The sequence below is a fragment of the Clytia hemisphaerica genome, unplaced genomic scaffold (genome assembly GCF_902728285.1).
Source record: "Clytia hemisphaerica strain Z4C2 unplaced genomic scaffold, Clytia hemisphaerica genome assembly, whole genome shotgun sequence".
In the NCBI taxonomy this organism is placed as follows: domain Eukaryota; kingdom Metazoa; phylum Cnidaria; class Hydrozoa; order Leptothecata; family Clytiidae; genus Clytia; species Clytia hemisphaerica.
This window is the reverse complement of record NW_027104119.1, coordinates 30,326-174,504: the sequence shown is the minus strand read 5'-3', so window position 1 is coordinate 174,504 and position 144,179 is coordinate 30,326. Positions and strand designations below refer to the sequence as shown.

The window sequence follows — 144,179 nt, the reverse complement described above, 5'->3', positions numbered from 1 at the left end:
CAAAGGTTTTGTCACTTCATTTGATGCTTATAATACAAAAGGATACGAACCGACTCTATTTAAGCTTCAAATGGCTGTTCTACACGGTTGGTTCAAAACACAGGACATATAACACAGGTCATTCAAACTACAGACTGGAAAATTGTAACACAGTCCTAACAAATAATTCATAACATGTTTCCAAAAGTATTATTTGCAATACAAAATATGCTATTTAGAAGATTTTTAAATGACAAACCATCAATCTCAAGAAATGAAACTTTAAATTATGTAAATAACGAGGTTATCACAAAATACGAGGTGTGTACACACACCAATTGCAATTTACAATAATTTTTTTTCATGTTCAATAGGATGCTGACAGTGCAGGATAGAGATTGATATGTTTTGAAAACTTTAATGCTCCGAAAGAGCTGTTTTAAAAATATGAACAATAGTGACGTCATATTCATCAAAAAAATATATCAATAAAAATATAAACCTTTTGACGTTATTTTCATCAATCTTGTTATCATACCGGAGGTGATGCAGGTGATCCAACAAAAAAGGAGGTAATGAAAATGCTAGTTATATTGCAAAATTCTTGGCTTGCGGGGCCTGTTTGTACTTTTGATTGTGTATAGAATTTTGGTGGTGTCTAGAGCAAGTTTCCCTAGAAACTAGAAAAAGAAGGGGGATAAGATTTCATAACAGAAGGGGGGATAGACTATATTAAAGGGGGGATTTACAATTGACATCACAAATATTATATCATAACCTATAGAAAAAGTCATTGTAACAATTCTCAAACTCCTGTTCAAACCAACAAAACTTTTCAACTCAAGGCAATGAATCCTAAAGAAGAAAGCTTTTTTCTTGAAAAAACAGTTTGCTTTTTTAGGCTTACTAGTCTGAAATATTCAGTTTGAAGGAGAACTTCAACAGCACTAAAAAATCGCAAGTTCGAATGATGACAATTAGTTTTAGTAAGTCAAAATTGATCTATTGTGCAAAAAATTTGAAATCTAATGGGTGAAGCATTAAGATATATATACAACCCGGAAAGAATAACTTTCCTAGTTAGGAAATTTCAAAGCGTTAAAGCCCCAGACATATTTTGAATTTTTTTCCGTATCAGGCAAATACTTTTTTATTTATTGGTTTACGGATCCGCCGACACTATTTTTGCCAAAATAAAAAAAATAAAAAATAGAGATTTCAAAAACTTTTATTTGCTTTTTCTCCTCCGACCTTCAAAAAATAAAAAAAAAATAAAAAAACCTTTACTTAAAACAGGAAAACAAAAAAATGAAAAGGCCAATGAAAAGGCATTCGTTTGTAAAGTAGATATTTTTAAATGTAACAGGTGCAACTTACTAAATCTTGTAGAGTGGACTTAGGCCTTTTTTGAATTAAACATGAATTTTGAAAAACGTGTGAGGGTTAATTTCTCCATTTTAAACTTCAAAACCTGCACGTATATGACATTCCAAAATAAAGCCACTTACACCTAGATTCAAGATAAAGAGAAAAGACAATCTCAGTATAATAAAGAAAAACTCAATAAACTTTTTAGAATTCATGGACTTAGGCCTATTTGCAATTCAATTGGACTTAGGCCTCTTCAAAACTTAACAAACTTATTTTGGTGGACTTAGGCCCTTTTATTGTAAAAATATGATGGACTTAGGCCCTTTATTATAAAAAGATGATGGGCTTAGGCCCTTTATTGTAAAAAGATGATGGACTTAGGCCTCTTTTGAATTAAACATCACCTTTATCAGAGCTTCAGTATGAAGTTTTGAGCCTTTTTAACTTTAAAAACTACTTGTTATGTACATCAAAAGAGGAAAAATGAGCCACAGATTGAGAAAAACCAAAGATCTCAAATAAAAATGGACTTAGGCCCCTTTTGAACTGGGGGGTACCTGGACTTAGGCCCCTTTTGAATTAAGGTAGCGAAATAATCCCTGTGAGAAGTTTATATTGAAATCTGCAACAAAAACGAAAGTGGTCTCTTCTACTGATTACTTCGTGGCTCTCCTTCGCAGACTATTTATTTAATTTCCACCAATAAGATTGTTGCATTTCACACGGCCTGCCCTACTTTTTGGCACCCATGGCTGGCCTTTCAGTGCCTTGCCGGACGGGCGGCTGTAAAATCTCACCCTTCATAACACCTCTTTTATTTGTTTTAATCAGTGATCCTAAGGTGCAATTCTCTGAAGAAAGCGGAAAGGTAGATTGTCATAAAGTGTCATAAAAAATCATTGAATGAAAGAAGAACTTAAAAATGACCCTGCCGATACACCGGTAGGGCGGTCGGAAGTCGCGTATTTTCCTGCGGGACAAAAGACACGGCAAGGGAAAATGTATAAAATTCAGAATTTAATATCTAAATGATAAAGTAACATATCTACATGTTTTTTTCTTTTTAGTAGAAGAAAATTTATTTACCTTTGCATTGCAAAAAAACAGAAGTCTTTATTGTTCTTCGTTCATTCCCAATCTTCGATTTTCAGAGCTGGGGTGTGATTGTTGTGAACAAGATCATGGCACCAGAATTTTGAAAAACCATGGTTTATTTTGTTAAGATTACAATGGAGCAAATCGATCCCATAACAAACAGTTTTTTGAGCTTGAAAGATGGTAGATCAAGCTTCCTTTTTAAATCTTGTTATCAGGGGGGTTCCCGCGTTGTCTTTGAGCAAATTTGAATCAAAGAAGTAAATCCAAAAATTTTCAAGTAATCTGTTGACTTTTTATGTGGAGCAAGGTAACAGCAAAGAGCGTGCAATTATCTTTCGTGTATCTATATCTGCTCCATTGTAAGGTAAGTTAATGGTATAGTGACCCCTGTCTCTATGGCTCGCGCTACGGAAAAAATACTCTCGCCCCAAACTTCCCGCGCAGATTTTTTTGTAAAACACTTTCGATTTCAGTGCCGTGGAATGTTACAAGATGGTCAGAGAATGGTAGGAGGTTTTTGTACAGAAATCTTAAAAAAAATGGAACTTCAAAATTGAATATCTGAAAAACTACTACACGTTTTTTTTTTTTTAAGAAACACACTTTTAAGAAACATGAGGCTCAGAATGCCTAAAAACTAAGAAACATCTAAGAAACATGCTGAGGCTGAGAATGAGAAAATAACATTTTTTAATTCGGTTTTTTAAAGAACCTTCCAATCCAGCCTTCCATTAGGCTGGTTATGTCAAAAAGTTTAGAAACATGTAAGAAACATTTAAGGCTCAAAATGCCGATTTCTTAAGAAACATTGAGGCTGCCTGGTAGAACTAGTTTCTTAAAAAAAAAAACGTGTAAAGGTTGAAAGATAAGTGACCCCTCATTTTTTTTCTGAGAATAAGGGCTTTTCATTAAACTTGGTTTGACATTTTGAAAATGATTTTGAAATTTCGACTGACCCCCCTAACACCGGACATTCCGGTGTAATTTTTCCTAAGTCCGGTGATTTTTTAAGTAATTTTCAAAAGTGCACCGGACTTACACCAGACAGTCTACAATGCCAGTCAAATGACGAATCGATATACAGTTAGGGAAACCATCCGGGATCCTGCCATTCTATAAACCAGCAAAAACTAAATGACACTTGTAAACTTAAGTTTCTTACCATTTCCCATCGAAAACAACCAAAAACATTGCTACTTCCCAAAGCCGGAGACCAAAACAAATCATCTTCCAAGATTATGGCGCCCTTTCGGATCTATTGTTAAGACCATCTAAAATGGTGGAAAGAGTTGCGGAAAGACAGAGGCGTCCGCTGTTTCAATGGGTGGTAACGTCAAAACGCCCAATATGATCTTCCAACAAAAGGCGAGTTAGTTGCCGCGCGAGTTACGTCACGCACTCCACCTCAGCGCACAAAGAACGGTGTTTCAGTGAATATCAATAATTATAAGAATATCTTATGTGCTTAACTTCAGTAAACCTTGAGTGCTTCAATGAAGATGAAGAAGGTAAGAAGATAAAAATTGCGCTGGATAATTTTCATTATAATAGTTTGGTCAATCATTAGACCTTTTCGCCTTTGCGTCTGCCATATTGAATTGTATGCAAAAATAAATACAGGAACGAAAATGCCGTGGTTGGATTTAGTTGGAATGTATGCAAAACATATGCAAGTTTACACAAAGATTAAAAAGACAACAAAGCATCTTATAAATAAATATTATAATCATTAGAACAATAAAAGATGGAATTTCTTAATCCAAAAGGAAATATTTACAGAACAACAAAAGGCTTTTAGGAATTTGTTCTTAAAGACATTGCATATTCTGTTTTCATGCCATAAAAAAATTCCACAAAGACGGAGTACACACATCAAACTTTCAAAACACGCAAACTGAAAGCAGTAATTATGACGTCACACTTTCTCAATGTTTTGATTTGATCATTTGGCAGCTCTATTCCCAGGAGAATAATTTGCCGTCAGCCGAATAAGGATTGTTTTTTACCTTCGCGGGTGATTTTTCAGTTTGAGTTTCTGTCTAATGTTATGGTCTTTTGAAGTGCTTGTTCTAAGAGATGAGTGAATATAATTGTTTTTAGTTTTCAAGAGAAGCAAATTTAATCTTTCTTCTACAAGATTGCACTTTAATATAATGCAAATTATGCATGTAAGTTTTTAATTCATACTTTCTTTTTGCATATGTTTTGCATACTTTCTAAGGGAATTTCACCACGGCAATTCGGCCACCATAATTTTTGCATACAATTCAATATGGCGGACGCAAAGGCGAAAAGGTCTATTGCTGAAAGTTTGAAAAAGTTTTTCTGACGCGAAAAAAAATTTCAGCCAATTAAAAGCACAGTGTGCTTATACTTTATACTTACTCTGTTTGCTACATCGTCTAGGCTAAAAAAAGTGAGAAAAGACACGAACCCCTTATTTTTTAATGAGTGTTGTTATGATTTTTTTGATTGCGGCCGCGTACAGGAACTCACCGAATGTTCCTAACTGATATACTCGATTGAAATACCAGCTCGATAATGGATCAACGAAAGATCGATACTCAAGACTTTTTAATGGCTGAATCTTCCATCGATCTCCTATCCGGATCGTTTAAGTAATAGACCTTTTTTCAAAGAGGATGTCCTGTTGAATAATCATGTAGTCCGGCCATAAAAACAATGATAGAGCCATGCATAATTACTGTATCATGCATATTGTAATAATTATGTATGGTTTTATCATTGTTTTTCTGCTGGACTACATAATTATTCAACAGGGTGGCCTCTTTGAAAAAAGGTCTATCCATCGATCACATATCGATCTGTCATCGAGCCGTCCCGATGATCGATCCTATCGAGCGCGGACGTCTGGTTAAATATATATCATCAAACTACATAACCTGCCATTGAGAATGAACTCTGAAACTTGAACATTACTTCTCAAATTGTCAAAAGGTCCTGGCTGAACCTTAAAAAAACAACGAACTTTAGGTTGCACAGCTGGGTTCAACCAAAAATACTACGATATTTTTCGAAGGTTGAATTGAGAGTGTAACACGGTTAAGGTTAAATAGGATATGGTACTTTGAAAGTCTAATCTAGTTGAACCCGACTAATCTAAACATTAAAATCAAAATCGAAAGTGGTATTGTGGCGCGGCCGCGACATACCGACGGCCATGATCTATCTGTTATCTGGCACCCAGATGGTGAAATTTTTGGCAATCTCCATTAACCCGACCTCGACCTCGACCCTGACCCTTGAAAAATATGGAAGCCAATATGCACAAAAAAGACTGCAAACCAAGGTTTACAGTTCTAAACTTAGGTTTGCAGCCTGTAAACTTAGGTTTGCAGTCTCTAAACCTATGTTTACAGCTCTAAACCTTGGTTTGCAGCCTGTAAACTTAGGTTTGCAGTCTCTAAACCTATGTTTACTGCTCTAAGCCTTGGTTTGCAGCCCTGCAAACCTAATTTAATGTGTAAACATAGGTTTAGGGACTGTAAACCTAGGTTTGTAAATCTGTCAATCAAAATTTCGTTAAGCCAATCAGCGTTAGTTTTTTCCGCCAATTGAAACTAAGTAAAAAAATTCCATAGCTGGAAACCACACGCTGATTTAAGACATTTTATAGACTAAAAACGACTGGGAAAAATTATGATATAATTTAAAAGACGGGGGTAGTGTTATTATAATATTGGTAAAATTGCCCCTTTTTTAACCTGACTGAAATTCGAGCCGTTACTAGCAACCCTGCGGGGCCCAAGGCGCCGAGTATGCACCCCGGCACAGTGACAAGCCGTTACTAGCAACCCTAACCTAAGCAATTCCAAACAACAAAACTCCCGGAAAATTTAAAATCTCGGAATGAGCATTAGAAAAGAGTTTTTTCCGTTGATGGATTTTGCATATTATCCGGGTCCGGGATTTACTATTGTCAAGAGCTTTTTTTGCTATACTTTAAAACAACCTACATCAAAGAAGGGTGTTAAAGGGCGGGAGTTTCAGTTGAAACTATTTTGTAAACCTAAGTTTCTTATGCGTAAACCTAGGTTTACATATCTTAACCTAGGTTTACAAGTTGTAAACCAAGGTTTACAAGTTGTAAACCAAGGTTTAGAGCTGTAAACCTAGGTTTAGAACTTGTAAACCTAGGTTTAGAACTTGTAAACTTAGGTTTAGAACTGTAAACCTAGGTTTAGAACTGTAAACCTAGGTTTACAGTCATTTTTGTGCTAAACGGCTTCCATAGAAAAAGGCCGATATTCATCCAAAAAAAATCTTATAAAAGTCGCTAAAGCATTTTTTTACCCAGGGTCGGCTTTTTATTGTATTTTGGTCGAGGGTCGGCTTTTTTCCAAGGGTCGAGGGTCGGCCTTTTTCAAGGGTCAAAGTCGAGGTCGAGGTCGGTTTAATGGAGATTGCCGAAATTTTCATCCGACACGCTTAAAGCTCTCTGATGGTCAGGAAAATTTTCAACATCTGGAAGGTTTAGATTAAGATTTACGGGATTTTGTGAGACCGCGTCAAGAATTTTGAAGCGGGAGGTCTGGTAACCCAGCCCTCGTTTTCGGGGATTGGCGTGTCCAACCGAAATATTTATAGGTTTACGCCCAATGGCTGTTGAACCCGACTGAGGGTGCGGCACATCGTTCCTCTCCGATGGGAAATTGGCCCGCTCCTTTAGAGCTTTAGCGTGGGCGGCCGCCAATCCGCCATCGGAATATTAGATAAATTTATCTGACGTCATCATTTATGACGTCATCAAATTTTGAAAATTTTACTCATCTTCAGCATAGATTTTAAGAAAAACTCTTCATGGAAATTACAAAACCGGCAATTATGTTAAGGAAAAGTCTTTTACCTTTCAGAATCTTCAAACAGAATTGAAATATCTTTATTGGTTCGACTGTAATAGACATTTTTGTAAACCATATATTTGGGATTTTTTCAGACAGGTGGAAATTTTGTGATGACGTCATCAGTTTTTGAATGACGTCATCAATTTTTTTTTATTTCTGGAAAAACATCTGTACCAAATTTCATGGCCATAGCTCTTCTAGATCGAAAATAATCGAGGGTGGTAAATTCTACCCCCCCCCCCTGGGGATACAAAAGTCAAATAAGCTTGGGGCTAATAGGGTTAAGGTACCGTTGGAAAGGTTTTTTACACAGATTCTAGAAATCGTCACCACACTGTAAAAAATAATTTTCTTAAGCTAGATAGTCATCTCAATTTAAGAAAACTTAACTGATTTTAAGATCTCATTTCTTAAATTAAAATTAAAATTTTCGAGTTTTGAAAAAAGTGTACGTTATCCTAAAATTAGATAAAATTTCTTATATTCTAGGGCGGTCAGATAAAATATCTAGAGCTATAGAGAAAGTGCGCGAAGCGAAATAAAAGGATTTACTAAAGCATGAAAACTTCTTTTGTTTTTAATCAAAAGAATAGTTTATTGAATGAAAAATTTCACTACGAAGGTTTTAACATTTTTTTGAAGTTTTTTTTGTGAGAAGTTTTGTATGTATATTGAAGAGATTCTTTTTGAGGGGAGAAGAGCAAAGACAAGACGCGATTATAAGATAAGTATTTTTTTATATGTTAACTTTACTGAACCTACCTACCTACCTACAATCTTACAAATATGGTTTGAGCCTGTTTCACTTAATGATCACAAGAGCATAAGGGATATATTCTAGCAAGATTCGTAACGATATCAATTTTCTTGAATGAGACACTTCGTATAGGCAAGCATAAATGCGTGGCAACAATTACAATTTGTAGTCATGTACTACCTAAATTGTACAGACTACCGGGCTACCTTAACGGAGCGGCCTGTTTGTTTCTACAAAACCTTAGAAAGATAACAGTAACATTGGCAAGTCAGTGCAGAAACAATTTGTAGTCATGTGCTACCTAAATTGTGCAGACTACCGGGCTACCTTAATGGAGCGGCCTGTTTGTTTCTACAAAACCTTAGAAAGATAACAGTAACATTGGCAAGTCAGTGTGGAAACAATTTGTAGTCATGTGCTACCTAAATTGTGCAGACTACCGGGCTACCTTAATGGAGCGGCCCGTTTGCTTCTACAAAACCTTAGATAGATAACAGTAGCATTGGCAAGTCAGCGTGGAAACAATTTGTAGTCATGTGCTACCTAAATTGTGCAGACTACCGGGCTACCTTAATGGAGCGGCCTGTTTGTTTCTACAAAACCTTAGAAAGATTACTGTAACATTTGGCAAGACAGTTTGGAAACAATTTGTAGTCATGTGCTACCTAAATTGTGCAGACTACCGGGCTACCTTAATGGAGCGGCCTGTTTGTTTCTTCAAAACCTTAGAAAAATTACTGTAACATTGGCAAGTCAGTGCAGAAACAATTTGTAGTCATGTGCTACCTAAATTGTGCAGACTACCGGGCTACCTTAATGGAGCGGCCCGTTTGCTTCTACAAAACCTTAGAAAGATAACAGTAACATTGGCAAGTCAGTGTAGAAATAATTTGTAGTCATGTACTACCTAAATTGTGCAGACTACCGGGCTACCTTAATGGAGCGGCCCGTTTGCTTCTACAAAACCTTAGAAAGATAACAGTAACATTGGCAAGTCAGTGCAGAAACAATTTGTAGTCATGTGCTACCTAAATTGTGCAGACTACCGGGCTACCTTAATGGAGCGGCCTGTTTGTTTCTACAAAACCTTAGAAAAATTACTGTAACATCGGCAAGTTAGTGCAGAAACAATTTGTAGTCATGTGCTACCTAAATTGTGCAGACTACCGGGCTAACTTAATGGAGCGGCCCGTTTGCTTCTACAAAACCTTAGAAAGATAACAGTAACATTGGCAAGTCAGTGTGGAAACAATTTGTAGTTATGTGCTACCTAAATTGTGCAGACTACCGGGCTACCTTAATGGAAAGGCCCGTTTGCTTCTACAAAACCTTAGAAAGATAACAGTAACATTGGCAAGTCAGTGCAGAAACAATTTGTAGTCATGTGCTACCTAAATTGTGCAGACTACCGGGCTACCTTAATGGAGCGGCCTGTTTGTTTCTACAAAACCTTAGAAAAATTACTGTAACATCGGCAAGTTAGTGCAGAAACAATTTGTAGTCATGTGCTACCTAAATTGTGCAGACTACCGGGCTAACTTAATGGAGCGGCCCGTTTGCTTCTACAAAACCTTAGAAAGATAACAGTAACATTGGCAAGTCAGTGTGGAAACAATTTGTAGTTATGTGCTACCTAAATTGTGCAGACTACCGGGCTACCTTAATGGAAAGGCCCGTTTGCTTCTACAAAACCTTAGAAAGATTACTGTAACATTTGGAAAGTCAGTGTGGAAACAATTTGTAGTCATGTGCTACCTAAATTGTGCAGACTACCGGGCTACCTTAATGGAGCAGCCCGTTTGCTTCTGCGTAAAAACCTTGAATACTATTTTGGACTTTTTTCTGGTACAAGCCATTTATATTGAAATCAAAGCTCTTTGTATTTTTTTTCAGGAAAAGTGAAGTGCAAACCCGGAAGGGAAACGTCATCTACTTGTCTACATCTCTACAAGTCGTCTTCAAAAGGTCAGAAAATTTCTGTAATTGTTTACCCAGCACCTTCAATATTTGCAACTTCATCACTCCAAGTACAAAATCTCTTCAGAGTCATTTAGCAAACGTAGGTGGAAAGAAGCACTTACTTATCTTTGAGCTATGTTGGCTTGTGAAGTCTAATCTATTCTAATTTCCTTTTCTACAGGAGACTGAACGCAAGAAAGAAAGAACTGTTTGCCTGAGATGCCAAGACTAATGGTAGAAGTTAGGACATGCAAATCGTTTATCGTGTATGGTAGCAAGATTTTGACGGTGGAGCCGCTTCCACTCGGTTTCTTATGTTTAATGGTTTTGTTTTACTTGCTCCACGAATACTATCCAACAGACAGAGCTGATTACCTACATGCATGACAATCTAGCACCGGATCGTCTTCAAAGACACTTGTTGTAAAGATTCTCATTACGAAAGCTTTAATAATGCAGTAAAAAGACTTCAGAATTTCTACCCAGCGATTTCGACACCTCTATGTCACAGAGCCGCTGGGACCCCCGCCCAACTGGAAAATTTGACAAAAATTTCGTCCCGGTAGGAAAAAAACCTGAAATTTCAGTCCCACTGCTGGGAAATTAACTTTGATTCCTTCCCTATTCGAAATAAACTATTCGCACTGAAATTCTTATCCCCAATGAGTTTCACCGGGGCTGTGAGACAGGGGTGTATTTCATTTTGTGGTTTATTTTTATAACTACTATCGAGTTTTTTAGAACTTTTGTAGAGCTTAATTTTGTTAATAATTTATACAGTTCGTTTTCGTACTTTTCAAACTTTTTTTCAGTGCAATCGAATGACCATATAATTGGGTTTCTTTTTTGTAGTTCTATTGTACCTTAAATTTAACCATCCCTTCATCGAGCAAAGTCTCGCATACACTAAGGATTTTAACTTGGAAATGTTTTTTAATGGAATTTTTGCGTACAGATAAATAAAGGTGTATACATGTTAATATTTTCGTTAATTGTTATTACTCTTAAAGATGTATATATCATAGTATAAGAAAGCCGCGGCTTTCTTATACTATGTATATATGAAAGGCTTTCAACAGGCCTACTTTATTTTTGTTGATGATAGGATCCAAAAATCTCAAATTCGTCCATGGATGTATTGTTGGTCTGTCGAACTTGAGATTTTTGCGGCATTTTAATCACGGAGAAAAGATGAAACACCAGCCTTTTGGTTCAAATTATACAGACTCAATTTTATTGAAAATCACGCATTTCTGTCGGTACCCATTTCTGTCTTTACAATGTGTCAACTGGGTAATTCCCATATACAACAACTTAAATCAAGAAAGATCTCTATTGTGAAAATATCTAAAAACAAGATATGACAAGAAAAGATATCTAATAATATTATCCTGTTTTGAGAAAAATATCATCTTAAAACAAGATAATTGGTCGCCTCACGCAAGTGAAGGAGACCTTTAAATTCGGTGTTTTCTCCATACGACTTTTTTTGTGAAAGTTTGGTCGCCCGATTCGGAATTAAATGTTCGGTGATTCGGGAAATTATTTCCCGCGTAAATTCTTGCATAAGCCGTTTTATCTCTGTTATATTACGCCACGCAAACTTATCAGACAGTATTTGCGGTGTAGAGATTCTAATTAGCTCCGTAGTAGTTAGCGCACTTGTTTTATGAAATCTAAATAACGGAGATAATTAAAAGCCTCGTGAAAGTTGTCAACAGTTTCTACTGCAAGCAGCAGATAATTCTTGATTCTACAATAATGATTCTTCAAAATTGAAATTGAAACTTATGGTTCTTCATTGATATTATTCCATTCAAACTACCACACTCGTGATGTTGTTGAAAACAAACCTCCTTTCACTAGAATCACTTTTGAGGTTAAAATTTGGTTTTGGAAGATGGATGTGTTTGTGTTGACAAGAAAAATAAGATAGATTTTAGATAAGAAGAAGTTTATTATTGTTTCAATTACTCGAAATCTATGATAGCAGTTGATAGCATGTCCCAACCAAGATCACTCACTGCATATGGCAACCTAACCAATGTATTAATTTCCAGATCAAGTTGTACCATGAATTTCTTAGCTACAATTATTAGCAGATTTGAAGTGAAGCAAACAAAAGAACATTTATCACCTAAACGCTAAAGCAAGATTTGATTGATGATTCACCGTTCCAAGACATGCAATTTTGTGTAACCATTGCGAGTATTGACTTAAAATTTCTTGAACAAACATACAATGTCTCTATGTAGGGGACTACTGGCATCTAGTCAAAGATGAGAGTGACGTTATGTATTCTTTCTCTGGAATGGCCCTTTTGATTATTATTGTTGTTGTTTCCCTAGCATCCATTGAAACATGGAGTTATCAAGATATTTGCTGGAGTTTTAATTACACAACGTGACATTTTGCACCTACATTATAAGAAGAAATTTTGGCGGGAATTTAGTTTTGGACCCTCCCGGCGCTCCAGAAACGTCCTGAGCAAAAAGTGTCGTTTTTCTTGTATTACGACAATTGATCTGCACCGGAACTCCGGAGCTGTGTTAAGAATCACTTTGCTCCGCGAAGAGCTCCGGAACTTACCAGAGATAAAAATAGTGTTCTTTTAGCTGCTCTGATTTTTCAAGCTCGCAGTCATATTAAATTCCCTCCAAAATCTTTACTTTTGTTAAGATTACTTCAACTGTATTATTAGATTTATTATAATAATTTATTGACACTTTCTAGCAACTATTTTTAATTGTACAAACAAGAAACATCCATTGATATACAGTAAGTTAAACATGATATGATTAAGTGACCGTCTTCCAACTCAAACCCTATAACTTGAATGTTTCCTTAACTCAAACGGTTTTTTTATCCCTTCAGAACAAATTTAGACTATTTTCACCATATCCCTAATGTCAATTTAAAAAAATGATAACTTTCTGAAAACCTTTAAGATTTTAGGGTTGACAAAAATAATATTATATTACATATTTGTTTCTGAAGAATATTTTTCAGGCTGATTCCAATCTCATTTTATCTTTTCTAACATTAACTTTAAAAATCAACTTCAGCACATTGCTTTTTAACGATTTTGCACATTCGTAAATCACGTGTTACAGTGTTAAGCTTTTCGTCCTTTTACTTTTTTCAAACTTTTAAGCTCTTTAAAAAGCTATCCCATTTAGGCGACCTTCCAGCGCAGCTGGTTTATTTAGGTTGAAATGTGCACTTGGTTTTAATCTTAAAACAAGAAAATTATTCTAGATAAAAAATCTATGCCATCTCAAATCAAGATAAAATTTCTTACCCATCGGAATAGAAAATTTATCTTGAAAGTGGGATAATTTATCTAGTATTAAGAATTTTTATCTACTTTTTAGAAAATTATTTTTTACAGTGCATATATGCATTTCAAAATGGACCTGGGCTTGGGGGGAGTAGTAGTGGGACACTTCATACAATCTCGATCAAAATATATTGAGAATTTTGGTTAATTTAATTAATTCCACGTTTTTAGCAATTTAAAGTTCGGGGCGAGAAAGTCGCTTTTGGGTTAATTGATAAACTTAAATAATATTTCAATTCTGGAGAGGTAAATAGACTTCTAGGCTATATTCCGAGTCCTATTGGACCATTCTTGGACTTTTGGATTCTCAGATCCTAAGGTCGTAAGTCATAAGTCTAGCGTTTAAACTCACGTCAGAGTTAAAGTTTTTAGAGCACTTCCAAATCGTTTGTGGTTGTAAGATTTCGTGGGAATTTCCCTTTTTTTCTCAAATATTTATGACCATGATTGTATGTAGAACCCCTGTTTGTGTATTTTACAGATCAGAACGGCTCCCGAACCCCGAGGGGGGGGGCACTTAAAGGTAAATGCATGACCTACCAAACGTACGTGTCGCCCTTAAGGGTATATTTTCCAAGCTTCCCAAAGACTCACTGTAAGGTTCGAAATCAGCTAAGAAGATGAGAAAAATTGCACTCTAAGGGTGTAAAATTTCGAAAATCTGACGATATTTTGCTTGAAAATGGTCAAAGGTTTTCAAGAAAATGAACCGTATAAGGGTCGATTTTTCGCTCAAATTTTGCTAAATTTTCTCTGCACTGTAAAAGGGTCTGATTATAAAGGCCTTATTTTGGGCCGCACGTATGGTCGTTTTTTAATCGAGATAGAGTCCCTCCCCCGGGTAGAGGAAAACAATTTTCATCACTAAAACTTGTTATGTCATCCACCGTTGGAAAGGTTTTTTCAACTGGATCAGTAGCGATAGATTTTATTTTCAAAGCGATGTTTGTGTAAACTAAAAACCACGCGCGGGCGTTCTGGATGGGAAATAAGTGGCTTCATTTCCCAAGTCAATGACAAAAATCCAGGTAATACAGTATCTAGGGACTAATGGAGATGAAAAAGATACAAGGGCGGCATATACCCGTACCCTTAACTTGCCTAGGTTTTCTTAATATTTCAGTCTTCAAAACCTATTCAATAATCTTTGGGAATTGAATATCTATTGACGGAGCAGAGAATTCTAATCTTATTTCAATTATTTCAAGTCCAGTTTAGATGATTAGTTTTAAGGATTTTATTAAAAAATATTTATATCAGCTTTTTTGCGACACACTGTATGCGATACTTCAAAGGTTGTTGACAAAAACTGAGCAATATATTGCGAATAATAAAAATTTTTGCGTAGCTATTTATACACTAAAATGTTGAAAAAAAAGGAGAAAAATATAATCCCTTGAAGATGGAAGTATGTACATTGGTTTAAAAATTATCAAAATATTTTCATGTAAAACTAAACATATATAAAAATGACTGTAAAGTTCCTAAAATAAAAAGTATGACAGAATTAAACATTTCTATTGTTGGTATGATAAGTGATCAAAGATCAAATCTGTCTTGAGAATGTTTGAAAATGACCCAACCTTTTGTCAGTCCTTTGAAATGATTGCTTACTCTTCGTTTTCACTCTTCGGTTCAGCCGCTTTCTTCTTTTCGTCGTCAAAATCCTAAAACATAATCATAAATATAGTAATACTCGCACTAAAATCAATGTAAATGGTCGAATTTTATCTCCGTGCAATTGGTATAAGGGGTGCACCGCAAATGTTATTTCTATTTGTTCAAAATAAAGAAAAACCCTAGACAAAGAATGCATCAGTTCCGTGGTCATCCAAAGTCATGTAAAGAAAAAGGAAGACATCAGAAACTAAAGTACAGCATCGTTATTATTACACTACTGTTTTTATTGAACTACTTCTACTAATGTACCATACACTCTTGTCAAATTTAAGGAAATGATAATAAGTGTGTTAGTGTTAAATAAGTGTTACCCTCCCCAACCTTCGGATAGTTAATCAAATTGATCAATACAAGATCAATCTATTTAAAAATCAGAAGAAGTTTCAATGAATATATTACCTCGTTGACCGTTCCTTCATTTTCCAATGTTGAATTTTCCACCATCAATTTCATATTCTTCTTTGATATAATGTTTCCGTTTTCGTCTATCAAACACGGGTCTTCATTCTCCTAGCAAGGGAAATAAAGAAAAAACAGAGGTGACAGTCTGAGAGTGCGGCCACTTGAAGGGGATTTGCATTTCAAGGTAATACGGAGATTATTGGCAGATAGCAATCACTTTTGTTTGTTAGACAAAATTTGTGTATATTTACCTTATCACTAGAACTGCCACCAATGACCTCTACTTCTTTCCACGGGGGAGGTGGTTGATCCTGAACACGCTTCAAAACATATTTGTAAACACGAAAACCACTCAAACCAGTACATGGCCAACATTTCTCTACTGTGTAAAGTCCTGAAATGCAACAAGTATATAATCTTTTAAGGTCACGACTGGGGCTACACGTAGAAGCACGGTTGTTCTTGCAAACTACAGGCTTGGCTTACTATACCATAGTAAAAACACAAAAAATCTCCGAAATAAAAGTCTTGTTACCATCGTATCTGTATCCGTATTCAGGAGCGAACGGACTTTGTAATTTGTACCCACGTATCACGCGTACTGGCTCACGGCTTTCCACGTTTCTTGAAAGCGCCAAATTCACTACATGAAAGAAGACGACCTATTAGCTATATCGAGTATTTTACTGTACATAAATGTATGATTTTGATTTTGTTTAACACACCTAGAGATACTTTATACTTCGAGACACATGTTTACGACTTTGAAAGAATTAGAGCAAGCTAACATTTATTTTACTTATTTAAGATGAACTGATAAAAGTTGAGCCAATTTCTTCGTTCGACTTTCTGTCAAAAACTAAAGAAAAAGTTTAACTCACTTTTATCCAACGTTTGATCTTTCGACTGCGGTGCAGTTCTCAAATTCTAAAGAAAAGAAAACTTCTCATTTTATATCCTCAGGAAAAATTATTCACGTTGATAAATCTTATAATACTAATAGCTTATCGAGATTGCTTTTTGGATGATAGAAGGAAGTCGATTATGTGCTTAAAAAGTATGAAGAAATTTTCGTTTTCTTACCTTCGGGTTGCTTTTAGTTCCTTTTAGATCTCTCCCACCTAAAGTAAATAAGAAAATTGTACCTTGAGTTATAAGAAAATTAGTCTTTGTCAGACAAAAAATTTCCTTTCTTTAATGAAACCTAGTCCAGTACATAATTCAGAAATAACTTCAATTTGAGTAAAATACACGTACGATGCCTTGCTAAAACCACAAGGGATGATCAAACTTAATTCAATCAGACCATTTTTCTTTGCACCACCTTTACATAAATTTACTAAATATGGGAATCTGATGATTCAACACAAAGGTTGGTTGCATAGTATTGACGTACCTGATCCCGTGAATGTGAAACTTTCACCGTAATCCAAATCGTCTTCGTACCCACCGGAAAGTGCAATCGAGTAACATCCTATTGCTTCATTACCATGTATACCAGCTATTGTTGGCCTAAGGAGAAACATGAAATTCGCTTCATTACTCATTATTTAGTCAGTTTTCTTGGATTATCTCTCTCCATTCCTTTAAAACTTTCAATAATTTTGCTTTCAAATTCCTTTGAGCCTAATTTTTGACTAAAATTAAAAAGTGACATCACAAGCGATTTGAAATATAATCCCGAACGTTCCAATACCTAAGAGGTTCCTGAATGTTCTAAGATGCTCCTAAACTAAACGTAAATAAAGGGAACGACCTTCTCTCCCGTTCCTAGAACATAAACTAAACATCTATGAACGTCCCGTATCGTTCTATTTAACTAATAGCACTCGCAATTTTTTATTATGACCCTTTCAAGATCTACCTCCTTCAAAGTGGAGGAAGAAGTTAAAATACAAAGCTTTTTGTGGTACATTGATATATAACAACATAAGTAAAGGAGACGGAATATCTCAAACTGGTTGCAGCCAATGAATCAACAATACAGATTTTCTTGGAAAGTTTAATTTGTCTGTTACATGAAAAAAAAAAGATAACCAATACATTTTAATTATCTGTTACTGCTTCAAGATGAGACATCCTCGACTCCTACCTGTGAATTCCATCAGCACTGCATCCCATTCTAGTTTCCCAATGATATCCAATGTGAAAAGCTGTATCTGGTGCACCAAAATAATTTTCTCTGTGCATTGGTTTCGGTTTTGGCTTGTATTCTTCTTCATCTTCTTCTGGTAAAACGATGGTTCCATCTGGTTCCTAAACAGAAAATAAATTGTTTTACTATGTTGCGATTGCGACCATGCCTACCATAAAGCTATGTTTTTACATCACTCTATTTTGCCTCCATTAGAGATAGGAAGTATGTTGGTATTACTTTCGAAATGTTTTGGATCAAGAAAACAGTTGTCATTGCTTTTTTTAACGTTTTACATTTTTGGTGATCATACAATCTTTGGAAACATTTTCTTCTGAAAAAATGCAGAATTATAACATCCAAATATAATATTGTCTAAATAATACCTGTTTTCAAGATTCTAATGTGCTAAATCATTTTTACAGTAAGCAAACTAAACTGTTGAGGGCTGAAAAAATCTTTTGAACGATTTCGTAGAGATTTTCTACTGAAAAGTAAATGTTTAATTTCACCCAAAAATATTCACAATACATTATGAGCACCCTAGGTATTTTAAATAGTTTTAACAATGCCAAAGTTGAAGAGAAACCTTCTTGTTTCTAGTGTGCAATGGAGTGGGGTTCAAGATAAATTTTATCCTACTCGTTATTATATAATAGGTTATTAATAAACAAGATTACGACTCACAATGCCTTTAACTCTGAGTGATCTTCGTCTCATGAATTTCGCCCCACTACTTGTTTCTTCATGGTCAACAACATCAGCTATCTTTCTCTTTACTGGTGGAGCTGTTCTGGTTTTTCTTTCAGTTGGTTTCTTTCTAACCAGGGGATTCAAAATAGGCTTGAACTAGGTAAAAAAATAGAGCGTCTATGTGTTAGTTCAATTTCGGAAAATCTCTAAAATTAGCAATCATTCCTTTAGATATTCTCATTATTGTTAATGTGAAAAATATTTAAAAAATCTGATTGGCTAAAGAGAGTCAATATTTCCCATATATCATATACTTTAGCTTTAAAAAAGTGAGACCAAGTTCATATTCTGTAATATTTTCTCTCAGAAATAATTCTTATTCTCGGAAATGTTTCCTTTGTCCTCCTAAATTAGCTTAAATAAACACAAAAGTTAATGACCATTGGAATGTTTCTCATGTTTTGATGTTGATTTCACCAAAATACCGGGTATCTGGCAATGCCTTTTAGCAGAATGGATTAAGATACGAGCTTGAATTTAATGCCATAAGAAGGTCTAACTTAGATTCTGAGCTGTTAATTTTTTAAATTTGGTTCAGTAGTTTTTGAGTAATCAGTTTTCAAAATAGGATTTCACTTTTAAAAAATGAGCGAAGCGAAAAAAGCCGAAAAATGGGTGCTTAAAATTTACAACGAGAAAGAGACGGAACTGAAATAGACATGTCTTAATATTGCATTGCATTGCATTTTTAATTTTTTTCTTTTTTATGAAGAAAATATTCACAAGGCTATAAACAGAAATCTTATTCGTTGGGAAAGCATTATTAACTGATAATTGATATAATCAAGACAAACGGAAGACAAACCCACACCCTCTGGTCCTTTTCGTAGCACAAGGTATTTTGATGAAGAGATGGAGATTTTTACTCACAGTCTCACGCCTTATTCCATATTGACATTTCTTTTCGTCAAGTTTTACCAGATAAAAATTTAAATTCTTAATTTTACATTTAAATACCTTCTGGTGACTTTTACCCAACAGGATATAGTTAACTACACGTCTTTTTTTTTTTTAAGAAACACACTTTTAAGAAACATGAGGCTCAGAATGCCTAAAAACTAAGAAACATCTAAGAAACATGGTGAGGCTGAGAATGAGAAAATAACATTTTTAAAACGGTTTTTTTAGAACCTTCCAATCTTTGCATGAAAAATAGGCTGATTATGTCAAAAAGTTTAGAAACATGTAAGAAACATTTAAGGCTCAAAAGGCCGATTTCTTAAGCAACATTGAGACTTCTAGTCTCTAGTAAAACTAGTTTCTTAAAAAAAAAAACGTGTACATCGTAAAAATGCATATACGTTCGATTGAAACAAAAGAAAAGAAAGAAGGAGAAAGCAAATCGAACAAATTTTATCACCCCTTTTTGACTTATTTTTGCAGTTTTTGAAAAGTGTTTTATTTTTGACTTTAAGTGATCATAACTTTTAAACCGATTGTCTAAATGTAAAAAGTAAATACACCAAATTAAAGTCAGACCCTCCCCAATTTTAATAAAGCAAGGTAAACCTTACAGATACATTACATACAGATCATTTAGAAGATAGCTCTAAAAACGTTTTCAATTTTCGGAAGTTTTTTTTTTGAACCAGCTGGTACAGGTGTTGGAAAAAAGACACAAATACTGAGAAAAAAATTTGATGATATTTTTCAAGTTGACGATAAATCAGTTATCACACTTTTACTTGTACAATAACACATAATAATCTATGCCATCACATTAGGGAAGTGCTATTTCTTCATGAAAGAGAAAAAAACATTTTTCAAAAATAAAATTGTCAAACTATGATTATTGATTTGCTATTTAGGAAATATCTTTATATGAACACAAAAAAGAAACTTACACTTCTAAGTAATCCAAGACTTTCAAGCATTTTCTTGTTATCTTCAATGTTTTGGAGCCGTTGCTTTTCATAGCTACTGAGTTCCCTTGATTGAACCATAGTAACAGTATATGTTTATCACTTAAAAGAAGAACATTTCAATCTTTGTTTTCGTCAAGTTATTTGATGGCGTTTCATAGTCTAGCGCTGTAGTCAAATTCAAGATGTGGTATTTTTTGTAGATGCCAAATCTGGTCACAGAATTCTATTGGCTGTTAAACTTAAACAATTGTTGAAATCACGTGATATTATTGTTTTGATTGGAGGTGCGCAAATCTGATTGGCTAACCTTATCAACGTCTTTTTTGGCACACGAAATTGAAACCAAATCAAACTGGGTTACACCGTGAGATTGGGGTAACTTGCATCAGTGGAGGCTAACATGCATAGCCCTCAAATGATATGAATGACCTGGCTGGTCATTAAAATACAAAATTAAATCAAAACAAAAATGGTTATGTAGAGCTGCGAGCAGAGCTGCGTAGTTCATTTGTTTGTTTTGCTGCTTTGATAGGTCAGTCATTTGATGGCTATGCAAGTTTCCCTCCACTGATGCAAGTTACCCAACTTCACGGTAAATACCATACTTTCACTGAGTAGCTTCTGATGGGATTTTTGCTTATGTGGTGTAAGTTTGAATAGAGAGTATGGATCTCCCAGACTAGGTGTCAGTGAGATTTCCTTTCCATTAAAACTACAGCCAGTATAGACTTAAACTCGTATATCAAGATTACAGGAATTTGAGTACGGGCTGATTTTACTTTTGTTTTGAGTGGTTTCCTTTTTCGATTTCAAGCCAACATCTTAGCAACGGGCTGCTTGCCCATAGTTACAGGGGTTTGTGCAAAAAACTAAACATAGAAAATTTTCCAAATCCCCCATTTTGATTAAAGCAATGAAAAATGAAACTTTTCTATGTTTCACTTTTTTGCACCTATTCTTCAAAAATGAAAATATTTAAGATTTTATATAAGTTCTTCTTTTATTCAATGATTTTTTACGGCACTTTGTTGACAATCTAACTCTCGCATCAAGTTCCCGCTTTCTTCAGTAAATTAAAGATGAGAAAAAACCTAAGCCACAGATCACAGATTGAAACAAATATATGAAGGGTAGGATTTTACAGCCCCCCTCGTGCAAGGCACTGAGAAGCCAGGGGTGCCAAAAAGAAGGGCCGTTTGACAGTTACATCAATATGCCTTCTTACCTGTCTTTAAAAATATAAATAAAAGTAATCACGGAAAAGGACGCGAAAAAAAAAGACATAAGTGTGAGAACAGAGTAATCAAACTCGTTAGAAAAAGTACCATTAGAAGTCATAAAAAATCAACCTGAATAAATGCAATCGAAATTCCAGAGAACTTCATAATTCCCCAAACAACATTACATTACTATGTCAAACTCCCATCACATAAATTTTACAATTACGTCAGAGTAGACTACGCTCGCCACCGAAGAGGTTTATTTGGAAAGGGTAATTATATTTTATTGTTCGCTTCTTTTTTAAAGATTTGCCAAGTTGGAAAAGTATGAATTTCTTTGTACATATTTTACCTACCCCAAATATTTGGGACGCTGAGTTTTAAACGAATGGTCAAGTTGAAACGAACGATAAATGTATCAAGGTCTGTTTTATTTACCCCCTGGTGACTTAACAAAAGAGACTTAACTCGATGTTACAATCCAATTATTGAAAGTTTGTCTCGGCCTTTTTATAATGAGCGAGACATACGTTCTCTGATTACGCAATTTTCATATCAACATTTTCGAGGCATTTTGATGTAACTGTTTGAAATGTGGCAACCTCATTGGTGGAAATTTGATAAACAGCTGCGAAGGAGGGCTGGAAAGCAATCAGTAGAAGAGACCAGCACCACTTTCATTTTTGCTGCAGATTTCGATATAAACTTCTCTCACACTCACAGGGATTACTTGTCAATAATGTACATAATACACATGTGTTGTGTCAACTTGTCAGCATTGTATTGTGGTGTTGTAAAGGAAAAGATAAGAGGTAAGACTAGCCTAGTTTCTAATCCTGATATAAGAGTTTAAGTTTTGACCAGACCTGCCAACTTGAGATGTTCATTTCTAGTATGGATTCGGCGAAAATTGACGCCGAAGGCGTTTGGCTATAGTTTTAATGTACGCCAAGAAAAAATGAGTTTAATCGTCGTGGCGTGAAAACGCCATAGGCGTTTTTTAAAACTCAGGGGGGTCTAGGGAGGGGGCGCTGTAAGCCCCCTGCGGGTCCAGGGCAGAGCCCTTCATTTTGCGTGAATATCTTGGCCTGATTTTTTCGATTTTCTAACATCGAAATACGGAAAATGTTTTCGAAAAAATCGGAAATCTGTTCTGAAAATCTGGGAAACTTTTTTCAAAAAATCGGAAAAAGGAGGAAATTTCTTTCAAATATCAAAAATGCGTGAGAAATCAAACTTTTGAAAAATTGCATCTCACGTCCAATCAATGCGCCTGCGTGAGAGAGAGTTGGCACCTCTGCTGAATGACAGCTACTAAGGTTAAAAAAACAACACAACTTTTTGCTTTTTTTATTGTTAGCCTATTGTATTTTGTTAAATTGTTGTTTATGGTTTACACCCTCCACTTCATTCCCATCAACCCATCTTTCTCAGGAAGAGTGATCGTCCTTGTACTCCTTCTCTTCCCCAACTACCCACCACGTGGATAACCAAAACTAACATTTCCCGCTCAAATCGCTCAAATGATGGGATGGTGGATTCAACAGGGGCGGTGGGCGGTGGGCGCTATGTCGGGAGTTGAGCGGTCGGAAATCTCTTCTTTCCTTTTTAGCTCGTCAAGCCTTTTTTCTCAATGATGAACCTGAATAAACTTGACTTCGCCGAAGCGAATGGTTCTAAATGAAATCGAAACTTAGGTAGCTAAACATAGCGACAAAATCAAGATGGCGAATGTGTAATGTTGAGGTGAAGCTAATTTTTCTCGTTTTACCTTCTCATTGTCTTTAAAGTTTTAGATCGTCTTTATCAAGAAAGAGCCGTTTCCTATAGAATCATAGCGTATATCCGGGGGGGGGCATTCGATTCATAAAACGACCATTGGAGCCCAAAATTAGGCCTTAGACAGCGTAGCTGGAACCTCGATATTCCACAGGATTATAGAAAAAGCTATAGACCAGGCGTAGTTAATCGATATAATCGATAATCTTGAGTAATCAATAAATAATCGATAAGTAATCGATGGATTAGATATCGATTAACCGATAGACAGTTAGTCACACTAGCGTCCCGCCAAAATGTGTATCAAAGATTAATGCTGCGAAAGCGCTATATCGTTTACTTGACTCTCAAGCATAAAAATGCGGCGCAAAACTTCTAAAGGGATTCATGAAAAAATAACCCGGCGCTTTTTAATGAAATTAACATTTTCAAAAACTTTGAGAAATTGCCTAAAATTTGAGCCATAGGATGAAAAAATTTGAGCCAGGACCCTGCCGACGCACCGGACTGTCCGGTGTATTTGTCCGGTGGCAAAAAGTATCCTTTCGCTACACCCAGTCAGGACCTCATTTCACTTTATCGATATTACGCAAACGGCAGTGTGCGCTAAATAATTTTGGTTTCGCTTTCGATTTCAAGCAAAGGTCTTAGCAACAGGGCGCGCGTACATAGCAACGGGGCTGGGTAGAAAAATCTAAACATAGAATTCAAAAAAAATACTGATCATCGTATAGAGCACTAAAAAATACCCCCTTTCTATGTTTAGTTTGTTCTACCTTGGATTATAACTGAAAATATCTTCAAAAAAACCTTCGTCCGCTATCAGCCGCGCGGAAATCTTTGCCCGCTTCAATTTTTAGATAATGAATAAGAGAGGTGCGCTTAGCTAAGCCGTGCTCGCGGGCGATAAATTTATGTTTTACTTATCTTGTATATTTTAGTGGTATGTATCCAATGAAAAGGATGTTGACAAAATATGCACGGCGCTGACAAAATATTCACGGCATTGATTATGACATCATTAAATATGTCAATGTCGATTCAACGCCCGTTAAAAATAATAATTCGTAGATAGTTCTTTTTATCTTGAAATTTAGTAATACGAGAAAAAAAAGATCAAATTTAATATTTGTTTCCTATCTAGATTATATTAGCGTTAGAATACGGTAAATTTTCACGAAAAATATTTCGCGATGGCGGTATACGCCCAATCGCGCCCACGGGAAAGGACCAATTTTTAATTATCGGGAAATCGGGGAAACCGGTTCACCACGTGGATAAAAAACGTACGGAATGAAACCTGACAAAAGGTTTCCAATCAGATTTATTCAGATAAAGCTATAAGAGGTTCATTACTTGTGGGTTTTAAAACCTACATAAGCAAAAACGAAAGTTGCTGGGAAGGAAAGAGTAAACGCAAGACAGAAGGTTTGGTTGTGTTGATCAGGTATGTTTTTATTCTATCCGAACTAATGTTAAAAAAGACCAAAGAGGTCCTGACTGGCTACACCGGACGCAATAAGTCCGGTGTCAGTCCGGTGTTGCATACAGGGAATTTTGGACGCCGGACATTTACGAAACAAAAAATTAAGAAACACCGGACGCACACCGGACTGGTCATGTCCGGTGTTTTGATTCTCCGGTGGAAAAAATATCCTTCTCCAACAGCGGACATCCGACTTCCTTAATCCGGTGTAGAGATTGTCCGGTGGTAAAAAAAATTCTCATTTTACACCGGACTTTCGCGTGTCCGGTGTTCGTTAAGTCCGGTGCGTCGGCAGGGTCCTTTTGAGCCAAGCCAACCTTGAAAACTAATTTGAAGATCAACTTCCCAAGAAAAAGATCTACGGGGGAGGCGGAACCCACCTAGATCCGCGCACCACCGGATAGGCTGTTTCCCGGAATTTTGCCGGACCTCAAATAATGACCCATTTACATATGCGGAATTGTTTTTACTTTAGCGTATAAACCAGGCCTTAAAAAACGAAGCGCTGTCTCGGGAGAATTGAATGACAAATTTTGGTTGGTTGATTTTGGCTGCTGCACGTTTTATTTTGTTTCAAACTTTCAAGTTTTAATTAATTGTCTTGCGAACTTGATTCAGGTAACTCTCATCCTTGTTGTGCAAATACATCCTGTAGATGACTGATGTTGTTTTTTCTGAAAGCTAAATTTCCTAGTGTGACTAACTGATAGAATCGATACCGTGAGAGTGGGTAACTTGCATCAGTGGAGGCTAACATGCATAGCCCTAAAATGAATGACCTGGCTGGTCATTAAAATAAACTATATTCAGCTCCGCTCGCAGCTCTAGTCTACCATTTTTGTTTTGATTTAACTTTGTATTTTAATGACCAGACGGGTCATTCATTTGAGGGCTATGCATGTTAGCCTCCACTGATGCAAGTTACCCACTCTCACGGTAGGTAATCGATACTGAAGATTTTTTCAAAGCTTGATTATTTATCGATCAATTTTGTCATCGATTGTTTATCGATTATAGATCGATTATACTTCAATTTAATTAGGTATCGATTAAAAATCGATCGACTATTGATCATAGCTTTTGATCGAGTACATATCGATCAAAAATTGATTAATCATCGATCAAATAGTTAATCGATCAACTATCGATTCGTGATCGATTATTTATCAGATTTTAGGGAGTGGTACTTTAATTGGATTAACTTTCGCCTTTGCGAGATTAAATTTCTCGATTTCTTGAATTTTCGCAATTTTTGCGAAATTAAACGCAACATTTTTCGCTGATCTCGATTGGGATGTACTTTTGAATTGAATCCAATCCCCTGGTAGCATAGGGCCTATAAAAGCTACTAGACTCTTTTTTTTATAAGCATACGGTAAATTTCGGCTGAAGCATTCTCAAACCCTCTGAAAGGCTGAACAAAAAAGAAATTGAAAAAACAACAAAGTTACTGTTTTATTTAGAGAAGGGGTGTTATTGAATGGTTTGCCTTTTTGGAGGAGCATTATTAATTCGAAAGCGGGCGTTTATTCAAAGTAATACGATTGGTATGAGATTTGGCTAACTCCAGAAATTTTCTTTACTTCATTAAATACCTTATCATGGCCTTTTTTACGCCGGACCTTATTAGCGTTATTTTTGGGCTCGTTGGTGGAATAAGGGCCGGCGTAAAAAGGGCCGATAATGTAGTCAATAGTCGTTCCCGATCGATATATAATCGATAACGATACGTGATTGAAGATAAGTAAATAATTGATAAGTAATCAAAGTATGAACGATAAGTAATCGATGACTGTTAACAATCGATACATGATTGATAAGTAATCGATAGGATGTATGTAGTTGATATGTGATCGATATGTAATCGATAGCTTGGAAATAATCGATCGCTGATCGATACTCAAGATTTTTTGAAGGTCTGATTACCTATCGATTCTATTGGTTAATCGATATCTCATCCATCGATTACTTATCAATTATTTATCGATTACTCAAGATTATCGATTATATCGATTAACTACTGGTATAGAGTACCCTGCCCAGTTGGCGACCAAAATTTTTTAATTCAAATTTCTCACTTACTTTTTACTTTTTTGAAAATCCTTTTCGACTAACGGTTAGACAACTTTTAACATGCTTTTCGTGTTTGTTTTGATTTTTTATTTGAGGCGATCTTCTTAGAATAAAAAACTTTCAAAGCGAGCGGTACTAGTGCCCAGTTCCCGACCGACGTACCAGTCTGCGACCGATCGCTAAAAAGAAAAAATCAGTGCTCTACTTGCAGGTTAGGTCATACCGTGAGTGGTCCTAAATCCGACAGCCCTTCCTAAATCGGACCCCCCAAATAACTGCTATGAAAAAAAATCCAATGTTTACAAACATTCCCTCTCCAAGTTGAACAATAAACTATTGAAATAAAACATCTAACGATGACTATAACATGACTATAATGTCAAGATTTCAATTTCTTAATGTGATCATAAAGTGTGAGCAGTGTGAGTTGTAAAAATAATTATATATCTCCATTATTATTCTGAATCGATTGCTCGTGTTTAAAACATTAACAATTTTGTAATAAAAAATTATGTTTTGTATTAAGAAGCAATTATTGTTATTTGCTTCAATTGGTTCAGTGTATCAAATTTCTCAGTTTAGTTGACACTTTGGTATCTTCATTGCGTCACAGGGAAAGGTTTGTTTTTATTTTAGTTTGTATCCTTGAAAGCCCCCATCGGATTTAGGCAGGGCTGTCAGATTTAGGACCACTCACGGTATGAATTGATCAGGATGATAAAAAAACTCATAAGCTTTCCCATATTTAATTTCTTTGCACTCGTTCTTTTGTTTTAAAATAGCTCACTTACATTTCCCTTTGGCATGTTTTTTCTTCAAGTCGCCATTTTTTTCTAAAGTTTGTTTTTGTTTTGTTTTGAAAGTGGCGGTCTATGGAGAGTCAGATTCATTTGATAAAAACGCGGGAATTTTTTATGTCTACCCGGAGATTCGATATACCGGTTTCCTTTGTTATTTCAATCCGGAGCTAGAAACTTCGCATTGGAGTTGTCAAGTTAAAGACCGCGGGCATGCCCCTTGAATGTTGTGATTGCAATGTAAAGTCTTCTTTTTTTCTCAGCATCTGGAATGTTTTGATCGCAATGTAGAGTCTTCTTTTTCTTACTTTCGATTTTGTCGGTCGCAGACTGGACGTCTAATTTCGAAACTGATTACATCAACTTTTTTATCAATATTTCAGACGAAGGAAACCCTATCGAGCTGATTTTTACAGAAATGCTTTCTAACATACTCATAGTTTTGGACAAGTATTTTTTGGAGTGGCAGTTGAAGAGTTTTTCTTACAAAGCTTTTTTGTCCACAGGTAGCCATTTTTTATTTTTTCGAAAAATCCGGCTTTTTCGTGTGCTTCTGTGCAAAGTTGGATCTTTCGGATTCTACTCGTTTTTTTCTAGAATTTTTTTTACACAGTACGGGAAATAGGTCAAGGCAGATTACTACCAAAAGAAATTCTCCAGAGGTTTGTTTTTGTATGACTTTTCTGGGTTCAAAGACGTTCGGTCGCCAACTAGACCGGTCGCCAACTGGGCAGGGGACTCTACCTGTTATCTTTTTTCTTTAAAGAATCAGCAAGCCATCAACATCGATAAATTACTCACATTTACTCAGAATTTTTTAAAATTATCTGCCATTATGACTTTCTTGAAGCCGTTCCGAAATTAACCAATTGGGTTAGGTATCGGAATTTCTATGGGAGTTCTTTTTCCAGATTTTTCCAAGATTTGTAAAATAGCTAAGTCGGCAAAAAAACTTTTCCGGGGGTTTGAGGAATAAATAGAACTGTTATTAGGGTGGGATGTTATTTTGCAAAAATGGCATAAACTCTTAGCCCATTTGTCAAAAGTTGCCTTTGGGTATAAAAAGAAGAAAAAATCATGTCAATATAATGAGGTTGAATAACACTGTCACAAAAAGTAATTTCCGATAGTTGGCAAAATTTTAAGGATTTTGCTAAAAACGCAATTTTTTGATCGTTTTTCTTAAATTACTTCTTGTTAGAGTGTTTTTCACCCTTACAATATTGATTTTCTTAATCAGCATGAAAATACCTTTCAAATGAGGGGTCACTATGTTTTAAAAATTTTTGAAATTTCAATTTTGCTGGCAGAGCGGCGGTGGCACTCTACCCGTGGCAACCTTGAAAAAGTGCCACAGGGTTTTTACATGAATTTTTCTTCTTTTTATACCCAAAGGCAACTTTTGACAAATGGGCTTAAAAAATTAGTCCTAACACCCCCCCTGTTATCATTTGTTTTTTATTTAACCATATATTTAAATTTGCGCTCAAAAATACTTAGATAGATAAGTTTTAATAATATTCATTATACTATTTGTATCTCTCAGAAAATAAACACTTACAGAACGACATAGTTTATCACTTGGAATACTCCCGTTTTTGGACCATTCTATAGTGGGCGCAAAATAGGGCGGAAACTAAGTAGCACCCTCAGTGCAAAATTGCAGCCTCATCTTTATTCGCCCGCGCGAAAATGCGTACCGTGAGAGGTCCTAAATCCGACACCACTGCCTAAATCCGATGGGGTCTTTCAAAGATACAAACTAAAATAAAAACAAACCTTTCGCTGTGACGCAACAAAGTTACCAAAGTGTCAACTAAACTGAGAGATTTGATACACTGAACCAATTGAACCAAATAACAATAATTGCTTCTTTTAACAAAACATATTTTTTTATTGCAATATGCACAACGTCATAAATGACAACAGTAGTAACAGCATCATAAAAAGTAATGAGATGTTTTGATTTTCCAAAGCACACGAAAATATAAAAGAGGTCTGTGTACGAGCGTGCTCATTTTGAAACGTTACGTAATAAAGCCTGGTTTTCATTACTTTACACTGGCACTTGGCTTGATTGCGGGCCTTTCCAAAAATAAACATCCGGACTTATGGGTGGTAAAGAGGGCATTGATAGTTGACGCCTCATTAATTCGATGTTTGTTATTCAAATTAAGTGCTACCGCATCCGCCCTTTTTTCAACTTCGCGCCATTTTTACAATTTAGTCTGTTTGTTTCTTGATGGAAACCAGCCCAAGTTGTTTCGTATTTTTCCCGCACAAGTCACTTTTATTACAAAACTGTTATCGTTTTAAACATGAGCAACTGATCCAGAATAAAAGGTAATTATTTTTACAACTCACACTTTTTAATTACATTAATTGACATCTTGACATTACAGCTATCTTGTTAGATCTTTTGTTTCGAGAGTTCTAGCAATAGTTTATCGAATTTTTTTTCATAAACAGTTATTTTTGGACCATTCTATAGTGGGCGCAAAATAGGGCGGAAACTAAGTAGCACCCTCAGTGCAAAATTGCAGCCTCATCTTTATTCGCCCGCGCGAAAATGCGTACCGTGAGAGGTCCTAAATCCGACACCACTGCCTAAATCCGATGGGGTCTTTCAAAGATACAAACTAAAATAAAAACAAACCTTTCGCTGTGACGCAACAAAGTTACCAAAGTGTCAACTAAACTGAGAGATTTGATACACTGAACCAATTGAACCAAATAACAATAATTGCTTCTTTTAACAAAACATATTTTTTTATTGCAATATGCACAACGTCATAAATGACAACAGTAGTAACAGCATCATAAAAAGTAATGAGATGTTTTGATTTTCCAAAGCACACGAAAATATAAAAGAGGTCTGTGTACGAGCGTGCTCATTTTGAAACGTTACGTAATAAAGCCTGGTTTTCATTACTTTACACTGGCACTTGGCTTGATTGCGGGCCTTTCCAAAAATAAACATCCGGACTTATGGGTGGTAAAGAGGGCATTGATAGTTGACGCCTCATTAATTCGATGTTTGTTATTCAAATTAAGTGCTACCGCATCCGCCCTTTTTTCAACTTCGCGCCATTTTTACAATTTAGTCTGTTTGTTTCTTGATGGAAACCAGCCCAAGTTGTTTCGTATTTTTCCCGCACAAGTCACTTTTATTACAAAACTGTTATCGTTTTAAACATGAGCAACTGATCCAGAATAAAAGGTAATTATTTTTACAACTCACACTTTTTAATTACATTAATTGACATCTTGACATTACAGCTATCTTGTTAGATCTTTTGTTTCGAGAGTTCTAGCAATAGTTTATCGAATTTTTTTTCATAAACAGTTATTTGGGGGGTCGGAATTAGGCAGTGGTGTCGGATTTAGGACCTCTCACGGTACTAATCATTTTTTTCTCGTGCGCTCAATGGTAAAAGGAAAGTGATCGATATTCTTTGAAGGAAAAAACGTCAGAAACAAACCCAAAGACCAATGGATGTATTTTGTTGTTGAGAATAAATCCTGTGAAGATGAAAATATTTCTGCTATGCGTTTTTTTTCGGAACGCTGAAAAACTCTAATTTCGATCTTCCTTAAGGTAAAGATGTTGTGAGATTTGGGTTAGCGAGGTAAAAATTGCTAAAAAAACTGGTAAAATCATAATCCTCAAAAATCGAAGTTCCAGCCTCACTGTTAGAAATCAGACCATTTTTTTTATTACACTACAGTCACAAGTGTTTCAACCGGTATTCCAACGAAGCCATATTTTGGTTTGTACAGAAATTTCACCCGCTCAAATCAAAACAGCAAAATGGTCAATCTCACTAAAGCAAAACATTGCCGCCACGGCATTTCCCTGGATAAAAATTCTGGTCACGTGACCATCCGTGATTTTAGACCAATAAAAACGCTTCATTTCCACGGATTAAGAAAAAACCGGGGGTCAATTAAATTTTTCTCCCTTCTTGCGGCAAACATAAAAGACTTTAAGAGGCCATTTATTTAAGAAAGGGGTGTTATATAAATAAATTATGTAAGTATTAAGTAATATTTTAAGTAACAATTTCATTAACAATTTTATTTTGAAGTTTGTTTTTAAAAACAAAACCCCCGTGCTAGATGATAATTTCACTTTCTTAACTTATGGACCCATTTGGAAGTATAGACCTTTTATTAAAGAGGCAGCCATGTTGAATAATTATGTACTCCAGCATAAAATCAATGGTACAGCCATGCATAATTACTGTATCATGCATATTTTATAAATTATGCATGGCTGTATCATTGTTTTTATGCTGGAGTACATAATTATTCAACATGGCTGCCTCTTTAAAAAAAGGTCTATTTGTAATACAGATTATTTGGCAGTGTAGTTGCAGCCTATATAAGAATTGGAATCTAAAGTCTGAAGTCGTAACTCCTTGCCAGTGACCCCGCAGAGAAATTGTTAGTTGGCAGACACTGACTTTAGCTTGGTTGGGAAATCGTTTTATCTTGAAATGTAATCTTCACTTTAGATGAATACTTTTATTTATTTGGATTCATGAAAGGTTCAAGGTTTGTTTACTTTTTATTTCAAATTCTTCATTGATTTATTGAGCTGCAATAGCTTTTCAAATAGAAATAGAAATGAAAAACGAAGATTTTTGATTTTGTGGGCCTGGCCGCCATTTTGAATTTCGAATTTTTTTCTCCTGTACTCGGCAAGTTAGAGGTTGTTTGTAATACGCGATTTGGCTTACGCGTAACACTTGTGCAGTGCAGAGTCCAGAGAAGAAAATTTTTAGCCAAGTTTGAGTTAAAATGGCAAAACTCCCCACACCCCGCCACACGGAAGACTAGATTTCATCTGCCATTTTTGGCGCAATTTTGGTGCTTCCAAAAATTATTTCTTGCTGGCAATGTGTAAGGAGGCGCTTCTTTGAAAAGGTGATTTTTTTTGTGTTTTGAAAATGGAATAACTTTGGGAATACTTAACCAATTCTAATAAATAACCCCTCATTTTTCTCACAAAAAAGGTAAGGACTTTCAAATAAAATTAGTTTGGTTTCTAAAAATTGAGGGGAAAATTTTGGCCTGTCCACTCTACTACTGATTTAGGGTGCACACTCGTCGGGATTTTTTGCATTAGTACTTACCTTTTTTAAATTATCAGGGAAACAAATGAAAGAAAACTGCATCTAAACATCACACTTTTCTTCCCAAAGAAATTGATGTTTTTTGACATGCTTCGGCATCAAGGTGAAAACACGACTTGGTGTTGACTTCAAATAATAGCATACCGCGCCAGCAAAACTCTGCATGCCCTGTCATGGGGAAGGCTAGATTTCATCCGCCATTTTTGGTGCTTTCAAAAGATTATTTCACTACCTTCATTCAAAAGGGGCCTAAGTCCAGGTACCCCCCAGTTCAAAGGTGCCTAAGTCCATTTTTATGAGATTTGAGGTCTTTTAGTTTTTCTCAATCTCTGGCTCATTTGCTCTCTTTTGATGTACGCATAACAAGTAGTTTTTAAAATTAAAAAGGCTCAAAACTTCATACTGAAGCTCTGATAAAAGTGATGTTTAATTCAAAAGAGGCCTAAGTCCATCAACTTTTTACAATAGAAGGGCCTAAGTCCATCAACTTTTGACAATAGAAGGGCCTAAGTCCATCATCTTTTTACAATAAAGGGCCTAAGTCCACCAAAATAAGTTTGTTAAGTTTTAAAAAGGCCTAAGTCCAATTGAATTGCAAATGGGTTAGGTCCATGCATCCTAAAAAGTTTAATTGAGTTTTCCTTTGTTTTACTGAGATTGTCTTTTCTCTTTATCTTGAATCTAGGTGTAAGTGGCTTTATTTTGGAGTGTCATATGTGCAGGTTTTGAACTTCTAACTAAAGGCAGAAATTAACCCTCACACATTTTTCAAAATTCATGTTTAATTCAAAAAAGGCCTAAGTCCACTCTGCAAGATTTACAAAGTTGCACCTGGTACGTACAAAAATATGTACTTTCCAAAAGAGTGCCTTTTTATTGAAAAAACAAGTTCAAACTATGGCTTTCAGAAAACATTTACTTCAAAGCTTTACCATCAAAAATGGTTTCAGAATAAAGGAAAAACTTTAATTGCAATTTTCTCAAAATGACCAAAATGGACTTAGGCCCCTTTTGAATTAAGGTAGCTATTTCTTGTTGGCGCAGGGTAAACAGACGATTCTTTGGAAAGGTGATTTTTTTGTGTTTTGAATATGGAATAACTTTGGAAATACTTAACCAATCTTAATTAATAACCCCTCATTTTTCTCACAAAGTTAAAAAACTTTCAAATAAAATAAGTTTGGTTTTCAAAAATTGAGGAGAAAATTTTGCCCTGTCCACCCTAACTGATTGCTTCCTGGCGCTCCCTTCACGAACTGTTTATTTAATTTCCACCAATAAGATTGCCGCATTTCACACGGCCCTTTTTTTGGTAATACACCTTTCTTGTAAATTCAACAACTTCTCAGAAATGACCCGGGAAAATGAGCGCTACACTGTTGTGTAAAAAATGTTTCGGAAGTAAACAAATGCTGTTTTGCTTGCAAGGTAGTGAATGAAGAGGATTTTTCAAATTTTACATTTCTTTTCAAAACTTATCCTATCTTGTAGAGCTTTGAAAAAGAAAGAAAATGACGGGTCATAGGCCTCCGGAAGATAAGTGGTTGTAAAGATATTCAAATTTTAGTGTCAGAAATTTGACTAAAAATTATGCCAAAAAAGGTTAGGAAAATCGGCAGGTCCAAAATGCATAAAATATAATGCATAATGCATAATGCATAATGTTTGAAAAATGTCAATTTTAGAGGCTATAATAAGGAGAATTTGAAAGATAATACTTTCAGCAAAACAAATATAACATTTTCTACCAGAAAAAAAAGGGAGGAAAGCTGTAAATTTGAATTTTGGATGATGAAGAAAATCCATAATCCACTGAAAATGCTTGTCGCCATTTTGATTTTCATAGTTGTATTTTACAGAACGAAGTATAGTGCAGAAAAAAAACACAAAAATATCTCCTCTGTATATTACTTTTCTTACTGGAAAGTGTAAATTTTTATAGCAAGATCTTTATTCTGGTTTTTTTCAGAGATCTTTTCGAACAATTGCTACAAAAGTTCAACGGGTTTTCCCTCTTACAAACCATTAACCAGTGTGGATGCTTTTTGTTAGATAAGCAAATATCCGCCCAATATAAATTAATAAGGCTTCATGCGAAAGCTAGATCAAAGAAAATAGACTTCGAATCTTTTAACATTCGAATGTTTATGTGTTTACCATTATTTTTAGAAAGAGGGGGGAAATCTTTCTGATCTGTTGCATCTTCTTATTATTTATGCTGACAGAAAACCCTTTGTTGCTATGATTGGAATGTATTCTCTTTCGTTCAGATTCGAAAAGTAAACATCTTGTCTCTGGGGAAATCCCTCTGATTGGAATGTTTACTTAAGAAACTCTTTTAAAGGAGGTTTTCGGGCTTTTAGCCTCTACAAAGAAGAGCTTTAGAAAATATAAAATCGTTCTGTAAATTACAGAATACTATTATGCATTATGTAATATGCATTATGCAATACTGTGCAATATGCATTTTGTACCTGCCGTTAGGAAAATAGCTTGGAAAAATTCAAAAAATGTGTCCCTTTGCATGTTTTCCAAAAGCACGAGAATATTTTTTAGGTAGATACTTACATTAAAGAGCGAACTGTAAAAGATGGATATGTGAACGTGACATTTTATAGCATCACAATTGAAAGTCTTGCTTAATCCATATATCAACCCACGAAAAGTAAAAATCAAAATAACTTAATACTTTCTGCATCCTATTGACACAAACATTCTCAATCACCACAATTCATGTTTTGCCCCTTGTTTTATCTTTTCTGTCTTTTCAAAACAAAACATTCAATTTTTGAGCAAAACATTCAAAAGTGCATTTGTCAATATGCAATGTCTTCTGTCCAATGAAATCACTAGAATCTTACTGATGCTGGATAAATTTCTTTTTTTGAAAAAAGAAGACATTACCTAGAGTTTTATTTTTGTTTTTGAAGAGAAGTAGCTTGGAAAAGGTTGAGTCAAAAAAGGTGGTAGGACCCATTTTCAAGGGGCCTTTGGAAATGAAGGAACAAAAAGTTATTATTAAAGAATAAGTTTTTCTTAAAGGAGAAACTCCAAATAAAAAGAAATCCACATCAGCAGAAAACTTTTTTTAGGGACATTCAACCACTTATCCTCTGAAGGCATATGATCCCTAATTTTCTTTCTTTTTCAAAGCTCTACAAGACAGGAGCGGTATTGAAGAAAAAAAATCCGAATTTGAAAAATCTTCTGGAGTGGCTAGCAAGTGGGTTTTCAGCTTCTAACTCTTGATACTGATTGGGAAAAGAATTTCAGACTGGTATAATATCATAAATAGAAAAAAACGTATCAAAATTTGAGATGATTCTGTTTTACAGAACTTAAGAAAAACTCATAAAACGAACTTTCCTTAAGGAAACCGGGGAAAAAATGGGTTGTTCTCCAAGAGACCAAATTGTGGAGGGCAAGAAAACATGCGAACGCAACTGTTTCTCGAAATACAGGAAAGGTGTATTTTATTAAAAGCGCAATTGTTTATTTTTTCATGTATCCCTTTAGAAGTTTTCCGGCACATTATTTTGCTTGTGAGTCAAGTAAAAAATATAGTACTTCCACAGCATTAATCTTTAATACGCATTTGCGCACGTTCTCCCAAACAACTATCAGAAAGTCTTTTTTAAATTTCAACCAATGAATTTGCCGCGTATGATGAAGGTTAACGACTGGCCCTAATTTTTGGCAATAATGGCTTTTTGGCACCTTGGATGACCAGCAGTTATATAACTTTATTTGTTTCAATCTTTGATTCTCAGGGTTGAATGTTTTCTTAGTAAACATCTTATTTCGATTATATTTTGCGCGGGTTCTTCTCATTTTTCTCATTTCTTTCTTGTCTAGTTCTCTTTAATAATCGTTACTCACAAGACTGGTCTGATTTAGACTGGTCTGATTTTGAGAAACTTTTTAAAAATTGCTTTGTGAGTCTTTTAATTGATCACTTAAATTCTCTATTGGACGTCCTATTCTTGTTAAGGTATGAAATGGATTATTTACCAACTTTTTACTTTAACAGGGGTTGAATCGATTTTTTCATAATCAATGCCCTGCATATTTTTGTCAGTTTCATAAATACTTTTCAACTTACATTAGAGAAACACCACTAAGTGAAAAAATCACAATCATAAAAAGGCGTAAATTTATTGCCAGAGAGTAAGTCTGAATAGAAACAGACAGCTACTAGCAAGCAGGGACCCAGCGTGAAGCAGTTATCTCAAGAATTCTTGAAGCTGCTTGAAGTTCTAAATCATGTTTGGGTCAGATAAATTGGATAAGAATTATCAGAATAAAAAAAGTGATATATTTTTATTACAATGGGTTTTTTTTTCTTGGGCCTTTTTTCAGAAACCATTTAAGAATTTTTGAAAGTACTTTTTGGTTTGAGCCTTTGGTACTAACTTTATGACTATAACTTCTATGTTTTATATCATAATAAAGAATTTCTTTGACCATTTTTGAAACCAAAAGAACAGATAACGAAATACACTGAAGTTTGAATTTTTTGGTTGCCACACTTTATGTTCTTGGAATAGATTAGGTCCAAAATCCTGACTGTCATATTGACTTTTGCAACACAGCAACATGAGTATGGAGTTTAAAAATATAAATATAATAGATCATATCTCACTTAGAGTTTAGTTTATTTAGCTTAAACCTATGGTGCTATGCGTTGAAGACTTAAAAATGAGTTCAAACTCACACCAGCTCTTTTATTTACTTCATCCAACTTTATTAACTTTAGATAGATATTACTGAATTATACATTTTTGACTTATAACGATGGAAGACTCACCTAAAAGGGTATGTATTCTTTGATACACTATTAACCCTAATAATGGCAAGGGGCGTTGTACAACTTTTAAGCCTCTTAGAAAAACTTGCCAGTTGTTGCACACTAGGTCAGGTTTTGTTACTTCATTGTAAGTGCATGTCAATAAATGCAAATAAATGGTGTAAAACTGCAAAATCTTAAAGTATCTATAATTTTTAAAACCTTTCGTTTCGACAGGATTTATAAATAATATAAATTAATGATTAATGATTAAAAAAATCTTCAAATATGACGAAATTTTACTTTTGATCTGTAAATAATATACTAATTTTTGCTTTTATTTTTTAATGGTTTTTCTTCTTGATTACTTCATTAGGAAATTAAACAAGGTCGAAGAGCTGGAAATTTGTTTCAAACAGCAGGCTCAAATGCATCAACGAATGAAAGTAACAACAATGCAAGTAAAACAGAGGTAAGTGAAGTTTTCTCAAAAACTCTACAATCCCACGGGAGCCACAAATAATCAATTTAATGCTCAGAAGTAGGAACAAATTTTGACTAAATTTGATTGACCAAATCTGATAGATAACAGGAACTTTTTGTTTGAATCAGAAAATGTTGCTTCGAAAATTGATAAATGAAGGTTGATTAATCACATTCGCTGATTTAGCTTTTTATTAGCACTAGACAGTTGTTTTTTTTAAACTCTGTATTATGTTTTATTTATCACATTGCTCTGACATTGAACTTGTCAATTTTTTATCATTATTCAGTTTGTTAATTTCGCCTTAGCGAAAGACACAGTTTTTTTTTCAGCCAGGCGGGGTAAAAATAACGGACTGAAATCGATGGGAATTGATATTCCCATACGTATTTTTTATGGCTGAGAGTTTAACTTCTTTTGTTTTCAAGTCAAAGAATTCATTGGGAATGGGGAAAATAGTACAATCTTTTGCATGTGGATTGGTTTATTTGATTATTTTCAGTAGGGATAACAATTGGAGGATTATTTCTCATACCACCAGGGATATGATAATTTGGCCGATTTTTCCAATGGGAAGGGTTCCCAGTGGGTCTGTGAGAAGGAGGTGTTTAATTTATGTCCAAAAACTCTCAATCTTTCCCTTGTAGTAGTAGATCTTGAATCAGCTTTCATCTCTGAAACTACTTGTTTTTCTCATGCAGTTTGAATATTAGGCAAAATTTTCGACTTAAAGTCGTCTTGTTTGGTTTATTTGTAAATCCTCATCTATTAGTTAAAATCAGCCCAAACACAAATTTAACACTCTTTCCGAAAACAATTTTTCTTGAAATTTTTAGGCATCTTCATCACTGTCACCGAGGCCAGCACGAAAACAGGGAGGATGGGCAGATGATATAAAAGAAAAGAAAAGAGGGTAATTAAGTTAATTTTTTTATTGTTCTTTTTAGCATGGCAGCAAGAAAATAAGCGAAGCGATAAATAACGTGATTGCTTTTATTTTTATGTTTTTTTATTTCTATATCGCAAATCAAAAATAAAAGATTTTATTCCAGACATGCTATTCCAGCGGGGGGTGCCCCAACAAAAAAACCGATTTCTGCTAACTTTTGGAATCTTTCTTTATCCAATTGACTTGAAATTTTTCAAGTGTGCACCAAATATGAATTGTCATCTTTGGTGAAAATTTTAGCATCGCTGATGACGTCATTGCCACTTGATGACGTCTTCATTTTTTGATAAGCGAAAAAGGACCCCCTCTAACTTTTTTCCACTTTAATATTTTATGCTCAAATTTTGAGGCGACTCCACGTGACATTTATTTTTGGGACACATGGTCAATTTCTTTCCACCTGCGGGTATGGTGTATTTTACAGACCGGTCCAAAATTGCCCTTTTTGCCTAAATCAGCCCTAGGATACATGTCTAGTCTTCATGTCATGTCTAGTGATTGGAAGATGCTGTTTAATCCTGTTTGGAACAGGGATTGATAATAAACTAGTTGTTAACATAAAAGTATCATAAAAGAGGGTTAAAAATGTTTATTTTTTAGTGATGAAGGCAGTGATAACGAGCAAGATGATGAAGGGTAATCAAAATTAAACATAAACCACTAAATTTTAAATATATTCGATAAAATTGTTTAAGTAAACTTAACTCCAGACACCAGCATAAAAATTAAAACCATAGTCAGAGTTGTTTTGTTTTGTTTTCATCTCTTAACAAATATCTCTACTACCAGTGAAGCTTCTAGCAAGGATAAAAAGTTTGTTGCTCTCTTCTTCACCACTCGTGATTATCTTTTCAACGGTTGATTAAGGTATTTGTTAAAAAAAGACAGGCAAACCTTAAATTATTGCACACCTATCGTGATTTGAATAGTCAAATATACTACAATAATTAATATCTAATGATGGTTTAGAATAAATTGAATAACTTAGGAGAATTTATAAGCATTTTAAATTAAAGATTTTAATCCCTTAAAAACGTTATTCTCGCTAAAGACCTTGGTAATGGTTTGGGAAACTAAGACATATTTTATTTACTATGAATTTTATTTTGTAGGAAATTTGGAAGAATGTTGGAAGAAGAAGAGTAAGTTTTTAGTTTAATCAATAGATCCATGTAGAAAACGCTCCTGTAAATCCATGCTTTCATCTCCGAATTCCCCTCTGTCACAATTTAAGGGACCATTCTACTTATCATCACTAAAGTTCATTCGCTTGCTTGCCCTTCCTCAAACAATGCTTCGATCGTAAAACAAGAATTAGTGCACACTGAATATAAGATATATCAAAGTGAATACACGATGCTGACTAAAACCTTCAGAACTCAAAGATATACCATGAAGGTAAGCTACTAAACTGATGAAAAATATTTTACACCTAAAGTAGTACATTAAAAAAGTCGGTAGAAGAATGTAGGATGTTTTTTCTGAGTTTTTTTACTGAGTTTTTCTTTATCCACACATCTAGCGAGCGATTGAAACAAGATGCGACAGTAGTTTTGGACAATGACGGTGATGACATTCCAATCATCCCTGAACTTGATGACGTCACTGAAGATGACATGGCTTCACAAGTCGCTGCACCTCCGAGGTTTGCGTAATGCGTGCACTTCGTTCAAGGTCGTATTGAATACAGTAGAGTCTCTCGAACCTCAACTCAAATGTCTCTTTAACTCAAACAAGTTTCGCCATCCCCTCTTTTAACAAAGCCTTATAGACCAATCTCCATTACTCGAAGTCTCCTTAACTCGAACAAAAATTTGTGTTCCCTTGTTATTGAGACTCCACTGTATCAAAGAACGTTCAGAATCGACAATCTCCATTTCGTAACCAACACCGATATTAAAATCACCTATCTTTGTCTGATTAAATGTTTCGTATAGGAAAGCTTTCTCTTCCTATACTATAAATTAAATTCCAGTGAAATTTAGTTTTCCAATGAATTACTTCCAAATTGTTTTATATAGTGTGCTGGTCACAAGGATTGCAACCTACAAAGAACTTGATCATGATTTCGAAAAACATACAGGACTTTTGACATTGGTATGTAGTTGCTTATTGTAAATCAAGTAAAAGTTCGTTATTATCTTTGGAGATCAAGAAATGTATCAAGGGATGAAGTCATATTATATTCTTTACTTTGGAGCCTTGATAATTAGATGTTGCTCTTGATGCTGCATGTTATACTTTTCCATATGCATTTATGAATATTGATTGAAATTTTAGGACGGTGATATTGATCTCAAATTATTGGGAAATGTTCTTGCACCAGAATCTGAAATACAAGAGGTAACTTACAATTCTTCGATTATTTTTTTTTTCAATAGAACAGAAGAGGGAAAGAGGTGAGAGGTCTTTCATTTAATTTCTTCCCGTCTTTAGGCTGACAAGTCATGGAATTGGGATCGTGTTTTTACTGAGGTATCATCCGAATTGCGTTCTGAATGGGAACAAACCAAATCACTAACATCCAGCAACAAAGATTAAATCTGATTATAACTTTGCATACACAAAAGGCTTGGCTTCTGGTACCTCTTCGCAGGCCTTTGTCGATGCTCTAAGGAGTAGAAGATAGGCATTTAAATTATTATCATTTTTAGCGCACAATATGTACATATAATAATGTAAATAATGGAAACAAATTTTACCATCAAAATATTCAAAGCAACTTTACTATCACAACAAATTATATTCCATTATTGCTGGTTCTTTGAAATTGCAATTGCTACCCCATGAGCCAATTTTGAAGAATTCGCGTGGATTTAGTTTCGGGAGTCTGTGAACTAGTAAGATTTTAGATCTGTTATCATGTTGTTCTGGGTGAGAAACAGAAGTGCTTACATTATTTTTCATTACTTTCGAGTAGGTTTTATAAGCTTATGAAAAGACAGAAAAACTGGTTACGATGTGTTAAGATTAAAAAACATAAAAAGAAATTGAAAAAAGGAAATGTAGATTAATTACTAATTCAGGGGACCACCAATTTTTGAACCTACCTCGCAGGTCCTTTAAATTAACCGATGTTCTTACGTCCGTTCGTCTGGTACCAGCTTTTCTCGGGATTGGTTCATTAGTTTTTTCTGATGTTTTGCACAGTGATGCAAAATGCCTGACGTCCGCGCTCGATAGGATCGATCATCGGAACGGCTCGATGACGGATCGATATGTGATCGATGGATTACTTAACGATCCGGATAGGAGATCGATAGACGATCGATACTCAAGATTTTTTTAAGCTTATGATTAGTTATCGATTATTTATCGATCTATCGTCGATCTTTTATCGATCTTATCGACCCTATCGACTCGTACTCGATTTACGATCGATAACAAATCGATTAACGATCGATGACGAATCGATTAACGATCGATGACGAATCGATTAACGATCGATGACGAATCGATATACTCGATTGAAATACTAGCTCGATATAATGGATCAACGAAGGATCGATACTCAAGACTTTTTAATGGCTGAATCTTCCATCGATCTCCTATCCGGATCGTTAAGTAATCCATCGATCACATATCGATCCGTCATCGAGCCATTCCGATGATTGATCCTATCGAGCGCAGACGTCTGGAAAGTGGTGATCCCCTCGGATTTTTGAGTAATTTTTTTTTCCGGCCGAAAATGCCGGAAATCGCTGCATATTTTCATTAGGCTTTTTCATTATATTTCTTTGTTTTTTCACACGAAAACATTATTGATAACAATACCCACCATCAAGCATGATTTAATTCTCAATAAACCTGATTTTTTCTAAAAGGAACAGCCGAGAACTTTCATCATCAGGTAGGTGCATTCAGAATCTAGCTTGTTTTGAATATAAACGATGGATCGCCTCTTTGTAGTTTGAGTGCCTTTGGTCTGCGTTTTCAACTTATTTGACAGTTTTATTTTAGATCAAATCAAAAAATCTTTGAATAAGATAAATTAAAAAATTATAAAAGAACCAAGATATCTGTGAGCCTCATAAGAATTGCAACGACGATATTTTCAAGAGGGAGAAAAGGTAAATTTGTTCGATTTTTCTGTATATTTTATGAATTCTGGCATTATTCTTCAGTGTATCATAAGAACATTACATTGTACATTGTTATTTATCTCATTAACTTACCAAACTTTGTTATCAAATAACTTTTTACCATTTTCTTACCTTAACCCTATTTATACCGACCTTTTGACAGTTTGATATTACCAGTTGGGGAGGGGGGGGGGTATTTTGCACCACCCTGAAACAGCGATGACGTCATTATGAAAATGACACCTAACCGATGAAAAACCGTACCTCAGAAAAACATTAATCGAAAGCGAACTAGAAGAGAGATTTGTTAGTTCTGTTCTGTAAGTTTTCTGAAAGGCAATATAGAAAACTTCATATGCTTGCCGGTTTTTGTAGTACCATTAATCTTAATTCTTAAAATATATGCTGAAGATGAGTAAAATTGACTAAAACCGATTTCGTCATCATTTTTTCATTTTTTTTTCATGGTAATTTGAAATGTAGTATCATGGGCTAAAACCTGTAAAAATTTGAAGTAATTTGGATCGTTGCTGATATTTTAACTCAAGATTTTGTTAAAAGTCATAAAGTTTTATGTGCTTTGAAAAATTTTTCAGGGAGTTTTAGGCAAAATAGTGCTAGGTGTAAAATACTCCCCCTGGTAAAAAAAGGGTTATACAGGCAATTTGACTAATTATCATTCATATGATTACTGCAAAATGATTATTTATGTATTAATTCCATTTAGCAGGTCTTTCTTTCTCCAAACTAATCCAATTTAAGGAGAATAAGCAAATGAGTAACATTTAAAAGCTTTGGGATTAGGAAGAAAGTTTAATTAAAGCACGAATACTTGATAATGATTTGATGCTTTCTAATATTAATAGGGATCGACAAATTGTTGTTGAGGAGACATGATGTTGGCTGGATACTCCATCATCATGGTGATTATCAAGTTTCAGACACCCACTTTAACATACAACACATCGAGTCTTATCAGTACCATCGGATCTGACTGAAGATTATCTTTATTTTTTCTTCCCAACCTCTGTCACTATTTTCTTTCATACTCTATTTTGGTTATTTTGATCATGCTTCAATCATTCTGAATCTCAATTCACAAGTCTATAGCCTTCATAGCAGGTGGCTGTGCATGGGAGTAAGAAAGAAAGACTTCTCCATTGGGCTAGTCCATTTTATATGCATACAGGGGATGGGCGAAAAATTCCAAAAGGTATCCCGGAAAGAAATTCCAGGGGGTCAAAAGGAGTGTTTTGTTTTTTCATTTTTCCAGGGGATTAAAAGTTATTCTAAAATTTCCAGGTGGTAAAAGTCTGATTTTAGTTCGTCCATCGACACTTTAAGGTATAAAAAAAGTTTTTCCAAGGGTTTTTTTGCAAATTTTGCCATATTTCCAATATTTCCAATATTTCCAGAGAATTTCCAAGAATTGTCTTTTTACTTGAAAAGGTTATGTATAATTCATGTCGATAAATTTGGTAAACTTTTTATCCAGTCTTTACTGCGTATCAGGGTTTGAAATGGCCTAACATCCGCTCTTATCTCCCTCAAAAGCCTGAAAGTTGTGGTTGTTGATGATTTCTCTATACACAATAGCTTCGTCATCAAATGGTCCCTCATTGCGGTGAACAATATCACTTTACTCACTGACTAATTAATTTTTAATCAACCAAAACAGCCGGTCCGGAAGATGGATTTTTCCTCTTCTCTTGACTCAACCGCAATGTGCCTCTCTCTATATATGTACATTGGTTAGTCATACACCAGAGGAAACCTTATGACTAACTAAGGGTCACTGATAACAGTACTGAAATACTTTAGCTACCGAAACGTATCTGAAATATACAATTATTAACGGCATCATCATTAGTGATATCATATCTTATCGACATATTTATGATAATGATCTTACGTCACTGATAAAAACCTTGAAATCTTTTCATAGGAATACCTACTTATTTTCATTCCTCAATCTCTAATAAACACAACATCCCATGATATTATTCGCTATTTCTAAATATCTGATTTATTACTGATGTATTACTTTTCTTTTTCAGACCTTAAAAAGTGATGTCGTTGTTTGCCCAGTCTGCTTACGTAATTATCAGTCCGCTAAACCTAGGTATGTAACCACTCAAAATTTGCAAAGTTGCCTTTTTCATTTTCAAAAAAATCATCTTGCAATTGCGAGACCCATTGAAGATGTAAACAACTGCTATCTTATTGACCCCTTGAACAACGTCTTTTAGCCAGTCGGGATGCCAATGGGATTGAGAAACCATTCCAATGGGTAAGATTTTTCATTCTTTAGTGTGCGGAAATGAAGCCTTTCCCAATGGAATTTTACGGTACTTTGTTTTACGAATCTTTTGTCAAACTTTAAGTGAGAAGGAATAGTACTGACTGTGTGTGTGGTACAATGATGTGACTTGAAATTTAAATAGACCACCCTATTGGAGAATGTTTCAGGTGGTTTCAAGGCAAAAATATTTTGATATGTTCTCCTCCCAATCTTCGGACACAAAGAGAAGCGCTATTTATGAAATGATTCTATTCCGTCCATACTTCAGCCCGGTTAGGAAGCTAATCCATAATTGACGGGGGTTACGAAACATCAAAACTGCATTTCCGTAAACTTACAATAGCGGCACTCAACGCTCAATTAGAAAGAATGTCATTAAGAGCTATTTAGTTTTAGCATAGTAATTAAGTAATGCAATGGGAAACCCCTCATTATATTTTTCTTTTGATCCAAAGCTATCTGCCTCCTGTACAAAATGTTACTTTTACCTCCCATTCGATTCTTTTCGAAATATTTCAATTCTAGGACTTTAAAAGGTCACAAAATGCATCCTGCAAATAGTGAGTGATCAGAGTAATCAGATTTCATTTTCACTTTTAAGGGCTACTTCGTCCAGCTGATTGACATTTTGTTCTAGTAAAATTTGACTTTGTCTGTTGATGTCCTGCACTAATGATTGTTTCCCAGATATCCCAGAAATATCATTGGGTATGACTAGACTGTGCTGCACCTGCTCGTTTTATTTACTACCCGCCTCCATAGTAATGTATAATCTGGTTTGGTTAAGCAAATTAATTGGTTTTAGTTAGGATTAGATCAAGCTTACTTTATTTCGTTTTTAATCTTCTAGCTATGTTTGTGTAATCTGCTGCATTACACGCTTTGTAGTGTTGCTTCTGCTTTTCCTTTCTCACTCTCAATAAGGTTTTTTTTTGTAGAGATCGGTAGCAAACGTATCCTGCATGAAAATTTCATCAGCTTGGTTTACAAAAGCACGCCAGGCAGCCCTCGTTGATTAAACCAAGTACTCTCGGGTACCTAATAGCCGTCCCCCCCCCCCGCTTATTAATTTCGGGAAAATATTTTTGGAAATTCCCCTCTTTAGTCCTAATTCTACTGTATTAGCCTTCTATTAAAAAATTTTCCACCCAGGACTTTTTTATTCCAACCCCCCTCCCCCCGCTTAATAAGTTTTAAGAGTTTTTCCAATCCCCCCGCTTATCCAATCCCCCTGGCTATTAGGTATCCGAGAGTATTTAATAATATTTCTTCCCATAAAAGCCAAGCACGTTCTTCGATAATTTCGTCATTTATGAAGTTAAACCGTTAATGATGACGTCGCTATAAAATGTCAAATTATCAGAAATTTTTTCATTCAAGTTGCGCATTTTTATGTTCCACCTAAGAAAGTTCCCAGCAGGTTCACACCCACTAATACATTACTTTTAAGAATCATGAATATTAGAAATGGACCATTCACCTTATTAGCGTTTGTGACAAGTACAGCGAAATTAAAGAAAAGGATATTTGTGTGAATAGCAAAAACAAATTAATAGTCGCAGATTGTTGAAAGCTTTCTTCGTATTTTGTTTATTCCTTTAGCTGGTTCCTCTCCTCGCTTGTCTCAACAAACCAATCAAATTAAAGCGAGATTGTTTTCGGGAAAGGAAAGCAAATGAAAAGATTTCCTTTATCCATATCCATTTTCAAACTGTTTTCAATTTCTCTAATTTGATATTTCTTCCAATTGGAAAATCACTTTAAGAAGAGGATGATGTTAAAAAGTTTCCGATTATTTTGTCTTTTCTATAAATTGCTCTTATTCAACACATCTCCTTCCCTGGCAAATTGACATAACCCATTAGTGGAACAAGACTACATTTCCACATTATTATTTCGCCCCAATGTTTTCCTCTAGGCTTAACTTACATTAAGGTGGTAGTTACCTGAGATTTGAAAAGTTACCGAAAAAATTATAAATTTTTGCTTTTTGGGCGTTTTCGAATCTACAACCATTCCTGAGAGTGCCTTGAAAATTTCAAACCCGTATCTCAAGTATTTGGGTCACAGGAAGCATTTTTGTGTACCATGGTAGTCCAAAAACCCCCCTAGCAACCAAATTTCAATCGGTTGCTATGGCCTTAATCGCTCAATACCTGTCCCAGCATAGCAAAGTAGCACGCCAAAAGAAAGCTTATTTAACGCCCTTTCCGAGCGTCAAAGTTCCTTATCTACTTTGGTTTACGGGTTGTTTCAAAATATAGGTTTTAGTTCCATGACAAGCGAGCAAAAGTGTAAACAAAATGGAAGCAAGTTCTGTGACTTTGCAACTGTATTTTGTTGGTGTAAAGCCATTTTATTTGCATGAAATGACATTGCTGATGGATTATTCTTATTGTAACTTGTTGTTGAAGAGTTCTTGGATGTATTTGGACAAGCTTTTGTGTTGTTAATATCCTGAAGAGGTTGGCTATCCGGTACAAAACCATTTGTCGCTATGTGATTTTCTGGAAGGATTTCTGCAGCTCTTCTTGACATTCAAACTATTTTGTGATATACTATGAACCACTAGTTAATTGGAGTAACCAGAAAATTCCATTGTACCATCAATTAGACGTCCACAATACAATAAATGGTGTACTTATACGGCTTCGCGGGGGTTCAAATCTGGTATGAGCAACCGGTCGCCCGGTCGCCCGGTCGCGCAGACCTTGCACCTTGACCGACATGACAACATAAAAAAACCCTAATTGATAGTCAGAAAATGACTCCATTTGATTGAAAATGCATGATAATATTTTATTGAGTGAACTGAAATGAAATATACCCAAGATTTGGTGAATAAAGGGTCAAAATAGACTTTGCGCAAGCCAATTACATGATTTTTGTTAGTTTGGCGCAACACGAAATAGGACAAAATGCAAGGATTTTGGACGTTTTTGATGATTACACTGGTTATGTGATATAAATTATGGATTGTTTTACAAAAACAGTTAAAAGGCTGAAAAAACTAGGTTAAAAAGCATTTTGTCATAAGATATTACGTTTTCTTTACTTTTTTGCCTTTTCCCTTTCCGGAAACGCGTTTCCGGGGTTTACTAACGCCTTGACGGATATTTCTCAGGATTGGAAAGTGCTAGCTTCATGAAATTTTCAGGGAAGGTTTCTTTCACCATTTGTCAGAAAACTAATGAAAAATTTTCATTAAAAAATGTTTCACTCCTTCAGAATCCAAAAATTTACAAATTTTAGGTTCCAGACCCCCTGGAAAAAAAATTCAAAAAATTTTTTCATTAGTTTTCTTTGTTTTCTCATTACAAAGCTGTGTGCCAAAAATCTTTAATTGAAATGATCTAGAACTCTAGAAAAGCCTGTCGAAAGAAAAATATAGAACGTTACCCCCTGGCCAATATTACCCCCGTCTTTGCTATTTTTAGAATTTTTTTTTCATTTTTGACATTGTTAATAGTTATGTTACATTTATGGAAAGTTTCATCAATATATCTTTGATATTTCAAAAGTTATGACTAAAAAGGTAAAAAAATTACTTTTTCCATTTCTCAGGTAACTACCACCTTAAAGATTCTAGAAATTTCTACCGATCGCATGCAGATTGGCATAAAAATTCCTATAAAACGAATATGTTTTACTTAATCTACCAGGAATCACAGGATTTAGAAAATGTTTGAACACTGAAAAAAGTTTCTTGGTTTCTTGGAACAGAAGTATTAAAAGAATTTCTTTTTATCTTCTTAGGGTTTCGGACGTTTTGTAAAGAGCTTGCTTGATGAAACAAAGAGGAAATTGGTGCATTGTGCCGCCGTCGCTTTAGCGTTTACGGTGACTTTATCTCTGAATTAATGTAGATTAAAACTGTCTGCTAAATTAAAGCTGCGCAAAATGCCGCTAAATTCTTTGTTAGTGTTAACTAGTCGCCACTTGACTTAACGGAAAAGATACTTGGTGTTGCTGTAATTTTTAAAGCGTTTTAAATGATTTTAAGCTTCATTAACCAGCATTAATTTAATTTGTGTTTTGTTTTTTTACAATTACAGAGGAATTAAGCTGTTGGTGGATACATGATGTAATTGTTCCGAAAAAGACGACCGGTAATGGAGCAATAAAATGGTTTTTCTTCTGGACAATATTCGCCAACGACATTGTTTGCAGCGCTGACAGAGGTATGTTTTGATTGTTCTATTGTACAATCGGATGTCGAGTGTTTGTTTCAATTATCCTTTGCTATCCCATCCCGATATTTAATTGAACTTCTATAAAATTTGGAAATTTCAAATCTCGGGATAAAATTTCCTTAATTAATAACTGTTAATAACCCTTGAAAATTTACACTCCTTCCAAATTGTTTGTAAGTCTTTCACTTCAGTTGTCATAAACGTAAAAATAGTAGCAAAACAACTGCTAAAATTTAATTGATCAGTTGCACTTGTAGACACTAGACGTACTTTCACCACAAAACTCATATAAGCGGATCAAAGTGGATTGCAATAGATTCTTTTATAACTGGTAGTAGCAAAGGGTTTACATCGCCCACTTCAAAACCTGTTTTTCGCTCACAAAACGATCTACACATCTGAACTTTTCCCTTCTTTTTGCCGTTTTGTTTTCGCTAAAAGATAAGGCAAAGAATGATGCCATGATTACCCATCAAAACTGAACTTTAGAAACCCATCAACCTAATAAGACAAAATTTACCCCAACACTCTTACAATAATATAGCCGACAAGCCATCGTTTGAAATTAACTGAAAAACCCGAAACTTGTGGAATGTTTCCTCCTTGTTTCTACGAAGAGGCCTTTTTATAAGATATTTCCAAATGAATTACAAAATTATAGATTTGAAGGCCAGCCACAATTTGATACAGGAGAGAAATTAAAAAACAAAACAAAATATCTTACAATCGGGCTAATACTAGAATAGAATTTACGGCCTCGTGTTGGGAAGATCAATTTGGTAGGTCAATCCGCCTTTTGGAGACCTCCCTATTGGATTCTTGCTTATATTCAAGAGACGCCCTTGGATTTTCAAGAAATTCAATAATCATTCTGGATTTCCCAGGTCTTTTGATGACATCTGGCAATTAATGGCCTCCTAATTTCTTTTTGGAATAGCCCTTTGTATTGAAAATCCCAATTCTGATTTTTTAGTTAAAGTTTACGTCATTTTTTAAATGATGTCACCATAAAATGTGTGTCTGTTCTGAATTTTCTCGGTTGCAATGACGAAACAAAGTACTGTGTAAAAAGCTTCGACAGTGAATTTTATGAAGGGGCTTTTAAAACTCTAGACCATTTAAGGGGCTGCCATGGGGTCTTCATAAAGTTTAAATGCCCGAGGAGAATTATTTTGTAAGGCTTGTGCGTAAGATGCACTCGCAGAATTAGTGTCAGATCACTTGAATCTCTTGAATAATTATGCAAAGAAACAATGACAGTTGCATAATTAGAGCAGATGGTGCTCATTAAAGAGACATAAACTCTGTATTTCTCATTGTCTGATGATGATTGTTTGTTTCGCTTGGTTGGTCTTTCAAATGATGCCAAAAAATGAAAAAAGCCGAAATTATTTCGAGTTTCCGAAAACAATAATTTTTCATTGGATCCGTTTAAATCCTTCCTTCTTCGTGTGGGTGTCCTGTACTCGACTTTTTATAGAAATGAAGATGATTTTGAACTTTTTTGTTTGTTTCTTCGTTTATACTCTTTTTTCTTTTTCACAACAATTATTCGCTTATTACATATGCTTTCCAGAGAAATCAACTAAATACCACCATTAGCCAAATTCTGGAGCCGCTCGCTGCGCTGCCGTGCGCAGCTTGTAGGGACAAAAATTACTTTCGCTTTCGTTTTTAGGCGGCATTCGCAGGTATTTGGTAAGAAAACAGTGAGACTCCCCCCTTCTTTTTACCAGCAAAAATAGGAAAAAGAGATTGGATAAATGTTGGAACTTTCATTGGATTTCAAGAAAAAGCCTCTTCCAAACATGAAAACGTTTATAATCACTCATAGTTGGGGGAATTTTCAATTATCCCGGGCTCAGTCTTGGCCTATAGCCTATGAACTTTTTGTACTGTATATGCCTTATTGGACTATTACTTTTCGTAGAAAATCTTTTCTGCTCACTTTGGGCCTCAGTTGAGTATGATAGGTAGATTTTGGGGTTGGGAAATAGGTAAAAAGTAAAATTATACATAAACATGTTTGAGTGTTTGAGAGTATTTGACTTGACTTCATGTTATGTTTTTTTATCTTTACCACCACAAATTATTCACAGAATAGAATTTATAAAAATTTTTCAATCATAAAAATATTGGCTGAAGCAAATTTTTTACAAATTTTATATATTTAAATGATAAAGTAAAAACATCTAAAATTTTTTTATTATAATCCTTTGTGACAGTACTTTTTCTGTTGGGAAGTTGGAAGCTTTTCCACCGAACAGAATTGAGCACTGATAACTAATAATCCAAATAAAAAGATAATTTCAGACAGTGCTTTAGGCATCATAACTTTGCCTGAAAATGCAATGACTACAAAGTGGATTTGTACCGTCAAGGGCTCTAACTGGGACAGTTGACAAAACATGGGACAGCAATTCGGCAATCATTTTACCGAACCTCTACCTATTAAAAGTCATTTTAAATTAACATAGTCCCAAATCATAGAAAACAAACTTGTTGTCAACAGAGATTTAACAGTGAAAAAACAGTTCAGAAAATCAACCATCCCATGATATGACACTCGTCCCAAGTTAGAGCCGTTGACGGTATGCCGGATATCCAAAACAATAACAATCCATTATATGATATATATACACAATCATGTCAATGTCATAAGGTACTTTCAATTTTTTGCGGTACTTTCAAAATTTCAGAATTTTTGGGCACTTTCTTTGGATTCGCTTATCCTTTTCTTGTCCTGGATCCAATCAAAACCTGCACGTAAAACATACCCCAAAATCAGTCACGTTTATAACATGATAACTCGGTCTTTGACGATGTAAGATTCAACAACAAAATTTTGAGAGTTAAAGTAAAGTTTATCCCTCAGCGCAGTCAGTGATGAATCCGATCTGACTGTTAGTGTCTCTTCAGCCATTTTTGAATGAATAAAATGAATCATGAATTTTTTGTTATCTAAAGGGATGGGTGAAACCATGTTTGAATGAGCCATATCTTGGATATCTCTCTCATATCAAAACTGTTCAATGCAATCGAAAAAAATCTTTCTCAGCTGAATTCCATGATAGGGAATGTTTGTGAAGCTATTATAGTCATTGTTTGCACCAATATAAAGTTACTTCTGCAAGTTAGTAGTCTCCATCAACAGCTTTCGAAAGCAGCGAAATCGACGAACTACTTGAGTGAAGTTTGTAAACAAAAAAAGCAAGTTTCACACATTCATTATGTTCAAAAAGTATTGTCTTTTATTCCAATGTATGATAGAAGTCTATTCCAAAACATTTGTTGTTCCAGTAGTATTCTTCTTCTTTTTCCCAAAGAATCACCAAATCTACTCAAAAAGCACTGTTTTGCAGTGCTTCCCCAGCTGTAAACAAAATGGCTTCCGCCTCGATTTTTGTCCCGACACGCACTCAACTGCAGCGCAGCGAGCGGCTCCAGAATTTGGCTAATAAGCTTTTGAGGGCCTAAATATTGATTCCCATTACCCTTTTCAAATCTAAAATCATTGAATGTGATTTACCCGAACATTGAAACTCTCTTGTCTAGTTTTTTTGATAAAAAGCCCGAAAATCGCGCCACCAGATTACGCGGTGTTCTTTTCAATCCTATGTTAATTAGAATGATTAAGACATTTTCATGAAATCAAGTGCATATCATTTTGATGACGAATTGACAATTGTCATTTCACTTTTGTCAAGTAACTCTCTCCTTCCGTTCATCTGAGCACAACGAACAATTTCAGTTTGTGAACGAAGAAACGCTTTAATCACGCTGTCTCCTCATTCTCTACATTTGTCTTTTTCGCAAAAAAAAGTGCTCTGGTGGGATCAACGGCTCTAAGACATCCTAGTTGTTCTAATTCTACAAATAAGGTAGAAATATGGAAAAAGAATACTAATTTCTCTAATCCTATTGTCCTGATTGTATAGAAACTTTCCATTAAAGCCCATCTTCAGGACTTTCATTAGACGAATTTTCTTCTTTTCGAAAATGAAACAGGATAATCATTAATACTGTATCTGGTATTTCCTTGAGGAAACTTATGTTTTTCTGAATTTTAACTGTTCTTTGTTCTGTGGAAAAAGTTTGACCGGTATCTAGTCCGAAAATAGTCCTTCCATTTTATTAATTTACAAGAAAATTGGCTATGAGCCCAGTTGAACTCTTGTATCTTGATACCGCTTTTAGAGCAGCTAATTCTAAGGAAAATTGCTGTTTCACCCAAATTGAGCGACGTGCTTTTAAACGAGTTGTTGAATGGCGACACTTGTATGTTAATCTTTCTCCCTTTTTGATTCTTTTTGAGGGGACAAGGAGTTGGTAAAAAAGACAAAAGACACCTTGCTCTTTTTATGTTCTTCATTTACCTTTCCTTACCAATGTTTTGAAAATAAGAAGACTTAACTCCTGCACTATTCATTAGTAAGGTCTCTCATAATTACCTTCACAAAAGTGGCGACCGTATTATCAAAGTTCTTTAAAATCGCAGAAAAGAAATCCTTATTTTGAGGGTTTTAAATGTTGAAAAAGAAACAACCCTTCTTCGATACATTGTCGTTTAAAACATTTTCTCCTTTTTATTGAAGAAGAAGTGAAGGCTTGGATATTGATTTTCTTTTTTTGTGTTTCGTTTTTTGACACAAAGTCGCCTTTGGTTAACTAGAACTATTAAAAGACGGCTGATACTTTATAATACGAAAGCAACGGGCACCGGGCCGGATTTTTTTGTTCATTAATAAAACCCCCTTGTGATACAGTTCTTTCTTTATGAATTTTAAAGATTTATAAATGAAAGATTCTTCTGTGAAGATTTTAACACCTTGTTTTGAAAAGTAATCCACTAATTGGTTTTGAAATCAAAACCGGGTAGTCTCTTTATGAAACCAGTGGTTAACATATCGCCCTCTCTTGCATACATTCCAGGTACCCTCCAATCCAACATTCATTCATTCATTCTATCGTCAAATGCGAGCAAAAGGTGTTTTTGACTTGCAAATCCACACACAGAAAATCCTTACTTACTTCTCAAAAAAGCCATTGGGCCATTCCAGAAAATTTTTGTTACCCCCGTCGGACGACGTACATTTTTTAATTTTTTCTAGCCTCGGAAATAATTTATTTTTCCAGTGGTGGTTGGAAATTACAATGAAAATCCATGTACTTGCGCAAAATGCGTCGGAAATTCCACTCTTTTTTTGCCGTTTTTAATTCAATTGCCTTGGAAATTCATACATTTTGGTGAAAACTTTTGCCCTCGGAAATCCTGTGTCGTCCGCCCCCTGTTACAGACAAATATACAAATTCTGGAATGGCCCATTATGAATTCGAATTCGAATTTGAATATCTGGTATCATGTAAAAAGAATCGGTTCTTTGTTTTTGCTTTCGATTTTTAGCGGTAAAACTATAATCTTTTCTATCTCCGAATGGAGTCTGCTAATTTAAGCAACTATCTGTATTTCGTACGTTGACTGTTGACTTTCAACATATTGTTTTACGCCGGTTTGCCCGAGATCTGCCTATCGTTAGAAGATTTTCATTTGGGAAAGGAGGGTATTGAATTTGACGTTAAGAGAGGGTGCTCTCAGTTGGATAATGGTGATATCTTTTGTCTTTGCTGGCATGGTCTTGAGAAAGTGTCTCCATTCTACATTGTAAAGGGAATGTCACCCTGCTTGTATATTCATTCTAATTATCCAAGCCCACATACCTTCAACCTATAAATAATTTCTTTGTGCTCTTACACTAACCAGAAGACAAAAGCAGTATTGGTATCGAAAATAGAGTGTTGTAATTAGAAATATGAAAGCTATGATGTCTTTTCATTGTGGTAGACAAAGCGTTGAGCCCCCTAGTAGACTTACACAATACTTTCTCTGCGTGTTATCAGATTTATTAAATTGCAAAACAGTTGATGTGTCTCCTTTTCTTGCTACGGGGTACCTTTTCTTCTTATGCATCTCTCTTTTTTGATTCAATCAACTGTTTACGTGTGTATGAAACAGATATAGAAGCGTAACCGAAAGAGAAAATTGCTCATCAAAACCCCTGACCAAGTCATTCGAAAATGTGTTTATCACCCCCTTATCTATAACGCAGAATCAATTTTGGAGCCTACATCTTTCGTCAAAAAGCTATTTTCTCAAACAAATGAAAATCTTTCCCGGAAAAGCTCGGAATGAACAATTGATCCGTATTTCAAATGAAATTTTTGAATTTTCATTCCCTGAGATCCTTCCACAATATATCAATCTTGATACGAAGTTTGGCACAACTCTCATTTGTCGGTAACACTGTCAATGAACTTGGAATTTCTAATGTGGAATGATATGATATAGTGTAAGAATGTGGAAATTGAAATTGGAGTAGGACAGCTTAATAAGGAATCAATCGAGTAATGAGAACTGATGTTATTACAAAATACTTTCATTCTTAAATTTTAAATTGGATTATCTTTTCCATTGAGTTGATAGAAGAATCGAGTAGACATCCACCTTTGTGAAGCTTTTCACAGCTCTATACGTCTCTGCATGCTGTGCTTTTTACTATATGTTGTTAAGGTCGATTCATTAATTACCCCTACCATTAACTTTTCTTATTAGACGAATGTTCCCACAAAAACTTATGACAAGCTCACCTTTTTAATAAAGGATTGTTTCCAACGACACAAAATATACGTGCTAATACTTGTACAAAACCTTTTGTCATTTCGATCGAAACCCCTGTCGACCCTTAAAAATTGCATACTTCAATTTTTTAAATTTTTCAAGCGAATTATGCCACTTAGTGAGACCCCTTACCACTGAAACTTTCCTCGAACTTCCATTATTCAAACATTTTAATACTCCGATGCCTTAAACTTAAATTGGCTTAAAAATTTATTTGGACATTTTTTCAAATCTACTAGATATGGAAACGATGTCTTTCACAAGATCCTTCAACCTTTCATAACAAGTTCTGTTTTTTAGAAATAATATAGGTTGCTAAACAGGACCTATCATTAAAATTGCCCCAACTTTTATGTAGAAATCGTTGTTTAACTTTGCCGGATAGCCGTTCTCTAATTAACTGTAGAATTAGGAATAATAAAGGAGAGTTTACCAAGATTGAGAATAAAGGGAAAAACAATCAGACTAGAAAATAAACAAAAGCATGTATTTGTTTTTATTTGTTCGGTCTTTTGAATTAAAATTGTCTGTGTATACAATAGAATGAGTTCTTTTTTCAATATGTAACTATTATCATCATGTTATAAACCCACTAGCATTATACACATTTTATGTACAACATTACAAATAAATTGCTATTAAAAGCTGACAGTCGTCAAGACAGCAGCCACCTAGAATTATTTCCCTAGCTACATTAAAATTGTTTCCTTAAAAAGAAATATCGAATGAAAGTATATATGAGAAAAATAAGGACGAGAAAAAAATACAACTTAAAAAAATAAATGTAAAATAAAACGATGCTCTTAGAAGAAAAATAAATGTCATGAGTATATATGTACACGAAAGAAAATAAAAGATCTCATTAAAAACCTGTAAAAATCGAAAACTAAAAACTTGGTGATTTCAGGGTTAACTTAATAATTGGTCATCAATTCCCAAAATAAAAAAAAATTGGATAAAAGTATTTAAAAATATGGTTCAAATAATACGTAAAAATAAAACAAGTATTTTTAGTTTGTTTCTAGGGAAAATAGTTCAAGACGTTGTTTTTGTTTATTTATGAAAATGTATCAAGTTTGAATCTCTTTCTTTGTTCTTCGAAGAAAGAAAACAAATCTTCTTCTTTTCATAATGTTCCTGTTGCATTCCAACTCCATCCGGTAGACGGGCGTTCCATTCTCAATTACACAATTATCTGATGTTAGTTTTTTACATTTTCTATAAAAACTTTAAAAGTTTCATCCTTCGAGTAATTAAAATTCGGAACTAGATACCTCTGTCAGTAAAATACCGACCGACTGCTCGACCAGTAATACGAAGAATAATCGAAGAGCAAAAACCCGCTTGAGTGCGGCATTCTTTTCCCAGGATTATCCAAGTCTCCAACCCATATGATGGTTGATTCTGATTGCCGTTTGTGCGTCTGTGTCAAGAGAATGGTCCCCCATATTTTAGTTTTGTATTCTCGTTTTTAGTTTTGAGTTGTCAAAGACGACTCCTGAATGTTTATATGTTTGATCCACCGGCTGTCATTCCGTATTGCGGAGTGCCACCACTGCCGCTCCATTGAAAAGTGTTCGGTAAATTGAGATCTGTTTTCGTTGTGTTTTCGTGAGGTGAAAAGGACATACTAGGTACAGTGTTCGATGTAGTGGTGCTTGGTGCGCATGAGTTGTAGTCATGGTTACCACCGGGTGGACTGTAGTATTGTGTGGAGAAATATTGTTGACGTGGTGAAGTGGAGTAAGACGAAGGGTAGTCGGTGTAAGGCGAAACTGAGTTATAACCGTTCGTTGATTGTCTATAAAAAGAATCGTCTACTACCTGTGACGTACCGTATGTTGGGCTGTGCTCTGTTGCAGGTGGTGGGTATTTCCATAACGGGTTTTGATATTGATATGGTGGTAAGAAACTGCTTGGTCCTGATTTGAATGAACGAACCAAATCGTCTTGTAAAAATTTATCACGTTGTAAGAATTTGGTGTGATCGAAGTGTCGTCCTGGGCTTTCTCGTGACCGACGAAATTTGGCACGTCTGTTTTTGAACCAGACCTGTAAGCAAACGAAATCGAAAATTTTAGAAATAATGAAGGTAACGATTCCAAATTCTATATCCTTCTATATTAATCAGAAAATCAATAATAAACCCTATGTTAACGGTTGCGCTAGACCAATCATATGGCAATACATTTACTCAATCTGTTTGTAGTTTGTAGTAGTTTGTAGTATTATTCAAGTCATAAACATTCATTACTAAACAAATCAATTGGAATTTACCTGTACTCGAGCTTCAGCCAGACTGATTTTTTTGGCAACTTCTTCTCTCATGAAAACATCAGGGTACATTGTTTTGCCAAAGAGATCTTCTAATACATCGAGTTGTGCTTTAGTGAAGGTAGTTCGTTCACGACGTCTCTTGGGTGGTGCTGAAAGGACAACCATCTTGAATTAAATACACTGTCAAGAGTATGTCTTTACAAAATCACTGACTACCCGTCACTGAATAGTGCTCATTAACCACAGTAAGGTGTTGTGTATTTAAGTAAAGAATTTAACCCCTACTTATTTCTTTGTCAGTTCGAAAACACATACAATTTCCTGTATTTTTGTATGCTTTAATAATGCCGCCCTCTTGTTGTATGCTTTTGTTTGTTGTCATCAATAGTTTTTGATTGGTAATTAGGTAATTATTCTTGTATTCGGCGCTCTATATATTTCAATTAGATTTTTCCTTTCTTCGTTATCTCTCTCCGTCCTTCTAGATGTCTTTTCTTTCCTACCTAACCTATCTTATCTCCTCTGATTGTGCTTTCGATCTTCTATTCAGCAATTTATGATTTGTTTATTGACCCTGATGTTGATGACCGATTAAAATTTGATGTTATGAAGAAAAACCTACGCGATTACAAAATGAAAGTTCTTCAATTTCAAAATTGGTGCAGTACTACCAACAAGAAATCTTCAATATTTTTCTTTTTAAAGGTCATTATTTTTGACAACGTTCTAATGACTTAAGGATAATTAAATGACCATTAATCAAGAGACCGTTAGAAATATTACACTTTGTGCTCGTTTTGATTTATGATATTGATAGTGTGGTGTGGAGGTACTTTAAAAAGCATCAATGACTTGCGCCTCTCATTTTCTATAATTGGAGTAAAAACTGTTGATGTATTTTCCACTCTGATTTTTGCCAGGACTTTTTGGAAATGCACGTTTAGTTTTGTCCATTGACGATGAATTTCTTCTTAATTTCTTTTAAAGTGTGATTTTGGAATGGGATCAATACCCAATTAACAGGATTAATTTTGTTAAAAGTAGAAAAAAGATTTTTATTGACTGTTTCTGTTGATAACATGTCAAGATTAAGGAAAGTTGGTGTGAGGCAGGCAGCGAGGACGAGAAAATCTTCTTAATCTCCATGTTATAATCTGAAAGAATTATCCCAAATCCTCGTAGATCTAGCATGCTAATCACTTCACATTGAAAAAGGTCAGCATCGATACAGTGCAGTAATAATCCCTCTTAATGCTAACTCATTTGTTTTTTTGTATATATATTGCCACTCTGTTTATTTTTTGACAGGTTCAATTCAAACTTCATACCTCTAAGCTATTCAATTTCTTGAGATCGAACAAAAAAAACGTCACAGGCACAGCTTCCGGCCTTGAGGAAGGGTAAAAGAAAGTACAATATTGTAATAAATATGATGCGCTAAATCTTTAAAGATGTGTGAACAATTTTTTAATGTTTTGATAAAAGAAAAAATGGCTTTAGAAAAACATTAAAAATGGATATAATAAAATCTCGTTTTTACCCTTCCTGTCTTTCGCTTTAGCATTGAAATTGGGGTACTGAGGATATTTTGTAACAATGCTTTCTTGTGCCAAGTAATTTGATACATCTCAATTTGTCGATCAAGAGTAATAAATCATAAGTGATTCATTCATATCTATTTGCCGTCCCATAGATAAGCAATCATTATGGTCTTAAAAGAGCTTAGATTGAGGAGGGCCGGAGGGCCTCTTCCTCTATCTGCTAAGCCTCAGGTCATTTTTTGATGAAGCCCTTTGAAAAAAAACGTTACATAAGAGAACAAAAGACTTTGCACGAGCCACTGTTTACTCGATGGTTTTTGCGGTTAATCACTTGCTTGTGTAAACAACTATACACTGTGCTAACATTCAGAATGCCTTTCGTCGTTTGTTATCTGTAAACTTATTTAAATATTATATAAAGATAAAAAAGGGTCCTAAGCTTTGGAGGTTAATTTTGGTCCTTAGTCTATTCCTTCATAATAGGCGCATATGAACTTTTGATGTTGTTGTTGTTAGTTCGAAACGTCTTAAAGTAACGGAGAGAAGAGAAAGACGAACTGTGTGTACGCAAAAAGTCATCCAATGTTGTTTTAAATGACGCTCTCTTTTTATTACTGGACTGTTTATCCGAAGGGACTTAGTACAGCGAGCGACAGGTTGTGTCAGGCGCCTCACATCGGCGGGAAACCAATGACATAAATATTTCTCATTCTCTGCTACTAAATCAGTCTTTTGTTTTTGTTTTTAATTAAGAAATGATCGAGAAGAGTGATATAGAACGTCGAGTGAAAAGCGAGTGCATTTATCGGCCCCTGTTTCATGAATTTGACAAGATTAACGCAAATGACGTATTTTATATATCAATTCATTTTTAAAAGATTTTGTTAGTTTCCTGACCCTCTTCCTCTTCCCTTTATTTAGTCCATAAAATGGTTAGTTTTAATGAAAGCTTCGATGATCCTCTAACCAATTAAGAGATTGATAATAAGATAAGGATAGTGTCTTATGAATGTAATGTAACTTAGTCTTTGGACATGATCTTCATTAAAACATCGAGACTTTCTATGCACATTGCTCCAAAAGGTTAATGACAACTTAGTTGGGCCTTTCTACATGCTGTAGCTTTAGAATGTTATAGATATGTTAACTTTGAACAAAAAGTAACTTACTTCCAGGTTTCATGTTTTGACTGTCGATAGGGCTTTCAACCGATCGTTCAGGCATTGTCATTCCTCCGTACACCGAACACGTGCCTCCTCCTCTATGTTGTTCAAATAAGTGGTCGTTGCCGTGTAACAAACCAATGGTGGTAGCTTGTTGATGTGCGCTGATCGAATGTGTTGATGAAAGATCTGTGCTCGCTCGTGCCGGAACGTCTAAACAACATAACGATGTTAGAATATTATTAATTTGAAACAATACACAATACGATTCAAATATTTCTCTGAATTTTAGTTTGGGCGGTGGTGATTTTTTCGTATGATTTTCGCTTGCACTGAAATCATTCCGAAATTAAAAGAAATTCTTAACAATATTTTTGCGACTTTTACGTAACAATGAAGCGATGAAATGTGTTTTGTAAAAAGTAAAATGTCATCGATACTTCTCGCTCACTTTTGTCCCTCGAAAACATTTTTTCTGTCTAAATAAGAAATGTATCATAGAAAGAAGTGGTTTTCACACGTTTTTAGAAGGTAGTTTAACCATCAATGATCAAATGAAACGTTTCAATAGATGCAATAAGAACAACTTCAATTACACTAGATTTGTACTTTGGTTTTTTTTCTCAGAAAATATTATAGGTCAGAATTTTTTATCAATCATGTCTCTATGCGTAAAAATGTGAAAATCTTCTTGCAGACTATCGAATCCGGAACCATATTACAAATACTCATTAATGACCCTCTAAGCAAATTAAATATCCTAAAGGCTTTATAATTTAAAACTCGATTTAATGTGGATAATAAAAACAGATTGTTACAGAAAAAGTTTTTAAAGCTTAAACAGTGTTGTCGCCTACTTTTGTATTGAAAGTAAACTTCTAAAGTCTGTTCAGCTGACTTACAGTAGTACCAATTTGTTAAAAGATAAAAGAGATTTTGCAAGCTTACTTTTCCGTAAAGGCGGATACTTCTGCATAGTAAGGTGATTAAGAAGTCTTTATAACTTTTCAAAACAACAACCGGTAATTTGCTCACCTTTCTAAATAAGCCCCTTTCATTCGACCAATAAAAAAAACTGCAACATATAAGCCAAAAAGAAAACTATTTCCAACTCATTACAATACCTTTAGTTTGTTCGAAACAAGCCTTTTAAGAAGATGCAAGCAATAAAGAGAACCCTATTACTAGAAGGACCCTTTCGTCCCGAAAAAGAGAAAGATTACGAAAATAATATTGACTTACCAAAAAACTAAATAATGCTAATGATTTTCTTTTGTTTGCCAATAAGACTTGGTTTTTACAGTAGTACTCAAGATGCAACAAGATGCAGTTTTTGACAATTTAGCTCACGTGCTCGAATGCAGTCGTAGTGCGATAAATAATGTGTATTCTTAAAAAAACGCTGGTGTTTCCCGAGAGTGTTATCTGTATAAACTGAGTGTGTTCGGATCATAAGCAACCAATTTAAACGGTTTTCCATTTAAAACAAAAGCCGAGCCGCTTGAGAAAAAAAAGAGATCTCTCCTACTGAGTGAGCTTTTAATAGAGGAACAATAAAAGCTCTTCTACGCGGAGGGATTAAAATATCCCATATCCACTGACTCGCTCTTTTTGTTGGATTTTTAAAAGGGGAACAAAGGTGTATGGGTAATAATTTTAGCTACATTCCTATTGTTTTAATTTTGTATGCCTTAAGATGAATAAGATGACAGTGAAATAAAAGAAAAAGTTTTAAAAGAACAATTAAAAAGGTTTTAAAACACTTGATGCCATAATATGAACAATTAAAATTGTAATAGCTAATTAAGACGAAATACATTGTTATCGTTTTCTTCAAACTTTTAATTATTTATTTCTGTTTCTTTTTTATATGCTATTGTTTTAAGAAATTAATACCTTTTCCTATTACTCTTAATTGTTTAATAACTTTAACTTGTTTAATAACAATAACTAAAGACAATAGCTTAATAAAATGCCGTGTCAATTATCCTTTTTGTTTTGTTCGCCGTGAACTTTTCGATCGAAGTGAATTCGCTGGTATTTTTGAACGACCTGGCGCTTTGACAGGATGAAGAACTGATGAAAAGGAAAGTGAGGGATTACGAAATCGGCACCGCCATTCACTCTGTCATGCAATCCATATATGCCTCTTGCGCCGAAAGGAAAGTCTCAATTAAATGTTTGACATTTCTGCTCTTTTGGTGGCACCCCTCACATGCTGATATAGTATGAATCGTGAAGTTCAAAAAGGGCTTCCTTCTTTTGTATGAAAAGAACTGGGCTGAAATTTCTAAAAAAAATAAGAACCAACAATCATGGTCGAAATAGAATGAGAATTCCGGTTATTTTCACGTTTTTCAAGATTTAAAGTTCTGGCGAGAAAGTCGATTTGGGGCTATCTCTTTAACTTAATCGAATATTTCAATTTGGGAGGGGTTGGCAGACTTCCAGGCTATATTCTGAGCCTTATTGGACTATTTTTGAACTTTTGGATCCTCAGGTCTTAAGTCTAGCGTTAAAACTCAGAGTTAAAACTCTACCTTTCAAACCTACTTTAGAGCACTTACAAATCGATTGTGGTTTCAAAACTTCCCGGTGGATTTCCCTTTTTTCTCAAATATTACGACCATGATTGAAGGTTTAAGGGCTCTGACCATAGTCAGAAAATAGATTTTAGTATCTGAACATAAAAGTAATGTTTTAGATTCTTTAACAATTTTAATAAAGAATTGCCTTTATAAAATGCTTCTTAATCAAACCCCACAAGAGTAATTAAGAACTTAATTGCAAAAATGACGTTATGAACTTTAAAAAGACGTTAATAATATGTTGCATCACCTTCTTTTATAAAAAGTGCTAAGTTTTAATAGGTAATTAACCTTTTTGTTTCGAACTTTTTTCAAACTTTGCTCAAAGAATTGAACTATCTTAAATTTTGCGGAAAATTTTTCTAAAAAGATGTGTCAAAAGTTATGACTGTTTTTTGAAGGAAAATCCAGATGAAAAATTGATGAAAAACCACTATTTTGAAGATTTCGAGACAAAGAAGCATTTACAAAAATTTTCCGCAAAAATTTTTATTGTTCGGTAAAAGATACACCATCTACTGGGAAAAATTTTTCAAAATGTTTTTTCTTCGCCGAAACTAAGCTCTTCAAAGTTGAAATACTCTTCCTCGCAAAAGTCTTCATTTTCTCCTTCATCAAATTTTTTCAATGCAATTTTTGAATTTTCAGATTCAGGAATAGTTTGTCTAACAGAAAATGTATAACATGCCATAGTTTTGTTGGTTACATCAGTCAGAAAACACATTTTAAACACGGCAATTATGAAAAATTCACTATGGTCAGAGCCCTTAAGAATAATCAAGCCTTGAGGAAACTAGTACGAATGACAAATGCTAACTATAAATAACTTCAAATTCCAATGATTTGTCGCTTAAGGTTTCGCAGAAATGGATGTAAGGGTTTTCTGCGTAGCCACGTTTTGAGTAGAAAAATGTAAAAGGACTAAAATTCGATGACAGTAACACTGTATGGATGTATGGGTTGTTGTAATTTAGCTTCTTGAAAATTTGGGAGTGGTCGTGACTGAACTACCATATTTAAGCTTTCCGAAGAATAGGCGAGAGGCATGATGTTTTTGTAAATAACGCGTGAGGATTTTAAGTCGTTTAATAATCCGTTGGTATCAACCAACAGGAAACAAGAAGAGGATATTTATGCCTTATCTCTCGCCCTTTGTTTCATTGTTGTGTGGAAAGCTCGGCTTGTTGAATTTCGAATGATCAAAAGTTATTCTTCGGAAGTGAGTTGCTATTTTCCCCTACCTTGAGTGCGATAAACGAAGAAGAAAATTGTAGAGAGTAAGGATTAAGATTTGTTTTTGTTATCTTTCCGTGAAAATGAAGCAAAACATCAATAAATAACCTGACCATTTATTTTGTACTATGCTCTGATTATATCAACATGTACTATTATTTGTATTTCAACGAAATAAGCTGCTGATTATCCCTCTGTTTCTTTCTTTTTTGGTTAGCACTCCTAACGATCTTATTGTATTAGCACGTCTTAATCACCTTGCTCGGCAAATCTGCTACACTTTATATTTTGCTTTCAAAATCCCTAGGTGTTAAATTTTGGGATTTGGAACATCTTAAAACTCTTTCAAAGTCTGATATGCATTGATTAAGGAGAAAGATCTCTCAATAAACTATTAAGTAAAGCATTTAGAAAGGTTGAGTGTGGTTTATTTAAAGTAAGTCAAAGAACGATGATTGTGAAGAAATTTTTTCCAATAAAAGGTGCAAGGTTAAGCATGTTTTGTGCAAGACCAATTAAAAATGCAATTTGATAATTTCTTCACCAGTCTACTGAAAGGTCGAAAGAATTTCCAAACAAAACTGTCACGTGATTGTGGAGCTCATTCATTCGTGAGGAAGCGCGTGAAACGACCGGTGCTTTCCTGGGAATGTGGCTGCAGTGACGCCCTTCTCTGAAGTTTTCCTTCTTGAAATCGTGTCTTCAAAATTTCTTCAATTTGTCACCCCTGGTGCCTGCCTGCTGCCTCCATATTGAAATTCGAAAAGTTTCACCAAAATATGAAAATTAAATTCCAACGATCTTTTTACAACATTAAATCACGCAAAATAGGCACGTTTATACTTTTTAGAGATTGTTTTCGTGTCAGCCGTATTTTCACACCCCCACTAAGATATTGAATTTAATTAATACAAATTTTTTTACATGTTAATTTTTGCATGTCTTTACTATTTTTCCGATGATCTTTCTTTACCTATACCAGTAATGATTTAACTTAATGATTTTAAATATAGTTTAAAATTGTAATCATCAACCAAACTAAATCAAAGAAAATTAATTAATTCTGAGACTTTAATTTGTGGACCTAATCATTTTGTATATAGTCTGAACATTATTTTAGGGTACAGTATAAGTTATTATTTGCTTTAACGAATTACGGATAATCAAGGATTTCCATGAAATATTTTCCAGAATTCATAGTCAGAAAATCTACTTTAAAATTAAAAAATGCTTAAACCTGATGGGGCTATTAACAGTTAAAAACCAAATTCCTTGAAATTGATGATGAGTCAAATGACCATCAAATAAACTGAATTTTAGAGTATTAGACACATGGTGAAATTTGATTGGTTCTTCAACCTTTTTTCCGACGCTTTTTCTCATTAGGAAAGGTAAAAAATAGAAGAAGGTAGAAGATTAAAAGAATTGCGAAAAAATAACCAATTTTATTGCGTTGATACTTAAGGTATGAGATATCAGTCCTTCAATAGCTTTTATTTCAAAGTTGCTTTTCGTCAGGAAATAAGCTTCAGTAAATATGGTTTTGGTGAAAAACCTCATTTTTCCCATATGCTATTTTCCTTTTCTTCTCTTTTGAACCCTTGTGTGTTTGTCTCTCGATGTTACTTTAACTTATTTTTTTAACATCGTTTACTGTAGATTAAATTTGGTCTACTTATTTAATGTGTCATCTCGCTCTTTCTTCCTTGCCCTCCCTGTTCCAATTTTTGAACCCTAACCGTTGAAATTGTGTTTTATCATTGTGTTTCCTCTTCTTTACACAAAATAATGTCAACCACAAGACAAAACCCCCAATATTTTATCGAGCCCTATTTTTTCTGAGCATATGCCATGGGAAGTTTTACTCTGATAAATCTATTGTCTGTTATCAGTTTCAAATGAAAAATCAAAACATTTCCTTTAAAATTTCATTATCGTGTAGAATCGATACGTTTTATCCTTCCTATGTATACAAAACTTGGGAGACGTCATGTGGACGCTTTCTAAATGTAGGAAAGCTCGAGTCTAGGCTCTGTACTTTAAAGCTGTTTAAAGGCTGAAAACAAAACAAAATTTGCTTTGGAAAAAGAAAAATTATCACACAATCTGCGGCGAATTAGCTCGTATTGGAATGTATCTCATTCCATCTATTGAATATTTTATCCACATTTAATTTGAGATATCTCTAAAATTTAAAGTTACAATAAAAGGTCGCGCTGACCCCTTAAACTCGCTCGCACACGTTATACATGTCGTTAGACGTAGACATACAGATAGTCGCTGTTGAAAGATCTCTTCAATGCCCTTTGAACCTTAAAGGTTTGCAAAATGTCCAGCAAATCTCCATTCTGCAATTAACCTTACGAAGAAAACTCCTTGATACGGATTAGAAAAAAACACAGTCTTCAAATTGCACAAAAAACATTGCTAATCTCTGCTAAAGAGGATTTTTGGCTGTGCCATATAAGCCATAGAGAGGCTATTTTTATCATTTTCCCATGGCCTTTTTATTTCCCTCTTCTTTTACTCGTGACCTCTTGCAGAAAGCAGGAAATAAAACCAAACCACGCAACAGTTGTAAGGCTTTCGACCTCAGGGCTTCCTCGTTTGATTTTAGTTAATTCTCTGACCAACCATTCTTGTTTGTTTGTTTGTTAGTTTATTTTTGTTTGGGCCATTAGGTCTTCGCAAAGAGAAAAGGGATGTGACATCAAAAAATGTTGTTTCTTTCTATCTCTTTACAAGATCCAAATATCACATTATAAACATTCAAAATGTCAGTGATGAAACATTCTTTATTGAAACAACTTTGGAGTTGAAAGATTTTAAAGAGAAGCCGAGTGGAGGACGATGAGAGAGAGAGAAGGGGCGCTATGATGTGAAGAGATGAAGGTTTGGAGACGAAGGGATCAGCCAACTAACGGCACCAATAATATTTTGTTTTCTTTACACTCCTCAAAACGACGACCTTCACTATTTCGATTATCTTTCAAAAGGATCCACCGACAGGATCTCAAATCATTTGTCTCTTCAGGACTTCAGAGATAGGATAGTTGTTTTACTTCGTGATTTTTCATTTTGTTCTCAAAAAATTATTTCTTTTTAACTTCAAAATGAAAATTTTTGATAATCTTTGCTGGTCTATTTTTATTGTGTAAAAAATTTTCCCTTTGAAAAGATTTTGTTTTTAGTTTCAGAGATTTAAATTTATTTTATATCCCTCTTCGTTTTCTCTGAGTATGTTTTTCGAAAAAGTGCTTCAAGTTATCTTGAAATGGCGCATTATTTTTGTGAAAGGCTTAGCGCGATTTTTGTGTGTCAAGTACAATTAGTCGGGCTTTATTGAGTGTTTAACGCCAAGCGGAAGAACTCCAAATCCTACCTTATTAAATTCAAATTAAGTCATTATGGAGCTTCATTGTTTATGTTAACCAAAAGGAACTAAAAGATTTATTGTTGTTTCACTAAACCCCTTTCGCATCTTTAGATACAAACTGACAAATCTTTCTTATCTTTATTTTTCGATCTACATCAATTAATATGTTTTCGTACATGATGCATTCCTCAAAACTCCTGCTCATTCTTTTACAAATCCTTATTGATTTCTTTTTCCTATTGTTGAAGAGGTATGAGAAAGCTAATTGGATTTACAATAAAGGTAAACATCACCTCGCTACATGCCAATGTGACCAATGCAGGCTTTATATTTTGTTTGCTTACTAAAGTCAAAAGTATTTAAAACCTTCTTTAGACTTCCTGCAGTGTTAATTGGTTGACTCTGCGTAGTTGTATGGATAAAGACAGCTAATTAACGAAATAATTACCCTCCCTCCATCCATTTTTCTTTTTACAAACACTAAAACTTAATTAGGGCACGAAATTTCTATTATATTATTGTGCTCCTAATATGAAAAGTCCTTGCTTCAGTCCTTTCTTTATTCCCCAAACTCATGGAGACAATCTAAACAACACTGTCTGGTTGTCCCTGGCGATGCTGCGTTAATCAGGCAGCCTGCAGCGATCTTTAAATTAGATTCGAGTAAATATTCTTTTTTCTCGCATTTCATTAATGAGATTTGTTTAATTTCTTTTGAAAGAGCACCTTTTTGATTCGTCTTAATGTTCAATCCATCAAAAATCAATATAAAATTGATTAATACAGCTTTTGGGGGATCTTAGAGGTAATGCTAAAAGAAGGGTTGATTCAAAGTCTTCAAATAGTGCACTTGATATCTTTCGAATTAGAATTAGGCGATTTAACTGTACTCTATCCATTGTGAAAAGTGTCTACTTTGATTGACTTGTGTTTTGTTTTCATTGAAAATAATCTGACGCTAAACTACTTTTAATTTACACCTATCATATCCACTTACCAATGTTAAGACCCGTCTTTGCATTGCATTTACATTCGTATTTTCTGAAAGCTATAAAGAGGGGAATTCCAACAAACATCAGTAATGACTACATATTTTAGATGTTGACCTTTCCACTTTTGGATGGAGAACTAGTTAATTGACTTGAAAAAATATGAATGTAAAAGGTCTGTCAACCTTGCTGTGAAAAAACAGTGGGGTTTCTTTTCGACTCCACACTATCGGAAAGCTTTCACTGCCCTCTCTGCCCTTTTTATGAGTGTTTGACACTTTCAAGATGACTGATAACTTTTTTTTTTTTGAAAGGTTAACCCTTTAAGTGCCAAAGATGTCGAGTATATTGGACATAGGCTATGAGAGTGAAGCCCTTCTGTAATGACCAGCTTGAGTTAGAAATCGTCATTCTTGGTGTAACTCATTTGAATTGGATTGTGCTTTACGGTCAAGCAAATAAAAAATCGAAAGTGAGTAGTCTTTCAAGCGAGATTTTAAGCCGAAGAGTCTAAAAAAGCAAAAATTTGACAAAAATCCACTTTTTTGAGATTTTGACCTCTTTTGACCATTTTTGGTCAACGAGTGATCCAAGAACCTCCGAATTTTGCCCATTTTACTTTATTCTGTCCTCTAGCGAATTGATTTGAAGTTTTACTACTGAGCACCTTTCTGCCATTTAGTCAGGCCCATGCAGTGGACTGCTTTAATTCCCCTAACCAACCCCGAAGGCGCCCAAAAGAAAGAGGAGACTCTAAGCTATCCAACGAGCTTCTAACTTCTTCCAGATCCGGGGATATAAGCCTTTAAAGTTTAAGCTAGTGATTTTTTTTTATTTAGAAAAAAGGACCGTAGCACTTAAAGGGTTAATATTAACCCATCAATGGGCAATCGATCAATCTTATGAGGCCCATGGTCGTATTGGGCAAAATAAGAAATCACGAAATGAATTCAATTAGAGGAAGGAAAAATCAAGAAAATAATTTTTTCTCGAGACGAAAATAATTTTTGTTCTTTCTGCAATCCAATTAATGTGTTGATTCGGTTCATCATCCGACTTAAATTTGTTTGTTGCTGATTCTTTCTTTGTGAACTCGCAAACTCGCTAATTGATTCCATTATAGTCGATATTCTACTTCCGTCAAAATGAAGGAAAATATTTTCGATTTTTATAACTCGTCACTCGAACTTTAGGTAAAGAGCTTTCAATTATTACTTGTAGCAAGGAAAGTCCATAGTTTGCATCTACACTTTCTATAAGAAAACTATTAATTCTCCAGAGGGGGACTGGGTCGGAGAATGTCAGGTATTTGCAGACCGGACCTCCGAACCGACCCTTAGAGATATGAAACCAGCGAAAAAGTTACTCTTAGAGAGGTCAATTTGAATAATATTAGCCTTCAACTTTAATTTTTTCTTGGCTCAGGCCAAAGTTCAAAGCTTCTTGATGATTTAAAAAGTAAGGGACACCCTGTCCAAAGATTTTGTCACTTTTTTAGAATAATGTTGTCCATGGCAACATTGATATCCGGCTTTCAGGTGGCCACTGTAGCTGTTACCCCTTTTTTTGATTTAGCAACATTTTGTGATTTGACCGTTGAACTTTCATTGGTCTCTAAATGTAGTTAGTGGTCACTACAAATCCTTTCTGATTGGATATCATTTTCTCTCTTTTCTCTATGAAGAATGCGTCAATTGGTTTAAAGTCATCCTTGATTAACGTGAGAGAAAAACATGCGATTCAAATTTATGAAATCGCTACATTATAACTAAATAACAAGCCTGATTTTCCCTTCGTTTTCTTTTCAATAACTTTCATTTCCCTCCAATACACTTGGGTCCCAAAAACTATGACTTTCCTTCATCAGAACTTTTAAGGACGTTTGTCCGCTTCGTTACTGCATTTCTTTTCCCAATTTTTTTTCGACCCAATAATTCTCTTCCCCTAGCTTTGATTTCTTTTTTTTAACTATTTCAAATCTTATCGGTTCAAAAGAATGTCACCTATATGGTTGAGAAATATCCTCAACTCTAAAATCTTTTTAAACCGCTTACTATTTCTTCATCATTGACTTGAAGGATGGAAAACCGTTATTTTAAATCAAGGCAAATATGTTGGAATTAGAAGACGCGAATAGGAGCTAAAAAACTGTTCATCCGTCGTTAAGCCATAGAGAACTATAATCGTACAGTTATATATGATTTACACATAAAGATATGAAATTAGTGTTAATCTAGACTTTGAATCAATATACTAAGTATGACAAGCCCCTCACATATAAAATTTTATGCCTTTAATCCGAAGAAAGTAATAAAGTTGATCTGCTCATGACATTCTCGTGTAATCTTGTCGACTTATTTATGCTTATCCGTTTGTACCTTAAAATGTTGTTCAGCCTCTTATAACACTCTAATTTCAATGTTCTGCTCAATAAGACAAGTTGTCAAGGATGGAAAGATTTTCACGTTCAAACTACTTTCGAGAATGGTTATTGTATCAATTGATTGTGATGTGCGTTTATCTATCGGTAGAAAGTTATCGCATGAGAGAAGGCACAGGTGTTAAAAGATACTGACTTGACTGACGTACTTTGCAAAGTTGTTTTTGAACGGAATGACAGTGAAAGTTTCAACTGAGGGACGTTTTACACTTGATTGGCTTATTGATTAATGAGTTGTCAATTTTCAAACAAGGTCAACTTAAAATATTCATAAAAATTTCACCCCGTTGTCACTCTCTCTCTATTGAGTTAAAATTTCGTTCAGTTGTATATTTTTGGAATCAACTTTACGAAACCCTTTGCACGGTATTTGCAAAATGTTGGATGTACACGTGTCAGTGCCAGGGAAGTTTTGAATGACTCTCATTTTCCATATATGATTAAGTGAACGTGGACAAGAGACACATTTATTGTCAAAGTATAATATCTACCCAGAGTAAAAGGCAAATTTGTTGAGCAGATGTTTTTTTGGTCGAGTCGTCCTTCAAGAAAAATATTCAACAAACACATTTTTCGCAGTAAATGCAATGGTTGTGTAAAAACGCCTTATAAACATCTTATATGTTGCGGTTGCGTATTTTTTTAATCTTGAACAGACCTCGTACAGTGAAAATATATTTTCAGAGACATAATTCATGAGAGCAGACAGTGATATTCTATCTCATAAAAACATAGAACCGATTACACTCGCACCAGATTTACGGTGAAAATGATTTTAATTCCACTATTGAGATGCAAGGATTTATTTTTTTCCAATTTTTTTTATAATATCTTCAGTATTTGTACATCTTTTGGATGTCTTGAATTTTGAACCCTTTTGAAAAAAATATTCTACTCCCAATATTTGAAGAGCGGATATTACCACGTGGTCCATAGCAAAAATTTATTCGAAACTTTTAGTACATCATTAACCCCAATCGCCTCAAAAAATTCTATCATTTGAATTGGTTGATTGTAATGGAACATATTAATCTTAAAGCGATCTGAGCTGACCCTCAAGTAATCCAACATCACAAGATTTTCTTCAGTCGTGAAGAAATCCTCTTCTCCTCAATTTCTTTCGGTTGCTTTGGGTCAGATTATTTTGATCCTCAAACAGTCCTATCATCCCAATAGAAAATGAAATCGATATCAAAATTGCTTAAGTACTTGGTAAATTTTTGATGAACTAGATCAAATAATTTCATTTATTTGTTTAAATCAAACTAAAATTTCCCTTTTTCGGTCAATTTTTTATGTATTTTAATATTTTTTGTAAAATTTATACGTTATTCTATCGATTTTGATATTTTTCCACATGAAGGCTTAATCCCGCGTAATCAGGTCCAACTACTGCCATCAATTTTTAATGAATTCGAAACCCCTGAGAGCAAAATATATCATTTTCAAGTGTTTTGTAAGTTATGATCGCCTGTTGGCCAAAAATGCAAGGATTTTTACGCTAATAATAGTAACAATGCCACCATCTTGCCATCTCTACAGAATCCAAATGACCTAGACCGTGAACTTTTCATCATCGGTTGTAAAATCTTTTCGTCGCGCCTTTAAATACTATGTGACGTTGTTTGTTGCGCTCCATTATGCTTATAAGACCTCAAATGTTTTCCAAATTCATCCAACATAAGCTCATTCTTTTTAAATTGTTCGCTTTAATTTTGGAATAAGCGAGAAGAATATCCTGCATTCTTTAATTGTTGATACTTTTAAAAAAAACCATGAGCGACAGCCTGGTGACTAATTTTCCACGGGGGACGAAATCTTACTCTGTAGGGGGTTCCACCTGGGGTTTGCGAAGCACGTCTAGTAAAAAGTGAAAACATTTAATTATTTTCTTTAAAAAGCTACTAACTTATGACATTTGATAAAATTTGAAAAACAAAGTGTTCATTTTGTTGTTTTATTGGTTAATATTGAAGAGTAGGGTTTTTAATCAAACTTCGTAGTTCTCTAATAAGTTAAAAGTAAAGGAAGGATTCAATTGCTGTGAATGGGGCATTGGGTGTCGTGTCCTTATAGAAAAAGTGAATGTCTCATCATGGCCTTCTTTAATGAAAATGGTTAAAAAGGGAAAAGGATGCACGATTAACATCGAACGAATTTTTTTTATTCAAAACTTTTTAACTGGATCATAATTTCATAAAAAGCTTGCAGATTTATTTTGTATCGATTGCAGACAGAATTCTAATCCAATTTGCTTCCCTACCATTTGACAAATAATCATTATGTGAATTTCGCGAGAAGAAGGATCAAATCTGTCCTAATGTTTCCCCTCTACCCTAGTTTTGAATCACATTTCCGAGACTAAAAGCAAACGGTGCGTGGTACAGGGCGAGCAAGGTTTTTTGGGTTTACTTGACATTATGTGTTGTATCCTGTATTCGTCCATTTTGAAAAAAAAGTTCTGATTAGATTTCCCTAATTTTCGGTCGATCTCTTTTATGTAAAAGTGAAACATTGTTTTAACTAATCGCTTCAAGACCAAAACTTCTCTTTTTGAAGACAAGAATCAAAGAAAATGGAAAGATGAACCCATCCTGACTATTTTGTACTGAAATTCAATTTTCAAAATCCCATCATCTGACTGACTTTACCACAAAATTTCATTATTTTGACGTGTAAGGATGTCGTTCTCATTTGCCATTTTGTAATCAATAGCTATCGAATATTAATCTTTTCTTTTCTTGAACTAGAAGAAAATGAACAAATAAAATTTTCGTGAAATTAGTTATTGCCATTAACAATATTTAGAAATAATAAGACCCACACTTGAAATCCTAAATTTGCATTCAATCTAAGTTCCAGCAGGTAAAAGTAGAATCCGGCTGAGATTTAAAAGTTCATTCCATTTATATATTCATCGACCGTATTCTCAGCCAAAAATAATGGCCCTCAAAATTGGACCGTTAGAACATTCAAAAATAGTTACCAGCGAAAGTCAATCTTGTTTTCTTTCTGACATTTATTGAGGTAAAATTTCGATATTTCTCACCTCTACTACACCTGTTGCTCTCCGATCGATGTTTTAAAATATCAATGTCATACTTTGTTTTTTGAAAAATTATTTCCTCAAATCTTAAGAATCTTAAGCCTCGAGATTTAGTATCGTTAACTAATGGAACAGTATTGTCAACTACAAATAAAAATCCTCTACCTGTAAACTTTTCATTTTATTTTTGATGTCTCTTGTTTTGGCCTTCCTAAAGCGATTTGTATTCCAATATTAGAAGACAGTACATGCGTACTGTGTCAATCTAAATATTGTGCAAAGATAAAAACTTACCGACCCTGGCTTTACAAGCCTACCTAGATGGTAGAGCAAGAAGCTGTAAATAGTAAAAACATCGAAATAAGAAAAGAAATTACAGCTTGGATATCAAGGCTACCTCGTACTTTGTCAAAATTAATTGAAATTCATGCTCTGGTAATTTTAAGGAGTAAAACCTTCAATGTTCAATGACTTCAATGTTTTTACAACTTTAAGCCTCTTCTTTGCTTCTATGTTTGTAGGTAAAGCTTCACAGAAACCTACACCCTATTTCGACCTCATTTCTAGCAACTTTTTATATTGAACTCATACTCATACCAAACTTCTTTATTTTCTAGGATTGTCTGTCTCATCCAAACAAACAATTACTACAAGAAGACTTGTTGTCGACAGTACGAAATTCATTCAGATAAGGTAAATTATAACCAAAGCTTTCGTGAAACATGTAAGATAAATAATTTTCTGTTTGCCAGCACAATATGATCTTTTGCAATACTCGCATACGTACACCAACCTTTATTAATGAGGGACATCAAACAAATCATTTTGAGACAATTTATTGCCCCATAAAATATTTTGTAAACCTACGCTTTGGTTTGGACCTGTAGGCTGTGGTCAAAGTAACGATTCAGAGACGACTTCTCTTTATTAAGAAACTAAACGAACCTTCGAACTTCGTTATTCAAAAAATCCTACGCTTTTTTAGACGAGCGTAATCTGAAATGCAATATCATCTTGGGACCCCCTCTCAGCCAACCTCCTCTTTGCAATTAACACAAGAAACATTCCGTGACTGTTTAAGTAAATTTACGATAAGAAGTTAGACAAACATTCTTTCAATAATTTACGGTAAAAAGACGAAATTCTTCAGTAGATCATTTGTAGCACTGAAGATGATTTTTAATCGAAAAGCTTTTGCTCAATTTAAAAACATTGTTGTTTTTCTTTAAATTTACTTTTGGAATGGCAAAATTTCAAAGAAACTTCAGTAGATGTTCTTTAAACCACATTTGAACTTGTTCAAAAATCATGTTGCTTGTGACCACACTCTTGTAACGAATCAAAACTTTGAACAGTTTTCAATTTCAACTAGTGCTGATAATTAAAGAGGCCTTTAAAAATTATTTTTAAGGATCAAAACAATTTCAAATCACCCTCAGACATGAGGTTGAAATATATATATAGTCTAGAAGTATAAAACCTTCAACTACTCAAAATGGAAACAATAAATACAAAAACCCACAAAACAAAAAGACAATACAAATACAACAAAAATCTAGAATGAACATTCACAGAAAATCAATCAGGTTGGAGTAGAAAAGGAAAATATGATGACATAGAAACCCGTCAATGTAAAACTAGTGATCTAAAATGACTTTAAGGAAGAAAGTAACTCAATATGAGTTAAGATGGAAAGAAGTAACTCAATATGAGTCAAAAAATATTTCAAAAAAACACATTATCTGTTCCTCAGTTTTCGACCTACACAGGATTTCGGCCATTTGTGAAAATATCCTCCTATATGATGGAAATAGGGTTGTGTAGGTAGGCCAAGCAGTGTTAGCTAGATATATATTTTTCTTTTTGAAGTTCAAAACTTTAAAGTGCCATAAAAGCTTGTAGCTTTTGATTTAGAAGATTGTTTTGGTACCATTGGAAAGCTATTTTTATACTCTTCCTAAAAGCATTCTGAGACTCAGTATTTTGGCTTGTTTTGGACGCATATACTTAAAGTAAAAAGATTAAGAAAGATATCAAATAAAACCCTAAAGTCAAATCAAGAAGATGAATAACTTACTGTAATCAAAAGTTGGGGATATCATGGGCACCTGTTGATAATTATCCATCCACCAGTTCTGGTTATTGTGATGTGGTAACATGTCTTGATTGATTGTCCCTCTGTTGTTGTTATTGTTGTTGTTGTTGCAGTCTTGAGGTGGTGGTGCAGCATTCCAACACATGCTGACATCTGGCAATCGCTCCTCGACACCACTACTGCTGTAATTCCACATAGTACGAAAAAAACAATGAAATAAAACTCGTCGAAATTGCATTTAAAATCTCCAACAATGGTAATAATAAATTTGCCAGTCAATTACGTCAACCAGAACTTTGTGTAGGTAGAATATCTTCGGCGGAAAGATCATTAGTCACGCTCTGAACGCATTACTGAATAGATCAACGAGTATCGGCCATCAACATCAAAAGGACCTGTCCATTTAGTCTATTTACTCGGAAGAACTAAATATGATAACTGTTTCATTTTTATGATGCTGGCATAATTAATTTGTAAAAAAAGATTGGAGTTTGTGTTCTTTGCGATGGAAGGGTAACATTTACATTTAATAGTGGTTTAATTAATATCCGGTTTTCTTTGACCACAGAACTGTTGAAAATGACTCCACTTCAAATGGGAAACATCTTCAGCACAATGCCTGGTTATCTTCTGGTTAGTCTTCATGTCAAACTGTGAATGTGTTGAGATTGATTGATGGAGATTGTATATGCCTCAACCGCTCTATTTGTGGCTTTCTCTTGTGGTGGTGTATTGCATAATTCTTGATGTGACGTCACTATATGTCAGCGCAAAACAAGTCACTTCTATTCTTAGATACTACCTGGAAGTGTTTTATCATGTTCTGATTGGTTTGGTGGTCACGATCGATGTTTTGAGGTGACTCATACACTTTTAGACTTATACGTAATGATAGGTGTTAAATCACAGATGAGTCATGGTGAACTTAGTACTTTTGTTATGCATTCTAACCAAGATGTTTCATCATGACCTTCTTCTCTTTGTAAATTCAGTCTTGCTTTTGGATATGGTTTATACAAATCAGAAAAATGCAGCATTGGCTGAAAAGATTTTTCAACGCCTCAGGAAGCTGCCTAACAATGGTTTAAGTTTCTTTGACTCGTATGGGGTTTGTAGCTTTATTTGTAAGTCTTTTCGCAATGAATCGCCAGATCTGCTGTTTTCCACCAGGGTCTGTGTTTTCAACTGGTGTGGTTGACTGGCGGAGAAAGGGAGAAAGGGAGAAAGGGAGAAATGAATTATACCTTTCAATGTAAAGAGTTTATAATTTCCATTTTATTATTAGACTGTTGAATTTATAAATTCTTCTAGTGTTGATAAGGTTCAAATAACCCCAGAAAACCAAGTAAAACATTTTATGGATTGGTGGCGTAAGGAGAACAAGTCGTTCGTTGTTGTAATGTTTGAGGTTTTGCAGACCGAAGAATCATGAAAGCAATATCTAAACTTGTTTGTGGCTGATACAGATTATCATTAGGCACGCTATTTTTAAAGCAAACATGTTGTATTTTCGAACTTTTCCCATTAGGTTTCTTCTCTGCTAACTGCTGATGCTTTGTTTTTTTTATCAAAGTTATAGTTATTGTAGTATTTTGTAAGTTTGAGTTTGTTTATGAGTTTTTTTGCCTCGTGTACTTTGTTTTTGTTTTGAGAAAAAAATAATCCTTAATCGAACCCTAACAGTAAACGCTTAGCTAAATTAATAAAACTTTTCTTGAAAACAAACTTTTTTTATAACAACCAGTAAATTTTTGTTCAGGCTGGACTGTTCTTAACTATTTGAAATCTTAAGGTTTAAGTTTTCATACGATGTTCTTAAATACGCTTATTTTCTTTACTTGCATATTGAAGACGGGTTTCAAATCTGATAAAATCAATACTTTCTTTGTAGTTTCTGAAATCTGAGGCTCAGACTGTTTTTGATTGTTATTTAGGTTTTCGCCAATCTTCAGCCTCGTGTTCTTATAAAAATTGTTCTTATAATTATAAAAACAGCGTGTACTACATTTTTGAACTATGTTATTGTGCTTTGTGCTAGCGGAAGAGATACTGATGAGTAGAAATTATAAAATCACCAAAACAACTACAGTGACTACAGTAGATTTTTTTGTAATAGTCGACCTACGCCTACGCCTCTACGCCTTGAGCGGTAAGCCATCGAGAAAACCTTTTCTTTTGACTTTGTATATGTATTTTATTATAGACACTGGAAAAACAACAGACTGATTTTTGCCAATTTCTCATGTACAGGGTGTCCGGAAAAAAAGTATCGAGTCGTACCACTTCTATTTATAGAAAGAAAGTTCTTGTGTGTGTTTACTAAATTTGCAATGTTCATCAAAGTTTCTCTCTGTGTCATATTAATTGTCACGAGACATCTTTTATTCATAAACACACAACAAACTTCTACTCAGAATCATGTTCCAACTCGATACTTTTTTCCGGACACCCTGTATAAGAAATTGAACATTGACACCAGAAATTTTAAAGCTTCAAGCTTAAAAAAACCACCTTGCCACAACATGCCACCAAAAGATTTTCATATCACTGTGGAGAGCCATGAGACTCACTTCTAATATACTTAAATTTCGGCTCTTCTCAGAGACATTTTGAAGAAATATCCTCAACTGAAAATGTCTTGTCGTTATAAGCATTTGATTTTAGCTGTCTAATGATGTTTTTCTCACACAAGATTTCATAAATGTATCCGCTGGGCATTCTAGTATTTAATTTTAAACTTCTGGCCAGCGAAAGTACAAATAGAAAAAGAACTTTTTAGAAATAAGAGTGTCAAAAATTTTTCAAATCAGAGTCCTTCGAAGCCGCCATGAGATTTGTCCTTTGCGGACAAAGCCTGTGAATCGATTGTTTTTTGAAACAATGGAAAGACAATTCTTCGTTCTCCACCATTTCATATGGCGTGCCATTAAATACTATCTTGTTTTAAACCGAAACTATGACATAGATAAACAAAATAGCATTTATTGGCGCTTCCGCGCGCCATAATTTCATTCGATGTTAATCGAGAGTTTCTATAATAATTCCTTGATCACAGTTATAACGTTCTAAGAATTCTAAGGGAAGCTGATTTTTTCTTCTTCGTTTTATTTTTATTTCTTTATATCATATTTTTCCACTCGCAGATATCTGTTCAAAAAGCATAAAGTCACAGTCTAATTTGAAAGCCCATCTAAAGTTACAGCCTTTTTGTTTTCCCTGCAGACTTTATTAACCCTTTGAGTATCTTGGAAGAGGTAAAGAGCCCCCTAAAACTCAAAAGTTTTGATAAATTTGAAATATTTGTGAGAGTGCTCCAAGTATGAATTGCATCTTTTTCTGGCATCATTAATGACGTCATTGACTTTAATTTATAATTGACTTCTCAAATTTTGTGAGGGAGCTCCCTGTGATATGTATTTTTGGGGCACAGGATCATTTTTTGGCCACCTACTAGTCTCGTGTATTTTACAGACTGGCCCTAAGTTGCCTTTTTTGCTTAAATTAGCCCTACTATCTAGGGATTGGAAAGTGCTATTGACTTGAAATTTTGAAAAGTGTTATTTTTTGAAAATACAAGCTTGAAGCCAAAATTTAAGCACAATCAGATGAGCGGTTATACAGAAAAGGAGCAATTCATGAGACCAAAAAACACAGAAACAAATTTCAATCAAATCGAACGACATTCTGCTCTAAGAAATACCAACTACCGTAAATCACCGATTAAGCGCCCCGCTTGAATTAGCGCCCCGCTCGAATAAGCGCCCCCCATTTAGTTAAAATAATTTTATAAGCGCCCCGCTCGAATAAGCGCCCCCCTTTGAATAAGCACCCCCCTCCAGGGAGGGGCGCTTATTCGAATTGGTGGCCTAGGCTAATTTCCGGGATAAGAATTTCTCTTCAGATGATTAACAGTCGAAAAAAATTGGAACAAAAATAAAAATCAAGGTCTTTTAGCTTTCTTTTTTTTCTGTTTCTTATTGGATTTTTCTTTTATTTATCCTTTTTTGAAGTTAAGTTTAAGCAGATTCCGATTTGTTGATATACGAATTTCTGAAATAAAAAAATAAGCGCCCCGCTTGAATAAGTGCCCCGCTTGAATAAGCGCCCCTCTCAGAGCCTGAAAAATTAAATAAGCGCCCGGGCGCTTAATCGGTGATTTACGGAGGTTGCAGACCTTAAATTTTGCAAATCATCTCCAATTATCCAAATCCACCACTTGTCAAAATTTCAAGTTTATAACATTAGTCAATCTTGAAATTTAAATTTGACATTAATCGTACACTGTTCCTAGCAGACTTTTGAACTTCGAATGCCCTTATTTCTTTGTATATTTGAGCACAAGAACTATTGTTGTACCTTTTTGCTTGAAAAATTGTTTTTAATTGTTTTGCCAAGAACGTCAGTTTTTTGGCTATAAAAACCTACTTTTGCCAGACCTAATTTGCGGCTCCGTCTAATAAAATCTTAATACCCTATTTACTTGTCGAACTAATCACATGCGGTTGCGTCCCGCGAATAAGGTACCGAAAGGTGCTACGGATTCGGCGCCCTACTACAGTGGAAAGTTTTATTGAGTGGCTGAAGAAGCAAACTGTTTTTCTAAAAGTAGCCACCGTTGTCAAGCAACAAGACAACAGGAAAAGAGTGGGCAGTTAACAAAATAAATAAATTGATGACCAATGGCAAACAGACTTCATTAAAATTTCTAAAGACCTTAATGATACGAAGGGAAAAATAAATAAAAGTAAGTAAAGTCACGTCTTCTGTTTGAAAGTAGCATCTAAGTGCTTTCTAACGGTGCGGTTATTCGCCTAATGACCCGACCTCAATATCCGTCCAATTAAAAATTTCCAAAAGAAGAAAATTATCAAGCAATCATAAAAAAGAAAGAAAATCCAAACCAATAAAAGAAGAGGATGGCGAGTAGCTCACCAGATAAATTTAGTGTTATGATTCATCAAGCATTCTCTCTACAAATGCAATGCTGACGATGCAAATAATGACATCAGTTAAATTGATTCGTGAAGTTAACAAGTGTCAATTTTCACCGATTTTCTCACTTTTTGGCTTTAATGTTGGTCTCTACGAGTCAGGATTTAGAAGTCTTGTCTGTACACATCCATAATCTCCTGGTAACCTTTTTTTCGCCTGCTGCACATTTTTTAATAACAACATCAAAAATTTTTAAACCTTCGGATGTTCTGAACTTTTTGAGTTTTAAGCCTAATAATGTTCTTAACATGTTCTTATTTTTACCATTTAGGCGAAACCAATTTAATTTGTTGTTCTACGGGCCCGACCGACCCTATTTTTGCTAAAATCAAAAAATACTAATATCGAATTTCCACTACAATATATTTTACACACTAGTTATTTGTAAGAATCTCAAACTTAAATAAAGCTGAAAATTAATTCAAGAAATTGAAAGATCATAAAAAGCATTCCATACACTAAAATTTTATTATGATCTTCATCGAAGATGTACCTTACCAACCCTGATAAATGAAAAATGTATTCTTATTTTGCCGACCAATTTAATTTGTTGTTCTACGGGCAGATCGTTAGCAAAATATAGGTCAGTCGGTCGGTTCACTTTTTTATCTTCGATGAAGATCATAATAAAATCTTAATGTATGTATGTAGTGGATTTTTATCAGGGGGGGGGGGGTCGGGTTCAATAATCCGAAATGATAAGCCGTCGTCGAACATAGAGGTCGTCGTCGCCGCGCATAGAGGTCGTGGTCGGACATAGAAGTCGTCGTCGTTCATAGAGGTCTCAGCCCAATTTTTTTCGGTCTTTATTTTATAAGTTCTGGTCTGGAAATTTGACAACACAGTCTTCAAAATAACACCTTATCGTATTTGTGTATAGCAAAGTCACGGCAGAACGTCGTCTTCTTCGATAACATAGAGGTCTTGGCCGGACATAGAGGTCGTCGTCGAACATAGAGGTCTTGGCTGGACATAGAGGTCTTGGCCGGACATAGAGGTCGTCGTCGAACATAGAGGTCTTGGCCGGACATAGAGGTCGTCGTCGAACATAGAGGTCTTGGCCGGACATAGAAGTCGCCGTCGAACAACGGGATCATTAGCCTGGAGGTCACTTAGAGCTTTTTGATAGACTGGATGACGCAGATAAGTGGCCATTCTGATTTTTATTCTGCCCAGCCAGACTCTAAAGTCGTCTGGAAGATTTCAGATGTTTTGGAAATTAATCAATGATCAATGAATGGGGTGATGATTTTTTTTTCAATATAAGTCATTGTAGGCATTTCTGTTGGTTCTTCGCTTCGTTTTTAGCCAAGCAAGCTCGACGCTCGCTAATGCTTCTTACTCGATGTCTTGAAATTGCCATCGAGCGCGAAGTAAGAAGCAAGCGAGCGTCGAGCTTGCTTGGCTACTTCGTTTTCAACTCTAAAAAGTTTTTTTGTTATTTTGAAATTTTGGTCAAAATGGCGTTTGCGTCAATAGCTCATAGTCTATAAATTTTTTAAAAAGCAATTCCATTTTTCGCTAAGGATTTTTCGAAATCCAGGAGGGCAAAAGATTTTCAAACTTAAAATAGTTGAAAAGCACAATTTTGAATTTTTCGACAATTTTTCAATTTAAATGGACAGTAAAGGCATCTTTCGAATGTTTGCAAGGCTCTCTTCTAAAATTGTGCCCGAGTTTTTTTTATTACTGAGGAAAAAAAGTTGCTAATTTGGATTTGAGGCGTCAGGATTGCTAAGCAAATTGCTTAATTTTTTTGGGCCATTTTGAGGCCTGATCCCTTAGCAACCCGGTTGCTTATAAAAATGTGTACCGCAAGTATTTTTCTAGATCAATCCGCTGTTTTTCCTGGGCTTACCAATAAGTTGATTTACAAAATTTTAGTTCAGCCACCTATTTCCTATTTGTTGAAATAGGAAAGCACCCTGTAAATTCAGTTTAAATTTAAATTAAGGCAAAATATACCGAAAAACGGTTCTAGGTGATATTTAGTACTAAACGGAACAGTTTGTAAAATTTTCCGAAACTATTGTACCTTTTAATAAGTTTTAATTTTCAAAAGTAATTTTCAGTCCTGAGACGTAAAATCTAAGGCTAAGCAAATTAGGACCAGTTTGTAAAATACACATGCAAATGATGATGAATTGGACAAAAATTTGATGTCTAAAACAGTAAAACAATTTCTTCTTGTGACATAACAGTAACTAACATAAGAAAAGGTTTACACTTGCTAAAAATAAAGTTTAAACGTAAAAAACTTTGAAAGGTTGAGAACATCTAAAGGCTTTAACAAAACTTTTTGACGTTCTTAAATAAAGATACCTTAAGAGAAGAAATTTTGGCAAATGAATTTAGGTGCAATTTGGCGGTCTCTTCTTTAAATTTCTTAATTTAAACATTAGGGAGATAATCAGAACAGAAACTCGCCCGAAGATTATCTCCGTAACTATTTAGAATTGGTATACATCCTCTACACTAAAAACCAATTGTTCCAAATTTACGGAAGCGACGGATAGAAATGTATGAGAAAGTGCCGCCTGATGGATCGAAATGATGCTTTCGGTACCGTAGAAAACGCACATCAAGTTTTCCTTGGCGCTCCCCTGGTATATAGAATTTAAAGGTACATGCACACGATAGCAAAACTGCTTCGCTCATGTATATTCGCTTCGCAAAAACCACCCTGAGCAAGAACCACCCCGCCAGATAAACCGCCTTCGTTGATGCGAACCACCCCGGCGAATTCTATGTTCGACGACGACCTCTATGTCCCTATGTCCGGGCAAGACCTCTATGTCCGGCCAAGACCTCTATGTTCGACGACGACCTCTATGTCCGGCCAAGACCTCTATGTTATCGAAGAAGACGACGTTCTGCCGTGACTTTGCTATACACAAATACGATAAGGTGTTATTTTGAAGACTGTGTTGTCAAATTTCCAGACCAGAACTTATAAAATAAAGACCGAAGGAAATTGGGCTGAGACCTCTATGAACGACGACGACTTCTATGTCCGACCACGACCTCTATGTCCGGCGACGACCTCTATGTCCGACCACGGCCTCTATGCGCGGCGACGACCTCTATGTTCGACGACGGCTTATCATTTAGGATTATTGAACCCGATCCCCCCTGATAGATTTTCATATAATAATTTTCAGCTTTATTCAAATTTGATTCTTACAAATAACTACGTGTTTTTACTGGAGCCGCATGGCTGGACCCCCTTGCCTTGGGGAGGAGCTAAAGTCAAGCGATCGCTTGTACCTGATTTCAACCTGGAACCAACGGGGACATACTGATTTTCCCAAACCAAACCTGCAGAGTTAAAACTGTAAAATGTTCTGTAAACACTTTCCAACACAAGTGATTTTCGTTTTCTCGCCCCGGAAATATCATTTATTTCAGGCAATAACTGAGATTATTTTACCTCGGAAACAGGGGGTCAATGAATTAATCGTTGGCCAATAGATTAAACAATGAATAAAGAGACCGAATAATAGATAAACGGACAGAATAAACTAATAGAAACAACAAATTGTTTTCTACTTGTCAGTCTGGTTTCGGGAGGGGGATTCCCGCATTTCTCAGTTGTTATCCATAACGCATGATATTTATACAGGGTTTGACAAAGATCCTTCTCTAGATACCAGGGGCTGTTTTTAGATATTTCAAAGGCATTCGATCGGGTCTGGCACGATGGCTTAGTCAAATCTTATGGGGTGACTGAACTTCCTTAATTCGCAGTTTTTTTGCAGTAACTTTTGACACGTGATAGGCATTGACAATGTGAATTGGAAAATAAAACCAAAATTTTGAAAATGATGACATCATCATGTATGAATATGGTGAATATACATTTTACTCATCTTCAGCATAGATTTTGAGATAAAATATTCATGGAAAGCAGCTATCATGTTAAAAAGCAGTCTTTTATCTTTCATAATCTTCAAACAGAATCCAAATATCTTTATTGGTTCGATTATGACATGCATTTTAGTAAGCCATATATTTGGAAGGTGGAAATTTGTGATGTCATCACTTTTTGAATGACATCGACATTTTTTTTTCTTCCTGGAAATTTGTTTCATCATGGAGAACATCTGTACCAAATTTCACGGGCATAGCTCTTCTAGATAAAGAATAATCGAGGGTGGTAGATTAAGCTTTTCCAGAAATGGTGTTAGGGAAACATGGTGACGTTCTACCTTCCCTGATAAGGTTTATTAAAGTTTAGCGTTATTTACGTTATCACCATGTAAGCTCAAAATAAGGCTGGTGGATTAAGAGCCGGCGATCAAGGACCGATGTTGTAATAGTTTTAATACTAGACTAGTAAACCAGTCGTTGAAAACAGACCCATGTACAAAAAATCAGCTCCAAATAAAAAGAATCGAAGGGGTGAAGTTGCGTCTCTTTTCTGAATTTCAACGACTAGAAGCTACTTCCCTCAAAAAACGTTGATTAATTTTACAACTTTTTTTAGGTTTTTGAGAATCCATCCAACTTTTTTGACTAAATGATATTTCATAGTAACATTGAACATTAAGAAAAAAAGGCGTTGGGAGTAGCTTCTAGCAGGTTATTTTCCTTTTCTCTCACGCGCGCTGAATATTTAATTAAAGTGTTTACATGATTTGATTGACAGTTTTATTATAAGGTTATAAGTAATAACCGACTAGTATACTAGTCTATTTTGATACCAGTTGGTAAAGTATTCCAAAATTTGAAAAATTAATGAAAGTCCTGTCGGTATAGATATCTACTGTGTGATATGGGGATAACAACGTTCTTAATCTTTCGGTTAATTCACGAGGTTACACGCTTACAGAGATAAAGGTCATCGTCAATTTCTTAAAGTTTTTATTTTTACATAACGCTTCATACCAGACACATCTTTGTATGTAAAAGAATTCCGCCGATTTTGAAAGCTAATTCTTTATAGCGGCCTACATATACCGCTGTCGTTTAGAAATCAAGCGCCCCCTCCGCTCCCCGGGTATCAATCAGGCACCCTTTGTCTTTTGGTGCCCCCAAAATATCCACTTGGGGTACACCATGTTATTGTCTAAAGTGTCCCAAAATGTCAAAAATTGTTCTCGGTTGAAACCCAGTCGATTATGGAAATACTGTGAATAAAAATACTGCCCTTTAGGGCACTCGACTTCTCCGGTGATAAGGTAACCGTTTTGGTACCTCATCGGCCCTTTTTACGCCGGTCCTAATTTAACGTCGGCCCCTTTTACGCCGGCCCCTATTATGCCACAGCCTGATTTTAGGCTTACGCCAATAAGGGCCGTAAATAACGCCAAAATTTGTTAGAATGGCTATTTATACTTCAATTTACATTAAAATATCATTTTCAGCAGTAAACTGTTGAAAATTCCATTGAAAATCACTGATTTTTGCGAAGTTTTAGCTTTTAAGTAAAATTTTGGCCCTTTTTACACCAGCTGTTTTAACGCCGGCACTTTTCTACGCCAAGAGCCTAAAAATAACGCCAATAAAGACCGGCATAAGAAGGGCCGTAATAATTGTTTTGTAAATTAGATCTTTTGACGCTGTTCTATCAGTTCCGCTTTAAATAATAAGTTTCTATTCTCATCTGATCAATTGATTCTTCTCAAAAGAAATGGTGTATATTTAATAACTAGCCATAACTTTCATTAAGGTGCCACCGCAGCAAAACGAACACATAGAGTTGAATTTGCGTTCAAAAGGAATGATCTTAGCCCTACAGTAATTCTTGTTGAGAGTGACTTCTTATCAGAGACAAAATTCTTTCAAATGCTAACAAATGTGTCAAGGGAGCGATTTACAGTCTACTTAGAGTGACATCCGTTCCTTGTCTTACACGTTTTTTATAAGAACAATTTTATAAGAATACGAGGCTAAAATTTGGCCAAAACCTAAACAAATTAAGAAGAATCTGAACCTCAGATTTCAGAAATTACTGAGAAGTACATGTTTCCATTTTAATTAATATTGACATTTAAGGCTGAAAAACTTATTTTAAACTACTAAAATACTTAAATTTAAGAGTAGCCCAGTCAGAATCATATGACTTACTGGTTTTTCCTATAAAAAGCGTATATATCTGAAGATACTGCTCTTCGTATGTTATTTTACTACTGTACACTTTTAGCAACGTAACTGTTCAAATACTTTGAGTAGAGTAATATTTTTAACCTATGAAGAGCGCTTAATAACTACTTGTGGTATGGAAAGGGAATTTCCCAGAAAAGGGAATTTCCTTAGATTCATTTAACTCTCCAGGGCTAAGAAAAAGATAAACTGACATTTCAAAATGATTACATAATCAGTTCAAAATAACTCCGGAAAAGTCTTTTTGATGATGATAAAACAATAGAGAGACCGTAACATAAGAATGCTACCGTTAAGCGTAACTAAAATACTGAAAACGCGCGCAAAATTATGAGATGTTTGCCCAACTTCCTTATGCGTGGAGCTATGAATGCCATCCTCAGAAGAGAAGCTTTAAGCTTCCTCCGGTGGCAATAATATGAATTTTAGTATTTTTGGCCGACTTGGTTTCAACTAAAGATAACTCGAAAGTTCATACTACAATTTCGAGTTACAAAACAACAGTAAAAAACTTTTTCGATTTAAAAAGCGCACTTATGACGTCATAATTTGAGACTTGTGACGTCATATTCGTCGTAACTCGGGTTTTTGTAACTCGGGTTTTTGTAACTCGGGTTTTTCCGGGCCTCTTGAATATTTTATATATCTGAACTAAGCCATTAATATAGTAGGTAACTAACTAGGATACAAATTCTGGCCTAATTAGGCGAGTATCCTGGTTTGGCCATCATAGCCTAATTTGCAATAGTTTTTACGACGAATTCCGATTTGTTCCATTTTAACAAACGGTTTAAACCGGGCGAAATATCGGAAAAAATATCGAAAAACAAAAAAATCCAAAAAATCTAGATCAGAAAACAAAAAGGAAAGCAAGAAAAGGAAACTAAAGACCAAGAAATCTATTTCAAAAGAGCAGTGAAAGGTTAGTTGTATATTGCTTTAGTTGAGTGGTTTATTGATTGTCTTTTGTTGGTTGGTTTTGAACTTGGATATTTTTCCAAAAAAATATTGGCTAGTCAGCTAGTAGAAGATAGCTATTATCCAGACGTCCGCGCTCGATAGGATCGATCATCGGAACGGCTCGATGACGGATCGATATGTGATCGATGGATTACTTATCGATCAGGATAGGAGATCGATGGAAGATTCAGCCATTAAAAAGTCTTGAGTATCGATCCTTCGTTGATCCATTATCGAGCTAGTATTTCAATCGAGTATATCGATTCGTCATCAATCGTTAATCGATTCGTCATCGATCGTTAATCGAGTATGCATCGATTATAAATCGATTATGCATCGATTATATTATAAATCGATTATGCATCAATTATGCATCTATCATGTATCGATCATGTATCGATCATACATCGAGCCCGTAAATTAATTAGCGGGTTGGGGACGCTTATTATATTAGGTACCCGAGAGTACCATATCGGCCATTTTTAACAGTGCGTCTCAAACCGCGATATTTCGAGAGCACGGAAGCGCGTCAAAACACCAGCTTTTTTAGAGTTTTGTCTCGTTTACCCAAACGCTGCAATCCTGCGTAGGCTTTGGGCTCAAGACTAGAACCCCCAATACGAGACATTGGCCTGACCGAAAAAAAATCATCATCATCAATTTTGTTAATTGTCAGAGTCGTTTACTCACTGGAAATACGCAACTTTCTGAAGTTTCGTTTTTTTTCGGTTGTGCTTCATTTTAAAAATAACGAAGATGAAAAGTTACCATCAATCCCGCGAGTAAAAAAAAGTATTCCGACTAGTCTACGAAAAGTGCGCTCGCGCGGCGAATAGAATATCTCGCAAATTAATATATGCATAAAACTGACGAAATCCTTTCTTTTTTATGCTTAGGTGACGTCACCATCGATCCTGACTCGACAATGGAGAACCAAATTTGGCAATGTATAATTATTACGAGCGGCCGAGAAAGTTTGTGTGACGCAAAAATTGCGCGATAAACGAAGCCCTAGAAGAACGCCCAGTGAAAATTGAAACCAGGAATTTATTGAATATTTCACTAATGAAGTATCAAACTTTTTGTTTTTTGTAATTATTATAAATTCATAATTTTTAAATACTATTTTTTGATGTCAAAGGACAATTAAAGTGAATTTAAGCTGATTGGGTGGATATTGGGCGGACGGGCGTTTTGCACTTGCCGAGATTGGAAATTAAATGAGAGTAAAAGACGGGGGCGTCTTAGTATGTAATATTAATTCATTATTCTTTTATTTTTATTTTTCGCGAATGAAAAATGAATTTTTGATTTTTGAATTAAAGAAATATAGTATAATATATTGTATTTGATTGTCAATGCCAAAAGATACTTACGAATAATCTGCTGTGTTGCTTCGCTATTAACCCCCGGATTGTTTTAGTAGGCACTTCGGTCACGTAAATAAAAACACGTGTATATGTTGAAGCCGACTGTGGACTGACCGCAATTGCAATTACATAAATTATTGTGGAAGGGAACGCTTGAGACGAATGTTTGGGAAATCAAAAAGACAACTTTTGTGAGAATGTTGAGTTTTGTTTATATGGCTGTTTGTGTCGCACTGATAGATCGATGATAGATCGATGATAGATCGATAACTAATCATAAGCTTAAAAAAATCTTGAGTATCAATCCTCTATCGATCTCCTATCCGGATCGATAAGTAATCCATCGATCACATATCGATCCGTCAACGAGCCGTTCCGATGATCGATCCTATCGAGCGCGGACGCCTGGTATTATGACCAGACGGTGTCAATCGAACAACTTCAAACAAAAATCGCAATCGAACCAATCGAACGTAATCGAACGCGATCGAATAATTGCGATTCGATTGTCAAACGTAATCGAATCTCAATCGAACGGCCGATTCCTGGGTAATATTCGATTGTGTTCGATTGCGTTTGAGTAAGGTTAGATTGGTTCGATTGATAGTTGAACTATGTTCGATTGTCATTTGCATTCGAATAATCTTTGATTTCGTTCGATTAGGATTATGTTTGATGAGTTTGATTAAATTAAATTGGCAGTTACATCAATATGCCTTCTTACCTGTCTTTAAAAATATAAATAAAAGTAATCATGGAAAAAGGACGCGAAAAAAAAGACATAAGTGTGAGAACAGAGTAATCAAACTCGTTAGAAAAAGTACCATTAGAAGTCATAAAAAATCAACCTGAATAAATGCAATCGAAATTCCAGAGAACTTCATAATTCCCCAAACAACATTACATTACTATGTCAAACTCCCATCACATAAATTTTACAATTACGTCAGAGTAGACTACGCTTGCCACCGAAGAGGTTTATTTGGAAAGGGCAATTATATTTTATTGTTCGCTTCTTTTTTAAAGATTGGCCGGGTTGGAAAAGTATGAATTTCTTTGTACATATTTTACCTACCCCAAATATTTAGGAGGCTGAGTTTTAAACGAATCGTCAAGTTGAAACGAACGATAAATGTATCAAGGTCTGTTTTATTTACCCCCTGGTGACTTAACAAAAGAGACTTAACTCGATGTTACAATCCAATTATTGAAAGTTTGTCTCGGCCTTTTTATAATGAGCGAGACATACGTTTTTCTGATTACGTAATTTTCATATTGACATTTTCGAGGCATTTTGATGTAACTGATTGTATCACTCCGTTAGGGCTTTTTAGCGGGCGACCGAGTGCTTATTAAGTACCGTACCAAAGTGAATAAAATCTAATATAATTGAATCAATCGAACGTAATCGAATACAATCGAACGTAATCGAAGCAATCGAACAGCATATCCTGGGTAATATTCGATTGCGATTCGATTGCGTTCGACAATCGAATTGCAATTATTTGATTGCGTTCAATTGATTCGGCGCTTGATTTGTTCGATTGACCCCGTCTGGCTATGGCTATGTTGACTAACTATGTCCAGGCAGTGTCAACCGGACCCTATCGAACCGATTTTCGTTATCAAACCATCAGAATTCAATAGCTATTCGATTACCGAACCCGATCGAACAGCTATCGAACTTTACGAAAATTTCCTGATAAGTTCGATTTAGTTCGATGAGTTTTCTTTGTTTGTTGAAGTTCGATTGGTGTTTGATGGGTTCGATTTAAGTTCAATGTGGTTCAATGGTTGTGTCAGATTGATTCTACTTTTCTTTACCTTTCAGAAAATTACGAGGTTGTTTAAATCAAAATACAGGCACCGAATGCTTCTTTCTTTATAAAGAAAGTAATATTTTACAAATTTATAAACGACCGAAGAGCTTCTAAAAGCTCCAGCTTGTCAGTTAGTCACACTAAAAAATCTAGCTTTCAGAAAAAACAACATCAGTCATCTACAGGATGTATAGACCTTTTTTCAAAGAGGCCGCCCTGTTGAATAATTATGTAGTCCAGCAGAAAAACAATGATAAAACCATGCATAATTATTACAATATGCATGATACAGTAATTATGCATATGGCTCTATCATTGTTTTTATGGCTGGACTACATAATTATTCAACAGGACGTCCTCTTTGAAAAAAGGTCTATTTGTACGACAAGGATGAGAGTTACCTGAATCAAGAAGTTCGCAAGACAATTAATTAAAACTGAAAGTTTGAAACAAAATAAAACGTGCAGCAGCCAAAATCAACCAACCAAAATTTGTCATTCAATTCCCGAGACAGCGCTTCGATTTATAAGGCCTGGTTTATACGCTAAAGTAAAAATAATTCTGCATATGTAAATGAGTCATTATTTGAGGTTCGGCCAAATTTCCGGGAAACAGCCTATCCGGTGGTGCGCGGATCTAGGTGGGTTACGCCTCCCCCGTAGATCTTTTTCTTGGGAAGTTGATCTTCAAATTAGTTTTCGAGGTTGGCTTGGCTCAAATTTTTTCATCTATGGCTCAAATTTTAGGCAATTTCTCAAAGTTTTTGAAAATGTTAATTTCATTAAAAAGCGCCGGGTTATTTTTATTTATTTTTTTGCTTGAAAGTCAAGTAAACGATATAGCGCTTTCACAGTATTAATCTTTGATACGCATTGTGGCGGGACGCTAGTGTGACTAACTGCTTGTCCCATCCGATGGGATAGATATAGGATGGCCCGCGAGAATGGCCCGTGGGCGGCTGCCAATACGCCCTCGGAATATAAATATAAAAAAATTGGGCGGCAAGGTATAAATCGATTTAATGGAACCAATCGAACTTCATCAATCTTAATCGAACTGATTTAACCTCAATCGTATTCATCGAACTGCGATCGAACTATAATTGTATAATCGAACAGTCATTGAACTTTACGAAAATGTTTTCCAGTTCGATAGGTGTTCGATTGGGTTCGGTAATCGAACAGCTATCGTTTGATAGGGTTCGATTAAGTTTGATTATGTTGGCCTTGGCCTTGATCTTATGACCAGAGTTACTGACGCACTGCTGAACTGTAGAGTTTTTTTTTATGGTGACAAAAAGTATTATTAAATTACGCCAGACAAAATTGTTTGGTATGTTACAATATTCAAATTTTTGACACTGGGCTTTCTTCTTTTTTAGCGTTTTGGACGCATCTAGACGACGCTGATCTTAAAAATCAGCGTGTCTATCACCAGACAGTTACATCAATATGCCAAAAACTTTTTGTTCAACCACCTTCACTTCAAGATAGTACACCATAGAATGAACTTCCTTTTATAGGATGAACCATATTCATGTGGCTTTCGGGTGGTGTCAATTTTTTTTTTCAAATTTCAAAAAGTCAAGTTGGTATTGATACCAAAATAAGGGGGTGGGTCCCCCTTTTTTTGAAAATTAGGGAATCTTTAAGTTGGTATCGATACCAAAATGAGGGAGTGGGTCCCCCTTTTTTTAATTTTTGCTTTTGCTGGTATCTGACTTAAAATGTTGTATAATGTAAGTATAAAAACTTATTTGAATCGTTTACACTATACCCCTGTATATCCTGATTCCATATAAAAGCATTCTTCATTCTATAATTGGAATTAAATTTTTATTCGACTTTTGCTGCTCTCAATCCTTTCAATCAACCAAAATTCATTCAAAACTAGAGTTGAACAAACTGAATCAAGTCTTAGCAGATCTTAGAACTTTTTAGTCGTGATAAAAATTTTCTGTAAGTAACGTTCATCCGGCAGGGGGGGGTACTAGGGTTGGCGAATGAGAGGTATGTGCGGACGGGACCTCCGAAAACCAACCCTTAGAGAGACTAATTTAAAACTTTTTGATTTTTCAAAAATTGAAAGTGATAGGGCCATGATATATTGACGAAGGAGGCCCCACCATTTCTGAATTTTAGCCCTTCTAGATCGCCTAAACAGGTCTGTTTTAACGTTATTAAACAAAATTTGGCTTGATTAGTAAATTTTCTTTTTACTTTGAAATAATGTGGTCGGGACAAGGCCGGGTGCCCCCCCCCCCCGTGCCGCAGCCCCTGACATAATAAGTGATTAATAAGAGGAATGTTCTTATGAATAAAAACATCCACAGATTCTGTTTAGCGTCCCTTGTATGCAGTATCTTATGCATATAACTTCTTACTTTTTTTACTGATTGTAAATTTAGGGGGGGTGGGTCCCCCTTTTTCAGAAAAATCGGGATTTTCAAGTTCATATCGATACCAATTAAGGGGGTGGGTCCCCCCTTTTTTAGAAAATTGGGATTTTCAAGTTGGTACTGATACCAATTTAGAGGGTGGTGGTGTCTACTACTTTCAAATCTCGAAAAGTCAGGTTTTTGGGCCCTGGGTTGGTATCCTGGACCCTGACCCCCCCCCCCTGTTTCAGCCTTGCACTCCATCACAGAGCCTATTTGAGATATTTTACTAACTAGCCCAGAGAAAAATGTTAAACCTTTATTTTTTGATTTCTAATACTCAAATATGAAAAAATTAAAAAGTTTTAACTTGGTCATTAGTCAAAAAAGTCATTAAAATTGATTAGCCTTTGCGATGGAGTGCAAGGCTGAAAGCCACATGAAAATGGTTCACCCTATAAAAGTAAGTTCATTCTATTCTAGAAGTGAAGGTGGTTGAACAAAATGTTTTTGGCATATTGATGTAACTGCCTTATATTTAAATTTAAGCTCAAAAATACTTAAATAAATAAGTTAATAATATTCAATATAATAATAAAGCTTTACAGGTTTGCAGGCCACCGTGAAGAATAAACCGCTCTTACTTTTTGCAATGATCTTCTTGAAATAGAGTTTTTTTCGCGGGCTCCCCCGGACTTTCCATTTTGTGTTGTCTTCCTTGATTTTAGCATTCATTTTTTCGGCCTTCTTACACCATTCTTTAATTCTGTCTTTCATTTTTGGTCAAATCCTCTGTCACTCGGTAAGGATAGCCTTTTTCTTTTGTTATTCCTTGCAACACTGTGTTCTTGTCCTCTTCGTTCGTAAATGTGACTTTATTTGTATCTCTCAGAAAATAAATACTTACAGAACGACATTGTTTATCATTTGGAATACCCCCGTATTTGGACCATTTTATCGTGGGCGCAAAATAGGGCGGAAACTAAGTAGCACTCTCAGTGCAAGATTGCCGCCTCATCTTTATTCGCCAGTAGGCCAGCGTCCAAGGTTCAGAAAAGGCCTTAAAAATGGTTTTCGTAGGGCACCCCTTAGATCAGGGCGAATTTTTGATATTATGCTCCTAATAGGGTGTAGAATTGACAAAAAAAATTTGCCCTTCGAATCTCCTGCAGTTTTCGAGTGAATCGATTTTTAGTTAATCGATAGAACTTATCAAGGGTCCCCCCTTTACTAACGGTTTTTTCGAAGTCTGAAAATCAAATATCTGATGCTACTAACTGATTCAGCTTGAAAAGTAGATAAAGAAAATGGGGTTATTTTTTAAGTTTCGACCACCTGGTGCCGAGAAATGGCATTTTTAAGGCGAAAAATCGACGTTTTGGGCGTTTTCCGATGACGTTAGCATTTTCCTAGAAGCATTTTCAGAAAAAATCTTTCCCATGGCTGGATAGCCCTGAATTAGTAGTATCCAAAAATGGTATGGTTTGTCAACTTTCTATGTCTAAATCTCGAGATAATTCATTTTTAAGGTGGGTAAATATGCTGAAAAACTGCTGACTCAGCAAAAAATATCGATAATTTTCAATATTTAAACCAAAATATTTCACAATTGACACAATTCACTACCTCGGCCGCTGGTCTACAGGGCGAGAACGCAAGCTAATGATTTTGTTCTTGCGCGCTCACAAGGGGAAAAGGAAAGTGATCGATATTCTTTGAAGGAAAAACGTCAGAAACAAACCCAAAGACCAAAAGATGTATTTTTTTGTTGAGAATCGATCCTGTGAAGATGAAAAAATTTCTGCTATGTGTTTTTTTCGGAATGCTGAAAAACTCTAATTTCGATCTGATGTAAGGTAAAGAGGTTGCGAGATTTGGGTTAGCAAGGCAAAAATCGCTAAAAAGCTGGTAAAATCGTAATCCTCAAAAATCAGTTCCAGCTTCACTGACATGTCACGATAACTTTCACTGATAGCGCACCCTTTTTAACTTTTTTGTTTTCATTCAAAATGACTGGACGCCGATTGGAGAATGACGCTGATGGGATTGACAAATAACAAGTGTGTAACTTGCCGCGCGAGTGAAGTCAAACGCTCCATCGTTTTGCCACTAATTTGGTCTTCTTCGTTCCAGCCATTTGCATGTGTTCTACTACAGATTTTTTCATATTGCCATTTAAAAGCCTACGCCGTGCGAAAGAGAAATCGTGTATTTTTTAATACGCCGTTCATTAACTCAAATCAAATGACTTTGGAGGTTCTGTGAAACTGGGTGAAATGGTGACCGAATTGCCGTCCCATATTTTGTTAGTTAGTGAAGGAAACCTCCTCATTTGTTTCTATTTAGTTATATATATTTCGGCGCAGTAGTGTAGTGGTTATCAATCTTGACTGCCGTCCAGGAGGTCGGGGTTCGATTCCCGCTCGGTGCTGTGATTCACTTGGCAAGTGAATGTACCTTCGCCCGGGCCAACCCATGCCATGTGAGGGGAATTGGGTAGACAGAAACTCAAGAAGCCTGTCGGTGACTGTGCTAGGTATCGATTCCACAATCCATCGTGGATGAGGTGAGAGTGCGCTGGCCTTGTTCCCTAGTGGTTCACGCTGGACTTAACGCACTCGATCCAAAAACTGTGTGTCAGTGTCTCGCAAGCTGGTCGCAGTATAAACCATCGCGTAGACGGTTCTAAGTGAGACGACTCCTAGACCGCTCAATACGGAACCGGGTGTCCTCTGCAAAGAGCAGCCAGTCATCATCATATATATTACGATGAATATGTAATCTAATCTAAAAAGGAAAATATTAGGCAATTACTTTTTTATTTTCTGGTTTATGGACATTAGTATATGTAATCACATGATAACGAGTGCAATTTTCGAATTGTACGAGTTGTTATGTGATTACAAGCTAATCGCACTATTTTTTCTCCGTTAGGAAAAGTAAATTCCCCTAAAAGTCATATTTTTCTCTTCTCTCTATGTTATTCTTTTATTATTGTTTATAGATTTTCTTTCTCTCAAAATGAAAAAAAAAATTTACTCTTGAAGTTGTTTTTTGTGGATAGGGAAATTCCATGGGGAAGTTCCCTGACATTAAAGAAAGGATCAAAGTATCTTTACATTGGCAGAATAGGGCACAGCTGTGTTAGATCGTTTAACCTCCTCTCTCTCTCTCTTCTTTTCTTTTGTTTACCTGTTTAAAAGTAAAGGTTTTTTATTTCTTTCTTCTTTTTTGAAGGTCGGAGGAGAAATAATAAATAAAAGTTTTTCAAATTTCTATCTTTTTTTTCTTTTTTTTTGGTAAAAAAAATGCGGATCCGTAAACCAATAGATAAAAAGTATTTGCCTTAACCTTTCCACCACGCTGTTTTTTATATTTTAATGCTGTCCCCACGCAACATTTTTTGACAAAATGGACAAGAACTAAAATCTTTTGATAATAAATTAGCTTTAATTAAATTATGCAGCTTTTAGGTTGGGTACCAATCCAAATAGAATACTCTAACTAAAATGGTAGCTCCACATTTACTAAAGTTTTTTCCTCATTTTTCGGTAATGTCACTTTTTTGGTATTTTTCACTTCCTATGCAAAAAAAAGTAGGCGAAGTTTAATTATTAAATCTTTCTTTAGTATTTTATTATTATATACTTACTCCTAAAGCCATATACCAAAAATAAGCATCCAAAAAACATTCTGCTGCTCACATGCTTTCCAAATATCAGTCACTTTTCTCAGAAATCAGTGCTCTTCCGTCCACCATTTTGAAGCAGTGTTTTTCTTCGAAAAGTGCTGACTCACCACGTGATCTTAACATTACATCATTATATATCAACGGAAAAATTAGACTCTCTACTTTCTTTTACTTTTTTTTTGAACGATAACCAAGCAAGCCAATAAAAGATATGGCTTGAGGTTGAGAAAGACGTGTCTATCAAATTGCATAAATATACGGCATTTGGAACGTATCAAAAACGTATATGTACAGCGTTGGGGTGGAAAGGTTAAGAATATAATAATATAAATGGGGCGACATCTCTTCAGTTAGAGCAATTGACGGTACTTTCTAAGGGAATTTCACCATGGCAATTCGGCCACCATAATTTGAGCATACAATTCAATATTCCAGATAAGGCAAAAAGGTCTATTCATGTTTAATGCTAGCGACAGCTAGGAATTTTTTTCACATTGATGATAATAAAGATCAAAGAATCACTCATTTGAAAATTATAATCATAGCACAGCTATTAGAAAGTTTTGATGTTTTTGTTATTTTCCATCGCCATCTTTTTGATTTTTTTTTTGGTTTTGATAATATTCCACTCCTGTTTATCTTTTCAACAAGCACAAGACCAGTATGCAATTCAAATTCTATCTGCCGCTGCAGATACTTTAATTTTTTTCACTACTTGAGATACTTTAATTTTTCTACTGTACTGCAGTGCAAAAATTAGTCCCCACAAAGGTGTGAATTCTTTCAAGCACATCAAGCTAACCAATCTGATAAAAGCCAAATCTAACCTCAATTTTTAAAAAGCTCAATTACAAAACTTGATCAAATATTAATAGTTCAAGTTTCGTCTTATAAATCCTAAAAGTTTTGAAATCTCTTTTGAAGTGTCTCTTGACTGTTTGAATTAAGCAGTCAGACAATATTCATAATCATCAAGATTCAAGAATATCAAGATTTTTAATGATCTTTTAGAGTAAACTGGAATACTTTTTTTTACCTCAATCTTACATGACCTGGGGATTGACAACTTTCTCATGGATAAAAAATTTTCATTTATCGATTTAGTCCCTTCGATTAATCATCAATTGATAAAAAAACTAAGTAAAATTTAAAACCTGTGATGATGATTTTTGCAACTTTTCTTATTTTAGCTACAATGAAGATTAGTTTACAAAGCGAGCTAGGGGGTCTAGAGATTGGGTACTCCTGAATCTCTTTGCCATAAAAATGTCCTGATTTTAGGATAATTGTCCCGAATCGCCATTAAGATTCAGCCAAATTGAGATCGTGTTCACTTTTGAAGGGCAGGCATGGGCAGGGTGTGCTATCACCAAATTTTTTACAGATGCTTGTCCCGAAACATGTATAGTTGGACAAGCGAAAGGCTGAAAAGGTTACTTTGATTACGGACTATTATGGGACTGTTAATGTAACACTCTTATTGCATTTTCCAGTGAAAGATGTCATGCATATGCAATAATAATTCAACCAACGAGATCCCTTGTATCAATAACAAGTGTGTGCTGTCATCATCCACTGATCAACGTTGCTTCACATCCCTAGAGAAAGCTCACAAAGGATGTGTTGACAAGAGGCGCTGTTACAGTCACAAAAATCCTTTTAAAAGACCTTTATTAGAGTGTTGTGATGTGCAAACTAATGGTAATCTATGCAATGAAAATCAACAATTGCGATACCTCTTGATCGGTAAGAACCTGGACCTTCTCTCTAGAAAGTGTTGCTTTTATATTTGTGAATTTCTTAACAAAGGTTAAACCTGAGTTATCCTTATGTGAAATTTCCTCTTTACTCATTGAATCTTCGCATATTACTTAAATTACAAGCACATAAGTGGCCTGTTGATTAAATTATGAGTTTAGAAAGTAAGCAGAAACGCTAAAGGTAAGTGGAGAATCCCGGTGAAAGGAGTGAGTGGCGCTCTCCTATCTTTGAGTAGACAACTTTATGAAAAGAGCGTCTTCGAGTCTCACCAACAGTGCAGTGGTGACAAACTTACTTGAAAACCGTGAATTTCTTTCAGATGCGAACGGCCCTGTGATGAAAATGACACCTGGCAACACAGACCAATCTCCGACGTCACAAATTCCTATTCAAGAAGCCGCTCCTTTCAGATTGAGCAACGTTCAGATTGCAGCTGTCATCTCCGTTCCTTTTTCTTTGCTCTTCATTGGGCTGTCTCTGCTCGTGCTCATCCGTGGCAAACGCAACAAAAGGAAAGCCAAGAAAGTTGAAGAAGAATACAACAGACGAGAAGAAGTTCTTTTGGGTTTGGAATCGTTGAACTTGCAGGAAATCACAACTTCAGGTCAGTTTGTTGTAAATATCAGGCCAGAACTTCTAATTCGTTCAGTCGTTTAAATAAATTATCTCAAAACCGTATTATTATGTAATACCTGTATTATGCTCATTATAAACGACATATGTTCAGTTATGAACAATATTAAGCTGTAGACAGGAAAAGAGAACGATATTTGACCGAGATTTTTGGCGAGATTCTCAACATTTTAGATTCAAGCATACAAAGAAATTTAATACTAGTGGGAGGTACAATGTTACCTATCCTCGTGAAAATACCGAGAATAATTTTTTCAGCAATTTGAATCATCAGAGTGCCTTTATTCTGAATTATTCATTTTCGTCATCCATTATAGGGAGTGGTGCTGGTCTACCTTTGTTGATCCAGAGAACCATCGCCCGACAGATCATCCTTCACGAAGTCATCGGTACAGGACGTTTCGGCTACGTCCATCGAGGAACGTGGCACGACCAGAACGTGGCTGTCAAACTGTTTCTCACCAACGAAGAAAACTCGTGGTTCCGAGAAGCGCAAGTGTACCAAACTACTATGCTCAGGCATGAAAATATTCTAGGTAAGGGGGAAGCTGTTGAGGGTTTGTGCAAAGCCTTTGTTTCTGCTTTTGTGTGTGATGTGAAGACTATGAATCCGTGAAAGTCCGTATTTTTGTGTTTTGGGCTTAATTGAATTGAAATGAAATGAACCTGAAAACAGAGTTTAATTTCAAATCCCTAAAAAAACCATGCGAAATACGACGCTTGCTTATTATTAGAAACTAAAACAAATACATCGAATAATTAAATCTTCTATCAAGTGAGTGCTTACATAGGTTATCTCTTTAAAATGTCGAGCAATCTGTAAGAATTCATCAATGTTATCCACACACTTTCTTCAGGTTTCATTGCAGCAGACAACAAAGACACAGGTGCTTGTACTGAGCTTTGGTTGGTGACAGAATACCACTCCAACGGCTCCTTGTTCGACTTCTTGCAAGACAACACTTTGAATTTCAATCAACTTGTCACCATGGTTTTCAACATCATCAACGGTCTCGCTCATCTCCACATGGAAGTCATCGGTACTGAGGGCAAGCGAGCCATGGCTCACAGAGACATCAAATCTAAAAACATCTTAGTCAAAGCCAACAGTAAGAACATACATTCTACTAGCCTTTACTAGGCTTTCTAGGCTGTAACGCACGGAAATAACATGATATTTCCCGTTATTAGGTTAGGTATTTGCTAACATCCACTTGTTACGCTTAAAAATTTCAGTTTGAGCCCCTCATGTTCCTATTCTAAAAGTATTTCAAAATGGAAATTGGGAAGGCTGAACCAAATTCGACAATGATATGCGAGCTCATATTCATAATATTTTTTCTTTCTTTAAGGAACATGCTGTATAGCAGACTTGGGATTGACCGTTCTTCATTCTTCAGTGGATAACAAGGTGGACATTCCCACCAACCCGCGTACGGGAACTACGCGCTACCAAGCTCCTGAACTTCTCGACAACACTATCAATTTGAGACATTTCGAGTCGTATCGTCGCGCAGATATGTATGCGTTTGGTCTTTGCGTATGGGAAATTTGTCGGCGGACTGATATTTGTGGTAAGTGCGAGTCACTTGAGATCTTAGTGCTGGCAACAAAGGCTTTGCGAAATTCCTATCAAGGATTAAATTGTTCTTTAATGGCTTCAATAATCATATAACATAGCATGACGTCTCAATGTAACCAATTGTAAAGTACTAAATGGCCATAACTCTCGGGGACGCCTTATTGAAGGAGTTTTTCTGATTTCATGTTGCTTTTATCATGTCTTTTTCTAAAGAAAAATGTAGTTGCTGCAGTCGAGTGTAACGTGTCTTTGAAATTTCTTCATCATTATTTCACCTTGCTGTAGGAGAGGTGGAGAAATATCAGCTACCTTACTTCGATTGTGTAGAACCAGATCCAAGCCGTGAGCAGATGTACGAGGTGGTATGCATGGACGCCATCAGACCTCACATCTCCGAAGATTGGCAACAGGAAGATGTAAGTTGTGTTTTACCTCTTGTCCATTTTAGCTGAACATCTTTAGGAAAACAGCGTTGTTTGTTACTTTAAAGTTCTTTCGTCAAAGCGAGGTACGAAAAGCGACACTTCTAGGTTGAAAGTGCGGTTAGAATATGGATTATGTATAAGACGACAGTTAACACATTTTAGATGAACGAAACTCTTACTTTAATAACTGATTTCTAGGATTGGAATTCATCTTATTCTAAGTAGTGGTGTCGATAACGTTTCATGCTCATTCGATTGTTCTGTTTGAATTTCTAGCGGATGAAAAAGCTGATCAAGATTATGAAAGAATGTTGGTATTACGAAGGTGCTGCTCGTTTGACCTCTTTACGCGTCAAGAAAGATCTGTTGCCTCTTTGCCGCTCGCTCGATATACATGTATGAAGCAAGGGATGAATGAAAGTTATTTATTTCTTACGGTCCTTTCAAACTATGTCCTAAAACTTCATCAATATTAATTAGTCGTGTGATATTTAATAAGTAACTCTGTTTAGATATGCAGAGTTTTTCATAGCTTATGATGACAAAACATATTACTCTCTCGATGCAATGAATATGAAATCCGTCCTCCAAGTTGAAGTGCTCTTTATTTGAACTATGCCGATTCTTATTGGCGTAATGGAACTGTACAAGATCGACTTTCTGGCCACAGAAGGTTTCTTTCGCGACTTTGTTTTTTTGAAATGTTTTAATTCCCCATTATTTACTCCTAAAATTGTATTTAGTTTTCAGTTTGTATTTTATAATGATAGTAGTAATGTAAATACATAAATAAACACTAATAAAAATTTCATTTTAAATGGAAAATCGTTCTATACCAGAATCAATCGCAGAGTTTGATATCCACTAACTCAAGGTAGTGTGAACGACCCTTTCATTTTGGAGTTTCAGAGAATAACTGGACGATAATTCATTTCCCGAAAGTTCTTTAAAAATGTTCAACTTCAACAATGTTTTTCGATCGCTCAAAGATAGATAGCTCCCAAAACCATGGAGGTATAAAGAAACAGGAGAAGTATGCTATTGTAACCATGCTCGCCCTACGATTAAAAAAATTACGAGGTATGCATGCTCATAATCTCATATATCGTGCATTTTTAATGAGCTCTTTTGTTGATAAGTGAAATCTTATTGGCTAACTTAAGTGTTGGAAATAAAATGAAACGAGATTCATTGTTTCTGACATTGGTGTAAGAAAATATTTGGACTAAAAAAGGGCCTGTAAACTTTGCAATCCTTCATCAAATGACAAGATTTTTCGATCAACATTTTCTTCAAGGTGAACCCTATTGCTTAATACTTTCCTCCAAATTCTCCAGCGACTTTTTGTCTACAAATTGGGTCTGAAATTGTGTGTGCTTATAAAGAACTTTTTATTTTCTGGCTAGAGAAAATATCTTTTCAAAACAAAATTTAATGGATGCCAAAATTGAACGCAAACTAATTTCGTGGAGCTAAATTTTATTTTATTCTCGTATATTAGAAGGCTAGAAATCTTCGATGCTGATAGTCAGAATGTTCAGAACAGACTTGAGTTCTACTAAAAAGTCGTATTTCGTCGGGCGAGCCTAGAATTTCTTTTGATTTATTACATAAAAGAAATCAAAAGACTTTAACGACCAATTACCAACAAATTCATCTCCTGTCTTTCTTTATACCTCTATGCCAAAACGTAGGTTTGCAATTTCAGCGATTTCTCAACGAGTCACCTGGACAGGGTTGGGGTTGGATACCTTCGAATGGTTCTTCTCATCATGAACATATTTTTATCAATTGTGTCAGAATTGGTTCTTTTTTAGTAATGTTCTCAAGCAATTGTTTTGGCAAACTTTAATTTTGGTTTTGTTCCTTTGAGTTAGGTTTAGATGTGCCGGGCTTCCGTAATCTAGTAGACTTCTGCCCATTGACAGATATATCTTACCATGGAGGTATAAAGAAACAGGAAAAGTATGCTATTGTAACCATGCTCGCCCTACGATTAAAAATATTACGAGGTATGCATACTCATAATCTCATATATCGTGCATTTTTAATGAGCTCTTTTGTTGATAGGTAAAATCTTATTGGCTAACTTAAGTGTTGGAAATAAGATGGGACAAGATTCATTGTTTCTGACATTGGTGTAAGAAAATATTTGGATTAAAAAAGGGCCTGTAAACTTTGCAATCCTTCATCAAATGACAAGATTTTTCGATCAACATTTTCTTCAAGGTGAACTCTATTGCTTAAGGTGGTAGTCTACCGCCAGATTTCAAAAGTCAAAAAATCACATTTTTTGCAATAACTCAAGAACTTCTTTACATTTCGTAATGAAATTTTCAGGAAATGTATATCAACTATTAACATTTCTAAAAATAAAAAAAAATTCTAAAAATAACCAAAGACGGGGGTAAAATCAGCCAGGGGGTAAAATACTTTATTTTGCTTGTGTCAGGTTTTCTGAATAGTCGGCTTGACCTATGAAGTTAGTTTTTTTTTAAATGACTAATATTTAGAAAAGGTCTGGAATGAGTGAAAAAAAAATTTTTTTCCAGGGGGTAAGAAACTGAAAAAAACGCTTTTTTGAGATTAAAAATCAGGAAACCAATTTTAGTACGGTCTAGTTGTGCAAATATTGTGCACAAAGACGTAAAAGCATGAAACTTTGCACAATGGTAGTTTAGGGGTCAAAAATGGATTTAAATCTCAGACCCAAAAAATTGACACCTGTTTGTGTATTTTACAGACCAGAATAGGTTTCCAGGCTAAAATGAAAATTTTTTTCTCCAAAGTATGTCATGTTACATACCGTTGGAAAGCATGTTTCATGCCCGTTCAGAAAAACATTACAACCTATATCTGAAAATGAAGCCAATAAAAGTTATCGGGGAAGGTTGTTTGAAAAATGACCGAAAATGACATAATTGCTGACGTCAGCAAAAATTCCAGGACCACGCAGACACGTTTATTTTTGTGAAATTCAATAGAGGATCTTTCAATGACCAAATGGATAGCTTTGCTTGAGAGTTAACCTCACTTGACATAGAATATGGCGTTTTCATGACCGGTCGAAAGCCTTAGGCTAAAGGGTTTGCACCGGGCATGCCCATGGTAGAGCATTACTAAGGCAAAATTTGTCAACCTAACAATACTCAAAAAAACTATTGTAAAATAAGCTTGCAGCTGATCTAACCAATAGTATTTAGTACCTTAGAGGTACTTTATTCAATTTCACAAAAATAAACACGTTTGGGTGGTCCTAGAATTTTTGCTGACATCAGCAATTACGTCATTTTCGGTCATTTTTTAAACAACCTTCCCCAATAACTTTTATTGGCTTCATTTTCAGATATAGGTTGTAATGTTTTTCTGAACGGGCATGAAACATGCTTTCCAACGGTATGTAACATGACATACTTTGGAGAAAAAAATTTTCATTTTAGCCTGGAAACCTATTCTGGTCTGTAAAATACACAAACAGGTGCCAATTTTTTGGGTCTGAGATTTAAATCCATTTTTGACCCCTAAACTACCATTGTGCAAAGTTTCATGCTTTTACGCCCTTGTGCACAATGTTTATGACTTTCGGCACATTTAGACCGTACTATTTTAAAACTTTTTAATCCATTCATTCAATACACAATCATGTAAGGAAACTTCCCTGAAAATTTCAAGTCTGTAGCTACTCTCAATCCTAAGATATTTCTGACAAGGTGATTGCAAACCCCCGGAAACGCGTTTTGAGAAAATCAAAGAAAAAGGCAAAAGTCTGCAAAAATGGGTATTATTTTAAGTTGGAAAGCTCTTTTCAAAAAATTTCTTCACTGACTACTCATCCAACCAGTCAGGTTTCAAAAGTTAAAGTAAAACATTTCACAAAAATTGATAAAATATCCAAAAATCAACAAAAACATGTTGCACTAAAGTCATGTATACATAGCAAAGTTTGCGGTAATCTTGCGATAACATCAAATTTGGGTGAAAACAGCCACATAAGTGTGTCAAAATGTTCATTGAAAGTCCAGCATAACTCTCTGTAGGCATGAAAACTTTTTGTGTGCATATTTTTATTCACATAGGCTAGATGACAATGAGCAATGAGCTGGCTTCTTGACCGAAGGAAGGCTGTTATGAGTGGCGGGTGTCAGATGAAAATGTGCGTCTCCAGAAGTTAGGACCAGTTCATTATAATGCACATTTTCATCTCTGTTACATCATGTTGTGCTTGGAAATATCTCAGTTACATTTAAACCCACTACAAAACATTATGTGAGCCACCAAAAAACACACACCGCCTATGCTCCTCAAAACAAAATGGCGGCAACTTAAATGTTTTTCGTAGAAATCCAGCAACATAACCAATGTACAGCAACTTTATGGCTTCTGTAGAGTCTATTCTTCATTTAAACAAATCATTTCCATCAAAGAAATTAAGTTTTGATCTAAAACTTGCCAAGAAATCTGCAGAATCATGCTTACAGCTTGCTTTTCAGCTTGTTTTGATGTGTTACACTACTGAAGCTACCATCTTTAATTTTAAGGATGACGTAATGCCACGGAAAATAATATTTTGACGCCCGAAAAGGGCGTAAAAAGAGCTTTCTTTTGGCGTATCACATTGCTATGTTTCGGCCGAGATTGAAAAAATAAGTCCCTAGCAACGGGATTTTTTCCGTTGCTAGGGCGATTTTTCAAGCACCCAGCAGGACAAAAATGCTCACTGCGACCTGAAAAATAAAGATATCTCTCTGAAATTTCCAGGAGATGTTCAGAAAGACCTAAGGATCTCAAAACACCCAAAAACCAAAATTCGACAATTTTTTCGATGATTTTCCATTTCTCGGTAGACTACCACCTTAATACTTTCCTCCAAAATTCTCCAGTGACTTTTTGTCTACAAATTGGGTCTGAAATTGTGTGTGCTTATAAAGAACTTTTCATTTTCTTGCTTGAGAAAATATCTTTTCAAAACAAAATTTAATGGATGACAAAATTGCACGCAAACTTATTTCGTGGAGCTAAATTTTATTTTATTCTCGTATATTAGAAGGCTGGAAATCTTCGATGCTGATAGTAAGAATGTTCAGAGCAAACTTGAGTTCTACTAAAAAGTCGTATTTCATCGGGCGAGCCTAGAATTTCTTTTGATTTATCACATAAAAGAAATCAAAAGACTTTAACAACCAATTACCGACAAATTCATCTCCTGTCTTTCTTTATACCTCTATGATCTTACGTTTAGTTGTTATGGTGATGTTATTATCTATAATTATTCTATCTATAGTTATTATCTTAATTTTGTATTGTCTATTATAGTTGATTCGACTTTTTGTGAATGACATTAAAATTTAGCTTTTTTGACATTTATTTTTAATTTCCATTTATCACATCATTTAATAATTTTTGCTTGATGTTTTGTAGTTTTTTGTTTAGGTCGTAATTATGGTTTGAAGTTCGTGCATCAGTGCGAAGATCATCGGCTGTATCGGCGAATTGAGATGTTGTTATGCTTTGGTCTGTTGGTATGTCGCTTTCAAACAGAATGAATAGTAATGGGCTTAGACAGCTGCCTTGTGGTAAGCCCTCTTTTGGAATGAAGGGGTTTGACTTTTCGTTTTCAATTAGGAGGAAAATATTTCTATCATGTAGAAAGCTATTGATTATCTGTTTTGGTATTTGTAGCATAGTATAAGAAAGCCGCGGCTGGAATATGTACCACATTGTCTTCTTAGTTAATCGCTGTTCTATGAGGGGGGGTTGTAGGAGTTCGAAATACCGTTTTCCCGTCAAAATTTTTGCTGAATCCCGGAATCCCGAAAATTGAAAAAAATAATAACACCGTCACACCGGTTTGTACAGGTTCAAATACCGACAAAAAATAAGGCCAAATACCGTCACCGTCTGATTTTAAAATACCGTTTTCCCGTCTTTTTTTTCGTCAAATTCCGTAATAACATACTAAAAAAGGGCCAATCCCGTCACAGGGCCGGCGAAACCGGGGGCTATAGCCCCCCACTTTTTTGCAAAAAAAAAAAAGAGTGAGAGAGAGAAAGAGAGGGTGAGAGAAAAAAGACTTGGCTACGTTCCACCCTCGACTCCATGGCTTATCTAACCCCCTTTACGCTATTGATGATTCTGATGGACGCGTTGACGGGGGATATAAAACGATTCCTCCAATTATACGGTACTGGCCTCTTTAAGTCGCAGAATCGTTTATCGGCCCTGGCTCGCGAGGGTGGGCTACGTTCAACAATGAAGCCAAAACGGTTTAACAATCTTTCTTTGCTCCTTATCCATAAAAACCTAACGGATAAACTTGATTTAGATGTTCTTCGATCTTCGACATCGAATTTTTTATCGGCATTGGGCCGATAAGGAAGTGGGGGGTCCAACTACATACCGATAAAAAACTAGTATTGAGACGAAAATCCTTTCAGCCAATTTCTTTCTGATTTCGTCCACTCCACTGAAAGCATCACCTTTGCGCGCAAATTCGCAACTTTAAAAGTACAGTTTTGAACTAGCTTTGATAAAAAAAAAATTTCATTGGCCAGTGCGCTGCCTTTTCCTTCGAAATGTTGCGACTTCATCCCGTCATTTTAACTTTCGTTTTGATTCATGATATTCATGACGTAATGTTTTCTACGAAAAGACCCTGGTTTTTGCCAGTAGTGGCAAATTTTATACAACTTTCTTCTAGCTTAAATTTGCCACTACTGGCTAAAACCGGGGTACTTCCGTAGAAAACATTACGTCATGAATATCATGAATTAACAATATCAATACAGGTATGAACAAACTCAATGTTGGTGCACAAATAGACAAAAATTCAACGCCGATAAAAAATTCGAAAGTTTTTTGTCGGAGACCCCTGGTAGAGAGTTTGTGTCGACTCGAAAGCGTCGCTTTAGTTACTTTTTTAATTTCTTTGATTTTTTCATTCTAATAACTTCATAAAAATTAGATTTAGATCACTTCTAAGCCAATGTAGAGTACCATAATTTCAAAAAATTTCCGGCCCGTCGGCCCCAACCATAGTGGGGCCTCCTTAGTCACTATAATCATTTAGCCCCCTCACTTTTAAAACTGATTCGCCGGCCCTGCCGTCACACCGTAAGGTACAAACCCCCCTTCTTTCTCAGTCTCCGAGCTTTATAAGAACATCAAGATGCTCAGTTTATTATTAGAATTTTTCTTTTATTTTCCTTCAAAAAAAGTTTTTTTATTGCTAGATATCTTTGAATCTGTACCCAATAGAATACTTGAACTAATTTGGACATATTTTAAGGGTATTTTGTGGAAAAAAAGGTTTTTCGCCAAAATTGAAAATATCAGAGCTATATTCAAGATGACAACTTTCTTGTCAGTTTGAACATGAAGATATAAACATATAAATTATCTCCTTTGTCTTTTTGTAGAAAAGGCTGCTAGCTTTGTCGCCGCCTCGTTAAAAGCATAAAATGAAACAATAGATTTTGATGATATACCACTTGGGAATACCTTGCTAACAACGTCAAAACTTCGACAAAAGTCTCTGTTGTACTCTCCTCAAGTCGTTTATCTATATCATAACAAAGATAACAGAGGCAAAATCGTCGTCAGCTTGTCAAAACTCCAACTAATATTTCTAAATTTTGACTTAAAAGTGTCTAATAATTTTAGAGAGTGTCACATTCTAATTTCGATTTTCTTATGAAACAGGCTCTCAACTTTGGCAAGCTATTTTTTTCAAGTCATCAAAAAAATTATTTGAGTGGCAAAAAGGATTCAATAAAAGTATACACGCAGTTGAAATTCTGCATTTTAGAGTTGAAAATGTTGATAAAATATATTGCAAACTTGACAAAGTTTGACCAATCTCGACGAAAATGAAGTTCAGGTTTATAGTGAGAGCTACAATCGGTGTTTAGAATCAAAAACTGTGGAACATGATCAGATATTGAGACAATAGGAGGTTTCCAGAAATTGAAGAGCAGTTTAGAGGAGAGATAGAGCACTTGAAGTATCAGTGATCCGCGTTATGGAAGAGTAATAGATGGAAAAATCTGATAGGCACAAAGAACGTCAAGAAATTTGAATCACAAGTCAAAAGATCAATGTTGAAGTCACCCAGTATGATAAGATTTAGACACTTAGCATGAGATCGCCTTCTGCAGTTAGGACAAAAATGAGAAGGTTTAGCCGTTATTTTTTTCGAGCAAACTTCAAAGATCTTCTACAAGAGAGAAGGATAAAAAAGAAGCTCAGGAGCAGCAGAAAAAACCAAATATAATTCAAAATACTTTTACTCCTACGCAAATCACTTCTCGAAATCTAAACCAAAGGTTGGCTCCTTACTGAACCAATCAACCAACAAATTGACTGATGATCCCATGACGATTGCATGCCCAATATCCTGCAAAATCAATACAGGTTGGTTCCCTTAGCTAGATGTGAGCTTCCTCAACATGAATCCCCGGGGGGGGGGTACTACCCTTGTCGACCGACGGGGGTGCTCCGCTGAGGTTCGAAAAATAGACCCTACGTGGGACTCGAAATTTGCGAAAAAAGTGACCCTGACTGGGACTGAAATTCTCAAATGTTCTCAAATTTTCAACTTTTCCCCAAATTTTCCAAAAATAGGCACCCTACAAGGGACTGATTTTTCTATTTTGGTGTTTTTGCGACTCTACCTGGGACTTGTGGAGGTTAAAAAAGGTACCCTGACCAGCGGAGCATCCCCGTAACCCATCTTGCCCTAGTACCCCCCGGGCATGAATCACAAACACCAATATTTGAGAACTTCACCCGTTTACAAAAAAGGGAATCAAGGACTTACTGAAAATTACAGACCGGTAGCCCTCGCATCCCTTGTATCGAAAATATTCGAAAAAATAGTTCGCAACAAGATACAAAATTATTTGGAAGATAACGACCTATACAAACCAAACAACATGGTTTCAGAAAAGGTTGTTCATGCCTCAGCTGAACTTCTTGAACATACTGAACGGCTGTTCCACTACCTAGAAAAAGGAAACAATATTGACGTCATATATTTGCACTTCAGCAAAGCCTTTGACAGAGTCGATCACAAAATTTTATATTGTATAAACTTCGCAGAGTAAAAAACTGTAAAAAACTCCACGAATGGATCCGATCATTTCTGACAAGTCGGACTCAAAGAGTCTCCGTAAACTCATATCAGGCACACATCACAAGGGTCTGCACCTGGCCCACTCCTATTTTTCATCATGATCCATGACATCGACAACAAAAGTCATTCATTCTATTTTATCATCATTTGCACTGGATATCAAATCAAGGAAAGTAGAACTGATGCTTACCTTATGGAAATCTTTAGTAATTCAAAACTTGGATTATTATTCTCAACGTTGGCATCCGATCACTACACCACTTGAACTACTGGCAAAAGTTGAAAACTCTAAAGTTATACAGTCTCGAAAGAAGAAGAGAACGGTACCAGATTGTTTACACTTGGAAGACTTGGAACGTCATTGAACGCAATGTACCAAACTTTTAGACAATCTGACTCAAAAACATTGTTGCAAATGTCCAAACATCGGACTTTACAAGTATTCCAGATCCAGATATGCTTGTCATACAAATCAAGAAGTTTACAGTGTCAAAACTGTACCGCGCGATCTACCCGCGTAAATGGTAAATTATTACATCAGCTGTTTTATCTCACTAGGGGTACAGACTTCATAATACTGATATACCGATCACTTTTTACCCCAATTACCGATATACCGATAACTTTTTCATTTAAATACCAATACCGATCCCCCATTTTTCAGGTACTCGTCCCAAAAGTGGAGGGGGGGGGGTACTTAGGCAAAAATGGGTGCTAGGGTTTGAGCAGACGATAAAAGTCGGTTTTTCTACCCTGAGTATCGGAGGTTAAGTATTCAAAGAATATATTAACCTCTGAAGACCAATAATAGAAATTTTATCGCGCATGTGTCAATCTAATCACTGTAGAAAGAATCAAAGATGAAGGGCAAATGTTACTTTATTAATGTCTAGCAGACTGTATCAGTATGCAGTTTACTATTTACGAATTCCTCAGAAACCTCCAAGTGTAATTGAAGTAAGTTTCTTTCGAAAGAAATCTTTTACATGATCCCCAAATTACTAAACTATTAATTATGGAAATGTCACTTTAATTGAATCGAAATAACTTACTTATGTCTTCGTTGATTGCGCGCTGAATAGATTAGAATCTCGATTCGTCGGCACAGCATCGATATATGATTTTGACCTGTGCTTTTCACATTACGGTTTTTCACTTTCCAAAGTCTCTCTAAAATCTGAAAATTTAATTCACCATATTTATAAATTTTATTTTATTTTGAAAGAAAAAAATAGCAAAAAATTGCCCTAAGGTTAGAAAAGTTTTCGAAAATTGAATAAAAATTTTTCGAAAATCGAAGAAAGCTTTTTCAAAAAAGTCTCTCCAAGGGTTACTTTTCCCCCAAAATTTGGTTTCCCGTCAGCACACATCCAAGGCGACCTTTTTTCTGATGTGTTCTGAGAGCATATTTTAGCTAGAAATTTTGATCTGTTCAGATCTTCGTATTAATTAATCAGCTAGAAATGTCTAAAAATGATGACGAGCTCTGACAAGACAGGTGTATAATCAAGGTCATCTAACGTCTTCTTGTTGTCTAGGTAACCATAGAAAGCTTCAGAGCACATCTTTTAAGGAGAAAGGGGAATAATCAAGAAAAAATTGATGTAATATTGTTGCCTAGTAACGCTAGAAATTTTCAGAACTCATCTTTCGTGGAGAAAATCAAATATCTTACAAGTTTGTCTTGGCGAACTGTTTTTCCTAGATTTTAGAACACGTCAAACCATAAAGTAGTGATAAGTTTAGGAAACAAATAGTGTGATAAAGGTTTCCTAGAAATCAGAACACATCATTTGTTAAAAAAATTGAAGGTCATAATATTTGGTCTCCTAGAAGATAAGAATACATATTTCTAAAAAATCTCTTCGCTGGCTGCTTCTGCACTACAGTGGCGTTGTGGGGAAATTTTTTTGGAGGGGCCAAAGTCATTTTTTTTTTAATGGCGCCCCCAGTAGACCCAGCAGTTTCTAAACTTTTACTAATGCCTTGGCATAATGAGGAAGGAAATATTTAGTGGATAAGAGTAGATATATCTTTGATTAATGTAAAAGGGAAAAACAGGCCTCACAATGGTTGGGGCCGACTAGAAAATTTTGAAAATCGACTGCCAAGATACCCTAAATCACTAAATAAAAATAGACAAATTGGACACTTGCTAGAGTGAAAAGAAAGTTAAAGAAACAATGTGTAATGCGAGCGAAGCGAGCGAAAAAATTGATGTTTTATGATTTCAATATTGTTGTCAGCAAATTGGTCTTGGGGCGCAGTTAGATTTTCATTTAATAATGCTATATTGTACACAAAAAAAAACTTGTAAACTAGCTAGATTGCAAAGAATTTACCAATTAACTGTATTGCGAGCGAAGCGAGCGAAAAAAAATGCAAATATTCTAAAACTATCTCAGTAAAATTGGACCTGGGGCGCAAATTAAAGCGCATAAAGTATGATTTTTAAGATTTGGGCGTTTAAAAAAATCTCTTTTGGCGCCCCTTGCTCTTCGGCGCCCCTTCAGAAAAGCTCCGCTGGGGGGGGCATGGCCCCCGCCCCCCCTGCCACAACGCCACTGTCTGCACGTCTGCACGTCCTTAATCTGCCAACTCTTACCCCCCTGGAATAGATTAATAGCTCTATTGCCCTATCACATTCCTACTTATTATATTGTACATTGAAAATCACATGCTAAAATCATAGTATAAGAAAGAAATATGTACTGCATTGTCCTTTCAGTTAATTGCTGTTCCATCTCTGTCTCCGAGCTTTGTAAGAACATCAAGATGCTCAGTATATTATTGGTAGATAGTCCCGGGGGGTCACTCATCTGATCTGGCCTACGTCATGTGCCGCGCTTAAGGGTGAGGTTTTTCTGCATCCCAAAATGCACTGTAAGGGTGTGTTTCTGTGAGATTGCACTGCAAGGGTCGAATTTTAAAACAAATTCAAAATAATGTGTTAAAAAGAAAGGTTTTTACTTCTCGTTTGTTTGAAAAAGTTTCTATTGTCTGATAATTCCAGCTGACAAGAATAATTTTCTCAGTTTTTCTTTGAAACAGAAAATTTCCCAAGCTCCTTCTCTTCACGCAGATTTACAGCTAAGAAATATAGTGCACTACAAGGGTTGGGTAAATCAAGAGAAAATGCACTGAAAGGGTACCTTTTCAGCCATATTGAACTGTACTGTAAGGGTACGATTTTGAAAAAAAGATTTTTCGCGGCACATACCGTCGTTTCAAAATCGAGTGCCCCCCCCGGGTAGATAGTTTTTGGACCTACCTCCGGGTACCCCGGTGGAGATCCTTTAATTTAACCTGTCTTCGTCCGTCCGTCCGTTCGTTCGTTCGTCTGTTACCAGCTTTTCTCGGGATTGGCTTATTACTTTTTCTGTTTATTTTTTGGCACAATGATGCAAAATGACGATTCCTAAAAAGTGACGGAGCCTGATTTCCGAAAGAAAACAATTTTACGCCCGAAAAACTGTTTTTTTTGGCATTTTTTCGAGATTTTATCATTAGTTTTTTCTGATTTTTTGCTCAAAGATTTTTTGCTCAAATTAACAATGCCCGAAACTTGGCTGAGGCCGATTTTTGAGAAAAAAATTTTTCCGGCCGAAAATACCGGAAATCGCCGTTTTTCTGGATTTTCATTGGACTTTCTCCTTATAATTGGTTGTTTTTCCTTTCATAAACATTATTAAATAGCAATGCCCACCATCAAGCATGTTTCAATTTTCATTAAAATTAATTTTTGAAGCCGGAACTATTTAAAAATCGCCGGAACAACCTATTTTCGGCGGAAATTTCTTGAATTTCTTGAGCTGTACTTAATATTTTTTATGGAGTTTTGCACACTGATGCAAAATAACAATACCAAAAATGTGACGGAGGCTGATTTTCGAAAAACATTTTTTCCGGCCGAAAATGCCGGTTTTTTGACATTTTCTCGAATTTTGCAAATGCAAATCATAACAGTGTATGATATAAAACAAATACAATATTACTTGTGCAAAGCAATCAGCGAAATCTATGATGATGATGAGCTGATTCATTGACTGGAAAAAGTGTTTTGTGTGTCAAATTTTGTTTCTTGTCTTTGAAACTGAATACTAACTACTGTAATTTAGTCAGAAGTTCACTTCAGCAATGATTTCAATAGACCTTTTCATAAATTAAGTCACGAACATCACTTGCCTCGTTTTGAAATTATTGCCTTGGTGATTAACTCCCAGCAGATTTTATTAAAACTACTTTCTATTCATAAAGAAATCATTTAATGTCTCAAGGGACATAATCACCATGGTAATTGTTTGAATACGAGGCAAGTGATGTTCGTGACGTAATTTATGAAAAGGTCTATTCTTTTTCCTGAATCTTTAAAGTAATTTGCTCAAGTTTTCAATTGATATTTTTGTTCAAACTCTAATTTATCTTTGTCTTTTATTTTATTAATAACAGGTCTCTTACCCTTAAGGGAGTTTATGTCGAGTAAGGTTTCTTTTGTTGTCGCTATAAAAAACCTGCATAATTAGCGTGTTGTGACAAAATTCTTTTGTTTTAAGCCTGATTATGCGCAAACTTTTAGGGCTTATATTTTCGGTACACCTCTTCTACACGAAAAGGTACCTATATCTTCTTGCTCAGAATTTCCTAGCAATTCTACTGATATAACCGCATCATGACCGCACCATAATATGGAAAGCTAGAGCTCGAGAAAATTATAACTTCATCTTGATTTTACTCGACTTCTGACAGTTTTACAAGAACCAATTTAATATCATTGTGTTAAGAATTTCTTTTGCTATACATTGGTAAAGATATTGCTCCTTATTCTTAAAAATTGAACTAGCAATCGGCAAAAAAGGAAAAACAAATTTTCATTTTTATCGTCAAATCATGTAGAAACCGTCCGACTTGTATGGCGAGCCGTCTTTTCTGGACTTTCATTTAATGACCTAATCAACGTTTTTACAATAGAATTTTCAATAGAAGTGATCGTTGAACTTTGAGTAATCAGAAAAGCTGTTTTTCCATCTCTTTACATTCCTCTGATGTATGCATATGTAAAGTTGAATCCAAAAGTAGTTGAATGAATGTCAATGTCAATCAAGCTTTGGTCCCAATTTACCTCAACAACATACAAAGTTCTAAAATTATAGAGCTTGGTCTCCCTAGAGAAATGAAAGTGCAAACCCATGTTTCCAAAATTTCCCTAGCCAACCCAGGGCAGCAAAACAGAAATTAATAAAAAGCAGCCTTACAAGATCTAAAACTATTTAAAACATCCAAAGATTACAGAAATCTTAGATTGTAGGCAAAATATATAGTTATTTTAACGCTTTTCAAGATTTAAAGTTCCAGCGAGAAAGTCGATTTTGGGCTATATCTATAATTTAATCGAATGTTTCAATTTCAATTTGGGAGAGTTGGCAGACTTCCAGGCTATATTCTGAGCATTATTCGACTATTTTTGAACTTTATTGGATCTTCCGATCCTAAGCATTTAAGTCTAGCGTTAAAACTCAGATTTAAAACTCTACCCTTAGAACCGACTTTAGAACACTTACAAATGGATTGTGGTTTCAAAACTTCCTGGTGAATTTCCCTTTTTTCTCAAATGTTTTGACCTTGATTGTAGTTTTCAGCGTGTTGCGGTAAGAAAAATCAACAGTTGTTATCAGGTTACGGTTTTGATGGTTAGTTTTATAATGGGGGGAGCGTACCAGTTTGTCGGTGTGTCGGTATTAACCTTTTTTTGCGTCGGTATTTCGTTGATCAACAAAGAAAGTGTCGGTATTTCGGTGTTTGAGATGCTTTTCGGTGACGGAAATTGTTTAATTTTCAATCGGTGTTACGGTAATCAAGGGTTGTTTCTCAGAAATCCCACTTATTCTCATATCTCATATTAGAATAAACTAGTCATAGCTTTCACTAAATGCCCCCACATAAAGATCATGTCAAGTACTTATAAAGCTTTTAATGCATTAAAGATTAAAACATTAAAAAATAATCAGGAATAATTGATTGATTTAATTATTGATTGATTGGTTGATTGATTGATTGAGGCATTTGCTTGAAAAAAAAATTATATTCCATTAACAAAATACTTGAAGAATTCGCAGCTTGATAATTTAATAAAATTTAAGGAAAAGCTGGAAAAGCTTCTCAAAAATATATTTCAAAAATTATGGTATCATTAGCTTACAGGTTTTCACATCTCCTGTTTGTTTTTTTCTCCTAGTTTCTTTCTTACAACAATATATATCGTGATTATTATTCACTAAATAGACCTTTTCTGATAATGCCGCAGACATCTTAGATTTGTAGGCAAAATATATAGTGGTGAATAAATCAACAAGGTAACCAATCAGAAATAGCTTGTTTTTTTTCATTGGCTGCTATATTTTAACAATTCTCTATCGCAACTTTGCCTAATAAACAATAGTCAAGAGGATACTGCGTATGAAATTTATCAAAAAGTTCTGCGTCATATTAAATAGGGCGAAATAGAAACCAATCCTAGTTAAGGCCCGGCCTCCACTTGCGTACGCTGTGATTGCACTTCTCAAACAAAATCTTCTGTTTTATTGGTCAAAAGAAAAATAAAGGAAAATGCCATTGTGGTCCATTCAGACGTACAGTCGAGAAAAGTTGAAATGCGCCTAAATTTTTTTTCAAGTGCATAGTACTTTTTCATGATGCAATCTTTTCTCCAAGTAGCGCAGACAATGAAGAGACGTGCATTCAGGAAGCTAAAATTTTTTGAGTTTATAGCTATATATACTTTCGCTTTATGGTGTTTCTGTATGACTGTCTGTGTACCTAGTCTGACCAGCGTTAAGTGCCTTCAGGAAGGTCCGCATGAATGTAAACAAACTTTTTGCAGGTTTTTGAAATAAATTTACCACACTGAAAAAACAGTGAAAAAACTCTAAGTGAGATAAATCTATTTTGAAGACCAAAAGAAAAAGTTTGTTTACATTGATTGACATTCAAAATTCATTCAACCACTTTTGCTTTGGATTCAACTTTACATATGCATACATTCAACTTTTTTGTACTTTGCTGGTATCTTGTTTTACTAAGTTAAGAAGGACTTTCTCGAGTTACGACCATATGATGGTATTTAAAGCTCGAGAAGCTCCATAAACAATAAAGGTAGTTATTAGTAAAATAAAAGACAAAGATAAATTAGAGTTTGAACAAAAATATCAAATATACATTTGAAAACTTAAGCAAATTTCTTCAAAGATTCCGGAACAAGAATTGAAATCATTGCTGAAGTGAACTTCTGACTAAATTACAGTAGTTAGTATTCAGTTTCAAAGACAAGAAAAAGAATTTGACATACAAAACACTTTTTCCAGTCAATGAATCAGCTCATCGTCATCATAACCAGTCTGCCATTTTGTTTGTTTTGATTTGCACAAGTAATATTATGATTCGTGTTATATCATACACTGTTATGATTTGCATTTATAACACTCGCTTCAGCTTTTCAAAGCTAAATCAAAACTAAAATTGTAATATGTAATAATAGTAATAGCATATAACGTATTATGAAAATATGTATACTACCGTCTCGGAAAAAAACCGAACATTTACGGAAGAGACTAACTACGGGGATGCTTGGGCGACAAAACGCAACAAAATTTCGAGATTCCAGTCCAATATCTATGCGTGAAACTATGAGTGCCTCCTCGTCGCTACGCTCCTGCGGGGGCAAAAAAAATAAGTGAAAAATGTTGGTGTCGGTATTTCGTAAAAAATGTGTCGGTCGGTATCGTGATGATTATTAGAAACTGTCGGTATTTCGCTGTCCAGGACCCTCGTACGCGCCACTATGATATTAGAGCCCCCCCCCCAGCAGACCTTCAATTCGCGCATTGACGCAATCTTTTTTAATTTTCAAGCATTGGCGCAAGTGAAAAAGCCCATTCACAATTCCTGCACACCGCATATTAAATTTAAAAAATCTATATGGCCGAAATTATGCAATAATAAAACACGAAAAAGTTCAAGAAGAGAAGTGATGGGGAGCATTTGTTGTGTGGTTTTAGAGACAAGAGACACGAGAACATTTTTTTAATTTGTGCACTGCAAAATAGCTGCAAACATGAAACATAATCTTTAAGAGCCTTAAACAGTAAGCAAATATTGCAAATTGGGCTACAGTGGCCAGATATGGTCTACCATATCATGCTAAGAACAAAAAAATGACGTTCGTTTTTGTTAGGAGAAGATCCACGTGCTAAGGGAGTGATTATAAAGTATCTACTAGAGGGGAGTGGAGGATTTTTCCTAAAATCTGAAAAAAGTCTCGCACCCCTCGCCTCTAGTAGATACTTAATGACCGCTTCCTAAATCTTTGGTAACTTAATAGGGTTTAATACAAAGATGCTTGCCAATTACACTTATTTTGAATATGAAATCTTTTCTGTAAGTAATTTTCTAGATATTTTATATTTGCCATCTATATCCAGCTATGATTTAGGCTGCTGGCATCCATTAAAGAATTCGTGCTCCTATACTACCTGGGGTTTTGTAGAGGTCTGCAATTCAGACTAGCTATGATATAAATTCTGGCTTAATTAGCAGATCAACATCCTACATTGGTATTGGTAGCCTAGTTTGCAATAGTTTTTGTTTGCTGACGTCAGCCACTTGCTGAACAATTCTTATATTATAAAGTTTTATCCACATTCGTAATTTTACTGACAACAAACTTGTGGACTTTCTAGTATACTTTTTTTCAGGTTACCCCGCACAAGAGCTCTAATGTTCTATCTCACCTTCATAAACAGGATAATTCTAAAAAATGGATACCAAAGACGGAATAACCAACGGGAACTTATACCAAGAAATATCTGAGTCAATCACTAAAGAACAAATTCATTTCGTCCGTCTTGAAACAGAAGACATCAACAGTGTATCAAGAGGAATATTACTCGATGCTGATTATTTTTTAGAGAATGCTAAAGAAGGTTTTGGTTTTCCTCTTGGCCTTATTGGATGTATCGATTTTGATGGTAAACATGTCAGCAACAAAATCCTTGATTCAGGAACCACCTACGGTAATGGAGCCTTGTATCCTGATTTATCCACATTCAAGAAGCTTCCCTGGAGAACCAATGTAGCATCTGCCATATGTGATCTGAGCACAACCTTTGGAGATTTGAATACATCGAACTTCCACACAAGATCAATCTGTAAGCAGCAATTCCGGAAACTGAACCAATTAGGATTTGAATTAAAATCGGCATCAGAATATGAATACTATGTTGTTAACAAAGAAACATTAAAACCTTTAGATGAAACAGATAATTTTGTATCTACATTGTTTAATGAGGAGAAATTTGGAATCGCAAGTCAAATTATGTATTCTTTGAAGAAGATTGGAGTCTTTCCTGAAAAGTTTCACATGGAATGTGCGCCTTCAATGTTTGAGATTACCTTTAAACCAAGTTTTGGAATCAAAGGCCCTGATAATGCCATTCGATACCGCTCTACTGTCAAAGAGGTATGTAGAAAAGAGGGAGTTGAAGCTCTTTTTATGACTACACCTTTCAAAGATGAATATAAATCGACTTCGAATTTCAATCACTCTTTATGGAGTCTCACTGAGAGGACAAACGTATTTTACGATGCAGCCAATTCACACAAGCTTTCTGAAAAAGGTCAAAATTGGTTGGCTGGGTTGAAAGCACATTCAAAAGCATTGCTATGTTTAGCGATGCCGACCTACAATTGTTATCATCATTTTCAAGAAGAATTCAAACCGATGATGGGGATGAATACTGCATGGGGGTATGATAATCGTACAGCAGGCTACCGTGTCAAAGTCATCAACGAGAAATCCACTCTCATTGAGCATCGTCAACCGACATCTGCAGTCAATCCATACTTATACACGGCAGGGTTACTTATTGCTGGTATGGACGGATTGAAAAGAGGCCTTCAGCTCACAGATCCTCCTCATGATGGTATAGTCGATAACGAGCCCGAATGTAGCCCTTATTTTGATATCCCAAAAACTTTGGATGAAGCATTGCGTTGTTTTCAGGAAGATGAATTGTTTGTCAAGGAGTTTGGGGAAGAGTTTATTGAAGTGTACGTCACTTTGAAGAAAAATGAGATTCAAAGAATTGAAGAAATGAAGAAATTGAGTAACGGTGATGAGAAACTTTTGTGGAAATTATATACAAAATATTATCAAACTTTGTAAGAATTTCTTTTTTGTCTTTCGTAAGAAAATGGGAAATATTAATTAGTTATCGTTTTGCTTCCTTAAATAGAAATTGCCAATTTTAATTAAGCTTTTATTATAAATGTCATTATCAATGTTGGTACCTGTGGGCATGGAATTATTATAGACAGTGGAAAACAACTGCATGGTTGATCTTTGTCAATTTCTCATGTACAAGCCTTGTCCGCATTAATGAAATTATTGTTCACCCTCCTTCCACCATTAAATGATTTTTCGTAGCATTTTAATTGCATTTATCATCAAAATACACTCATCCAATTCCCAAATGAGACTTTAAGTTTTCCTCCGAGATTCAAACTCATCTAGTTAATTACTAATTATACGTCGTTATGACGTTTTAAATTTCGAGAAAGATGCAAAAACATGCTATGTATAAGAAATTAAATATTGACACCGGAAATTTTTAAACTTCAACCTCAAAAAATCTTCCGTGCCACCACGTGCCACCAAAAGATTTTCATACCACAGTGGAGCTATGAGACTCACGTCTAATATATGTCAATCTCAGCTCTTTTCGGAGAAATATTGGAAAGATATATCCAATTCAAAATTTCGTGTCATTATAAACATTTTGTTTGATTTTACTCGTCTGATGATGTTTTTCTCACACCAAATTTCATAAATGTATCCGTTTGGTATTCTAGCATTTATTTTCAAACTTTTAGCCAGCAAAAGTACGATCAGAAAAAGTTAGAGAACTTTTTAGAAAAAAGAGTGTTAATCATTTTTCAAAATCAGAGTCCTTCGAGCCCCGCTGACAGTTGCGGACAAAGCCTGTACATTGATTGTTTTCTGAAACAATAGAAAGACTTCGCTCTCCACCGTTTCATTCGATGTTTATTCAGAGTTTCTATAATAAATCCATGCTGTGGGATATAAGTATCAAGTGATGAAGTTGAAGTATTTTTGCATATCAATTTGTCTTCTTAATTTTCCGATTATTTTTTGAACGGATTTTCAAGTGAGTAAGGGTAGATTTTCAGGAAAATTTTTTATTCCCAGAGTAAACTTTCCCAAATTACTTTCCTCAAGAAGAAGACCTTAAAGCTCGTTTCTTTTATAAGAACAATCAAAATTTTTGAAGCCTTGGGATGTTCTTAACTTTTTGAGTTTTAAGCCAAAAAATGTTCTTAACATGCCATTTTTTAAATATTTTTGTCAATTTTCCTTTGAAATCGGGTGTTGTAAGTTTCGCAAAGCCTTAAAATGTTCTTAACTTGTTCTTAACATTTTGGCCATCGAAGCCTTATGTTCTTATATAGTTTGTTCTTATAAATAAAACGTGTATGTTGTACGTTATGGCTTATTGATGAAAGAGTATTTAGTCTTATTTAAGTAAGTACACCTTTACTATTTATCATTTTCGGTTTATATATATTTCCAGCAGGTTGTAGAAGGTAAAGAAATAGAATCTAAAAATTACAACAATATGTACGCATGTTTCTTCAAGAGTTTACCCTAAGAACACAAGGCTTCGTGGCTCAATAATTAATATCATTTTGATAACATTCTAACTGGTACCATACTTGTCTATTCATCCATTATAAATCTCTTTGTTTAACTTTGATAGATTTAATTAAGGCCCGTGGATTTAATTAACCCCCCGTACTAGGGCAAGATGAGTTACGGGGATGCTCCGCTGGTCAGGGTACCTTTTTTAACCTCCACGAGTCCCAGGTAGGGTCGCAAAAACACCAAAATAGAAAAATCAGTCTCTCGTAGGGTGCCTGTTTTTGGAAAGTTTGGGGAAAAAGTAGAAAATTTGAGAAAATTTTGGAATTTCAGTCCCATTCAGGGTCACTTTTTTCGCAAATTTCGAGTCCCACGTAGGGTCCATTTTTCGAACCTCAGCGGAGCACCCCCGTCGGTCGACAAGGGTAGTACCCCCCCCCGGGAATTAAGGAAACCTTCCAGTGTAAAAGTGCCCTATATTTTTCGAAAGCTTATTAAATTCTCTATCGATTGATGCTGACAACAGTCAATTTGACCAGTGAACTGTTATCAGATAGAATAATATCTCACTTTGGCTACTTCATCATCTATTCAGATTCCCTTTGTCAAAAGTGATTATTGGTCGTAAAAACAGTTTCTCAAAATCTGATGCGTGGATAGAAATCTCTTTATGAGGGTATTTTTTCTCAGTTACGAAATTTTTAGTTTTGGAAAACGATTGATATTTACAAATCTATTTTAGCTTACAATCTAGAATTTTAGGAGCTGAAATTTAGTGATTCCATAGCCTGGATATCCAAGCTCAAAATTTTAGAAAAAACAAAATTTACCTCAACATACAAAGTTCTAAAATTATAGAGCTTGGTCTCCCTAGAGAATGAAAGTGCAAACCCATGTTTCCAAACTTTCCTAGCCAACCCAGGGCAGCAAAACAGAAATTAATAAAAAGCAGCCTTACAAGATCCAAAACCATTTAAAACATCCAAAGATTACACCAGAGTCCATGAACAAGTTTGCATGTATCAACCATGGTTTCTTGGAAAATGAACTCGCCTTTCTTTCTTCTTTTTCATGTTTTCATGTAACAGAAAGCTCTATTTTCACTAGCAAGTGGAGGACTATCCTATTTTTGCTTCAGAATTGCTCCGCTCCATGTAGATCGGCCCTTACGGCTTTAGCGACGTGAGTGCAAGCAAGCGGATTGCATTCTCATATGGAGAATGCAAATCGCTCTAGGGAGACCAGGCTGTAAACCAGAACATAAAATATCAAAAACTAGACTGTGAAATAGTTTATAGTCTGGATATCCAGGCTAGTGATTCCATCGATTTTAACTCCTAAAATTAAAAAATCAATTTATACGGAAAGAATAACTAATTTAGGTGAAAACTTGACACCCAAATTTCTTTTTTTAGAAGTGCGTTTTCAAATAGTTTTCAACACTGGTGAAACAATAAAATGAGCTGATATGTAATTCTTATTTGCATTGAGGGGACCGAAGTGCCCGAAATTTCCAGTTGAAAATAATCAAATTATGTGTATAATTTTTGAGAATTCAAAAGAATCCAATCAAGCATGAGGAAATATGCAATTAAAATACGATAAGAACAAAGAAATAACATTATCATTGCACACGTGCAATTGAATTCCCATTGCAACTAAGGGACCCCTTACAGACACGCTTCATTTTGAGGGGGGGGGGGCACTCAAGGTAATTGACCTACCAGACGTTCGGCCCTTAAGGGTAGGTTTTTCATAGTTCAGCTAGTGCACTGTAAGGGTAGGAAATTACAAAGCTGCACTGAACTGCACTGTAAGGGTAGGAAATTGTGATAAAAGGCCAATTTTTTGGTAAAATTGGCACAAAATTGGTCAATTTTGGAGGAAAAATTCCACATTTTCTTGGAAAATTACAAAAATTTTCGCCCTTACGGGCGAGAAATTTTGAAAAAGTGCACTGTGAGGGTATGATTTTTCATGGAAATTCACTGCACTGTAAGGGTCCGATTTTAGAAGCCAAATTTTGGGCCGAACGTATGGTAGTTTTCAGATCGAGTGCCCCCCCCCCCGGGGGAAAAAAGCATGAATTCATTCTATCTGATAATAATTCTATGATTTGACAAAGAGATAAAAGGTGACAAAGGAAACATGACCATGTCCTCTTTAAAAATGACTAGTCCCCTTATCTCGGCAATTTAATAAGATTTTTTATATGATTATGATCTAGAAAGAAAGATGTTTGCCACGTTGTTTTCCTAAAGCTTAGTTTGAATTATTCGATAAAACGTCAAAAAATGACATAAAAGACATGGAAAAGAAAAAGCTAATTTTTACTTTAAATGGTCATAACTTTAGTTTAAGGCAAAAAGAAACTGTCTTTGCTGAGTACAATAAGTCCGTAGCTCAGACATAAGGGGACTTATTACTCGTGGAATGACCTTAGGTATCCCAATTTTCTGTCTTATATGTCTTATATAGTTTTGTTCTTATAAAAAAACGTGAAGCATCAAATCACTCATACGTGATTCATCTGGAAACTTACCCTATCCCAATCATAAAAATCTTAGAAAAAAGGCCAGAAAATGGTATTCCTCAATTATATCGATATTTAGTAGCCTGACCAACTCAATTCACATTATTTCCAAACCCCCCAAAATACTTGGAAAATAGAGATAGATTTTCGGAATCAAAAAAATTCAATTACGTAAACAAATGTGAAACAAGTCTGATTACAAAAGAAGAGCGACAACTTAAAAAAATCGTTATCCACAATCTGCTTCTAAAAAGCTTTGAATTATTGGTCGAAAAGAAATCTTCAGTAAGTTTTTTCAAAGGTACCTCTGGCACAAATTTGCCAGTGACCCTTGAACAAGAAAAAGTACAAGTGAAGTAATTGAATGTGATTGTAGTGATATATTAAGTTATTAATTATTCTGTACGAAAATACCCAAGTAATAAGAAGATTACATGAATAATGATGATGATAATAAAAACTCAAATCTCGAAAGCAAACAGACCCTAACGTACAACGTCGCCGAATTGACTTTCGGATCTGGAATTCAGTAAAACTGCAAACGGGAATCGACGTATGCGTAGTTTGAGAAACAGTCATCTTAGATTATTGAGGTTTTTTAACGAACTGAGTTACTGACTATACAAAAATCTAAATCAATAAAGCAAGTCAACATGAAATGTGGTAGCTTAAAGAAAGAGGCATTCTGCGCAGGAAAAAAATAAATAAAGGTAAAAAATCAGAAAATTAATATCTCATATTTTGCTTTAAAAATTAAATAGTAACTTGGCTAATGAAAAAAAATCATGTAGAGGTATCATTATCTTTGAAATGAAAACCAGCATCATTCCTCTGTATAATTCCTTAGGATTGAACATCGAAAATAGATTCAAACGTCGCTCTTTTTACCGAAATTAGATCATTTTCAAAATGGTGCAAATAAACAGTATGTAATAAGGAAGCCGGTTTGCCAAGTCTAAGCAGAAATTTTGCTGTTAAAAAACTGCCCTACAAAAACGTGTTACATAAATATTTAACTGCTAATAATGTTATAACATTTTCTTTTAAAATTGTAATTATATTCTTTTCTAAAAATTTGTTAATCACAGCGATACTAACAACGACACCAATATCTACCTAAAATGACACCACCAACATGTGTTCCGAATGTTAAGTCCTTCCACGATTTATCATATCTTTATCGATTAACCGATTTACCGATTCGAAAGTTTTCTCGATTTGTGTTCAATCTTTTTGTAAAATGAGCGATGGCATCAATCTCAAACATTTCAAATATAGAAAACACGTACTCTTGAAGTGCTAACCAGTAAACTGTCGTCAAAAAATTTCGTTTCAATAACAACGTTCCCGCTAAACGAGAGAAAATAGAGATCTGTCACACTCGTTCACGTTTGCGAATAAGCAATGGTAGTTAAATGGTACGATATAGACCGGGCATCTTTTATCGGGCAAAATAAAGTCGCAGGGCAAGTGACTTTTTTCATTAAAATGAAAAAAGTTTTTTTGACCACAATCTTTGACTAAGTTTTTCTCAAAGCGAAATTTTTCTTAACTTTATTTTCCTGTTAGGAAAATGTACAATCTGTAAGTGGAAGAAATTATCAGTTTAAAAAATTCAAAGAAAATAACTAAAAGCAAATCATAATTGCTTGCTCTTTAGGTAAAAAGAAGTAGAGCACACAGCTATGTTACGAACCTCAAAACATTAGCGGGCATCATTTGTTCGGAAGGAGCTGCTTCGATGATCGATTGCCAAGTGTTCGTCGATTCAGGAATCACAAAACCGAAGTCGAAATACCACTCTGCAATAAAGCAAATCCGTTTAAATAAGAGTATGATTTCAATTGCTAATTAATTGCCTTTCCAGATACAATTAGCACATTTTTTACTAAGATTAAATGTCAAGGTTTACATATCGATAATTACAAAAGCTGTCACTTACCCATTTCTGAAATGTGCTTTACCCTTGCATTAATACATAAATACGCAGACAAATCAAGAGCGCTCAAAAAAAGGAAAGATTTTATCTTTCATCATCCCTAGAGCAAATCGCTTCACCAGACTTTAAGACAAAACCCAACAACCAATGATAGATGGTTACCTTCCAAACATTTCCCTTTGAACATGACTCTTTGTTCTAATTTGAATTTTTCCATCGATTGTTTAGAAGAAAAGTTGATTTCTCTGGATACAGTCCTGCATTTCAAAATTCTTTTAGGTACTCGCGCTAAAATAAATTGAAATTGACACGTGAGAATTGTTATACTCGTTTTTACCGATTTTAAGTTATACCTTACGTGGATTAACTTTTGCGTTGACTTTATTTAGCAAATCAAAAATCCAAAGATTTGGCGTGAACAAAATTTCGCGAAGCGGTCACTTATTCTGCCAAATTCCTTTCATTTTCCTAGGGTTTTTGCTTAAATTCTGATTTTAAATATCTTAATACTAATTTTCACGAAAATGGGCCGAAAATCGCGAAAATTAATTTAATCAACTTAAAAGGTACATGTTTTAAAATTCATCTTATTATTTTAATCTTAATATGATCACGTGACAACTTTTTCTACCAACTTTTCTGTACCTTGTAGCTTTTTAGCACCATTTTAGAGTTACGGTTTGAAAAAAGTTAAAAAAAAAACCTGCTAAATAAAGATAATGAAAAGGAGAACTGTTAGAAAGATACCTTCGTGTTCAGTTCCAGGTACTGACCTATAATAAAAAAGAAAGGAATATTTCTCTTTTCTGCTTGGAAATATAATTTGGTGAATATTGGCAGCGCAAATCCTTTCTCCAAAAACAACTTCAAAAATAAAAGAAGAGCACTCTTAATCGAAACCAGTCATTTGACATCCTTTAGTTTTAAACAATAATTCAGCACAATTTACACCATCACAATTCCACCCTTTCTTTTTGAACAATACTGATGGCAAAAAACAAAGTATGAATCTTACAAGTCTTCATTGCCTTGCCACATTATTTTCCCAGTCTCACCATCTCGTAAATTCATCCAGTTACTGCGTAGAAACCAAATTGTCAAGGAAAAGAAACAAATTAAAAATTTTCGGGCATGGAACAGCATACAGTACAGTAGGGAACAGTTTTCTTTAGATATTGAGAGGAAATTGCGAGATTATATTATGAAAAACATTTACTTTGTGCTTTTCGAAAGCTGTCAACACCCCTGCAATTTCATATTTTTAAATGTATATCATCAAATTTATCATATCATATCATAGTTGAAGTTGTGAAAATTATTGTTTCAATACTGACAGTTTCATGTTTTATTCATTCAAACAATCCTCAGTTGAAAATAGTTTTTTGTTTTTAAGAGTTCCGTGGCTCTTACAAAAAAATAACATTGCAGGGTCTTCGTCAATAATTGACGTGATTTTACTCCTCGGTGTCGTGAACTTTTAAAGTGAACTTGTTCACGTGACGACATCTTACCATCAAATTTATATAATCTAGTGCAGAATGTGCCTCAGATCCATCTACTGTCTTTGATTGTTTCTTAAATATTACATTCTATCATTTGTCTTCGAAATGGCTTTGAAAGGAGATTAAAAAGTTACCTATATCACAACTTTAAAAATGTTAAAAGGAATATTGATTTGTGACAAATCCTTCAAAATAATAACTGTCCTACATATTAACCATATGACTGACCTCTGAGTTCAGCTGGCAGAATAATCCCTATTTGCCTGCAAATTTGAAATCGGCTTCCATTTTTTGCAATGTAATGCCCTTAACACAGATTCAATTTTTTTTAAGAATTTTCGGATATTTTTAAAATTTTCGAATACTGTATATTCAAAGGTTCAACTTTGAAGATTATTTAGAAATCGAGTGACTGTTTAATACCTTTAAAAATTCGTATACCCTTCTTTAGTAATATTGGAAGAATAGACCTTAGGTTCATTTCGAAGTTTTTTGAAACTGTCCTAACTTTGTTCTGGCAAAAAAAAAACCTTGGGCGGTTTTTCCCAAATTGCCATAAAGTAAGACTAGTAACTAGTCGTTGAAAACAGACCCATCATATACAAAAAATCAAGCTCCAAATAAAAAGAATCGAAGGGGTGAAGTTGCGTCTCTTTTCTGAATTTCAACGACTAGAAGCTACTTCCCTCAAAAAACGTTGTTTAATTTTACAACTTTTGTTAGGTTTTTGAAAATCCATCCATATTTTTTGACTAAATGATATTTCATAGCAACAACATTGAACATGGGAACAAATAAATAAATGAGAATTTTCTAAAAACGCAATAAACAGAAAGAAAAATAAATGCAATCCCGCACGGGTCAGACATACAGAAATCTGTATGTCTCTCCTTACGATTTTAGGTGAAGAAAAAAAGGCGTTGGAAGTAGCTTCTAGTCGGTTATTAGCCTAGAAATCTAAGCCAGATTGATTCAGTCACTTAGTAAAATCGGATGGTAAGTTGTGACTGAATATCTGTTTTATCTATATATATATCTGAATAATAGTTTTTCAAGGCAAACTTAAAATTCCGTACATCATAAAAATCATTAAAGCACCGATAACGCTATATTGCCTTCAGCCGTATCTTGGCCTTGTAAAAACTGGCTTGGTTAACCAGGCTAGTCGGTTATTTTCCTCTTCTCTTACGTGCGCTGTATATTTAATTAGTGTTTACATTATTTGATTGACAGTTTTATTTATAAGGTTATAAGTAATAACCGACTACCATAAAGTTAAACGATTACTTACACTAATCTAGCTTCTGAACTATTGGGAATCTTATCTGCTTAGCCTAAACTTAAAATAAACACAGAATAATCTATAATCAATTTGAAAGGATACAGTTTGAAACCAGACATGATTTGATCTGCTTTTTCTGTCATTATTTCTAATTTTGATGTTCTAAATAAAAAATTAAGAAATTATGCAATAATATCTTGAGTCTTGGTTGAGGCAAAGGATGAAAGAACTTACTGTTGTTCATCTCGTATTCTTGTGTAAAATGTCTTTTCTATGCAAACAGAGTGGAGGAAAGTGAGAGTCCTGGAGCACAAGCAGTCCCTTTTATATTGAATTTACAAGTAGCATGTCTTGTTTTATAAATTGTGTACATCTTCTACTAAAATCCCTATATGGCTTGATTATTAAAAAAAATCTACACGAAAACGAAGTATCGTACTTTCTGAAATTGCTCCACGTTTGTTGTTAAAACCTTATATGACTTCTAAAACTGTAAATTAGAGTTTTTGCCTATATTAAAAACTGTTTGATCTACGAGTTCCATCACAACACATTAGTGCAAACAAGTATTATTTCACTATCAATGAGATCAATATTTCGATTTAAAATATGACATTTTGGCATGCTATTCCTAGGAATAGTCTCTCTTTTCTCAAGCTAAAATTTTCATTAATTTTTACCTGAGACTGTCATATTTAAAAACACAAAGTGTCCGAAAAAAAATTGGCACCCATGTTATTTTGATTCCCCTACCTCTTAGCTTTCCAAAAATGTATAGCAAGTGCTTTGACTAAAAAAGTCAAAAAAGTTCAAAAAATTGAACAAATTTCCCCTACCAATAACACATCCAAAGCAATGTTGCAAAGATGTCCTACACTGTTTAAATGTTTTCGGGATGGGTCCTACCCACGACGGAGTAGGAATCACGACGCTGACAGACAGTGCGACATGACTCAATCCATATCTAATCCATAAGTCTATGTGGAACTTAAATATTCCAGGATAAGAATTTTACCAGCGTTCCGTAAAAAAACACATTGCAGAAATCTTTTCATTTTCACAGGATTGATTCTCAACCACAAAATACATTTTTTGGTCAATGGTTTCTTTTCTGACGTTCTTCCTTTGAAGAATATTGGTCAGTTTCGCTTTCCACTTGAGCGTGCAAGAAAAAAGTAATTAGCTCGTGTTTTTCCGTGGGGGAATAAAGATGAGGCAGCAATCTTGTGCCGAGGGCGCTAATTAATATCCACCTTATTTTGTGTCAACGATAGAATGATCCAAATACAGGGATATTACAAATGATAAATTCATTTTGTAAGTGTTTATTTTCTGAGAGATACAAATAGTATATTGAATATTATTAACTTACACCTACACTGATATGACCAAAGCCCCCTTCACACGTACACTGTTTATGCTGCACTTAAAGGCCTTTCTAGATTAGCCGCACAAGAAAAAAAGGGGTCAAGCTGTAAATTTTAATAAGACCCATTGTGGCAAAGGGAAATGGTTTTGAAGAACCAAATTTATATACAAAAAGGTTATAACAATATTTAAATGTTCTGAAAACAAGTGATATCTAAATATTTGAGCTTTCTTTATAATGTTGGATTTGATGGTTTGTTGTAAAAAAAGTTTACCAACGTCCTGATTTTACAAGCTATATGTAGCATGCATTGCCCTTATTTTATAAAATTGTTATAATACGAGAAATTGAAATTAATATTATCTCCGTCATATTTCAGAAATCAATGTTTATATCATATTATCTCCATAATGTTTCAGTATTATTTCATAGACAATCATTATATTTTATCTCTATTGACATAAGTAAGGCATTTTTTCCTCATTCAATATTCAAAGTCACTGTAGAGGAAGGAGCTCTCTTCAACTTAAACTTTTCTTGTGGTCTTGTGAATTAGTCTCAAGGTATTAAATAACGCCACTTTTTTATAAGAACACATACAATTTAAAAATTGAAATAATTCAAATATCCAAATATCATTAATATTATTTGCTCATCTTTATTGTACATAAAACAAACACTGCTCTTTTATTATTTTTCTTACAAATGTTCTACTTGACATGCTTAAATATAAAATGGAAATGGAAAACAGAGTGGTTATTATGAATTCAAAATAGACTGAGCTCATGCTGATAATCTGGTCATGACGCGCATACACATGATATGCCTTTCAGCAAATAGTTCCTACAAATTAAAAACACAAAAGGGATGGCGCACAATATGAGCATATATATTTTTCTTTTAAGCATCTACTTTATAAGAATTAAATCAATAACTCTTGATAGAAGCCATATACCTTTCAGTATTTAGTTCCTACAATGAAGTAAACAAGCATTTTATGGTCGGCCAAAATAAAGGGGAGATTAGTTTACTAAGGGGAGATATGCTGCACATTTTTTCTTTTTTCTATTGTTGATATCTTTTTGCACACAGTACAAGAGAGTTAAATGTCTCTTCTGATTGGCTATTTAAAAAAGAACAATAGGGAAGCCGCACAGCCAGATGACGTCATCAGATTAGATTTTATTAGCTTTTGTACGGTACTTAAGCGCTTGACCGCCCACGCTAAAAAGCTCTAACAGAGTGATCCAATTTAATTCAATCGCAATCAAACTCATCAAACATAATCGTAATCAAACGAAACCAAAAATTAATCAAGTGTAATTGACAATCAATCAAACCAATCAAACATAGTCAAATATCAATCGAACCAATCTAACCTTACTTGAATGCAATCGATCGCAATAGAATATTACCCAGGAATTGACTGTTCGATTGAGATTTGGTTACGTTTGACAATCGAATTGCAATTATTATACTGTAAGGTTTCATTTCTGACCTTTTACCGTGAGTGGTCCTAAATCCGACAGCCCTGCCTAAATCCGACCCCCAAATAACTGCTATGAAAAAAAATTGTTTATAAACATTCACTCTCCAAGTTGAAAAATAAAATTTGCAAGAACTCTCGAAACAAAACATCTAAAAAGATGACAATTAATGTGATCAAAAGAGTGCGAGTTGTAAAAATAATTACCTCTATATTATTCTGAATCCGTTGGGTTGCTCGTGTTTAAAACGTTAGCAATTTTGTAATAAAAAATATGTTTTGTATAAGAAGCAATTATTGTGATTAGGTTCAAATTGTTCAGTGTATCAAATCTCTCAGTTTAGTTGTCACTTTGACGTATCTTATTGCGTCACAGCGAAAAGTTTGTTTTTATTTTAGTTTGTATCTTTGAAAGACCCCATCGGATTTAGGCAGGGCTGTTGGATTTAGGACCACTCACGGTATTAATTAAAAATAAATGATTAAATTAATGATATCAATGAAGATTTTTAACAGATCAATTGGTAAACAATGGATTAAAATATATAAAACATCAGGTCCTGAAATTACACATAGGATCGTAGAAACTTTCCAAAGAAGCTGGTCCGAACATGGTCCGAACATGTTTGGGTCTGCGCGGGCCATGTTCAGTATAATTATGATATCACTCGCTATGCTAATCATGTGAAAACTAACTGCGCAACTAAGAACATGTTAGGGCCACGCAACTAAACTGAGAGATTTGATACACTGAACCAATTGAACCTAGTCACAATGATTGCTTCTCAGACAAAACATATTTTTTTATTACAAAATAGCTAACATTTTAAACTTGAGCAATGGATTCAGAACAATAGAGGTAATCATTTTAACAACTCACACTTTTTTGATCACATTAATGGACAGCTTGACATATTATAGTCATGTTGCAGTAGATGTTTTATTTCGAGAGTTCTTGCAATAGTTTATTGTTCAACTTGGAGAGGGAATGTTTGTAAACATAGAATTTTTTTTCATAGCAGTTATTTGGGGGGACGGATTTAGGCAGGGCTGTCGGATTTAGGACCATTCACGGTAGTCATTCTTAATGTAAATTATTATCATCAAAACTCTTTTAAATGATACAAAGTTCAAAACAAATGGTCTTTATTTTATTTGTTTCTCCCGTCATGCGCATCTTCTCACTCGCTTGCTAATAACAAGCCACCAATATGTCAATCGACAAAAAAAAATTTTATACCCATGATGCGATGGAAGAGGTTATCCTCTTAGCTAACATAGAAAGCTACCATGAAGTCGGGTAACTTGCATCAGTGGAGGCTAACATGCATAGCACTCAAATGAATGACCTGTCTAGTCATTAAAATACAAAGTTAAATCAAAACAAAAATGGTAGGGTAGAGCTGCGAGCGCAGCTGCGTGGTTGATTTGTTTTGAAATTTTGCTGCTTTGATTGGTCAGTCATTTGATGACTATGCAAGTTTCCCTCCACTGATGCAAGTTACCCGACTTCACGGTATATGATTATAAATCTTATTTTATTATTATGTCGTCTGACGTGATGTATAGGATCGATAGGATCGATCATCGGAACGGCTCGATTACGGATCGATATGTGATCGATGGATTACTTAACGATCCAGATAGGAGATCGATGGAAGATTCAGCCATTAAAAAGTCTTGAGTATCGATCTTTCGTTGATCCATTATCGAGCTAGTTAATCGTTAATCAATTTGTCATCGATCGTTAATCGATTCGTCATCGATCGTTAATCGATTTGTTATCGATCGTAAATCGAGTATGAGTCGATAGGGTAGATAAGATCGATAAAAGATCGATGATAGACCGATAAAATAAGTGATAACTAATCATAAAGCTTAAAAAAATCTTGAGTATTGATCATCTATCGATCTCCTATCCAGATCGTTAAGTAATCCATCGATCACATATCGATCCGTCATCGAGCCGTTCCGATGATTGATCCTATCGAGCGCGGGCGTCTGGTGTATATGATTTATAAAGATTGGCCATTTCTGACTTATTCCTGAGATTTAGAACATGGCCCAAACATGTTTGGGCCGATTTGGATTTATTTTTTTGTGGTTTGAATATGGCCTAACATGTTGTTCGGGCCATGCCGTGGGTCGTATTTCAACCAGTGTCAGTGATGCTTTCGAATATAATGTGACAAATTCAATTTCATTAATTGCTGAACCCATCCTCTCAAAGACTGTAAGTCCATCACCTGGGGACAAATATTTTTCTGAATACCTAACCAAGTTATTTTTAATGCAGCCTTGCCACTCAGCACAAACTGGGAACAAACAGTGGAGGAAATCTTGAGAGATCTGGCTGGAAGAGCAGCTCAAGACAACCAACCCAGTTTGGATGTACCAATAGACTGAGATTAATTCATCTGCCAAAAGATGTGTCTCTAAGTGATTAGGAGTACAACTTACCACATCCAAAGTAGAGACAAGAGCAATGGTAACATGTGAAAAATTGAGTCAGTAACAAATTAACTCTGGCAAATTTTTTGACGCGATTTGTTTCTTTTGGCGGGCCGATCGAACTGCGAGGCAATGTTTTTGTTTACATCGTTTAGGGTGGTAGGCGGGTTGAGTGTGGCGTTAAACATTGGAGCAATTTTCTCTATCCTCTATAGATAGTCTAATTTTATAATTGTTAGAATTTGCAACATTTATGAACTCTTGACAGAAAAACAGTGGAAAATTTAGCAAATGATTAAAACTAACCTTTTACAAAGCTTATTTTTTCGAACATAAAGAATTTTGAACCGCCCTCTTTTAAAGAATTCCCATTATTTCTCCGGTGTAAAAGCCGTTAAAAATTGTCAATAAATCGGAACTTTACGACTTTATACTAGGGAGGTAAAAATTCATCAACCATTTATCCCTGTTATCTCCGAAAGAACTTTCATAACGATTCCAATAATCTTTTGTATTAGCAAAATCGAGTGGTTGATCACCCTTAATTTTCCAAACTTAGGGTTTTTTTTTCTATCTGCCCAAGTCCTATAATTATAGGGCATACCGGATAAGTGGGATGGGGGAACCTGGGAACCTAAAGTGGGAACATAAATGAACACCGGAAAAGTGGGATGGGGGAACCTAAGTGGGAACCTAAATGAACACCTGAAAAGTGGGATGGGGGAACCTAAGTGGGAACCTAAATGAACACCTGAAAAGTGGGATGGGGGAACCTAAGTGGGAACCTAAATGAACACCTGAAAAGTGGGATGGGGGAACCTAAGTGGGAACCTAAATGAACACCTGAAAAGTGGGATGGGGGAAACCTAAGTGGGAACCTAAATGAACACCGGAAAAGTGGGATGGGGGAACCTAAGTGGGAACCTAATTTTTTATTTTTTTATTTTTATTTTTTTATAGCAATATATTTCGCACGTCTATTGACCTCCAATGAAACAGAACTTTTGATTTTACATTTTATAAAGTTTTTTCTCCCTTTCTTTTATCAAACGCTCTTTGCAGACTTGTAAGGATAGTGCTTCAACAATATCTTCTTCTAGATCATTCCAAGGTTTCACACTTCTGTAAAAAAGAGAGTTGCTTTGGTAGCCTCTCATACCGTCATTAGCAAAGTTCCTTTGAAGCTCGTAATAATGCTGGCGTCGTGGTCGTGTTCGAGGAGTAAATTTCTCTGATCTTATAGACTAGTCATAAATGTGGAGGTTCTTGAAAACTTCCACCATATCACCAACTTGCCGCCTGGTCTTTAGGCTAGGTAGATTGATGAGTCGTAGCCGATCTTCGTATGAGTAGTTTCTATAGCAACTAACTAGCCTTGTAGCTCTTCGTTGGACGCCCTCGATTGCATTGATATGTTTGATTAGCCTTGGAGACCATACTACATGTGCATATTCCAAATGGGGTCTGACAAATGCAATGAAAAGCGTTCGAAACATATCTGGTGAGAGAAATTCGAAGCTCCTGCTAATCAAGCCAACGATAGAGTTAGCTTTCTTGATTTTACTGAATATATGGGCTTCAAAGGTCAGGTCACTATCGATTATCACTCCTAGATCTTTTTCTTGGTCAACATGTTCTAGAACAGATCCTGATAGGGATGGACATATTTGATGTTCCAAAATTTACCCAGTGTTAAAACATGACACTTGTTCGGATGAAATTCTAAAAGCCGGACTGGCTTTGACCAAATTTTAAACCCTTAGAGTGCACTTATTCTCATTTTTGCTAATTTCCACCCTTACAGTGTACTTTGGGAAGCTTGGAAAAAAGGGCCGCACGTACGGTAGGTCGTTTACCTTGAGTGCCCCCCCCCCCCGTGGATCTATGCTTATGTGTATTGAAACGTGGCAAGCCGTGCAATATGTTCTATTTTACTATCAAACATTTCTAATTAATGAAGTGTATTCACACGCTGTACTGTTTGGTTGGTACAGAAAGAAAAACGAGCTAGAATCCGTTAAATGCTAAGCGACCCCAGCCCTGACCCGAAAATTGGAGCTGCTAATAAAAAACAATGTGTATTGCATCAAGAGTGAACAAAAACTAGATCGTAAATAATGTTTTACTAGATTCTGTATTCAAGCAAATTAGATCCGTGCAAAAGAAAGAAGAGGCTCTATTATCCATCGAGCTATGAACGAACTTCTAATTCCTTCTAGATTTGAAGATATGACGGTTTAAAGTTTAAAGTTTAAAGTCAATTAAGTCAATTTACTAAAAAGAACCTTTCAAAAAGATGCACTATAAAACTGCTGATAAATAAACATGCTTTTTTGAGCTAATTGAATAAATAAATTCCCTTTGTTTTATTTTCAACATTATTGTTTGCGAACCGTAATGTAAAAAGTAAAAAATAAACCAGCTGCGCTGGAAGGTCAGCCCAATAAGCTTAAAACGACGATTAGAAGGAAGTACAATCAAGAAACCTAATTCGTTGTTAAAGTCAAAGAGGTTGAAAAGCTCATTTTGGCTGAAACCTCAGACCCCCTCAGACGAAAAAATGTTTAACACAAAGTTGGATTTGTCCAAAAGTGGACATGGGATAGATGTTGGAATTTCACCTTTAGGGGGGGGGGGGGGTACTAGGTTTACGAGGTGACGGGGTGTCCGAGCAGAAAGTCGACCCTTTGAGAAACAAAATTTTGATGATTTTGGGATCCTTTGAGAGACTTTCCTAAAATTTTGGTAGATTTTTTCCAAATTTCGGTTTGATTTTCACCAAATTTTGGTCAAAACTTCTGGAAATCGTGTCCTTTTTAGAGAAAAATTTTCGATTTTCGTGATTTTAGGACCCTTTTAGAGACTAACTTATGAATTTGTACCCCTCTGAGAGACTTTTCAGGTCTGAAAAAAGGTACCCTTATGGTTCGCATCCATTTTGCCTAAGTAAACCCCCCGGGAAATTTCACCTAAATCTGTTCGTTAGAATGTCTTAAACCTGTTCGTTATTCTCTGAGAAAGTATATCCGAGGCGGTCGCTTTAGATGTTCACTGTTCACAGCAGCTTTCGTCACATTTGTCAGATTGATTTAAATGACGTGTTGAACTAAGTAGGCCCCTAGTATAATGTGAATGAGTGCATTTTATATTGAGGAAGCTGCGTCGAAAATTCCGTCCAGTTTCGATAACTCAATCAGAGAAGTTATGATGATTCCAAGTTTCTGTTAATGTTACGCCACACTTTGACGTTCATTTCTCTGCTTTCCTACACACAAAAACTCTCTCTCTAGACAAGAAAGCCTCAAAAAACCAATCATAAAAAACTTTCTTTTATACTGTCTATTTATTTACAATGCATTAGCTTCTTTCAATTTAATGAATAAACAAAAAAATTTCATTTTTACTACTTTCTTCTTTTATATAGTGTTCTTTTATTATTCTCATATTATGCGCAAATCGTAATAAATGAAGTGACGTGTTTCTTTTCTCTTCCAATAGAAAATATTTTTCGCGCCAAAGTTTTACCGATAACTTGTTTTCCGAAAATAATCCGAAATCGGATTTTTTTTTTGCCGTCTTTATGATGATGATGGAAGAAGAAGAAAATTTTACCTATTTGAATGCTCAGCCTTAGGCTGACCAATAACTGGTGTTCTTATTATGATAAAAGGTTTTTTCTTTCCTTGCATATAATATCTTTCTTATCTTTATGTATTTGTTTTTAAAGAAAAATAATAATAATAACAAATTAGGTTCCCACTTGAGGTTCCCGGGTTCCCCCATCCCACTTTTCAGGTAAAAAATATGGGCACATCTTCAAAATTTGAAAAGTAAACACAAATCGCCATTTTCAATAGACCTATTTATTTAAACATAAAGGAATTCTTCTTAAACTACGATAAGACTTGCTATCGAGCAAGTCTTATTTTTCGCTTTTTCGCTTATGTATTTGTTTTTAAAGAAAAATATTTCAATTCTATTAATAATTAAACAACTTAGGTTCCCACTTAGGTTCCCCCATCCCACTTTTCCGGTGTTCATTTAGGTTCCCACTTAGGTTCCCCCATCCCACTTTTCAGGTGTTCATTTAGGTTCCCACTTAGGTTCCCCCATCCCACTTTTCCGGTGTTCATTTAGGTTCCCACTTAGGTTCCCCCATCCCACTTTTCCGGTGTTCATTTAGGTTCCCACTTAGGTTCCCCCATCCCACCTTTCCGGTGTTCATTTAGGTTCCCACTTAGGTTCCCCCATCCCACTTTTCCGGTGTTCATTTAGGTTCCCACTTTAGGTTCCCAGGTTCCCCCATCCCACTTATCCGGTATGCCTAATTATAGTAGTACGTAGTCGCCAAAAGTTCGGGGCCTGGAATTCCCGAGTTATTTTTTCCCAAGTTATTGTTTTCCGAGTTATTGTTTTCCGAGTTATTTCACATATGACGTCATAATTTTAGTTTTGTGAGATCATTATGACGTCATCACAAAAAGAATAACTCAAGTTTTTTTTGAGCCTTTTTTAATATCGAGTTATTTAAAAAAAATTAACTCGGTTTTCCTTCGTGCCTTTAACTTTTCGAGTTATTTGATAAATTTTAACTCGGTTTTTTTTCGTGCCTCAAAGTTTTCGAGTTATTTACATTATATTTTTATAGTAGATATTCGATTTATGGAAAATTCGACTTGTTTATATGAGGCACATAATCTTCGAGTTATATGATCGAGTTATATGGCTTCGAGTTATGAAATCTTCGAGTTAAGGCCCGTAACTCGAAATAAAAATGAAGCATTTTTTTTTCGAGTTATTTTTTTAACTCAGTTTTTTTATTGACCATTTTCCTCTCGAGTTAAATCAAGGAAAATAACTCGAAATCATTTATACAGCATTTTGATTTCAAGTTAAACAAGACGACTTGAAGTCGAAAATTTCGCCTATAATGTGAACTGCATGGGAAAAAGAAGAAGTAGAGATTAAAGCTAATCTGAAATCTACTTTACATCGAGCCTTGATGAAACAATTTTACAAGAACAAGGAGACTTAAAATCACTAAAAAAATAAGACCAATTTAAGAACAATTGCTGTTTAATTTTTAAGAACTCTTACAAAGTATATGCTTATAAAAAATAAATATGCTCACATTGTGCGCCGCCCCTTGTTTATACTTTGTAAGAACTAATTACCGAAAGGTATCTCACCGTCTATCAAGAGTTATTTATTTGATTCTTATAAAGTATATGCTTACAAGAAAAGTAAAAATTCTCATACTTTACACCATCCCTAGTTTACTTTGTAAGAATTAATTACCGAAAGGTAACCGTCAATCAAGAGTTATTGAGTTGATTCTTATAAAGTATATGCTTATAAGAAAAATAAATATACCCATATTGTTCGCCATCCCTTGTTTACTTTGTAAGAACTAATTACCGAAAGGTATATCACCATCTATCAAGAGTTATTGAGTTGATTCTTATAAAGTATATGCTTATAAGAAAAATAAATATACCCATATTGTTCGCCATCCCTTGTTTACTTTGTAAGAACTAATTACCGAAAGGTATATCACCGTCTATCAAGAGTTATTGAGTTGATTCTTATAAAGTATATGCTTATAAGAAAAATAAATATACCCATATTGTTCGCCATCCCTTGTTTACTTTGTAAGAACTAATTACCGAAAGGTATATCACCGTCTATCAAGAGTTATTGAGTTGATTCTTATAAAGTATATGCTTATAAGAAAAATAAATATGCTCATATTGTTTGCTGTCCCTTGTTTACTTTGTAAGAACTAATTACTGAAAGGTATATCACCATCTATCAAGAGTTATTGAGTTGATTCTTATAAAGTATATGCTTATAAGAAAAATAAATATACCCATATTGTTCGCCATCCCTTGTTTACTTTGTAAGAACTAATTACTGAAAGGTATATCACCGTCTATCAAGAGTTATTGAGTTGATTCTTATAAAGTATATGCTTATAAGAAAAATAAATATGCTCATATTGTTTGCTGTCCCTTGTTTACTTTGTAAGAACTAATTACCGAAAGGTATATCACCATCTATCAAGAGTTATTGAGTTGATTCTTAAAAAGTATATGCTTATAAGAAAAATAAATATACTCATATTGTTCGCTGTCCCTTGTTTACTTTGTAAGAACTAATTACCGAAAGGTATATCACCATCTACCAAGAGTTATTGAGTTGATTCTTATAAATTATATGCTTATAAGAAAAATAAATATGCTCATATTGTTCGCCATCCTTTGTTTACTTTGTAAGAACTAATTACCGAAAGGTATATCACCTTCTATCAAGAGTTATTGATTTGATTCTTATAAAGTATATGCTTATAAGAAAATAATAAAAAACAAACAGTTATATGCTTAAATTTGTGGAATTAATATTCGAGCAAAAAAACGCGACTTATGATTATCTCCATAGTATACCGAACCAACTAATCAGAGAACGCCCGGGTCAAACGCCAACGCCATAATCTTCACCCCAAAAAAATTCTCCCCCGCCGCCGCCGCAGAAAGGCTATCGTAATACTTTCGCTAAGCGAAATTAATAACTCGAGATGAAAATTTCGTCAAAATGATTTCGAGTTATATAACTCGAAATTAAAATGCCATCAAAATGATCTCGAGTTATATAACTCGAACTCAAAATGTTACAATATTGGTTTCGAGTTACGTAAATAGGGTTAGTTGTGTCTGTCAGTTAGGTACATGTCGGATGGCAAAATTGACTTTTCAAATAACAATTTCAGCCGTTTAAAACCATGGAAGCAAATGAATTTTTGCTGAGTAATCAAGCAATCACAGGAAAAAATTTTCGATTTCCAAGGTTGGAAATTCAATATTTTTGGGTTGGAAATTTTGGTTTTATAATTGAAGGTTGAAAATTTGAGCGATTACCTTAAGCTGATTTGGAAAACGTAAATTACCCATAGGTTTTGTAGAATAAATCAATGCCCTTGAAAAATCAAGTGAAAAAAACCCATGTAGAAATGACAATTTTCCAAGGCTGGTTGGAAAACATGACTTTTTGGGTGGGAAATTTTTATTTTCCAAACAGTTTGGGAATTGAAAAAAAAGGTCAAAAATCGATGTGAAAATACATATTTTAGTAAATTTGATACCTCAAGTTGAAAAACTAGACTTTTTGGGTCGGAAATTTGTGTTTCTCCCAAACAGTTTGGAAAACGTTAAAAATCCATGTGGAAATTACATTTTTCTAAGATTGAGACCCTTTCTTGGAAAACTAGACTTTTTGGGTTGGAAATTTGTGTTTCTCCAAACAGTTTGGAAAACGTTGAAAATCCATGTGGAAATTACATTCTTGTGAAATTGAAACTCTTTCGATTGGAAAACTAGACTTTTTGGGTTGGAAATTTGTGTTTCTCCAAACAGTTTGGAAAACGTTAAAAATCCATGTGGAAAATACATTTTTGTGAAATTGAAACTCTTTCGATTGGAAAACTAGACTTTTTGGGTTGGAAATTTGTGTTTTTCCAAACAGTTTGGAAAACGTTAAAAATCCATGTGGAAATTACGTTTTTCTAACCACATTCTGCGCATGTCCTTGGGAAAACCACAAGCGATTTTTCGCTCAAAACTATGTGTCATAGTTTCAAATAGCGCCCTGCTGAGCTGTGTGAGTGATCTAAGATCAACCACGTATCTGTGCGAACAATAACGAGAGATTGACCGGGAGCCATCGAGCCTAGGCTAGCGAGTGACTGTTCACAAAAACAAAAACCTTGTTTAAGATCTCTTTTCCACATCTCTGCCATCACTTTTGGATTTTGGCTTTTTTCAACGTGAATTTTAAAAAATTCCAACCTTGTTAAATTTGGATTTTGGCTTTTTTCAACCTGGATTTACGAAAATTCCAACCTTGTTAAATTTGGATTTTGGCTTTTTTCAACGTGAATTTTAAAAAAATTCCAACCTTGTTAAATTTGGATTTTGGCTTTTCAACCTCGATTTTCGAAAATTCCAACCTTGTTTAAGCTTGGATTTTGGCTTTTTTCCAACTGAATTTTAAAAAATTCCAACCTTGTTAAATTTGGATTTTGGCTTTTTCAACCTCGATTTTCGAAAATTCCAACCTTGTTTAAGCTTGGATTTTGACTTTTTTCAACCT

The 144,179-nt window shown here is 35.0% G+C and overlaps 6 protein-coding genes across 8 annotated transcripts; 3 read left to right on the top strand and 3 right to left on the bottom strand.

The window, feature by feature from the left end:
• Positions 1 to 14,586: 14,586 nt before the first annotated feature.
• On the bottom strand, positions 14,587 to 20,339 carry LOC136813508 (uncharacterized). Its single transcript, XM_067070024.1, has 10 exons — positions 20,183 to 20,339; positions 18,273 to 18,434; positions 17,544 to 17,707; positions 16,848 to 16,963; positions 16,535 to 16,572; positions 16,333 to 16,378; positions 15,987 to 16,094; positions 15,703 to 15,845; positions 15,449 to 15,559; positions 14,587 to 15,036 (listed from the first exon to the last, which is right to left on the bottom strand). Exons 1-10 carry the CDS (start codon positions 20,279 to 20,281, stop codon positions 14,980 to 14,982), a joined length of 1,044 nt encoding a protein of 347 aa, XP_066926125.1. The 5' UTR covers positions 20,282 to 20,339; the 3' UTR covers positions 14,587 to 14,979.
• A 17,108-nt stretch (positions 20,340 to 37,447) lies between these two features.
• Positions 37,448 to 41,658, top strand: LOC136813507 (intraflagellar transport protein 43 homolog A-like). 2 transcript variants are annotated; one of them, XM_067070022.1, is made up of 9 exons: positions 37,448 to 37,511; positions 37,859 to 37,954; positions 38,803 to 38,879; positions 39,516 to 39,551; positions 40,028 to 40,057; positions 40,438 to 40,560; positions 40,937 to 41,012; positions 41,196 to 41,258; positions 41,352 to 41,658. In XM_067070022.1, exons 1-9 carry the CDS (start codon positions 37,491 to 37,493, stop codon positions 41,454 to 41,456), a joined length of 627 nt encoding a protein of 208 aa, XP_066926123.1. In that variant the 5' UTR covers positions 37,448 to 37,490; the 3' UTR covers positions 41,457 to 41,658. The 2 variants fall into 2 exon arrangements, with proteins under 2 accessions (XP_066926123.1, XP_066926124.1); XM_067070023.1 differs by lacking the exon at positions 39,516 to 39,551.
• Positions 41,659 to 42,882: 1,224 nt separating this feature from the next.
• On the top strand, positions 42,883 to 103,457 carry LOC136813505 (TGF-beta receptor type-1-like). Of its 2 annotated transcripts, XM_067070020.1 has the most exons (13): positions 42,883 to 42,985; positions 43,864 to 43,920; positions 45,055 to 45,119; positions 49,056 to 49,139; positions 49,355 to 49,480; positions 75,439 to 75,514; positions 99,725 to 99,977; positions 100,312 to 100,596; positions 100,943 to 101,161; positions 101,483 to 101,734; positions 101,978 to 102,199; positions 102,493 to 102,623; positions 102,909 to 103,457. In XM_067070020.1, the coding sequence occupies exons 7-13, from the start codon at positions 99,731 to 99,733 to the stop codon at positions 103,032 to 103,034; spliced, it is 1,482 nt and encodes a 493-aa protein (XP_066926121.1). In that variant the 5' UTR covers positions 42,883 to 42,985; positions 43,864 to 43,920; positions 45,055 to 45,119; positions 49,056 to 49,139; positions 49,355 to 49,480; positions 75,439 to 75,514; positions 99,725 to 99,730; the 3' UTR covers positions 103,035 to 103,457. The 2 variants fall into 2 exon arrangements, with proteins under 2 accessions (XP_066926121.1, XP_066926120.1); XM_067070019.1 differs by lacking the exons at positions 42,883 to 42,985; positions 43,864 to 43,920; positions 45,055 to 45,119; ... (1 more) ...; positions 49,355 to 49,480; positions 75,439 to 75,514 and adding an exon at positions 88,812 to 88,935.
• Positions 56,658 to 62,610, bottom strand: LOC136813506 (homeobox protein OTX2-like). The gene is made up of 4 exons (XM_067070021.1): positions 62,392 to 62,610; positions 61,156 to 61,362; positions 58,446 to 58,594; positions 56,658 to 58,220 (listed from the first exon to the last, which is right to left on the bottom strand). The coding sequence occupies exons 2-4, from the start codon at positions 61,214 to 61,216 to the stop codon at positions 57,675 to 57,677; spliced, it is 756 nt and encodes a 251-aa protein (XP_066926122.1). The 5' UTR covers positions 61,217 to 61,362; positions 62,392 to 62,610; the 3' UTR covers positions 56,658 to 57,674.
• Positions 103,458 to 120,561: 17,104 nt separating the features above from the next.
• LOC136813504 (lengsin-like) lies at positions 120,562 to 122,007 on the top strand. Its single transcript, XM_067070017.1, has one exon. It carries the CDS (start codon positions 120,572 to 120,574, stop codon positions 121,976 to 121,978), a length of 1,407 nt encoding a protein of 468 aa, XP_066926118.1. The 5' UTR covers positions 120,562 to 120,571; the 3' UTR covers positions 121,979 to 122,007.
• Positions 122,008 to 126,365: 4,358 nt separating this feature from the next.
• On the bottom strand, positions 126,366 to 130,898 carry LOC136813503 (retinal rod rhodopsin-sensitive cGMP 3',5'-cyclic phosphodiesterase subunit delta-like). Its single transcript, XM_067070016.1, has 6 exons — positions 130,831 to 130,898; positions 128,960 to 129,022; positions 128,692 to 128,717; positions 128,107 to 128,232; positions 127,702 to 127,807; positions 126,366 to 127,355 (listed from the first exon to the last, which is right to left on the bottom strand). The coding sequence occupies exons 1-6, from the start codon at positions 130,869 to 130,871 to the stop codon at positions 127,274 to 127,276; spliced, it is 444 nt and encodes a 147-aa protein (XP_066926117.1). The 5' UTR covers positions 130,872 to 130,898; the 3' UTR covers positions 126,366 to 127,273.
• Positions 130,899 to 144,179: the final 13,281 nt, after the last annotated feature.

Excerpts from the sequence above, each read along its gene's own strand:
- LOC136813508 (XM_067070024.1), bottom strand. The coding sequence starts at position 20,281 with ATGGTTCAATCAAGGGAACTCAGTAGCTATGAAAAGCAACGGCTCCAA. Across the intron at positions 18,435-20,182 it reads GTCTTGGATTACTTAGAAGT|TTCAAGCCTATTTTGAATCC; the intron begins GTAAGTTTCTTT and ends TTTTTTACCTAG. Across the intron at positions 16,964-17,543 it reads AGTGCTGATGGAATTCACAG|GCCAACAATAGCTGGTATAC; the intron begins GTAGGAGTCGAG and ends GTTTCTCCTTAG.
- LOC136813507 (XM_067070022.1), top strand. The coding sequence starts at position 37,491 with ATGGAAGACTCACCTAAAAGG. Across the intron at positions 40,561-40,936 it reads CAAGTCGCTGCACCTCCGAG|TGTGCTGGTCACAAGGATTG; the intron begins GTTTGCGTAATG and ends TGTTTTATATAG. Across the intron at positions 41,013-41,195 it reads ATACAGGACTTTTGACATTG|GACGGTGATATTGATCTCAA; the intron begins GTATGTAGTTGC and ends TTGAAATTTTAG.
- LOC136813506 (XM_067070021.1), bottom strand. The coding sequence starts at position 61,216 with ATGACAATGCCTGAACGATCGGTTGAAAGCCCTATCGACAGTCAAAAC. Across the intron at positions 58,595-61,155 it reads TCAAAACATGAAACCTGGAA|CACCACCCAAGAGACGTCGT; the intron begins GTAAGTTACTTT and ends TTGTCCTTTCAG. Across the intron at positions 58,221-58,445 it reads TGGCTGAAGCTCGAGTACAG|GTCTGGTTCAAAAACAGACG; the intron begins GTAAATTCCAAT and ends GTTTGCTTACAG.
- LOC136813505 (XM_067070020.1), top strand. The coding sequence starts at position 99,731 with ATGTCATGCATATGCAATAATAATTCAACCAACGAGATCCCTTGTATC. Across the intron at positions 101,735-101,977 it reads CATCTTAGTCAAAGCCAACA|GAACATGCTGTATAGCAGAC; the intron begins GTAAGAACATAC and ends TCTTTCTTTAAG. Across the intron at positions 102,624-102,908 it reads AAGATTGGCAACAGGAAGAT|CGGATGAAAAAGCTGATCAA; the intron begins GTAAGTTGTGTT and ends TTGAATTTCTAG.
- LOC136813504 (XM_067070017.1), top strand. The coding sequence starts at position 120,572 with ATGGATACCAAAGACGGAATAACCAACGGGAACTTATACCAAGAAATA.
- LOC136813503 (XM_067070016.1), bottom strand. The coding sequence starts at position 130,871 with ATGACAGAAAAAGCAGATCAAATCATGTCTGGTTTCAAACT. Across the intron at positions 128,718-128,959 it reads TGGCAAGGCAATGAAGACTT|GTCAGTACCTGGAACTGAAC; the intron begins GTAAGATTCATA and ends TTTTTATTATAG. Across the intron at positions 128,233-128,691 it reads ACCTGGAACTGAACACGAAG|CGCGAGTACCTAAAAGAATT; the intron begins GTATCTTTCTAA and ends AATTTATTTTAG.